The sequence below is a fragment of the Columba livia genome, chromosome 1 (assembly GCF_036013475.1).
Source record: "Columba livia isolate bColLiv1 breed racing homer chromosome 1, bColLiv1.pat.W.v2, whole genome shotgun sequence".
Taxonomy (NCBI): domain Eukaryota; kingdom Metazoa; phylum Chordata; class Aves; order Columbiformes; family Columbidae; genus Columba; species Columba livia.
Window position 1 is genome coordinate 129,541,339 of NC_088602.1, and position 124,333 is coordinate 129,665,671.

General features: G+C 41.4%; 1 protein-coding gene, 1 long non-coding RNA gene and 1 pseudogene across 5 annotated transcripts; 1 reads left to right on the plus strand and 2 right to left on the minus strand.

The window, feature by feature from the left end:
* Positions 1-5,014: 5,014 nt before the first annotated feature.
* LOC110364164 (uncharacterized) lies at positions 5,015-14,410 on the minus strand. Its single transcript, XR_002422737.2, has 2 exons — positions 13,047-14,410; positions 5,015-5,357 (listed from the first exon to the last, which is right to left on the minus strand). It is a non-coding gene; the product is annotated as an uncharacterized LOC110364164 (long non-coding RNA).
* A 758-nt stretch (positions 14,411-15,168) lies between these two features.
* PRMT8 (protein arginine methyltransferase 8) lies at positions 15,169-110,645 on the plus strand. 4 transcript variants are annotated; one of them, XM_005509771.4, is made up of 11 exons: positions 15,169-15,342; positions 15,983-16,393; positions 56,326-56,511; positions 66,104-66,259; positions 71,929-71,992; positions 75,552-75,694; positions 76,081-76,168; positions 79,809-79,924; positions 93,695-93,845; positions 107,280-107,401; positions 109,212-110,645. In XM_005509771.4, exons 2-11 carry the CDS (start codon positions 16,319-16,321, stop codon positions 109,293-109,295), a joined length of 1,185 nt encoding a protein of 394 aa, XP_005509828.1. In that variant the 5' UTR covers positions 15,169-15,342; positions 15,983-16,318; the 3' UTR covers positions 109,296-110,645. The 4 variants fall into 4 exon arrangements, with proteins under 4 accessions (XP_005509828.1, XP_005509829.1, XP_064885154.1 ...); XM_005509772.3 differs by having other exon boundaries at positions 16,250-16,393; XM_065029056.1 differs by lacking the exons at positions 15,169-15,342; positions 15,983-16,393 and adding an exon at positions 16,566-16,688.
* On the minus strand, positions 37,559-39,269 carry LOC135575362 (histone-lysine N-methyltransferase SETMAR-like; annotated as a pseudogene).
* Positions 110,646-124,333: the final 13,688 nt, after the last annotated feature.

The window sequence follows — 124,333 nt, forward strand, 5'->3', positions numbered from 1 at the left end:
TGTGGTAAAATGTCAGGGTGAAAGAACGTTAGTTGTCTGTGGCAATTAGAGATGACGCATACCGGGACGCAGACAGAAACTCACGCAGAGGCAGAGGTCTTGTTCATGAAGGAGCGCAGAGCCTGGCCTAGCAGAGAGCTGACTTAGGCCTAGGCTCAGGCCCACTTCTTTATTCACCATTAACAATTTATAGGATTTACAGGTACAGGCCTGGACTAAGATGTTTACAAAAAGGTGGTTTTCCACTAATTGTTATTAAGAACACACTAAACTCATGTGATATTTGCCTCACTTGTTTTTCCACTCATTCACAGACCAGGCCCAAGGACATTCACACATCCCAGACACTTGGGGGCGGTTATCCGGCCCAAGATACCATTCTCACGAGTCTGGGCTATAACTTTTTACAATTATGAGAAAGGTACTTCAAAGTAATCTGTCCAAGGCCTTTTATTATGTTAGTATTATGTCTTCGACCATCTGGATGGTCATGTTAGTATTTGATCTTCCTTTATCGTCCAGGTGGCTGGAACCACACATCTTGTTTTCCCACATTTTACTTTCCAACAGTTGTCCGAAGGCACAAGGCCCTCCTACTGCTTTTCCCGGGATGTGTTTCCATGCTCACTGCCCACAGATCAAAACCAAATCCTCAGATAAACCTATGAGATGTGTTCCAAGAGTGATTTGACCAACACTTGTGATATTGCACCACAGGGAGTGATTGACATATATACATGTAGGGAACACATCAAATCCTAAACTATTTAGATACTGACATGTTGTGAAATTTAGATAAAAGTAAATAGGTGCTTGTAAGGTTCCCATGATGTCAAACTCCTGTGGTTCAAGGGGCAATGCAGGAAAATCATTGAACTTGTACAATTTATCATGGTACCATGTAGCTTTTTCCCCAGCAGTCTGTTTCTAAGCATCCTGACACCACCACCATGGCTGCATAACTCCTGGCTTGGTGCAATTGCTTCTAACAGTTCCATTATATAAAGTACTTAATTGTCGTTCCGTTACTGGCACTCCTACCTAAGCATGTACAAAAAGGATCTGTTGGTGTGGACAAAGAAGCACACAGAGTAGTTGCACAGGTTAAGCTGGCTAAGGTAAGCCATACATTTTCTTGCTGAATCAGTCCTCTGTCAAGGGGCCACCCGAGGACTCCAACCAGGAGGCAACATAAGGTCGTACACATCTTGACAGAATCCACTTCACTTGGGAACCTGCAGAGACACAAGCGTAGCCCCTTCCCCAGGTTATTAGATCAACTGGTCCTGACTATTCCTTAGACACAGAATCTTTTACCATCCCTAAAGGACATTGCTCTTCTGGTATGCTGGTACTATGTTGCCGTTCATACCTACTACACCCAGTATCATTACAATTTAAAAAAATCAGAATGTAAGAAGCTTTCCATAAACACTCCTGGGGCGAGAGGCCAGGGTCCCCCCTCTGTTGTTTAGTAAGCATAGCTTTAAGGTCTCTACGAGCTCATTTGTCCTGTTGGTGAGTGAAGTATTCCTGTCATGTGGAAAATGCCCCATTCATTTAAAAAGAAACAAACTTTGCTGGAGCAGTAGGCTGGACCATTGTCTGTTTTTATATATCACGGAACTCCTAAAACAGCAAAACATGTTAACCAATGTTCACAGACATCATGCGCTCTTTCACCAGTGAGTGTAGTAGCAACATGAAATATTGAAGGAGTGTCTACAGAAACATGTACATATTTGAGTTTATCAAATTCAGAATAATACGTTACATCAGTTTGCAGTAACTTCATTAGCAGTAATCCCTCATGGATTAACACCCTCTTTGGATGACATAGGTGCGAACTGTTGTCAATCAGGGCAGGATATAAGAATGCTCCTGGCCTGATCCATTGTAATTTGAAATGGTCGTTTTAACGACCTTGCATTCTGGTGAAAGAATTTATGTGATAATTTAGCTTGCTCAAAGGCTTTAGGTACAATAAGTGGCATAGCTCTCCTATTGACTTCTGCAAGAGGTCCTGGAAGGGCAGTGTGAGAGCGGATGTGCATTGCATAAAAATCATGATGTCTATGATTTATTAGAAACCATAACATTCTTAATTCAGCCATCAAAAGAGGATTATCCACTTCCTGAAGAAAAGAAGCTTCTAGGCGGTTAAGCGTGCCAGCTGCATAATATGAATCAGTTATAACATTCAAAGGTTCATTACAAAATACCTCAAAAGCAATCCTAACAGCTCTTAGTTCAAGAACTTGTATTGGCCCTTCATCTCTTTCTTCTGCCTTCTGTTCCCAACACTGTGTATCTGAGTTTAGCCACGTAATTACAACTTTACGTGAGCAACCAGAGGCATCAGCGAAAACAATCTTGCCACTCACCGGTCGTTGCTGACAGCGGCACATGCTGTATAACAGTAAATTACCAATTTCAGCCCACAGTCTATGTTGAGGGTAATGAACTGATATGTTCCCTGTGTATGTAGCTAATGCAGTCTGGAAATTCACATCTTCAGTTAATAACCATTGCAAATTCTCTTTTGTTGTAGGAATAAATACACATTCAGGTCTGTCCCATCCATAGCATATGAATATTCTCTGCCTTTGATTATTAGTTTTGCATACATTTTATTAATTGTCCAAACTGTTTTTATTGGTATGTGAGCTAGAAAAACCCATTCCAACACTCTTACAGAATCACTTAATAATTTCTTGTATTGAAATAGTACTGCAAATGGTTGGAATTTACTGGCTATGAGTGCCAGCCAAGTATGCAGTTGCAAATTGCGTTGCCATCCCTGGTTTTGTTCCATAGCATCAGATACTTTCTGTATGGCTGAACTCAGATACGCACTCTTGGTATCTTGTAACCGGTTTTCTCAGATTTCTGAGAATATGATCAGAATGAATATTGATTGTCATGCTGACTAACCACCCTATTAAACCTGTAATGAAATGTAGATCTTTTAACCAGCCTGAGGGTGCTTTGCATAGTTGCTTAAGCTTAGGCCTTGCAAGTATCTATTGTAAACGCAGAAGTGCTAGCACAAAAGTGAAAAATGGTGTTGGTTTTCCTCGCGGGATCAGAAGGGGAAATCTGAGTGCCCTGCGCGCGTAGTGCACAACGAAGCAGCTCAGCAGAGGCCGGTCGGGCCAGGTGGAGGCCGCCCCCCCGCAGGCGGCGAGCCCGAGCGGGACGAGGAGGGGGCGCAGCAGCCGAAGAGCCGCCAGGAGCACCGGCCGCAGGGAGGGGATGGAGCGGAGCAGCCGGGCGGAGGCGGCGCCCACCGTTACCATGGGAAGTGTTAGTTGGCTCCCCTTTCATATTAACCCTTGAGCAACATTCAGTCACCCAGTGCCTGCCTTTTCCACATTTTGGACAATCTCTCAGAGGTACAGCCTTTGAAGTCTGGCATGTATACTTTGTGCAATCTTTGTTTACATGACCCGGTGCATCTCGATCTTAGTTTTGTTCCCAATACTTGTAACTGTGCTCCTAAGGTGTTAGCTAGAGAGCTAGTACACTGTTCACCTGACTGTATGTTTTGACACACTCTCACCATGTCTGCTATAGTACACCTTTCCCTATTCCTAATACCCTGTAACACACATGGGCAATCAGCATTAGCGTTTTCAAAAGCCCATTGTTTTAGTAACAACTCACAACCTGCATCATTTTCTATTTGTGGCTCCAAAGCAGTTTGCAAGTGGTCTAAAAATGGTGCATAATGTTCCTGTTATCCTTGAAAGATTTTTGAAAAGGACGTACTGGCATCTCTCCCAACCTCCGGTAACTTCCGAAATGCTTTCATTGCTAGTTTTGCTATTACACCATATACATCTCTGGGATATGCAACTTGATTCTCTGGCAAAGCATGAGCACCTTCCCCAGCTAAATGACTGCAATCAATCCCTCTTTGCCGATATGCATTATCAATAGCTTTTACAGTACAGTTCTCCTGAAAATCAGATAGCCATACAGTATATTGACTACTCCTTAAGATAACTTTCAACAAAGGACGCCAGTCATGCAGGGTAAGTACGTAGGAGGAGCTTACTGCTTCAAAAAAATGTATAACAAATGGCAAACTCCATTTTCTTTAGCTAATGTCTGTAATTCGTTTACAACATCATACGGTAGCTGTTGAAAGCCTGGAGTTTGCCGTTCACAATAGATTACAGGGCATGCTGTAACCACTTTCCAGTGTCCTGCTTTCAAAGCCTTTTCTCTGCATTTATCCCATATGGTTAAATTAGTGTGCACTTTTGGTTGCAAAATAACATCCCAGGGGAATAAATCAGGCTCTCGCTCCAAGTCCATCGGGCCAGGATCAAGGGGGTTGTCTGGCCATTCCCACAAACCATCTTTTGTCAAAAGGGTTCACTGTAGCGTACATGCAGGGGCTTTGCTATCAGCCAGCCCTTTTTCCGCTACTGCATCTGTGGTTAGTGCATTTTCACCCGATACAGTTACAGGATCCCCCTCCTTCCCTGGCAAGGGAGGAGCAGAAGGTTCACAGTTTGTTGCTACCTGCGTAACTACTTCCTTCTGAGCCACTTTTAAAGTAGTCAGAATTTTCCCCCAACTAGAAAAATGTTCACAAGCAGCATTATCTCTGGTCGCTGCCTGTTCAAATAGTTCTCATCCAACTTTGTGCCATGCCTCCTACTGAAATGCACCAGTTATAGGAAGGTCCGGCACATGATTAGCAATCCATTCTAATAAAGTCACTAATCAGACTACTGATACATCCTGATTTTGCTTTCTTAATAAATGTTGAAGGACATCTAGGCTTTCTTTTTGTTCAAGGGATAACATCCCTCCCATGGTTCCCAATCGCTCACCTCTTCTCAGTGATGGGCATGCATGCTGTGATTTCTGGTTCCCAGTTCTGTTTCCTGGCTCTGTTTCCTGGTCCCGGCTTTGCTACCAGAGTGACTGCTGCCTTTACAGCCACATTGAAAGTCCCTTGTTCAGGGTGCCATTTGTAGCGAATGGAGCACAGACCCTCTTTAAGGTGTGAAGAGAGACATTTATTATAAATCCAGGCTTGCAGTTATACTTACTATGATGCTTGCTCAAGCATTTGCTGATTTGCTATATTAGTCATTACATAAGTGATATATTTTATGTTCCCACTGAAGTTACTGCTATAAAAGCATTTTTTGATCTATCACAAGTTACTGCCCTGTCCTTAATGTATCAATCCTGTATCAATGCCATATCAATCCCTCTGGCCTTGATGTATCAAATAGTATACAGTCCTTGCTTCTTGTATATTTCCAACAACACTTGTTCTCACGCTGTCGCCTCTTGTGGTTTCTCACAGGCCCCATGTCAGAATACGGCCACATCTATTATTAAAAAAAAAAAAAAAAAACAACCAAAAAAAACCCCCATAAAAAACAAAACCAATCAACCAATCAAAACAAAAACAAAACCAAAAACAAACCACCAAAAAAACCCTGAGAAATCAGGTCAGTTGTAAACTATTTTTTTTCTAAATTCATTCACCAGCAACACACTTCTTAGTAACAGTACTTATACTATACTAATAATCATCACTACATCTATAGAACTGTTAGTCTCTAACAAGCATTTTTTTAATTAGCTGTGTGTATATATGGAACTAATGGCACAGAGATCAAGATGACCAGGCTTGAGAGCACAGGAACAAGCCATGTTGGAATATCTGGATTAGTACGTTCATATTTTAAAGTTTTCACAAACTTCTGCAATGGTCACAAACTATAGGACGACCTTGAAGTTCAGTCTTATATCTCAATTAAAACTTAAAATTAATGGAATCCTGTTACAAGGACCATTCATGATTGCTTTCCTTTTAGGGTGTTTTCAGATGTAAGAATTTGTGTGCCTTTCATTCACAACTATAGATGTACTGAAAATAAAACAGCCTTTAGATATGACAGAGTATCCCTCAAAGAATCAAAATAATTTTAAAAGTCTAATCTAAAAACATACAAAGTACATTCAGCCCTAGAGAGTAACCAAGATTAGGCTATTCTATTTGACAATACTCTCTGCTTGACCATGCCCTCAATCTTTTCTGCTCTCTTCCTTTTGCAAACCACAGTTTGAGGACTTTTTGTTCTTTGGTACTGCAAATTGTAAGATTGTACTGGGCAATGAAGCATGTTTATTTTGCAGTGTATGGGATGATTAGTATAATACAGGTTTGCAGTGTATGGATGTTTACAATGATATTACAAATATAATTGTAACACCTGATGATGTCCCATTACAGTAGCTGAAATGATAATCCAAGTGGTCTCTCTCGTCCTTGTGTCATGTATAAGAAGTGCTGTAAATGATACTTTGCACTTAAGGAGACTTTTGTATTGTCTCTAAACATGTACAGCTCAAAGGATGTACAGCCATCAACTGAGTCTCCACAACCCAAAATGCAGGCTAATATTATAGATTAATATTAACTTAGATATTAATATTATAGATTGTAAAACTGAAAGATAGATAAAATCATCTAGTAAACTGGGGCAGAGACAAGTTGAAAATCTAGCACTTCTAACCATGTGTTTTTCACCCGTAGGTGTTAGAAGCTTCAATAAGCTTTCCCATTAAAATTGTTCTTCAAGGTTTATCCTTCTGTTCAATCATAATTTTGATGGACAATTATAAGATTCACTGTGACTTAAGGCTGTTTTTGTTGTTGTTGTTGTTGCTAGGTTTTTTTGTTTGGGTGGTTGAGCTCATACTCTTAGAGATGAACATGACCTTTCACATGCCATTTTAAAGACATGCCTTAAATCGACTTCTAACATGAATCCCCTGTGTTTCAGATTGCTGTAGCCTTCCTTTCTCCTCCTCACCAAGCTGGCAGTTCTTTGGAAGCTGCTACGCACATGGATTTACTACATATAAATAATCATTTTTATGTATTTCTGGAATATACCAGGTACAAGGGAGAGAATGTGACACTTTCCTATGTTTTTCTGTCATTGCAAGTTAAATATTTTGTCAAACCTCTTGTAGGTCCCAAGACTGTAGTAAAGATAAAAACATTTTCATTTGGATTTCTAGTGGTTTACTGTTTATGTTAAACCCACCCATTCTATTCTTGCTTTTCCACACTGTAGGATGTATTGTTCCTAATGAAAAGGAATGGATCACATAAATGAGCTTAGTTGCAACAAGTTCTAATTCTGCATCACTTTTTTTCTAAATCCTCGATTTTTAATTATGTACTGTTTTGATCTGGCAGCTTGAATTTTGTTTCAAGTTTTTTCCAGCATGCCAGTTCTTAGGTTTATGGACAGCAAGATCCTGTCAGCTACTGAAATAGACCTGAAAACTGGCTCTGGCCCAGCCCTCTTGGAATTTGTTATATGTTACATGTAATTCAGTTGAGCTCTGTGGTAAAAGTATAAAAGCAAAAGTCAGGGAAATAATGCTTTGCTCTGATCTATTTAGCAGCAAACTACCAAAGCAGGAACTGAAGGGCAACACCTAGAACAATGGGGTTCGTGCTTGATGGGCTGCTCTAGGCCACTTCTGTAACAAAAATAGCTAGTATCAAAAGTTCTTTCCTTAAGGAAACTTTACCTTGCCTTTAGTGGTACTAGCTATATTCTTCCTTCCCTTTACCTTCTCAGAAGCAAGCTTTCACTGTCATGCAAACTGTTAATACCTCTGCGATACTGACTTCTCTTAATTTCAAAAAATGATACCCAATATGTCTGTATTTCCAGAGGTTTTTTATTATATCAAGCAGGTTTCTGAATCCTAGGAGCAAAACCATTATGCATGAAATACTCATGAGATGTTTTTTCCCTGAAAGAAAATACAAGTATAACACATATCTAGTTAATGTACTTCTCAATTTCAGATCTTTTGTTTCTACCATCTTCAGTTTTATTTAGTTTGAAGAGAGAGGATGGGCACCATTAACACCTAGGTCACACAATCATATCTGCATTATGCAGAGTTTAGTGTAAATGATTTGATCTTCTCTCTGGCAGGCACCACAGACAAACTAGCAGAATCTCCAGATTTTGCCAAAGTCCTCAATCAGATCAATAACCCAAGAGGCTTAGCTCTGTTTGCAGCCAGAAAAATCACCATCTTAGACACCTCAGAGTGCTGATTCTACCCTATAATCTGGCCAAAGCCTGACTGTATTTAATTTATATGGGACCATTATCAGGCAAAGAAGTAAAGAAGTATGACCTCACTTTTCATAAGTTCTAGACTGGTTCTGGAAAAAGTTATGTTGCTCTCAGCTCATGACATACATGAGTACTGATCAGACTTCATTGTTTTCCATGTTTTAGTGGGAGGCAGAAGCATTTTGGCAGTTTTATTTAATGGAAGAGGAAGGAAAATACCAAACTCGGAGGAAAAAATTGCCAACACACTATCATAGTTACAGTTGGTTGTTTGTGGACAGCGACAGCTGAACATACGTGCATGTGTTTGACAAAATTGTTCATGACAGGAAAAAGTGAGACACATAGCAGCATGACTTACTGTGTAAGACAGTTATGGAAAAGAAAGCAAGAAGACAGATGGCTATTTGCTAGACCCGGCAGAGCCATCTAAGTGATTTTCATAGATCTTCCAGTTACAATGCTTTACAAGAATGCTCCCAAAGCCTTATGCATGTCACTAAAGAAGGCAAATAAATACCTTTTCCAATCTAGCAAGAAATCAAGAAGTCTATCCCTCAAAAAAGGTGGGAGGAAAGACAAAAAAGAAAGGAAGTTTGAGAATGGGTGAAAAAACAGAAAGTGACAGAAACCAAGACAACAGTGCCTGCCACCCGGCAAAGAAAGAACAGAGAAGAGTAATCTCAAAAACTCCTTTAACCTTATGTGACACAGCAATTTAAAAGTTTAAACACAGATTGTAGCTTAAGAAGAAAAGAAATAACTAAGATTTTATAATTACAAAGCAATATAACATCTTGTTGGAATGAATAGGGATGCTTTTACTTATCTGGCCTTCAGCTCAGACTTGCGAATCATGCAATTATACTGAATAATCCAGCAGGAGAGAAAATCAGGACAGATGAAACAGAAACGGGTTTTTATTTAAATACAGAAATTCCACCTCAGATTCCAGCTAACAATATAAGGCAGAAGGCAGAGGTTTTTCAGAAAAGAAAGTTTCCTAAAAGCTATCATACAAGAACAGAAAGTTACAAGATAGCTTGAAACTGGTGATTTGCATTTGAGTAAAGATAGGTTCATGATTCTGAGAGTATTACTTCACTTTCTTTCTGATAAGCTGCGTGCCCAGATGCAATATTTTCTACCCATTGACAGCTTATGGGGGATGGCATTATAATGAGGTTTAGCTCTTCAAACAAAATTATACACCTTCTCTTCTCTGAGCACTCAAGAATAGAATCAAAGAACAGTCTTTCACTTCTCTCAACACATTCTTTTCTTTGACAGCATTGGCTGCACTTATCAAACCACTTTGGTACAAGAGTGTACATATATATATTTTCTTTTCAAGGCTTCAGGAGAAATATGAAAGAAAAAACAAAAAGTCAGACAGCTATTTGCTGGACCTGATGGAGCTACCTAAGTGATTTTCATAGATCTTCCAGAATCACACAGAATCACAGAATCATTGACCTTGGAAAAGACCTCTGGAAATCATCTAGTACAATCCCCCACTCAAAGGACTGTCAACTAGATCAAGTTACTTGGGGCCATTTATACTGAGTTTTGAATATATCTAAGGAAGAAGACTTCAAAACATCTTTGGGCACCCTAATATTAAAAACAAGTTTTTCTTATGTTTTTATTTTGTGTATTTCAAGTCATGCCCACTTCCTCTTGTCCTTTTGTTGGATACCACTGAGAAGAGCATGACTCCATCTTCTTTGCCGCCTCCCACATCAAACCCTTTCAACCTATCTTCATATGAGAGAGCTCTCCAGTTACTTAATAGTTTGGGGGCCCTTCAGTGGACTCACTATAGTATATCCATGTTTCTCTTAAGTTATATGGGAAAATACTTTGCATAACATTTCTTAGGCTCCTAATAACTTGAAGAAGACTTTGTCGTCAAACTTCAGAGGTATTTTGTTGTCTGTTCTGAGTGCATGTGGTTTGTAATGGTTCAAAAAATTAGGTGGGAATTGAACAAGGTTGTACTATCAGTTATGCAGGTCAGTGTCTGACATAACATGATATTATGCCCTCTTATCTCTGCCACTGGAGTAATCTCAGTTCTCAATGGCCTGCTTAGCTCTTCTAATCCACAGACAATTGGAGACCCACTTTGGTGGCCTTTATAGAAGTTGTCAGAATAGGACTTTCTTCCAGCTCACCCAGTTAAAGTTTAAGAGTTTAGCACTCACAATGAAAAAAAAAAATGGCAGGAACATTTTGGTTAAAATTATATTAGGTTTTCTGTTTTTTGACTGCAAAATCAGAGTTTCTGTTGCTAAATAAAATTAAGTCTACAACCTTTAGAAAAATACAAACATTCTGGTGATTAATCAGCAAGAGACAAGGTTCTCTGGTGTTTAATTATCTGTAAGCATAGCTAAGGATTCAGATCATGACAAGGCTTCTATAATTTAACACTGAATTATCTGAGCCCTGTATATATATTCTTGGCTTGTGGCAGTGGCTATCTTGAATCAGTTCAGCTTCTGATAGACCCTTCCTCACTCAAACCTAGCATCAACAGTTGAAAACTGCAGTGATTCCCAGGAGTAGACTGGAAAGCTTTAGTGTTCCTGAAGAAGGATAAGAAGATGATACATGGGGGAAAAAAAGTTAATGAGGAAAGCTAAAGGATCAGGAAGGAAAAGTATAAATAAAGTATTTTAAGAATTAAGCTCAAAATCTTCAGAATGAACATGGCCAAATTGCAGGAAATAAGAGAAATATTTAAACTACTAGAAGTTTTGTGAGAAATAGTCAGGATAGAAGATGCATTAAGATATTGGAGAGATTGCCAAACATAAAGAATATTTTGAGGCAAAGCAAGTTGGTGTGACTTTCTGACCAATAATATTACTTTCAATAACAGATAAATAACTAACATCACTCAAAACCAGTAAATGTCTCAAGATTCCAGAAGGGGAGAAGAGAGGAAAGGGGAAAGGGGAAAGGGGAAAGGGGAAAGGGGAAAAGGGAAAGGGGAAAGGGGAAAGGGAAAGGAAGGGGAAGGGGAAAGGGAAGGGGAAGGGGAAAGGGAAGGGGAAGGGGAAAGGGAAGGGGAAAGGGAAAGGGAAAGGGAAAGGGAAAGGGAAAGGGAAGGGAAGGGAAGGGAAGGGAAGGGAAGGGAAGGGAAGGGAAGGGAAGGGAAGGGAAGGGAAGGGAAGGGAAGGAAAGGAAAGGAAAGGAAAGGAAAGGAAAGGAAAGGAAAGGAAAGGAAAGGAAAGGAAAGGAAAGGAAAGGAAAGGAAAGGAAAGGAAAGGAAAGGAAAGGAAAGGAAAGGAAAGGAAAGGAAAGGAAAGGAAAGGAAAGGAAAGGAAAGGAAAGGAAAGGAAAGGAAAGGAAAGGAAAGGAAAGGAAAGGAAAGGGATAGGGAAGGAAAAAGAAAACAAAAGAAAGAAAAGAAAAGATTATGAGTCATCAGATGTGGCAGTTTTTGCTAAAAGGGCAAAAATCACAGATTTATCAGTTTGTATCATGCTATTAACTTGAAAGAACAATGCAAACTAAAGGATCCTGCCCCATATCTTCCTTTGGTTATTGGAGCAGGAATGGATTTTGATACAGTATGTTCTCAGCCAACTAGGAAGTGGATTTACAGCCCAATGATTGCCTCAAGTCTCTGGGTAAAGCCCTTCCCCATTTTTCTAAACAAGAAGAAAGGCATCTGATGCCCAGTTTTTCTACTGAAGTCTGAGGTGAAATAGATGGGGAGAAGTCTTTTCCAGGCTGATTATGCCCTGCCTTATTCCTTTCATCAAGATGCAAGGTATTAAGAAAGGTGAAATTTTCTAGTTTAATCTTCCTCATGTGAATAAGTGACTGGGGAAGAGATGGCCAAAGCTGCCCAATGGAAAGATGCTGTTTTATATGAGAGAGCATTCCAGTGTAATAAATATAACAGTTTAACATTGATTCAGGCTATATGAATTTTATCTGTGACACAAGGTGCTATTCTATTTTACCCTCTCTCTTCAGCCTTCTCATTGCTGCTTTTCTTTGCCTTCCATGGCTACACTATGTTTCCCTGTGTAGAACTTTGCTACACATTTTTTCACCTTCTCTGCCAGCTCTCTACCTGACCTCCTTCCTTTTTAATATTTTCTCTTCTCCTTATTCATCCTTATATTTCCAGTCTATTTTTCAACTGGAGCACTGCTATTGCCTCCTACTTGAAATTACACCAAATTGTCAATGTTTGAAGTAATTCTTACCTACTTCAGCCTGAGGCTGCTGTTATTGGAAATCTGAAGTAATTAATGCTTTCCTTTCCATTTTCTCTTGAACACCACCCAACTCCACTTGTAATACTTTGTGACCTTCACATGTACTTATACATGATATGTTTACGTTCAAAAGACACTTTTGACATCTCCTGGCTTTGTTACAAGTACACTTTTACTACTATAACATTTTCTTTATGACAGTACTCTTCTACTTGAGATCTAACAAAACAGGAGCAGAAATACGTTCCCAAGCTCAGTTCCAATGGCTAGTTATCAATCTTAGGTAACCACAGATGTCATCAGGATTTTTATTCGCATGTCTGGGTGCAGAATTTGTCCCATAAACAGTATGAAAACTCATATTCCTCAAATTTAGTGTTCCTGTGAATTTGAGTATCAAAAGGAACTTGCACTGAGGCCCCTATTCAAACTGGACTGGCCAGATATCTGTATGTGTAAAAGCTGCTTTCAGACTCTTAACTGATACTGCTAAATGATTCTTGCAAGGAATAACTTCTACCCATGACTAGTAAAAGAAGTCCTGAAGGACAAATAGTTTTCTCTTTGGAAGAAAACAGATTAGACAAAACAGTGCGTGTTTTCAAAACAGTTTCCTCAGTCACATGTAGAACATAAAAGGAAGAGTAAGGAAACCAACCATCTGCTAGATTTCCAAAGGCGTGTGGGACCAAAACTTTCATCCTTGTGCTGGAACCATCATAGTGGAAGGTTTTCCTGGTATCTGTAAAGTATCAGCACTACGTTCAAGGATTAGCAGTCAGGTAGCATCTGTGTTGACAAAGACATAGGGAAGGACAAGAATAGGTGGCAGGGCAAGTCCTGCAGTATCTGAAGGAGAAGGAAGGATATATTAAATCTCTGCCTGCCAGTTTTGCCAGTTGCTGAGTGCTTTTGAAAATCTGATGCTTCATTTATCTGACTAAAGAGTGATTGAGCTGTACCAGAAATACAGAGCCAGCTGTCAGAGAAAACTGTAAAATATGTCCTGGAATAATTTTGAAAAATCTAAGTATTTTTTTCTGTATGTCTATGTAGACCACTGTTTATTAAAAGATTTAATTATGCTAAATTTAGCTATGTGCATCAACTGAAAATAGAGAAGACACACTAAAACTATATAGGTTAGCCCAAATGCATGTACCCACCAACCACATTCACGACATACCAGTGAAAAACATTGTGACAAAGATTGCAGAGACATTACATTTTCATTTGCAGATTGTTTTTTCCTTATCCCTCCACCTAGAAACTGAAGTACTTAATAAGTCTCATTGTCCAAGACTGTGAAGGTAGCTTTGGAATACTCTAAACTAGATTATCACAGTATCACAGTATCACAGTATGTTTGAGACTGGAAGGGACCTCAAAAGATCATCTAGTTCAATCCCCCTGCTGGAGCAGGAATGCCTAGGTGAGGTCACACAGGAACATGTCCAGGTGGGTTTTGAATGTCTCCAGGGAAGGATTCTATCAGCAATGGCTGTAGGGGTTTTCATGTTTGAATGGTTTTAAGACCTTCAAGATCTCTATGAATGTCCCAAAGAGGGAATGGCTTGCTTCCACTTCTGTCATCATCAGAGCCCCATGCCTCGAAGGTGTGAAATAAAGTTCTACTTCATAAAGAAATGAGGTGTGGATAATTATTGAAAAATATAGTGGTATGGAGCTAATGAGAGAACTTGGGATGTTAGAATAAATGTGAACTGAAAGGAATAGCAGGAAATCAGAGGCTTGTAAAAAACTGAATGATCAAATGTCTCTTCAAAGTCTCTCACAGAGGTCCCAAACTCAAGATGTATGGCATGTGTGTCTATAACATACTCTACAATTCTGAAAACTTTTTATATGGTGTCACTGTGTCCTATAAGGCGTACTCATTGTCACTTGACATTTCAGCATACCATACACCTTTTGCTTCCCTGGGTTCCTTACTTTTGTGTGATTTATTACAAATCCCTGAAATCTGTTGCTTACCTACAGGTCTGTATCTGAACAAGAATTTGTGAATTGGCCCCACTGCCTCATCCCTGTGGGGCAGGAGAATAATTTTGCTCTCTGCTTTTCAGTTCACATTCTCTACCTCCATTCCTTCACCACCAGGAAAATTTCAGCCTCCTGTGTGTCCAGGGACCTCCTTTTGTTTTGGCAATACCTCATAGCACGCCAGTATTCCAGAGATCAGCTGAGGATAAACTCTAATTAAATGACATTAAAATAGGCTGCAGGGGACAATTATTCAAAACCCTAGATCTACCGTGATCTGTTACTGATGTAGTATCTGAGCTGGCTACATGCTTAAAATATGCATCAAAAGTAATCTTTCAAACCTCTTCTTCAGATCTCCATTGGCACCCCCAGAGGAAATTATTTCAAACTGTTTAGAGAGCAGCAATCCTGTTCTAGTCCTTGGAATCTTTTGAGCAACACCCCCACACACACCAGCATTATTTTCTCACCTCCTCCGTATAAAAACAAAACAGAAACGTGAGAACAGTGGGCTGGAGAGATGGAGCTGTAGAAAGTGAAGTTAGAAGGACTAATTATGTAATACGCCCCCCTCTCCTGCCCTTTCCCACAGCAACCGGAGTGAGGCAAGCCTGATCCTCCCATCTGACAACTCAGAACTAGAAAGTGCCCGGAGGAGTGAAAGCAAGATAAACATGTGGGGAAGGTGGCAATGCACTCCCACAGAGGAAGATATCATTAGGAAAAGGCTAAAAAGAAGTTCAAAACACCTTTAGCCCCTCCCCAACAAGATCTCTCCCTCCACCCCTTCCCCTCGCCCCCTCTCCCTTTTCAGTGGGAGCTGCATCCGGATCGGGACTGTAGTTCTACCGTTCATGGCTGTCTGACGGAGTGTGGATTCTGCTGAAAAACTTCAAGTAAAACAGAAGCTGGGAGAACAAACACCAGAAGATATATTAAGAAAGCAGGTTTGCTACTTAACTCGGAGGAAAGAAGCTGGAGCAGACTTCTTCAGTTGCCCTCTAAGAGCCTTGCTGAGCGTCCTTGCTAAGAAAAATGTTGCTGATTCAAAAAGAAGAGGAGGGATGGGGAAGAAAAAAAATTGTCCATGTCTCTGTGAGAGAGAGATGTGTGCGTGTGTTCGTGTGAATGCATGCTTGTGTGTGAGAGGGTGTAGGCGATGGCTGTGAGGGAGCTTGAAAGAATGTCGTGGGGTTTTTGTCTTTTTTTTTTTTTTTTTTTTTTTTTCCCTATGAAAGACGTGTGAATGCAGTTCCCACAGAAGGGGACCAAACTCTGCCCAAGAGCAAAAAGGGTAGACAGAGGGAGGAAAGGAGGGGGAGCGGGGGGGAGGAGGGATTGCTATTACAGAAGACATTTGTAGAAAGAGGGTGGCAAATCCTGTGACCATCTTTAAAGGTAGTTTCCTGGGACCTAGGGAGCAAGAAAGAAGCCCAGAGAAAGAAAACAAAAGGCTATGATTTCCTTGTCCTGTTGCTTTATCTCTGTCTCCCTCTGCCTCTGGAAGAGTAGCCACAGGACAATAAGATGCCCGGCTGGTCACTGCATGCCCAAGTTCAGTTTAGCTGGTGCTTCTCTCCTGTTTAGCCCGACTGCTTACTGTGAAGGGGAGGACTCACAGCCCGACAGCCTTGTAGTTTATCCTGAAGAGTGTGTGCCGCCTCTCTTTGCCCATCCCAAGAGCTCACTGGAGGTGGAGGAGAGGGGAGAAAGAGGAGGACGTGAAAGTGCCCGAGCTTCTGATGCTAAGAGGAGCCAAACATTTCTGTGGACAATGCAGGAAGGACAAATCTGACTGATTTATTGCCGTTTTCCATAATTTTTTTTCTCTCCCTATCAATTGGCGCACACCAGTGTTTGGAGATCTTTGAAAACACAAAATAAAACACCAACCCTGAAGCCCCAACCCCTTGGCTAGCCCTTATGGGAATGAAACACTCCTCCCGCTGCCTGCTCCTGAGGAGGAAAATGGCGGAGAACGCTGCTGACAGCACCGAGGTAAGGATGCGAGGCCAAGCCTGGCGCCCCAGCTCCCCCAGCCCCGAGCATAGATCCCTTAGTAGACGCGGCAGCCAGAGCAGATAAGCTTTACTGGCTCCTTCAGCTAGCTCCTGCCTCCCCTGCTGCCATGATTTCCTGCATGTCCCCCCCCGCCCCGTCATCCCCCTTCACCCCCCTTCACCCTATGCAGGGAACTTTGCACCTCGCGGAACCGGCCTGTCGCTCGGGTTTGCTTCCCGGAAGCTGCCGCTTTACGGCTGTTTCGCCGAGAAGTTGGGTGGGCTGGCAGGAGGTGAGGCTGCCGTGCGGGGTGCGGGGAGCTGGGAGGAGAGTTGGGTGTGTGCGGCGCTAAGGAAGGGGGCGGTTATTCATGTGCTTGAGGAGGCTGAACAGGACAGAGGTCTCTTGCGACAGCACCTTGGCCAGCTCCGGGTGCTTTTGGCCGGGCAGAGCGCCGCGGAGCCTTTGTCGCGGTCGTTTGGGGAACTTCAGGAGCGTCGGTGTTTCTGCAGCATCTTGGATATAACCAGGCGGAGGTGCGCCGGGGGGGCGGGCGGAGGGCAGGAGGAGTAATCCCCCTTGCGCCCCGCTGGCCTCCGCAGTGCTGAGAATAGCTTTGCATTGCCTTCGGGCCGAAAGGGTACCCTGCGACCTCTTAGGTTTTCTGCAAGAAAGCTACGCTGCCCCATTCCTCCCCCACCCTCCGCCCCCTATAACTTTCCGTTTCCTCAACACTGGGGTGGAGCAGCCCTTGTTTACTTGTCTAGGGCTGTCTTGACCACACTGAGAGTTCTCAAGGAATAGAGCAGTGTGCGAAGTCTCAGATCTGGAAAAGCAGAAAGGTGCAGGATGAAGTCCCAGCTTCTCTGGGACCATGTGAGAAGGAGACAGGGGAAAGTATGAGTGTGTGCCAAACTCCCCGTTTCTATTCATAGACTGTGCCTAGCGCTCTGACTGGACTCTTAACGCATGGTTGAGAAATAGGCAGCACAACCATGTGCAGACCTCAAAGGACATTGCACCCAGCCAGGTTCATGCCCTTACATGCACAGGCAGGTGGTACTGTCCCTTCTGCCCAGTTGCCCTGCATAGATAATAAAGAACAAAAGCACCACTTCAGTGTGAGCACATGATTATTCCCTCTATACTTTCAATGTCTCTGCTAAATATCTCCTCCTTTCAGATAGCCCTCCCAGTAGGTATCCTGCTCACAGAATCACAGAATCACAGAATTGACTGGGTTGGAAAAGACCTCAGAGATCATCGAGTCCACCCTTGGTCCAACTCTAGCCCGTTTACTAGATCATGGCACTAAGTGCCATGTCCAATCTCAGTTTAAAACCCTCCAGGGACGGCGAGTCCACCACCTCCCTGGGCAGGCCATTCCAATGCCTGAGCACTCTCTCTGTAAAGAATTTATTTCTAATATCCAGCCTAAATTTCTCCTGGCAGAGTTTTAGCCCATGCCCCCTTGTCCTATTGCTAACTGCCTGGAAGAAGAGACCAATCCCCACCTGGCTACAACTTCCCTTCAGGTACTTATAGAGAGTGATGAGGTCACCTCTAAGCCTCCTCTTCTCTAGACTAAACAACCCCAGCTCCCTCAGCCTCTCCCCATAGGTCTTATGTTCAAGTCCCTTCATCAGTCGTGTCGCTCTTCTCTGGACCCGCTCCAGCACTTCAATGTCTTTCCTGAACTGAGCGGCCCAGAACTGAACACAATACTCCAGGTGTGGCCTCACCAATGCAGAGTACAGGGGAAGGATCACTTCCCTTGTCCTGCTGACCACGCTATTTTTGATACAGAACAGGATACCGTTGGCCTTCTTGGCCACCTGGGCACACTGATGGCTCATGTTGAGCTTCCTGTCAATTAGTACCCCCAGGTCCCTTTCTGTGTGACTGCACTCCAGCCACTCTGCGCCCAGCCTGTAGCGCTGCAGGGGGTTGTTGTGACCAAAGTGCAGCACCTGGCACTTGGCCTTATTGAACTTCATCCCATTGGAATCAGCCAATTTTTCCAGTCTATCCAGATCCCTCTGCAGAGCCCTCCTGCCTTCCAGCAGGTTGACACTCCCTCCCAGCTTGGTGTCATCAGCAAATTTGCTGATGATGGTCTCAATCCCCTCATCTAAATCGTCAATAAAGATGTTAAACAGGACTGGACCCAACACTGACCCCTGGGGAACACCACTAGTGACTGGCCGCCAGCTGGATGCAGCCCCATTCACCAGCACTCTCTGGGCCCAGCCCTCCAGCCAGTTCTTAACCCAGCGTAGAGTACACTTATCCAAGCCATGGGCTACCAGCTTTTGCAGGAGTATATTATGGGAGACAGTGTCAAAGGCCTTGCTGAAGTCCAGATAGACCACATCCATGGCTTTCCCCTCATCCACCAGGTGAGTCACCTGATCATAAAAGGAGATCAGGTTGGTCAGACAGGACCTGCCCCTCCTAAACCCATGCTGGCTGGGTCTGATCCCTTGTCCATCCTGAAGGTGCTATGTGATTCCATTCAGGATGATCTGCTCGCTCTGTTTGACCTTCATAATTATGCCTCCTTTTCTGTGCCAGGTGAAGAGCAGTATTTTCTTAAATGAATGTGATGTAAGCACTGAATCAAAGAACATGCCTGCTACTGCATTACATAGAGTACTGTTTGCAGAAGTGCTATCTATAAATAGTACGAAGTCTGGCTGCACATCTCTACACTGTCGTAGTACTGACAGCACATACTGCATTAAAGGTCCCAGGATCCTGGGCAGTGTTGCAATGAGAAATGTCCAAGAACAGACAATTCCTTTCAAAGCCATTTTTCAATGGAAATTGACTTTAGACAGGGAAAATAGGTGAGAGGAGCTCTTTATATGTTCCTCTTCTATTTCAATTAACTATTAGGACATTTTTGTCATTTAACTGCCTTTGTATTTCTGCTGGTACAATGCTCCACACACAACAATGTTGTTTTATGGAGAAGGCTCTTAACAAGGACAGTTTCATTCCAATGCTGCATACAGTTTAGGAGAATATTAAAATGCTGTGCTTTCTCTCCTCAGAGTATCCATTAGTGACAGATTTGTGAAATATGAGTGAAAATATTGTAGATTAGGCATATCCTGCTGCACTTTGACCTTAAGAAAATCAGAAGGGATACCTTCATAACATCTGCCAAGATATTTTCTATTTTATTAATTTTCGTATTTGTGATGTTAATATCTGTTATGTACTGAGAGAAGTAAACTGCATACATGCAGACTTAGAAATGCACCAAACAAAATAAGCCAGGACATTTCAAGCTCTGTCGCTCATCAAGCATCTATTTTTAGCAAAGTCATATGATACCATTTTGACCTTCAAACCTGTATTTCTCTAATTTTCTCCTGAAGTTAGCATATGTTCTGTGACGGAATACAGGACAAAGCATCTCACTTTTGAACTTAGCAGTATGAGACAAAATTAGAAATTGGTATAAATTTGCTTCATTTAAAACTAATGGGGTTTCAGTAATATGCACGATTTTATACTCACTAAATATCTGAGGCCCTTTGATACCATGGTGATAGGCATCATGTAAAAAATGCCGGCTATAATGAGAGATGAACAGTTAGAACATTTAACAAATGGTCAAAATACCCCACTTTCAAATAATTCCCAAAACCTTCTGGTTCTTACTCAGATCAATTTGAGCCAATTACTTATGTTACAGCTTCATAGAATTTTTGTTTAGTTGGTTTTGTTTTTGGGGGTGATGGTGGTGGTGGTCTTATTTGTTTATTTTCAATCTACCACGACTAAGAGCTTTAATCAAATATAGCAAGTGTACTGTTTCAGTAGTAGGGCAGTTAAAAAAAATACATTAAGACAAATAATATGGATGCTGCATGAGAAACCTTTTATTCTCTTAACTACCTTCTGATGAACATAGTGCTAGCTCATTAGCCTAAGGAAGGAGCTTAAAGAAATTGTAACAAATACAGACAAGAGAAAAACAAAGCTATGGTAAGACAATACTCACTGTTTCCTCAAACAAGAATACAAAAGAGTCAGAAAGTAACAGCTCACTAGCATTACTTTCCAGTCAAGGAAGACACCTTGTGTTACCAGGGAGCTTACAGAAATGTGCTCCCAAGTACCAGATTGTGCAGGCATTTATATTGCCATTATTCCCATAGCCTTATATCTTGATACAAAACATAGATAAGTGAGTGGAAGTTTTGTTGTGAGTGCTGTTGGATCTTGGATCAGGCTCAGAATAGTTTTGTGCTGTTATTGTATTGATAACAGCTTGATATCAGTCTGCCCGCCAGAGTTTAACTGGAACCAGCATTTTTTTTGTGTTTATAAAAGCCTGAGAGTACACAGTTCTTTGTATAAAAATAAAAGTCATGGGGAATAAAATAATAAATCTTTTCTATTTAGAGCCTCACTGAGGCCCACAGGGATCCCACTAGTGGGAGGCTTGCTAGAATGGTTTTGGATCCCTGTTTGGAGCTCACAAGGAAAAAAAGTCAGAAAGTCTTTATTCCCCTTGGTTATCCAATAAACTTTAAGAGAAGTTCCACTGGAAAAAAGTTGTAGAATCTCTCCTCAAGATACAAAAAATGAAGTTCTCTGTCTTTAGTCATGAAAGAAGACTTGCCTAAACAAAACAGGACAGTTTGTGTAAAAAACAGATCCAGAACTGAGTTATCTGCAAATAATTAAAGCCACACAGAAAACAAAGTGAAAGAGAAATTGTTCTTTGTAGAACATATGCACAAGGATTCTGCAAAAATCATGGTGCTGACCTGCTGTAGATTTCAGTTTCTGGGTCTTTTTATTTTAAATGTATTAAATGGAAGCCATATTAATACTAGGCCTGATATCAGTAATGAGAAACAAACTGAAAGAAGTGAGATTTCGGAAGCAGTGTGCCTGAATCTAGTTTGTGAACCTATGTCAGATGAAGGGAATAGAATCACAGAATATTTTGGGTTGGAAGGGACCTTCAAAGGTCATCTAGTCCCACCCCCTTGCAACAAGCAGGGACATCTTCAACCAGATCAGGTTGCTCTGAGCCCCATCCAGCCTGGCCTTGGATGTCTCCAGGGATGGGGCATCTACCACCTCTCTGGGCAACCTGTGCCAGTGTTTCACCACCCTCATTGTATAAAATTTCTTCCTTAAATCTAGTCTGAGTCTACCCTCTTTTAGTTTAAAACCATCACCCCTCTTCCTATTGAAACAGGCCCTGCTAAAAAGTTTGTCTTTGTCTTTCTTATAAGCCCCCTTCAAGTACTGAAAGGCTGCAATAAGCAGAAAGTGCTGCAATATCTGCATGTCCAACAGACATATACACCTACACGTAATAGTTTAGTCACTGACTGAAACAATTCTAGAACCTGAAACTGGGCTACTTTTGCACAATGCAACTGCACAGTAACTTCATAAAAGGCAATTTTTATGCTGAAGGCTTCACACTGTCTGTAGAGAGAAAAGATGCCAGTTTAATTGCTAAGAATAGAGACATTTGGTAATTTATTAATGGTAGCAGAACAGAGTCCTTCCTGAATGTCTTATTACATAAAGATTGGGTTTTGGTTGGAAAAAATATCTTTTGAAGATTCGGGGCAACAGCCACAGTAGACTTCTAACTGTCACAGTATCATGAGATCCAGGTCTGTGAAAGTAACTGCTCCGCTATCAGAAGTGGGGAGTTTACAATGTCCTATCTGCATGAAATCCAGCCACGCCACTACTGATGGGAGAAGAAATTATAAAATCTGTTAAAATAATGAGCTTGTTTGCATTTCATGAGTGGGAAGAGGGGTTTCTCCTTCCTAAGTTATCAAAATATAGATGAACAGAAGCAGAGCAAGTGTGTGCCTAGCAGAGAACAGTAGACTGAATTTATTCAGTAAGTCTAAGTTTTGTTCCTGGCTATTACACTGGGTGATCTTGGAGATACAGTTTAATCCCTTTGAACTTTCCTATTCATGCTATTGAATTCTGTGATTTATTGCTGAAAGGTGCTGTATAAGATTATTATTTGGTGTTATTAAATTGCTTAGAACACCAGATATGAATGAACATTAATGAGTGGGTGATGTTTACCCAAGAGAGAAATAGCACTGCTACGTGGTGTACTTCTTAGGCTAACAGAAGTCGTGACAGATCTGACAGATAGCTAGCTGAAGAAGCAGGTTATGACATACCTTTTAGCCTTACTGACTGTGCCACATGCCTGTGTCACATAACTTTGAATAGGCAGAGTTGTGGTAGCTGGTATGTGCAGGTAATATCAGTGAGCTATAGAGACCAGCCCAGTGGCCCATGCCCTAGATGTTTTGCACTGCTGACAAGGCAGTCAGAAAGCTGATGTCAGTGAAGAATCACTGTGGGTGTAGTCAAATCCCCAAGGGCTATAGAGATAGCTCTGAATTAAAGCAGTGAGTATTCCACTTCACCACATTTTGATCCTGTACAATGCTTCTACTAGGACTAAGCTACTTAGGCTAGTAACAAGGCAGTTCTAATATAGTTGTGGGGGCTTTTTTGGTTTCTAGACAATTCAGTAATGGGGGAGCAGAAATATGGCTCTGAGCCATCTTCCCCTACCAACTTCAGCCGTGCAGAGCAGTAATTTAGCCCTGCTGATGATCTCAGTGTAGTTAAATGCATTCCATTCCTTTCTCAAATTAATACTGAAAAGTCAAGACATTGACCATAATATTTTGGCCCCATTGAAGAAATAACTTTCAGTTGGCATTAGTAATATAAATAGGATCAAAAAAACTTTATGCTTAAATAAAGAATAAGAGCAATCACCCAAAGCAGAATTTCAAGATAAGGATGTCTTTGCATGGATCATCCTTTGCCAGCATAGGATTGTTCTGGTGAAGAGCATTTTAGTGTCAAGAAGACTGGTATTTTTTAGAAAGGATATCGTTCATCTTGGTGACATCATAGGCCAGATCATATTGTGCCACTGTGGCAATGCTAAAAGAGAGGTTCCCTGCTAGTGACCACTTTGCACAGAAGTTGCTGTAATAACTCTTTTCCCAACCTTAGTGTGTGAAAAGCACCAAATTATTCAGAGGAGAGTATAAGAAGTTCTTAGATGACTAGCTTTGCCATTGTTCTACCTTCCATGCCAAAAGCAAGTTTAACAAGACTGACTGATGCACCTTCCAGAGCTTCACCCTTGTCCTGGCTGTGAAAAATGAAGGCTTGTGCCCCTACTAGTACAAGCAGAGCAGAGAAATAAATAAAGGTAGAAAGCTTTAAGCCTAATATTTTAATAAGATTTTTCCTCAGCCTTTCTAAGTTTTTAACAAAGTTCAGTCCATTGACAGATGAGGTGATGAGTAGTTGAAGGGGGTGAATGATGAAACTGGTTGCTCCTTCTTCTGATTCTATAGAGAATCCTGCTGCCTGCTGTCCTACTCACTAGCTTCAATCCCAGCTTTATTTCGATCTACAGTTTAGGATAAAATGTGATTGTCCTTTCCATAATTTTCCTTCTTTTTTGGGAATAACCTCTAAACAACAGAAAAAAGAAGCACTCATCTCAAGAAAGCAAAGTAGAGATTGCTCACTGTCCTGGTTTCAGCTGGGATAGAGTTAATTTTCTTCCTAGTACTCTGTGTTTTGGATTTAGTGTGAGAACAATGTTGATAACATATCGACGCTTTAGATGTTGCTAAGTAGTCAAAGACTTTTCAGCTTCTCATATCATGCCAGTTGCACAAAAAGTTGGGAGGAGACACAGCCAGGACAGCTGATCCAAACTGACCAAAGGGATATTCCATGCCATATGATGTCATGTTCAGTATATATGCTGGGGCAAGAACAAAGAAGGTGGGGGGACCTTTGGATTGATTATATTAGTCTTCGCAAGTAACAGCTATGTGTGATGGAGCCCTGCTGTCCTGGAGATGGTTGAACACCTGCCTGCTCATGGGAAGTTGTTTTGCTTTGCTTGTGTGTGGATTTTGCTTTACTTATTAAACTGTCTTTATTTCAACCCACAAGTTTTCTTACTTTTACGCTTCTGATCTTCCCCATCTCACAGTGGGGAAGTGAGCAAGAAGCTGTGTGGTGCGTAGTTGCTGACTGGGGTTAAACCATGACACTTAATAAGTGGCTGAGTTAATCACTGCAAAGGGTGTCTTCACTATGCCAGAATGGAGCAATTGCTGACTAATCACAGCCCACCTGGCTCTTTCCTGTGTTCTTGAACAGGTAGTGACTAGCTCCATGGAGTCTTTTGGCATGCTATCGCTTTCAAGCTGTTGCATGGGAGCTGAGGCAATTTGCCCACTTCACAGTGACTGTGAGAGGATGGACAGTATTTCACTCTTAGTATCTCAGTTTTAAACTGAGATTTAAGAAGTGTAGAAAGATGAATGATGGTGGCTTTATTTATTTCTGCACTGGTTTGATTGAAAATGAGTTAATTTTCTTCATGCAGTAAGAAACCTTTCTTTTTCATAGCTAGCACGGTGATTATTTGGACTTAGTTTGAGAATAAAGGATAATACCCTGGGACATTCTGAGTGCTCTGCCCACAGGTGTGAGGCATTGAGGAAGGGAGGCATGGATGGGGCAGATCTTGACTGACATCCAGACTGATCAATAATATTCCACCCCATTAGCATCATGCTGCATATTTATCGAGAGGGGGGCCTTCTAGTTTCTCTCTCTTGGGCGTCCCTGCTCCTGCTTGCTCTGGAGTGCTTTCTTTTGAGTTGAGGGAGTTTGATTTAGGATGTTTAGTTAGGTTTTTTTTTTGCCATTTGCAGAGGCCTCTGAGCCTTTCTGCCTTTTTCCTCTCTTTCTGAGACTGGCTTTGGGACTAGGTGCTGTTTCCTGGGACTGGCTGCTCAGAGTGTTTGTAAGGAATTGCCTTGAGTATCTTTTATTTCTATTATAGACATATATATATATATACATATATATATATGTATATATATATATACTAGTAGTGTATTAGTATTTTGTTATTTTATTAAACTGTGTATATCTCAATCCAAGTTTCTCCCTTCCCTTTTTGATTTTCTGCCCCATTGGGGAGGAAGAAAGAGGGGTTGAGTGAGCAGCTATTGTGGTTGTATTGCTAGCTCTGGTGAAACCACGACAATTTCTTATAAGCTAGGTTTTTCAGGTCCGAGTTGTGAAAAAGCTATCTCAAAAAATCCAAATTTTAAAAGGTGTGTAAAATTTTGTCTTTTTCATAATCTGCATATTCCCATAATTTTGTCTTTTCCGTAATCTGCTTAATAGAAACTCAGCTTGAGAATCTGGAAGAGAAAATCCATTTATCTTCATATTATTGCACCAACAATTTTGAGATTTAGAGACCATAGCTGGAAATAAGGCAGACTCACTTGAAGAAGCACTCACTACTAAGTTTGCTTTTCTGAAAATTCTGTGAAATGGAGAAATTAAAGATCATTTTGCTTTGTATTTTGAGTGTGAAATGATAGGTGATCGTAAATAAAATCTCAATGTCTTCACTTTTAAAAGTGGAGATAATATTTTAGTAATGAAACATTTGTAAGAAAATTATGGTGGGAATAAAACATTTAGCCGAAGTTTGAGACAAAGACACAATAAAGAAGGTGAGAAGAATAGTATTCTCCCTTACTTAAAATATTCTGTCCTGCAGCTAAGACATGCACTTGAAAGTTTGTGTGTACTGGGGGCTACATTGTACCTTGGTCTTTTCTTCCCAGAGTGAATTCTTTAAAAAGGGGCGTTACCACATTTTCTAGACATTATTCACAGAAAAGGAGTTTCTTAAGCTTTTTGGAGAAAGGATGGGGAAAAACAAACAAACAAACAACTTTGGAAGAGGGGGCATGGAGGTATGCAATTTCTAAGACATTGTTTTATACCAGCTGCCTTGTCGGCCTCATCATAGTGGCAAACTCTTCATCATAGTGCAGTCAGAAATCTTCACATTCAGCATACTGTTTGGTCTGGACCATACCCTTATAGTTAATAGGGCTCTTCTTGTCCTGTCCAGGGATCCAGGTATATCTGAAGCATTCTGTCATGGTTCCACCACCCCTTTTTAAAATAAAAAGTAGCATTTCCCTCTCTTGTAACAGTATGATGAAAGTAAACATACTGGTTGAGAAGCTGTGGTATACAGTGGTCTCTAAGGATTAGTATAGAAGTGTTCCTTCAGTGCCCACAATGCATGCTTGGGGCCACATATGGCCTAGCAGTTCTGTTCTTCCTGTGCTTTTCTGGCCATACAGCTTATATTTCATCACTTCTAATAGCAGCAGAGCCCAGAATGTGTGACCAAGCTAGGGCCTTCCAACAATAATCCACCAATCCAAACTTGTTTCTGTTGCGGACCTTAATTTCTCACTTAGAATGGAGACCTTGCCATCTGTTTCAGTTTCTAGTCGTATTATTGTGTTTATTCATTTTACTGTCTTTCTGTCTGATAGGTCTGTTCCTTTCTTGACAGAAAGCTAATAATATTCCTTAGTGCTCATAAAATATGTCTCTGTCACTTTGCAAAGTGGAAGGCAAAATTACTATACTTTCAAGATCTATTTCCACCAGGCAAAACTGAATATTCTCAACATGCCTACTGGAAACAAAGGCATTCATATCTCAAGACAGGCTAACCCTCATGTAAATGCACCAGTTTCAGCAGAATTATTTGTAATTTAGGTAGATTCAAAACCAGCTCACATGTATATGTAAAATTAAAAAGGATGAATCACTAGTGATTTTACTCAAGAATAGAGTTTTCATCATTCTGTTTCTTGATTGTAAAAAAAAAATAAATCAGGAATATACTTTCTTGTATCCCTTTCTTAACTGTATTTAAAAGATGGGTCTGAAATACCAAAAGCTTATTCTCTTGTTAACATAAAGCTATACAAGCTTGATTTGTATCAACATGACTGTCACCAGCTGCTATTGAAATCAACTACATAGGTATCTGTCTTTTTACAGGTGTAGTTCAGAACCTATTGGAGTTAACATAAATTGCTGAAGATCTCTGAGCGCTTTAGTAAAGATTCTATTACTAATGCAAGAAATGCTGAACACACTGGTTTGCTCATTTGTGTCAGTAGCACTCAGCATGATCATTTATTGTAGAATCAAGTTTCATACTGGCAAGATATTTAAAAACACTCCTCATCCACCTTATATAATAGGGAACAATAACAATTCCACTGGAACTAGTGGGATTGCCTTTGTTCTGAATGTTAGATACATATCCAAGCTTCTTAACTGCTGAAAACACATTGAAGTCAATTGTGGTATTTACAGCTTTCTTGAAAACAAATATGCTAGCCAACCCTGGTATTGATGGGTCATTAATCTCAGTATCTTAGAATTAAATTTCTCAGACTAAGTAAACCAAATAATGTTTCATGGTCAAATATGAGCAAGTGTATTTCATTAGGCTAAATTTACAGTATGCTTGAGGACATGTATGTTGTCCTTGCTATAAACGTGGACTAGTCAGTCTGGGAAGTACACACGATTGCCTTAACAGTCTGAAGAAAGAGTAATATTTCTTTGTCCGTTACTAAGCAGATTTATGAGAAATTTTTTTTTACTGGGCCTTTTAATCTTGACATTTAAGTTTTGTTAGCTCCTTCAATGTGGTTGCAAAATACCGTCACCATTAAACAACAACAACAACAACAAACAACCAATCAAACAAACCAAACCAACATTCATATCCAGTGTAGTTCCAGATTCTGGTAATTAATGACTTGTCAACAATATATACAGTCAAATTGACACCACAGTTTCTACTCTAACACCATTTCAAATCAAGGAAGTTACTCTAGTCCCCATCTTAGAACTAAAATGCAAATACAGTGCACAACACAAGTTCTGAATGAGCAACACTATGCTGTTTAATAACACGATAACTGTCTTAACGTTGTGATCATTTGTCATTTTAGCCACACAAAGACGTATCCAGTTCCTTAAACACACATTAATATGCTTAATTACAAAATTGCTTATCATGCGTATGCATCTATATAAATATATACACAATGTTTTGTATTTACCTAAATTCAAATTGCATGTTATGCTGTGATTTTCATTCCTTTGTGCACCCAGATTGTCATTTCTAAAAAGAACTATGTTAGAAAAGACACTCACTACTCCCCTGCCATGGGTAGGAACACCTTCCAGTAGACCAGGTTGCTCAAAGCCCCATCGAGCCTGGCCTTCCAGGAATGGGACATCCATGAAAGACAGCAGGAGAGGACCTGATTCGATAATTCTATGATTCTATTCTCCGGGATATAGGCATCTATTACTGACTCTGGCATTAAACTGGTAGGAGTAGGATAGCTTGAGGTTCCCTCCCCTGGCAAATTTAGTTTAAAGGCCTCTTTGCCCACGTGGCAAGACGAAGATGCTGTTCTCTTTCTCTAACAGATAGACTGCATCAGCCCTGGGTAGATCAAGTTTCTCAAAGCGAGACCCACTGTCAAAGTATCTGAACCCCTGGCCGTGTCCTGAGTCCTTTAATCATTTGCTGATTTGCCAGATTCTTGATACTCCTCAGACTGCTCCTGGTTGTATCACTCATTCCCACATGAAACAGCAGCAGCGGACAACAGTTAGTGGACTGCATGAGGCTTGGTAGTCTCTTGGTGACATATCTGATATGAGCCCCTAGTAAGCAGCGCATCTCACTAGACAGTGCGTCAGTTTGGCAAAGAGTCACCTACTACTATCACCCATCACCTTTTCTCAGTTGAGCTTGTTACACAGGTAGCAGATTGAGCTGCCTTACTCAGCTCCAGCTTCTTTCCTGATGTGGGGGTCTTTCCTCTTCAGTTTGCAGAGTAGTGAAGCAGTTATGCACCTCAAGCTCCAGCGGAAGTCTCTTCCTCCTGTTGATCCTGGCCATTGCAAGCTTCCATTCCTCTGCACTACTGGCCCCGCTCCCTTCTGTGTGTCCTGATGGGGGAGGTTTTAGCTGTTTGTAGGCTGTGGGTACACTGCAGACTGTACTTGGCATCAGCTATCTAACCCCTTCTCAGCCTTCCTGAGGTAAACACAGCCTTTTTACCATGTCCTGTCACTGAGCCATGTGCTGCGTGGGTCCTCCACCTGGGCATACCTTTTGCAGGCAGGTCTGCCACCTATCCTTTCCCAAGGAGAAAGGTCTAGACGCTTCCTGCAGTCTGAGGTTTGCACTACAGTCTCTCCATCAGTTCCATCTGTGTAGAAGCATTGGCCATCACTGGTGTAGATGGTGCAGACCCCCCAGCCAGAGCTGCTGCCTTTGCTCTCAGATGAGTGGCCACCATTCAGCCTTGAGGGTCAGGCAGAACGAGTGCCCTTGTCTTGCTGCAGATGATCACAGAACAGTGCTAGGTTGCTGGGTTGTGTGTACTTCAAGTCTCCCACTCAGCCAGTGGAATGCTCCTTCTTCAAAGAGGCAGCCTCCCTGTGTACCCTCCCAGACAAACTGCCACACAACCCACACCATAACATGCCACATTCTATTTGCTCATCATGGTCATCAGTGCTCTGCTCCCTCAGGCTGCCTTTTGTGGGAGTAGAGGGTGGCCGCTGTTACACGCCTTGTCAGACACTTTTGTGAGAGCTGCTGGCTCCTGGTGGATCTCTGTGCTCCCCTGGGGTTTCCCTAGCTCAGGAATGCCTCCCTGTACACCACTGTGGAGATGCATCTGCACATTGGGAAGTAATCCTCTGTTGACAGAAAAACTCTATGTTTAAAAAGGTAGTTTCACAGAAAAGTCCTAGCTTTTCATCCAATAATATCCTTCCTCTCTATGGGTGTTCTGACAAAATTGAGTTTAGTTGTGTGGAGAATTACAGGAAGATGTAGCCTTCTGTTTCAAGTGGAAATAGCGAGCTCACACTTCAGATACAGTGCTCAAAAGCTCTAAAGTAAGTTTAAATTCAACTAACTTGATGAGCTGTTAGGAATACAAACTCCAAATTCAGAAAGGGAGCATTTAAAAATATTTGTCCTTTTCAGTTTAAATCACTTCCAAGTATTCACACCTTTGATTCAGCAATTAAATATAACTAGTCTAGTTTTCTTAAATTCAGTAACACCTACACATCTCAGAGGTCAGAGAATAAGACAGCACACTTGCAAGTCAGACCAACTCAATTGAAATGCATAAAATGCAGTTTAGTTACTCTCACAGGGGTTCTTGATTTGAACATTTTGGCCAGTAAGAATATATTCAGAAATACGTAAAAATCTGGTTCTCAAAAATATTTTTCTTCAAAACCTCTTCAGAAATTTAGCCACTGTTACTAGAATTCCCCCACTCACTCTGTTCAAGCACCTTTCACCATTACCAGACAATCTCTACTACGCAGAGTATATTCAACTCAAAAGTACAAAGCAATTATTTATTGTCTAACATATCAAAGACAGTTAGGATTAACAAGTTATTAAGTGAAGCACTAATAGGCTTATCATTCCCAACATAAGACACACAAAGAGTCTTTGCTGGCTGGATAGTCATGAAGCAGGAAGTGAAGAGTTAGATTCTGCTGCTGCTGCGAATGTTCATGTTTCATGTTGCTGTTGCCATCTTTAGACTCCTTTAGCATATCTCTTCACATTATTGTTTTCCTTCCTGAATCCTTGAACTTTAAATTTGTAGTTCACCATATTGTATCTTTCATGGCTCTATGCTACAGGCTTTGTCAAAACTCTCCATTACAATTTAGGATCTTTCTCGGGAGTCTGACCCATGGTTACACATCTGAGCAGCTGATCATTGCTAGACCTTGAATCACACTGCTGAACCATTAGGAGAAGGGGATGGAGGGTACAGAGAGTAGGATGCAGCAACTAGGAAGACACTGAGCTGAATGGGTACTTCTGAAAACTGTAGGTGTACGTTTCTGGATATTTCTCTGCCTACATACTGTTGAGTGTTGTAAGAAGCTTAACCCACCTCCTCTAGCTGCTGTGGCCCAGGACCTCTCCTACCTGGCCACTGGAGCCCATGCTGGTGCCCTGGGCCTCTGCCCAGGCTGAGGGACATGGCTGATGTTTTCCTGTTTGCAAATTCATCCAGTGATGAGGCTGCGCACATATCCCAGACACACACACAGAGACACAGACGCATACAGAGGACACCAATATAGCCAGCTACACAGGCTGCTACAGACAAGGCACTGCCTTCAGCAGCACCTACACACAAGACTCACATAAAAGACAATCCACAGACAGCCATGTCCCCATCTCCTCTTCAGTGTGCAAAGACAAGAAGGTCACTAGAGCAGGCACACAGACACACACACACCACTGCCCAGGTTTACAAGCACACACACATTTGCAGATCCCTTAATTCCTGGTGTGGTCCCTCTGCCTGTCCAGCACTCCTGCCTGGATCCTAGGCCCCCTTACTTGCCCCAAAGGGTCCTTGACTTGCTGGCTTGGTGTTTGCTGCAAACACGCAGCATTCACACACTCATCCCTCATGCACTCCACATTCACAAGTTACCCTGGGCATACCAGCATGGACCCTCTGCCCGGATGGACCCTGGCCCAGACCCTAGAACCCCGTACTCACTGTCTAATCCAGGCAGAGGTTTGCAGGCACACCCCAGGCACACCAGAACTGGAGAAGACACAGACTCACCCCCAGCAGCCAATACCAGGCCCATGGGCAGTTACCTATGGTCCCACTCCAATGGCACTGAGCTCCTCGCTCGCCTCACTCACGCTGTCCCCCCAACAGCTGGTTTTTGGAACAGGCACCATTCCCAGCCCAGTGGCTGGGAGTTCAAGGTACCCATTGGCTCCAGTAGGTGATATGGAGACGCTGCTCACTCCAGCTGCCAGGCCAGGGGCGCCCACTCCCTGTTCTGAACCCTAGGAGCTGGCATCAAATTCCCCTCACTCACACACAAGTCTCACCAGTAGCTAGCACCGAGTCCTTGCAGCGCACATTCGCAGGGGACAAAGAGTGAGCATACACAGAGAGATGCTTATGAGAAGATTCAATAAGAAGATATAAGAAGCCAGGCTAGACTGTGGTGATCAGGCACAGGGCTCAGCCAGACAAGCATATTGAACAGCCTCATTTTACAGTGACTGGCCTCTCTTACACCCTTTTCTCTCTACCCCTATTGTTCCCCCTGCTCCTTCTTCCCCTGCAGTTCCCCCACCCCATGGGTCTGTATGGCTCTGTTGATTTCCGCATCTCTCGAAGTCTGGGGCCCCCTAATATGCAGTATCATCATCTGCAAAGTCCTGGCTGATCTTTTGGAAGTGGCACATGTGGTTTCTTGATAGCTCATCAGTTAGTGAGCGTGGTGAGGTTTGTTTCTTGCCACTGTCTCCATGTTTGCTTTGTCAGGTCTATGTGCCTGTGTATTTTTTTCTTGTTTCCCCCTTTTCCCCTTAGTTTCCCAACTGATGGGTCCCCAGTCAGATAACCTTGCTGGAACAAACTTTCTTCACACTTTCACAAGCCCTTATCAGTTGATGTGACTGACAGGTTTTCTTCTCGTCACTGCCTCCCTTATCATGTCAGTCAGGTTTGTGTCCCTGTATTTTTTTGTTTCAGGCTTCCTCCTTTTCTTATTGTCCTGTTGCTTTGGAAAAGGTCCTGGACAGATTCCCATAAAGAAACAGACACTCTCCTTCCACATACCCTCCTTTCACATACCTTTGAAATCGTGGCCGTCAGCTATACTGTATATGCTTGTAATTGCTTACACATTTATTCTAGATTTGCACAGATATTTTGTTTAGGTTAAACTTAGGGATTTTTAAAGGTTTACCTGGGATTATACTACAATAGGAATGGTCAAATGAATCTTGTATTTTTGAATGATAGTTGTCCTGCACACCACACATATTGGTATAATTTAAACCAAGTCTGAGACTTACAGTATACTAAACTTGTAGTATAATTTAAACCAAGTCTGTAGTTTACTTAAAGCAAGTCTTTGACTTACTGTGCATATTGTACAGTAAGTTTGATTACTCACAAATGCACTGGATTTAGCACATACAAACCACAATTTTCTGTGAGCAAGTCTGACATTTCCTGAAACATACATGATTTCAGTCTAATCATGGACAAGCATGATCATCCTATCTTGGGTGGCTGAAGACTCTAAACCATACTGAAATACTTTAGATAGCTATAGATCCACTAAGAATGAATGGAAAAATTGGTTGTATCTGGTAGATTAACTGTGCCAAGTATGGATAATGTATTAAGTCATTATAGTCTTAAAAACTAAGATAGCTGTTTTGCTTCATTTAGAATCTCAATCTCATGAAGTCACTGTTGCGCTTTTCATTGTGTATGACCAAGACTTATCTTTCTTGGAAGCCAAAATTATATCCTTACATAAATCCATGACCAGTACAAACCAGATTACCAGATAAATGCTAGAAGTACTTAGTTATGGTGACAAATTTCAAAATGATTTAGCAATTCTGAATTATACTGTGTTCACTGAGTACCTTTTATATAAAGAATAAGAACAGATCTCTAGCAGCTAGTTTCTCCTAAATCATTAGCATTATATTTTCTTATAAGAAATGTCATATTAATGAACATCAATATTAACCACATTCTATAAAGCAGCATTTATATTTTCCATGCTCTAGGTTATATTTAGGGCCTCTTGACTGCATCTGACATTTTTGATTACTTGCAGATTTTTCAGAGGTGTGAAAGTCTAATCCCTATTAAAAACACAGAGGACACTGGGTGTTGAAGTTTCTCTTAAAAGCCGCTACCACTTACAGCTCCACTAGGAGGTCTGTTAGTTGTAAGTGTGAAGAGTGGAATCATAATGGAGAATTAACATTTTTGCCAGAAAGAAGAAATCTGGTATGTGATTCATGTTTCTACCCATTTCCTTGTTTGGTGATCTCAAATAATGAGGAAAAATAACCAGAAAATAGCTCAAACACTGATTTTACATAAAAATAAATTTGAATAAGCAAATCAAGGCAGGAGAAATGGGCTGACAGGAACCTCATGAAGTTCAACAAGGGAAACTGAAGTCTTGCACCTGGGGAGTAATAATCCCATGCATCAATATATGCTGAGGTCCACCCAGCTGGAAAGCAGCTTGGCAGAATAGGACCTGGGAATCCTTGTGGACATCAGGTTGAATAGGGCCCAGACCTGTGCCCTTGCTGCAAAGAAGACTAACAGTTATCGTCAGCTGCATTAGACAGAGTATAGGCAGCAGGTTGAGGAAATTGATCCTTCCCTTTTATTCAGCACTGGGGAGACCACACCTGGAGTTCTGTTTCCAGTTCTGGGATCCTCAGAACAAGAGAGACATGGACATACTAGAGAGAATGTAACAAAGGGCCAGGAAGGTGGTTAAGGGACTGGAGCATCTCTCATGTGAGGAAAGGCTGAAAGGGCTGGGACTGTTTAGCTTAGAGAAGAAAAGGCTCAGGAATATAATCAATATATATAAATAAGTGAAGAGAGAGTGCAAAGAGGACAGAGCCAGGCTTTTTGCAGTGGTACCTAGTGACAGGACAAGAGGCAATGGGCACAAACTAAAACAGAGGAGGTTCCATCTGAATATCAGCAAACACGTTTCTACTGAGGGTAACCAAGCACTGTCACAGGTTGCCCAGGGACGTTATGGATTCTCTCCCCTTGGTGATATTCAGAAGCCATCTGGATGTAGCCCTGGGCAACTGGCTTGAGGTGGCCCTGCATGAGTCGGGGGTTTGGACCAGACGACCTCCAGAGGATTCCTTCTAACCTTACCTGTTCTGTGATTCTGTCATCCCATTAAATCAAACACAAGATAAAAATAAAATTGGAAATCTAAAAGCTTTATATATCTATAAATAATGCATTGCATTCTTTTTCTTTCCTTGGTTGATACTTTAAAAATTCAATATATCTAGAAATCTGTAACAAAGGAACAAAGTCCCTGGGTTTCCTCAAACATTCAGTCCTGTGAAATGCCGAGTATCTTCACATGTCCATTGACTATGATTTCTTTCACACCTGATGAACTGAGGTCTCAATAAAATGAAAAGGACCAATGATTTATTACAGTCACTGGATTGTACAGTTTGCACAATCCAGAACAAAGGAAATAAAGACAATTAATTACTGAATGCATTTGTGAACAATTCTATATTTGACTTCTATCACTTTGCATTCATCTAAGTCTTTTAACTGCTGGATTTGACTTCAGTATCTCAGACACCAATTTAATATCAAAATCCTACTTAGTCATCTGTTTTTCAGTGAGAAATCCTAGGCTGAAGAAAGATGGTGGAAATTACTTGGACCTTTTAAAGGAAGTAGGGGAGATGCAGTTGTCAGATTCCTTTGTTCTTCCTTCATCTTTCGATCATTGATATCTTCATGGTATGGTCTTCAAAAGAAACCTTATCACTTGTGATATACAATTTGTGTCAGTTGTGTTGCTGGTGGCAGAACAGTGCACTCCTCTGACTCACATCATGATTCAGAATTCTGCTGAAAATTACTATGTTGTCAGTCAAAGGAAAAAAATAAGCACTGTGTTTAATTTGACGCTGAATGGTTTTACCTCCAGTGATTCAATATCTCTAGAAACCCCATTTGTACAGGCCTTTTGCATTGCTTAAGTTCCTGGAAAGTTTCAAGAGTTATTCAAGTCACTCTTTTGGGATGTTCGTGATGGCAGTAATTTGTTTTCCATGCTATTTTAAGAAATATGCACAACTCATTGGTTAGGGTCATGTTGTTCTCTATCATTGGATCAACAAATCTGTTATTTTCTGTTATTATTTTACTTTGCATAGGTGAAGTAGGATCTGGATTCTGCTCACATGAATTTGAATGCTTTAACAAAGTGTCTGAGTTGATGGCCTACTTGTCCTGTCTAGGACACCTCTGGATGGCAACTCTGCCCATCTCAAAGCTGAATCATGTCTTTAAAAAGCATCTTTCTTTCTATTGATTGTAGACAGAGCCTATGGTGGTCCGGCTGCCAAACTTCAGTAGTATTAACAGACCAAACAAAGTGTTTTTTCATTTGTATGACAGTCCTGAAAACATATTCCCCTGTTTCATAGTTCTATAGAAAATCTTTCTTTTCTTTTTCACATTTTCAGAATCTTATGCCTATCAGAAAGCTTTCCCTCCCCATTAATTCTGAAAGTGCAGCCAGTTCAGAAGTGAGAGCTGATGCTGCTTCTCCAACCATTCCACGAAGAGGAGAAATATTTAAAGAAACACTGTTCTGTGTCAATAAAACCTTGAATCACCTTGAGTCTTATCCCACTCTCCATGATTATTTATTGTAGCATCCAACAATCACCACTAGACAGACTGGGAAAGAGGTTTCTTTCTTGACAGTGAGGTATGAGTAGGACTGAAGTGACCTAAATGCTGTTCTTGTCCTGAGATTCATTAAAAAGATAGATCAGCTTTGGCAAATCTGAATTCAGTGACATGGCCAGCAGCAGGCTATAAGAAAATACTATTTTTGCTTCTATTACTTTTCTCTCTTCTGTTTGTTTTGTTCTTGTTGTGGGTTTGGGTTTTTTTTTATTTTTTTTGTGTTTTGTTGTTGTTGTTGTTGTTGTTGTTGTTTGTTTGTTTGTTTTTTGTGTGGATTTTTTTTTCCTTTCATATTTCTTAAATCATGTTAATGTTCAGAAAACTAGCATGTGAAACTTTCAGTCCCATCCTTTGGCTCACAGCTGTCTTAAACAATGCATAGATTTTGATGATTTTTTTTCCCCATCCACCAGCATATCAAAAGGCAAGAGAAACTGAAGGCCTGTTCCACCAGCGGAACACAGAAGGGGTTGGTGCAATGAAGAATTTTGCATTACTTTACATCATGCTGTGCCCATGACGTGTTTAAAGAACAATAATGCCAGCCTCATATATGGAAAGGTGATAAGACTGGCTAAAAAAAGACATGGAATTTGCGTCAATGTGTTCCTTTTATAGGCCTTTCAGTACCTGGAAACTTTTATTCAGTATTTTCAAGGTTTCTTCACAACTGTGAATAGTAAAAACCTTTCTAAAGCTGAGATTGACTCTCTGAGGTTTTCAGGTTGAGAAAAGTCACATGAATTAGTGTGAGTCACAGGTCAGAAACATTTTCATCAGAGAACTGCAGTCTTCCTGCTAATCAACCTATTTACTCAGCATCAGTCCAAGACTAATTTGAACAGAAGCCCAGTTACACAGATCTTTCTACTGTCAGTTATATTTTCTGCTCATATTGTCTCTAGCAATTTTCTTTTTGCTCTATAGTTCTTTTAAGACACATCTACAGTTTGTAGTGATTCTACAGCATTCATTTGAATTATTAGGTTGGTGCAAAAGTAGTTGCAGTTTTGGACCATGAATTTTAAATCATAACTAAGCTCAAAAACATCTTTATTAATCAAAATAGGAACCAGTGCAATCAGCACATTTTTGTGAATTAGAAATAAGTTTGTTTATTCCTGTAGCATAAAAATCTGTACTTTGGGATTTGATGAACTCTTGGAAAGCATTTTCTATATACTGCAGGTTGTGGAAGCGTTTTCCCTGCAAAAAGTTGTCAAGATGCTTGAAGAAGTGGTAGGTGGTTGGTGAGAGGTCAGGTGAATATGGCCCATGAGGCAAAAAAATAGTAGCCCTATTTGTTCAACTTATGAAGTGTTGGTTGTGCAACGTGCAGTCAGGCATTGTCATGGAGAATAATTGTGCCCTTTCTGTTGACCAATGCCAGCTGCAGGCGTTGCAGTTTTCAGCGCATCTCATCAATTTGCTGAGCATACTCCTCAGTGTAATGGTTTTGCCAGGACTCAGAAAGCTGTAATGGATTAGACTGGCAGCAGACCACCAAACACTGACCATGACCTTTTTTTGGTGCAACTTTGGCTTTGGGAAGTGCTTTGGAGGATCTTCTCAGTCCAGCCACTGAACTGGTCATTGCTGGTTGTAGTAGGAAATCCATTTTTTGTCACACATGACAATCTGCTCAAGAAATGGTTCATTGTTGTTGTAGAGAATAAGAGAAGATGACACCTCAAAATGACAATATTTTTTTTTTTTCAGTCAGCTCATTAGGCACACACTTTACGAGCTTTTTCACCTTGCCAATTTGCTTCAAATGCTGAATGACCACAGAAAGGTTGACATGGAGTTCTTCAACAACTTCTCGTGTAGTTTTAAGGGGATCAGCTTCAATAACTGCTCTCAACTGGTCATTGTCAACTTCTGATGGCTGGCCACTATGCTCCTCATCTTCAAGGCTCTCATCTCCTTTGCGAAACCTCTGGAACCACCGCTGCACTGTACATTCGTTAGCAGTTCCTGGGCCAAATATGTTGTTGATACTGTGAGTTGTCTCCGCTGCTTTATGGCCCATTTTGAACTCAAATAAGACATTCACTTGAATTTGCTTTTTGTCTAACATAATTTCCATAGTCTAAAATAAATACAAAATAAATAGCAAGTATCGTGGTTTAACCCAAGCTAGCAATACAACCACGATAGCTGCTCACTCACCCTCAACCCCATTCCCCCCAAATAGGGGTGCAAATCGAAAGGGAAGGGAGAAACTCGGGCTGAGATAAACACAGTTTAATAAAATAACAAAATACTAATACACTACAAGTAAAAATATATATAAAATAGAAATAGAATATAAAATAAAAGCTACTCAAGGTAATTCCTCATGAACTCCATCCACACTGAGCAACTAGTCCCAGGAAGCAGCACCTGGTCTCTAACAGCTGATCCTGAAGAGATAAAAAAAGGAAAAAAAGGCAGAAAGGCCCAGAGGCCTTTGCAAAACCACAGAAGGCTGAATGTCCAATATAGAACTCCCCTGGCTCAGACAGAAAGAGTGAAGAAAGCTAAGAAGCAAGAGAGAGACACCAGAAGATTCCGACCCTCCTTAAATATGAAGCATGATGCTAATGGATGGAGTACTCTTATTGATCAGTCTGAATGTCAGTCAAGCTCTGCCCCATCCATACCCCAATTCCTTGATGCCTTACATCTGTGGGCAGAGCACTCAGAATGTCCTTGTCTCTCAGACCAGAGCAATTAAAATCATTAACTCTGTCCCGGGGTGTTATCCTTTATTCTCAAACTAAGTCCAAATAATCACCATGCTAGCTATGAGAAAGAGAGTGTTCTAACTGCATGAAGAAAATTAACTCATTTTCAGTCAAACCAGCACAGCAAGTAATAAGTCAGTAGCAAAAAAAAAAAAACCACCATAAAGCAAGAAAATCACATTAAAATGATGTATAACATAACTACATTTATGTAAGAATGTATTCCAATACCAAACAGCAAATTTCAACGATGCAAAACCTGTGATTACTTTTGCACCAACCTAATACTTTTCTATTACTGCGTAAGGAAGGGGAAAGATGAACCACTCATGCACATACATGTTAGTAGCTTGTTGCTTGTTGCACAGAGTAGTGGGTCAGATGTTGTGGACAAAGCATTCTACATTTGTGTCTCCATGAATCAGGTGAAGATTTCCAGGCATTCCTAGCCAAGCATGTGCCTGCTCTCAGCACGCAATAACATATGCTGCCTTTGTCGCAAATGAGTTGAATGCAGCTCACCCAAAAGACAGAAACACGGTATGTTTTACTGAGGTAACATAATAATGTGACGGATTTCAGTGAACTAGATGGAATTTAACAAAGTATAACAGTGTTTTATTAAGGTTCAGCAAATTTGATGGCAAGGTTCACCTTATTAATTACTGCTTGGAAGAAATATACAACGGAAAATTGAGTTAGAATTGAGTTAGAATGATTCACACCTAGATGGGACATGCAAAAGGTAAGAAGGACCCCCCCATTGAGTCACGAGGCTCAGAGTGGACCCTCTTGCTTTCTAAGCTCCTTATGGAGCCTAAGTGCATCTAGGTCCAATCTAAGTCTCAGACTTGAACAACGGTTTATGTCTAATGGAATTATCTACACAAAGTTTATATTAATATGGATTAGTAATGTTTCATTAGTATTGATTCAGCATACTACCAGTAACAAGCCAAAGATCTGCCATTGGTAAAAGGCGTCTCTGCCTCAAGGAGCAGTCTTGAGAGGCATCCCAGCTCCAGGAGAGATCACTGCCATGCAGCCACTCTGCCTAGTAGGGAGAGCTCAAAGAAGGCTCACCTAGGCTGTCATATTTATGGAATAAATTGTAGTCAAATCACATGCAATGGAAAGGTAGGCATGAAAATCCTTGTACCCACAGCTTTCTTTGTTCCTTGATAAATGAATCTTGGAAAAGTCACTCACTTTAATTGCAAGATTGGTGTTCCAAGCTTATATGCACTGATGCTCACTGTGTCACTTTGCTCCTTTGCGGGTTTTCAGAGAACTGGCTCAAACTACAGGAGTTAGTTCTTGGCCTAACTGTGGCTCAGGCCTTTTCCTCCTTTGGACCCTGTACCAAACTACTGCTAGTTTGGTTAAGGGGTCAGGTGCATCCGTTGCAGCCTTATGAATCAGCATGAATGGAAGTACTGAGAGAAAACACCAAAGTCCTCATGAAAATGGCAACAGCAAGAGAGGGAAATTGTTGCAGCAAAAGCCAGGATGGAGACAGCCCCTTAATGAATAGGAATGGAGGTGGTTCAAGGTAGACTATTTGTGATATTTTAACTAACCTGAAACCATTTGGTATATAATTCATACATTCTTACTGCAAAGTAAGCCTCACGAGAGAAGGTGCACTCTTCATTATAAATCTGGAAGGGATGTGTCTTCCTGAACTTCCACATACCCAAGACAGAACAGTCAGAACTTTCCTTCCACTACGCACTTAACCACGCTTGTGAGGCAGAAAAGCCACTATTTTTGTTTTAGCAGCTGGGGCTCCTGAGCACAAGTTAAAGGCTTTCTCCCCAATGATTTGTTTACAATTGGACCCTTTAAGTCTTATAAAAATAAAGCTTGAATGTCTTGACAGGAGTTTTACTCTGATTACAAATGAAAATACCAGTTGCAGATAGGTGTTAAGAGTCCAATATTCCCTTAGCCAGTTTATTTTAGATATTGCATACATGAAGAGTGTACAGTTAAATATAAAATTTTTTATTAATGTCTTATTTGAAAAAAGTTGATGTTACATGGGATTTCTGATTCAGTAAGGTAATACAAAATACAATGAAGACACCATACAAATTTAAGTTACACTTAGCAAAATGTAGGAATTGCAATTGCAGTTCAATCATAATACCAATGTAATATGCTCACTGTCATGACATTGGGTGTCCCCAGTCACAGGGGAGGAATACATGAGTTGAATGCAGCTCAAGCCCATTGCTGTCATTGAAATTATTCTGTTAGTTGTTTACATTTTGTACATTATGTTGTGTTGAGCCATGTAATGACTTCCCACATACAAGTCTAGCTTACTCAGGAACATTCATGCTCTCGTAATGAACTCAGGGAGAAATATTTAAACCACCAGTTTGATAGCTGCTTATCTGAAACAAAGTCACCATCTAATCCCTTTTGTGTCGAGATAAAGTCAGCTTCTTTGCAACAGCCGTGGTCAGTCACACTCTGCATTATTCTCTGAGTTTTTATGGGCACACTGCCCTTGTCCATCTCTAGTCAGACTTCTTCCATTTTAGGGCTTAATTCAGAGTCAGATTGCACCTCTAGTTCAGTCAGTCACAGGAGGATGCAAGACTCTGATAACCCACACCAAGAGATGGCTGACTCCTTCGAAGTTACACAATGAGATGTACTTAAGATCAACACAGAGGACAAAAACAACCTGCCAGCCTGGTTATTGCAGGTGATCAAGAGAAAAAAATTGTGCTGTAACACATTAAGACCCAGTGAGCTATGGTTCTAAAGTGGTAGAGTGTCTTTACCCTGTGCAGGGAAACAAAATTTTTTTTGCTAATTGGCAAATTGAAGTGCCAAATGACTGTTGTTAGTGTTGGTGCCTGTTTTCTGGCAGTTCTGAAGCTTCACTGAACTGTGTAAATCAGTGTCCTGATTTTCTCTGGCACTTAAACTCAGGAATTGCTATTTCTATGTTTTAGTCTTTCTGTCCTCATTTATCTTGCAGAGGTTAAAAAGTAATAATGGATTGATACCATAAAATCGGCAAAGTAATAGACTCTTAAAGTCATGTTTTAAGGTTTTAAAAGTAGCATTTCTTATTCAGCACCAGGGCCAAAATGGGGGTGTTCCTCCATAGGTCTGCCACTGACTAGTTGGTCATACATGGTTTATATTGACAGAAAAATTACGTGTTCGTTACAGTTCTTGACAACCATTAACATATTCCATGCTTATTCTAACACAAGCTATCTTTTTAAGCAATGCTAAGTAATATTCACATGTTTCTCAGTTACTTCTCAGTTACCTGTTTTAAAAGACTATGTCGTAAAACTATGTCAGTTTTAAAAATAGGGTATGATTACTAAGTGCAAAGATTCTATGGTTACAAGGTCTGCTAATACAAAGATTCTGTGGTTACAAGGTTGGTTAATTTTTAAAGGTTGCTACCTTAATATTCTCCTAAACTCTGAGTTCTATAATTCCTTAAAACACAGTCTAATAATTAGAAATAGAGGTATCAGATAAACCTGGATACTTCTTAGGCAGAGACCTTCTCTAGACCTGAAGTACCTCTGAAACAACACCGAAGCGTAGATCAAAAGCTTGACTAAGACATGGAGTAGGTGATCAGTTGGAAATTTTTTCCTCTCTCTCATAATACAGCTCAACAAATAATGTCTTCCTAGAACTTTTGTGAAACATCTGTAAAGCTAAGTAAGAGTGGAAGAGAATGACTGGGTTATCAGATGTGAAGTGACATTCAGGGATCAGGTAATTAGAAATTTGCTAAGCAGAGGAGGGCTTCCATTAACTTTTCTGCTAATTTTAGAAAATAATTTGTACAGATAGAACTCTCTGGTTATTTTTGTGAAAATAATTAGCCTCTAAAAATAGCAAAGCTCTACTTTTTCATGTGAATTTCAGCTTACTGCCTGATACTGAGAAAGACCCCCAAAGTAACTCGTTTTATAGTTGATTATCACTTACTGGTTCTTGTTCCCTGTGTCGCCAGAGAATCAGTCAAGATGATGATGAGGTGGGGAAGAGGCTGTCCAGTGGCACAAGAACTTCCCCTACAAGAAACATATAATGAACATTGATAATGGGAGCGGTAGCCCCCTCCTTTTTCTCAACACATTTCATGCATTTGCCAAGGTGATGTAAACTAGTTTTAAAGTACCAAGGTATTTTTGTTCCCTTTCCATTTTGCCACTGCATCACAGAATGTTAGGGACTGGAAGGGACTTCAAAAGATCATCTAGTCAAATCCCCTGCTGGAGCAGAAACACCTAGATCAAGTTATACAAGAATGTGTACAGGCAGGTTTTGAATGTCTCCAGAGAAGGAGACTCCACAAACTCCCTGGGCAGCCTGTTCAGTGCTCTGTCACCCTCACTGAGAAGAAGTTTCTTCTCATATTTAAGTGGAACCTTCTATGTTCCAGTTTACACCCTTTGCCCCTTGTCTTATCATTGGTTATCACTGAGAAGACCCTGGCTCCATCCTCCTGACAACCTTTACATATTTATAAACATTAATGAGGTCACCCCTCAGTCTCCTCCAAGTTAAGGAGATCCAGCTCCTTCAGCCTTTCCTCATAAGGAAGATGTTCCACTCCCTTAATCATTTTTGTGGCTCTGCACAGGACTCTCTCCAGCAGTTCCCTGTCCTTCTGGAACTGAGGGGCCCAGAACTGGACACAATATTCCAGATGTGGCCTCACCAGGGTGGAGTAGAGAGGAAGGAGAATCTCTCTCGACCTACTAACTACACCTTTTCTAATACACCCCAGGATGCCATTGGCCTTCTTGGTCACAAGGGCACAGTGCTGGCTCATGGTCATCCTGCTGTCCACCAGGAAAGTACCTTTCCCCTACACTGCTCTCTAACAGGTCATTCCCCAACTTTTACTAGTACGTGGGGTTGTTCTTGCTCACATGCAAGACTCTACACATACCCTTGTTATATTTTATTAATTTTTTTACTGCCCAGCTCTCCAGTCTGTCGAGGTCTTGCTGCATGGCAGCACAGCCTTCTGGCATGTCAGCCACTCCTCCCAGTTTGGTGTCATCAGCAAACTTGCTGACAGTCACTCTATTCCCTCATCCACATCATTGATGAATATGTTGAATAGTACTGGTCCCAGTATTGACCCTTGAGGGACTCACTAGATACAAGCCTCCAACTAGACTCTGCCTCATTGACCACAACTCTCTGGCTTCTTTCCTTCAGCCAGTTCACAGTCCACCTCACTACCAGATCATCCGGTTTCTTTTGTCTCCATCTTGAGTAGTTTCTCACAAGGGGGTATATCACTTCTGGTTTGTTTGTACATTACTGGCACCATTATTCTTAGGCAGCAGCAATTATAGTAGTAACCAACAAGAATATCACAACAGAAAGTTCACTGGCATTGTAGCTTCGTAACTCTTTATGCAATGGTCTGCGACACACTCTTCCTCTTCACTGCGTTCAACTTTTATGTTTTCAGTACAGGCTCCTGTAACTTCTGTTGCTGTTTCTACAACAAGCTGTGCCTTGTGATGTGAGGGGTTTTAAAGTAATCTGGGACATATTTCTCTTCACTCGGAGATGAATTAAAACCAACAGTCACATTTACATCTCTGCTCACTGTTCCAGATAATTGTAGCACAACTTCACTGGTATAAAGTTGATCACAAAGTGGAAACAACTGCTAAAAGAGCTAGGGTTTCATGACTCAGAAAATGACTGTGTCCTTAAAAAGAATTTTATTTCAAAAAAGAGCTGAATTACCTAGTCATCCTTAAAATACAACTATTTATCACTTGTTAGCAGGCCCCTTACATTCTGGCTATAGATTCCTATGCACCATTCATGGCTTCTTAGCTGTGACAATAAATAATCTGTAATTCAGAATTTATGTGGAGTTATATCACGCAGGTGGGTGACACACCACACATTACGAAGGCTTTTTTTTATAGGGTCTTGTACACTGAAATTTGGACTCTGCAGATGAGTGAAAGGGGGGGTCTTTTTATTTCCCTGTACAGTCTATGTACACTGTGAGCTATACTGTAGAAAAGAAGTATTAAGGTGACACTGATGATACACAGAGAAGGGAAGGGGCAGAATAATGAGAAACCAAGATCCTCCTCCCAACTAGTCCAACTAGTTTGTGTGAAGGCAGTCCTAAAAAACTGTCATTATTTACTGAGCCTGACATTACAGGAGAAAAAGGAACTGAAATGGAGAAATAAACTTAACAGCAGAGTCAATTGTATTGTTAAGCAGGCATTCTTTATTGACAGCACTGGGGAGCTCTGGGGATCATTCTCCATAAGTGCTCCAATGACTGGACACTCTTGCGTTGCTTATATTCACACAATTATTACATATTAATTACAATTTTAAGACATTTTTAACATACAATATATCTACACTAAGAAATAATTGATAAAATTGGTTATAACTGATTGTTTCTTACTTTCAGTACATCTATTAATTATTAGTTATATCTAAACTAAGCACTCTGCTTCCAAACAATGTATTACTTAATCTTCTGTCTCCCTCTTGCCATGCAGAAGGATCTAAAATTTGAAAAATATCCCCTCATTTTGCAGGTGATCAGAAAGCATTTATCATGTCAATTGGTTAATGATGGGTATGTCTTATATAACTTAATCACAGTATATATTCATTTAGCAGCTTCTCTTCAGAACTGAAACATGACTTGCTAAATAACAACACAGAGTTTGAGCTACTCCCAGGGAAACATAGCATAGAACAATTTATTCATCATAATTGTTTGCAAAGTGCCAAATCTACCCAAGCAGCAGAGAACATCACCCACCAGGAACCCTGAATTATCAGTGTACGTGTGCACACAGGAAGAACTATTAGCCTTGTTCCAGCTACTGCCTCACAATACCCAGGTTGCCTAGAACTAGTGCTGGATCGAGAGGACCTGAGGACTCCACTCGTAGTCACGTGTAAATCTGAGGGTTTATGTCGTGTCTCAAAAAATGAGGCAAGACTGGTGCTATTTGTCTACTTGTATTGCAGAATACAAGGGGAAGGGAAAGACTAACTGTAGTTTAAGTCAGTGCTATTCCAGCAACCTTCTCACTCTGCTATGCCTAACCTGATCATGAGCGTTGGAAGTGGTAGTATGAGTCTGGCCCCTGAGCAGCTGAACGTAGCTGAGTATTGTTAGCATAGGCATACTTGCCTGATGGGATATTAAAATACAAGTATCAGTGCAAGCAGTAAGCATTTAATGTTAACAATTTTCACTACCAAATACAGAGATTGCAATGAATGTCCAGGAATCAAATTGGTACAGTTTATTTTTAGATTACTTGAGTTTGTGTGCAATATTTTAAAATCATCTGGAAGACCTGATGCATTCTCCTTATGAAACTCCTTGAAAGGCAAATCAGAAATAAAATAACACTAAACTTGGAAAATGGCTTTATTTCCCAGAGGCTATGGCCTCATTCAAATGGAAAATGCTGCTATCAGATTCTCCTCTTGTGTGACTTTCAACAATAGGCAAGTAATAGACATACCTCAAACTTTCCCTCTGAACTAACACAAAAGCTAAGCCTTTAATAGCCCAGTCAGAACAACAGGCTGTTTCCCCCTCTTGTATCTGTACGTCTTGATTGCTTTGGTGTAGAGAGCTCTGAATGTAGTGCTGCAAAGAGAAGAGATCTGTCAAAACTCCTGAAAACCAGAAATCTCAGAAGGAAAATCTGGGTAACTGAATGGAAGAGAAGGAATAGTATTCCACGGTGATCAGTCAATTTCAGTGCTCCCTGGCCTTCAATGGCTCTTAGGTGCACTTCAAATTTTGATAGAACTAATACCAAATATGTAACATATGGCTGGGAATAACATTCTTAGCTCTCACAGGTGGCCTCAGTTTTTAATTTTAAATTCCCATTATGATATCAGAATTTCACCCAGTCAACATAAACAGGGTGAGGACCACTCGTTAAGGCACCTTCCTGTTTTTCACTACTGTAATGTCAAGCTTCTACCAAAGGAATGAAGAATGATTAAATTAAATTAAATTCTCACCATCTTTGGTCAGATAAGGAGAGGCTTAAACCAATAGGAAGAATTTTTTTTTCATCATTTGGTTTTATTTGTTTTTCATGAATCTTTAAAAGGGATGGGATGCCCCAGTGGAAAGCAGGAATGTGCAGTGTAACCATGTCAGACATAGCTGTAAATCTTTACAAGACCAGATGCTGCAATCTGGGAGAGCTGCTGGCCTTGTGAGGCTGCTGGTTGCAGTTTGTGCTCCTCTGTGATCTACACATCAGAACCAACTTTCCAGACTGGATTCTGGAGCAGAAGAAAGGCTGCTGTAACATACAGCAACCAAAAGGCCCATACTGATTTAGCAAGGTACCAAATTTGGAAGAGCTGTATTAGAAAGTATGCTGTTCCTAACTGTCCTGATATATATGGTAATAAGCCAGAAAACACTGCGAAGTCTGAAATGTCTCTCAGAAACACTATAGTCCTGATGGTCTGGCCTGTATTTTGCAGCCTGCCAGTTTTACTTATACATGTCAAAATAACCAGGGTGCTTGAGTATATCCACCTCTTCCATTCCTGATTGCACTGAAGAATGGAAACGAAATCATAGAACATCACGCCGCAGAACAGCACATTTTACCTCCTTCATGAGTTTTAAAACTCATATTTAATATTTAATTCTTTACCTTTCAGATTCTTGACTCGTGTGACAGAGACCATTATACTGTGACAAATCCTATGATGTATATTTGGAGGGAACAGCATAGCTATATGCGGGGATTCATTTTCAGATTATTGATTGTAGTAACTTAGTCTCTACTCCATTAAAAGAAGAATGAATTTAGCCATCTGCCAGATGTACTTCACTTTTAATATTATCCACCAAAGGGCAATGGCTCTACAATATGATACCCCACTGAGCTGAAGCTGTGAAACTCTGATTTCAATAGCAGGTTTGAGACTTTGGCCAGCACTTGAGACTCAACTCCTCACTGTGCAACTTAGCTCACTCCTCATGACACTTAGAGGGCTTCATACAAGCAGATGGGCAACAGACTCTAGTGACAGACCATCTGCTCTGCACAACAAAGTACAGGTGAAAGCACAAGGCATTTCTCCAGCTGCTCCTTGTAACAAGGATCTTGTAAACCAAGGTGTTGCAGTTAGGTGTGTGACATTAAATCTAAACCAATAACAGACATTAAGTCTATCACATGCCAAAGATAATAAAAATGTAACCTTGTCCTGAAGAAAGGTGCCTTTCAGCACTTTTAAAATAATTCTTCTCTATCCTTCCATGAGGTACTTTGCAAAGAGTAAATTTTAGTTATTATTACAGTAATAACATTTCTCCCTTATTTCCTTTTGTTCTATGCTGAGCTAGGACTCTTAATGCCCTGTACTGGACCTTCTACTTTACACGCATTGCAAAATCTCCATCTTTATAAAAAAGAACACAATTTAAATGTCAACATCCATAACTACAATTTATCACCTGCTTTTTTCTGCCGTACTCAAGCTGCACTGTAATGTGCAGCAAGCAAGCAGTCAAGAGGATAGGTTGGATGAAGAGCATTTTTATTACCTGCACAGGCACATAGAATGGTCTAGAACCATTTAGACTTTTATAAATGCTACAGACATTTAAATGTACTCCCTTTCTTACATTCTGTCATCTCCTGTCCTATCATTCAGTCCAATTCAGTTACATGTAGCTTCAAAAGCTTTTCATTACAGAGTGGCTTGTTGTGTTCTTCTCACGGTGTGTGGTTTTTAATATCATGAAAACAGATTCTGTTCCTATTGTGTGTACAAATCTCTAAACCCAAATTTATAACTGTCATAGTTAAGCTCCAGAGCCTCCCAGTCAGCAGCTAAAACCTTCCCCCACCCCTGTTAGGATGGGAAGAAGAATCAGAAAACAGCAGCACTTAATGGTGGTGTGACTTCATTCAGGCTGTGATAGTCTACTGTTAATCTCCCCTCTCCACTGGGCTTCCTCACTGGCCATATGGGACTGTTAAAGGGTGAGTGACTTACTGATCACTCCTTGGCTCTCCAGTTGACGAATCAACTGAAATCAAAGAGTCTCGATTAGTGTGATATTACTGCCAGTGCACTGTTGTGGTAGCAATTGGCACCTGTTGGTCTTTGACCCTCACCAGTCCTACAACAGAAGGGTCCTCTGAGAGTCTGGGCAAGGTAGATAGCTGTTTGGTGTCCTCTGTCTCCACAGCTGCTATGTCAAAAGCCCACCAGTACCCTTTTGTGTCTTAAACTGCCCTTTTCTGAGGCAGTCTGTAACAAGGATGTATGGGGCATCTGGGCCAGTCACAACAGGGTGCTTTTCCCAGTCCTTTCCAGTCAGACTCACCTCAGTCAGACTCATCCTCCCTGGATGAGGGGATTGAGTGCACACTTAGTAAGTTTGCAGATGACACCAAATTGGGTGGGTGAATTGATCTGCTGGAGGGTAGGAAGGCCATACAGAGGCATTTGGATTGCTGGGCCGAGGCCATTTGTATGAGGATTAACAAGGCCAAGTGTCAGGTCCTGCACTTGGGTGACAACAACCCCAGGCAGCACTACAGGCTTAGGGAAGAGTGGCTGGAAAGCTGCCTGGAAGAAAGGGATCTGGGGGCATTGATTAACAGCCAGCTGAATATGAGCCAGCAGTGTGCCCAGGTGGCCAAAAAGGCCAACATCATCCTGGTTTGTATCAGGAATAGTGTGGCCAACAGGACTAGAGAAGTGATCACGCCACTGGACTTGGCGCTGATGAGGCCCCACCTTGAATATTGTTTTCAGTTTTGGGCCCCTCACTATAGGAAAGATATTGAAGTACAGGAGAGAGTACAGAGGAGGGCGACTAAGCTGGTGAGGGGCCTGGAGCACAAGTCTTATGAGGAGTGGTTGAGGGAACTGGGGCTGTTTAGCCTTGAGAAAAGGAGGCTGAGGGGAGACCTTCTTGCTGTCTGCAGCTGCCTGAAAGGAAGTTGTAGCATGAAGGCTGTCGGTCTTTTCTCCAAAGTAGCAAGTGATAGGAAAAGAAAAAATGGCCTCAAGTTGCACCAGGGGAGACTTAGATTGGATATTAAGAAAACTTTCTTCATGGAAACATTGTCAGGCATTAGAACAAGCTGCCTAGGGAAGTGGTGGAGTCACCATCCCTGGAGGTGTTTAAAAGTCATTTAGACAAGGTTATTAGGGACATGCTTAAGTTCTAGAGTTAGGTTCTGGTTGGACTCAATTATCTCTTCCAACCAAAATGATTCTATGATTCAGCACCTAATACAGACAGCTGTTGGGATTCCCCAGTCACTCCAAAAATGCTGATGGATTCTGCTCCCTCAGAGTTTGATGGAATTAGAGTACATTGGGCCCCGGTGTCCACTAGAGTCTTGCACTCTTGTGGCTCTGACGTTCCAGGCCATTGAATCCACACAGTCCAATAAAACCAGTTACTCCTCTCCTTCACCTGGCTGGAGGCAGGGCCCCTCTAGTCTTGGTTGTGGTACTCATTGCCCCCTTTTTGCAAGAACGAATCAGAAGTCCCTTCAAGATAGTCAGAAGCAAAATCAGCTCTTCTACTATATCTGCAGAACTGCCCGCAGGAAACTGGGACAGCATTTTTCCTGGCATAATCTCTGCTAGAGGTTGTCTTTCAACTCATGTAGCTGTGCCTCTAGGACTGAGGTAGGTTTCCCATCCCACCTCCTCATGTCTTCTCCATGGTCATGCAGGCAAAACCACAGGGTGCCCTGTTTTGTATACCCTCTGCATTCTCTCTCAGTTGGAGATATGTTCATTCCGAGTAGCTGAGACCCTAGGCCATACAGGTGGGGAGCAAAACTTGTCTTCAAAATGCTGGAACTCTCGGGATAGTTTTTCAGTTAGCATGTCTGGCAGTTTCTCCACAGCCAAGATGCAGGGCTGCAGGGAGGAAGATAGACTTCCCTTGTATTGCCAGAGGTGGCCAGCCAATTCATCCACCATTTGTCCCTTGCCTTCTTTCCAGGACATTACTGCCAATTAGCTAGCATAGGATGATGGTGCACTCTGCAGGAACTTTGGCCACATGGGTTGTGTGCACTGGATTCCATCGGGATCTGTGGGTAAATTGTTTTTATTGATGTCATTATAAATCACCTTCAGCACAGCTAATTCCCTCAAGTACTGCATAACTTTCTCCATGGTAGTCCACTTGCCTGGGTGGTAAGTAACATCTTCCTTGAAGGGGTACCTTTCCTTCATGCCTGAAGGAAGTTGTCCCCAGAGGCTGAGGGTTTGCACCTTTTTCCCAATTGCCTTGTCAATGCCCCCTTCCCCAGACAGGGATTCTAGTTGCTCAGTTTCCCTACTCTCTAGTTCCAAGCTACCAGCCTTGTTATCCCAGCATTGGATCAGCCGAACAACAATGTACTCGCCATCCCAGCGGCTGAAATCCTTTTGCATATCTGGCAGCTCACCTGGGGATAGAGATCGGGTGATTATCTCTGGTTCTGCCTCCTCCTCCTGTTCTTGTGATGGGACTGGGTCATCATGTTCCCTCACTAAGTGAACTGATTTCTTTGTGTTTTTTTTTTTTTTTTATGGACAAGGGCAACTAGTACAGACACAGGTTGGTTCTCTGATTCAGCTGAAGCACCTGCTTCCTGGGTCTGGGTAGCCACAGTGCCTGTTCACTGGGGTCTGAGTAGCTGCAGCATTTGGCACCAGAGTGGGAGTAACTGTAGTGCCTGTCACTTTGTTATCCCCCGGCTTTGCCCTGGGGGTGCTGCATGATGTTGAGCAGTGTTTGATAGATACTGGCCAGGGCCCAGCACAGTGCAGTAAGTTGTGCTTCTTTGGAATAGCCAGAGCATTTTCCTTTTAAATATTCTATCACCTCATCAGGGTCCTGCAGTAGTTCAGAGTAAAACTCCAAACCATCAGACGTGAGAAATTCTCTAGATGCCTGCCCGTGTTCTCCCACATGCCATTCCACCCATGACCATCCAACCTCAGGGCAGATCTGTGGGCAATAGTCTTAACACATCCTTTTGTAACCCTGTATATGACCCGACACAGATTTGGAAGACATAGCAACAATAGCATGCCAGCTTGAATATTACCAGGATGTTCAAAATCCTCAAAAACTGTTGCACCTAAGCCAGAGGAGAAAACGGAGGTGAAGAAACAGGGGGGAAATTGCCCTGCCCTCTGTCTTCTTCACAAACTGTGTGCAATTACCAATCAGTTCAGAGGGATGGCACCCAAGGTACAGAAATATCATCAATGTCTTATAAAAATACCAATAAAGATGTGTAAGAAATTAAATCACTATCTCATAGGTTGATATCATACAGAACAGCAATATGATCAACCTAATCTTTTTCCCAGATGTAATAAAAAGCCCCACAGGGAACACATGTGGCATATAGGAATTCAGATGACACAGCCATGTGAGTAAATAAAGAAACATTGTGACCACTTAACTAACAGAGTAAACTTTAAGACACTCTGGTTGGCTCTGTCCTTATCCCAGCCCTTTTATTTCTCCTGGCTGGCTCAACAGAAAGGGTGGTTGTAGTTTAGCCCCAGCCCCTTGCCAGCTGTCAGCTAAAACAACCCACCACTCGCTCACCCCTCTCCTGCCCTCGGTGGATAGGAAGGACAATCAGAAAACAAAGGCTGAGAAGGAGCCCACCAGGACCACCAGCACAAGAGAGGTCATGCCCTGGCTTCTTGCCTTTATACCTGAGCTTGACCTTATGGTATTGAATACCTAGATGTCTTGGTAATGTAGGAATTAACCCCATCTTGATTGATCCATCACAATAACCTATCCCATAATCTACACTTGCCTCAGGTTTATAAGTTTATCCTGTCATTGCCACCTATGTGTCCTGCATAGTACGAATATAACAAATATAACTGTCCATGTCTTATTGTTAGAGAATAATATGGGTAGAAAGAGAACACAAAAGGTAGATCAGGCTGCTAAGGACCTTCTCTAGCTGAGTTTTGCAATTGACAAGGTTGGAGACCACACAGACCCTCTAAACATTTGTTTCAGTGCTTAGCCTCTGTTAGGGGGAAGAACTATTTCCTTATACCAAACTGGAAATTTGCTTCCTTAATTTGTGACCTCTCACTAAGAAGATTCTGGCTTTTCTCCAAAGAGTGTCCCCATTAAGAATCTTGACAGGATATCCTGGGTCAGATCCACAAAGGTATCACAGTTCTTACCTTGTATTTACATTTAGATATCTGGATTAATTTTTAACTTTCAAATGAATAACAGACTTGCAAACCTTTGTGATCTTTCCTGTCCTTCTTGCTACTCTGTCTTATTTCTACAGCAGTCTAAATATGCCAGCCGTGCCCCTGTCATACTGAAGACCTGCTTGCATCTTTTGCTTTGACTTGGTGAGGATTTGGACACTTAGCGTATAACCAAGATCCTTGTATAACTGCTCTGTCTCAGTTGTTCTGGACAGAGGCTTTATTTTAAAGTGAACAACAGATTTCAGAACATGCCTCAGTGTTTTCACAATATTTTTACTATCATCATTACCTTAGGTAAACTCGCATGTAGCAGTTGTAATGTACTCTAAGCTATACTTGTCTGTAAAGGACAATTAATTTCCTGCTGATAAGAAACGGACAGGTTTGTCTATGACAGTTTGATCTGGCATTTCAGATGCTCTGTGTAGAAAGTTCAGAGCAGCACTTCACTTTGAACTAGCTGAAAAAGGAATAGCTTCAAAGTAAGCAGTTTTAAGAATCATTTCTCTCTCCCAGTTTTCTTACAGAGTCTGTCTCTGACTAGATTTGCAGTTTTAGAGTTTAGAGAGATTTGCAGTTGCATTGAGCTCACAGTTATCTGCAATTCAAAACAAAATGAGCCTAGTTTTTATCAAGCAGAAAGTAGATTCTGCTTCAGATTGTCCTACTGACAAACTGCCTATTTCATCCTGATTTTTAAAAATACTACAATATAAAGCCTCCATTGAGAAAAACAAAATCCACAGTGAAAGGCAAACATTCTTTTACTGGTCCTGAAAACATGTACCTAATGCAGACATATATAACATCCTTGTCTCCAAGCAGCTGAAAGTTTGTCTCATCTGGTCTCTGTTGGAACCCCTTCCTTACTGGCTATTTTGAACTTCTTGTGAACTTCACATCCTTAGCATAAAAGGGTTTTTCCATGAGTCTTTGTAATCCAGTAGACAAATACAGAAAGGAGTACAGGGCAAGGTAACTGCAAAAATTTGATAATGTGTACACCAGTGGAGAAAAATGTTGATATATAACCTCAAGCATGTAACTGAAAGTATGAAGATTAAATCTGGAAGGCTTGAGCTGTCGAGGTGTCTCTTGCAATGAATGGGCAAGGAGATAGTTTCATAAGATAAATTCCCGCAGGTGGACATTTTAAAACTAGACAGGACAAAAATACAAATACCAGTTGGAAACAATTGTATTCTGGGTGGGAGGTGAAGGGGGTGAAGTAATAGTGTAAAAAAATCAGAAGTAGAAAAGAAACATAAATGAAGTGCTTCTGGATCTCTATGGATGAAAGGTGTTACAGAAACATAAACCACTAGTATTCATGTTTCACAGATGGACCAAAGATACCATCTAAAGATGACACATTTAAATCTTTAATTGAAGAAGGGAAAAAATGTGGGCGTTTTTGTGTGTGGTGATTTTTTTTAATACATATATTGAAGTAAGCTGAACTATGCTAATTGGTGCTAGAACTAGGTTAATTGATGCTATTCAGAGAAAGTACAAGGGATTAATGGCTCACGGTATCAAGTTATAGGAGACAGAGTGAACTTCATGGAAGTAGCTAGGAGAGGCTCAGGCAAATCTAGTCCCCACTGGGAAACTACTAAGTCCAAAAATTTTTTTAAAAGTACAAGAGGAGGTGATGTATTTTAGGTAGGATTGTCCTTCTTAATATATGAAGCTCTTGATGACATGTGAAGCTGTAGCATCTCACTCAGTCTTTCTCAGTTTTCAGCATTTTGCTTCGTGTTAGGGATGAAAGATGTAGATATATTTACGGGCCAAACCATGTTTGTGAAACATTCTGTCTTCTGCCTTAGGTGCTACAGGTGTCTGAGTCAAGGGGATGTGAGCATTCTGGCTCTATGGTGTTGGAGATGCAATATACAAGGAAAAATGAAGTGCAATGGGCCAGGGGGTGTTGGTAGCACATAGCTCTTGCATCTCCCAACACTGGGAAACTAAATTAGGGGATCATATATCCCTCATGGCTCCCTACAGTGCTTTCTGGACATGCTGACTCTCAACATCAGATACTTTCAGATACTGTGAGCATTCTTATACCTATCTCATCAATACAGTCAGAAACATTACCTGACAATTAAGAATCAATTGTGAATCCTGTCCTTCTTGTTGGCAACACTGTATCCAAAATCATTTAATTATGAGCTCTTCTTTGCAGGAGAACTTTTTATTTATTACAACTTACCTCTCACAAAGCTGTAGCAGTTTGACAGAAAAAGACACTAAAGAAGAAAACCTATCTCTTAACTGCCTTGTGTTAATGTTTGGAGTCACACACTTCAGCCAACACCAATAATATGCTGTTACTTTGCACTGATGTAGGTATCTACAGAGGAATATCAAGGAAAATGCCATTAAGGAAATTTTCCAAGACAGTAAATAAATTAAAGAGCCAGGAACAGAAGGCAGCCTAAATTTCATTTATGATATCCCATGTGTCTTTGGTATTACTATCTCCTAGATAGTCACAATAATATCACTATGCTAGACATAGAGAAAAATGTTTGCTTTTAATGATCCCTCTTAAAAATATTCCATGTTCTCCTAGGTTTGCCCTATCCCATCCCAGCCTCCTCAGCCTGCTGTTGTTCCAAAGCCAGTTCAATCTGTTATACATGTTCCATTGCAACCAAGCTGCCCAGGCCGAGGCAAGATGGCAAAGCTCATCAGTCCAGAAGAGATGACATCCAGAGATTATTATTTTGATTCCTACGCTCACTTTGGAATTCATGAGGTAATTTTTTTTTTTTTTTAATTTCAGTAACTATTATTATTATTATTGTTGTTGTTGTTATTTTCTTTGATTTTTTAAGTTATTTATCCCTCTCCCACTTGCTTACAACCATATTCCTCTGCCTCTCCTCAGGAGATTGTATTATCTGTTTAAGTGCCAAAGATATCACCTGTACTCAAAACCTCTGTGTCCCTTAGAATCTTACATAGATATGTTCTATACAGAGCTCATATTAGCTATCTGTACAGTGGCGATCTTCACTAGTGCATCAATTTAGTGCATTTATGAGGGCTGCACACATGGAAAATACCTAATTGCTAAGTTAGGTCTTTTGTTCTCTTGCATATTTGAGCACAGATGCCAACAGAACAGCCACTCAACTGACATGAGAAGTCAAGTAATTTCTTGAACTCCTGGCATGTTACTTAAATGCACAGGCTGCATTAATGAAAATGTATAGCTCAATATCCTCCAGTAAGTACACTCCTGGAAAGAATTCAAAATACATGGTGGACCATATTTACCACCAAAAAGTTGACTGTAGACCAGTTCTAAAGATGACGCTACTATCTTAAATTTATGTGACACAAGAAGATGGGATCTTAAAGACTAGGATGCAAAAAGGCCAGCAATGTGAAATCAGTGGCACTTTTCACAAACCACACAACAAACAGAATCTGTTTCCATTACTCTAATAATAGTTTGTGGACATATACATAAACAGAAGATTTCTATCTGCCGGCTAAATCTTGCCAGTGTAGCCTTCAGAAATTCAATCCAAAAACGGAAGACAGAGGAACAGTTGAGTGAGAAGTAGACTGAAGAGAAATATTGAAGACACATCAGAGACCTCAAATTAGATTGAGATCCTGATGGATGGATGCATGCAGCTCTATAGGTCTCAGGGAGTGCAGAAAGTACCTGCAGGCTCTTGCTGAGACTGGGAAGTAGGACATTGCCTCCTTGCCTGCACCGAGTCTGTACTGGTAGACGATCTGTGGCAAATAAGCAAAGGACAAAAGGCAAATAAGCAAACTGGCTTAAGGAGAGAAGCCAGAGAGTGGTAGTCAGTGGTGCGGAGTCTAGTTGGAGGCCAGTATCTAGTGGAGTGTCTCAGGGGTCAGTACTGGGGCCAATATTATTCAATATATTCATTAACGATTTGGACGAGGGAATAGAGTGTACTATCAGCAAGTTTGCTGATGACACTAAGCTGGGAAGGGTGGCTGACACGCCAGGAGGCTGTGCTGCCATCCAGCGGGACCTGGACAGGCTGGAGAGTTGGGCGGGGAATAACCTAATGAAATTTAACAAGGGAAAGTGTAGAGTCCTGCATCTGGGCAGGAACAACCCCAGGTTCCAGTATAGGTTGGGAAATTACATATTAGAGAGCAGTGTAGGGGAAAGGGACCTGGGGGTCCTGGTGGACAACAGGATGACCATGAGCCAGCACTGTACCCTTGTGGCCAGGAAGGCCAATGGTATCCTGGGCTGTATTAGAAGGGGGGTGGTTAGTAGGTCGAGAGAGGTCCTCCTTCCCCTCTACTCCGCCCTGGTGAGACCACATCTGGAATATTGTGTCCAGTTCTGGGCCCCTCAGTTCCAGAAGGACAGGGAACTGCTGGAGAGGGTCCAGCGTATGGCAATGAAGATGATTAAGGGAGTGGAGCACCTCCCTTGTGAAGAAAGGCTGAGGAGCTGGGTCTCTTTAGCTTGGAGAAGAGGAGACTAAGGGGGGACCTTATTAATGTTTATGAATATATAAAGGGTGAGTGCCATGAGGATGGAGCCAGGCTCTTCTCGGTGGCAAACAATGATAGGACAAGGGGTAATGGGATCAAGCTGGAACACAAGAGGTTCCGCTTAAATTTGAGAAAAAACTTCTTCTCAGTGAAGGTGACAGAGCACTGGAACAGGCTGCCCAGGGAGGTTGTGGAGTCTCCTTCTCTGGAGACATTCAAAACCCGCTTGGACATGTTCCTGTGTGACCTCACCTAGGCGTTCCTGCTCCAGCAGGGGGATTGGACTAGATGATCTTTTGAGGTCCCTTCCAATCCCAAACATACTGTGATACTGTGATACTGTGAGCTGCTAGAGGAGGTTGGCACACTTCACTGCTTCAGGGACATGAGAGACTGACCGGATTTCCTTCAAGATCCTGAATATACAAGAGCCTAAATTCCCAGCTGTACGGAAAAGAGGGGCGGTCAGAGTCTCTACTTACCAGGTTTGCAAGTTGATACTTCTCTGATCGTGAAGCTGGAAACTTGTGATGTCTGGCAACAGGAGGAAGGCTCCTGATCCACCTGGAGACCTCTAGCTACAGAATAGCTTCAGTGTCTTCATTGTATATAAAGGGCAGGAAATTTTGTACAATGAAGCATCAGAACCAGCTGGCCCTGAGCCACGCAGAAGCACTGGGAGGAAGCAACAAGCGATAGCAGTGGAAGTCTCACTCCTGCTGTGGACAGGGTCCCATATACTGATCTGACCTGCTGGTCTAGGCATATGGGTCTGGGATATTGTGGAGAGGCTTCTGACATTTTTCCAGCCTGTAGACCAGCCTTTGTTTACTAATGCTGCTACTCCACAAAAGCACCAATGAGACCTGGAGCACATGAAGTATGACTACACAGCTCTTAGGATGGTGATCAACAGCAAGGTGTGCCATGTGTTTTTTTACCTTAATTCTAACAGTGCAAATAAAGACTTGAGGAGAAGTGCTTCTGCGGGTCCACAGCTGATTATGCAACTAGTGTCAATGACAAGATTTCAGCTTTTATGTCTATGAGACCCGCTTTGAGATTAAGGCCTGTTAGAAAGGGATGGAATCCACCTGACAAACTAGGCCAGAAGCATCTTTAATAAGAGGCTGGCCCACCTGGTGAGGAGACCTTTAAACTAAGAATGATAGAGGATTGAGATGGTGACCCAGGTGACTGCACATGGGGAAGTAGTGGGCCGAGTTGGTAAGCAAAAGATACAGAGTGGTGCAGACAAGACCTCATAGTCAGTCAGTAAAACAGAGCAGAAGGGGCCCACCCCAAGTGTAAGCACACAAGCAAGGAAGTATCATGATGCTGTATTACGAGGGAAGGTCTCATAGATTTTCTGGAAAATCAACATGACAGAGAGCCTCTTTGCAGTGTCTGTGTACTAGTACATGCAGCTTGGCGAATTGAACATGAGGAATTAGAAATGAGTGTGCAGTTGCATGGCTACAAAGATGCGGTGCTCACATGACTGGAATGCCACAATAGCTGGATATAGGCTCCTTAGGAGAGATGGGCGGGGAAGGTGAAAAGGGAGATAGGGCAGCTGAATGCATGGCGTCATGTCTGCTGTGGGACAGATGATGTTCCAGCTGAGAGCTTTTGGGTCAGGATTAAACTACAAATCAATATTGTTGACATTGTTGGGGGTGTCTGCTACAGACCACCTAATCAGACAACTGAAAGAAGTCTCATATTTGCATGAGATTTTAGTCTATGGGAGATTTTAATCAACCAAACATCTGCTGAAAGGCAACAAACCAGATGTAAGTAATCCAGGACATTTTTTGAATGCATGATGATAAATTCCTGGCACAGATGACCTGAATCAATGTGGGGGGTGTGGGTTGTATGTGGTGGTCCACTGGTCCTGATAGTTACTAAAGAGAATGAACCAGGCTTGGCTGCAGTGAGCATGAGATGGTGAAGTTCAGGATACTGAGAGCATGGATGCTTTCTCAGGATCTATGCTATTTGTCTTGTTGACAACACTGGGTGTCAGAACAGCAGTCTTCATCCTTTTCAGGAATCTGCTTGGAAAAAGCTCATGAGAGATAGTCTTGAAGAGAAGAGGGGTCCAGGAAAACTCACCTCCTCCAAGAATGGTTCATCCCAACATGCAGAAAGTCAAGCAGCAGTGGCAAGAGGCCTGCATGAACGAACAAGAAGCTTCTGAGAAAATTCAAACAAAAAAAATAAGCATACAAGAGGCAGGAGGGTCAGGTAACTCGGAAGTAATTTCAGGGCCACAGTTAGGAAAGATAAGTTGTATCTGGACAGGAATCTGGCAAGGGATGGGAAAGGTATCAAAGCAGGGCTTCTCTAGGTGTAGTAACAGCAAAACGAAAACTGGGGAGAGACTGTTGCTGAATGAGACAGTGTTTCTGGTGACAAAAGATACGCAAAATTGCTTCCTATCTCTCTCAATCTCTCCTCACACGAGCAACAAACAGGAGGAGCTGGAAGCCATCGTGCAGCAGAAAAAATACAATATAGTTGCCATCATGGAAACATGGAGTGCTGCATTAGATGGCTATAAACTCTTCAGAAGGGATAGGCAAGGAAGGAGAAGAGGTAGGGTAGCCATGTATATTAGGGAGTGTTTTGATCGTCTGGAGCTTGATGAGGGTGATAATAGGTTTGAGTGCCTATGAGTGAGAATTAAGGGGAAGGGAAACAAGGTGGACATCCAGGTGGGGCTCTGTTACAGACCACCCAACCAGGATAAAGAGGCAGACAAAATATTGTATAAGCAGCTGGGAGAAGTCTCTCGGTCTCTAGCCCTTGTTCTTGTAGGGGACTTCAACTTACCCAATGTCTGCTGGAAATACAACACATCAAAGACAAAACAGTCTAGGAGGCTCCTGGAGTGTGTGGAAGACAACTTCCTGACACAGCTGGTCAGGGAGCCTACTAGGGAAGATGCCTAACGGACCTGTTGTTTCTGAATAGAGAAGGACTCATGGGTAATGTGTCAGTTGGAGGTCGCCTTGGGCATAGTGACCATGAAATTATTGAGCTTTCTACTCTTGGGGAAGTAAGGAGGTCAGCAGAACTGCTATCTTGGACTTCCAGAGGGCAGACTTTGACCTCTTCAGGAAACTGGTTGACAGAGTCCCTTGGGAGGCAGTCCTGAAGGGAAAGGAGTCAAGAAAGGCAGGTCGTCCCCATGTGCTAGAAAGTGAGCTAGCAGGGAAGAAGGCCGGCCTGGCTGAATAGATAATTGTAGCTGGAAGTTAGGAATAAAAGCAGAATTGATAACCTTTGGAAGAAGAGACAGGCTACTCAAAGAGGAACAGAAGAATGCCATGAAGTTATGCAGGGAGAAAATTAGAAAGGCCAAAACCCAGCTAGAGCTGAGCCTGGCTACTGCTGTAAACGGCAACAAGAAATGTTTCTATAAATATATCAGAAACAAAAGGAGAGCTAAGGAGAATCTCCATCCTCTGGTGGATGCAGGGGGAAACATAGTGACAGAAGATGAGAGAAAGGCTGAGATACTACATGCCTTCTTTGCCTCAGTCTTTAATAGTCAGACCAGTTCTGCTCCAGGTACTCAGCCCCTTGAGCCAGAAGACAGGGATGGGGAGCAGAACAAAGCCAAATTAATCCAAGGGGAAATGATTAGCGACCTGCTACACCACTTAGACACCCACAAGTCTATGGGGTGAGATGGGATCCATCCAGGTGTGGTGAAGGGCCAAAAGAAGGATCCAGGGAATTACAGACCTGTCAGTCTGAACTCAGTGCCCAGGAAAGTCATGGTGCCAATCATCCTGGGTGCCATCACATAGCACATACAAGACAACCAAGCAATCAGGCCCAGTCAGCATGGGTTTATGAAAGGCAGGTCTTCTTTAACCAGCCTGATCTCCTTCTATGACAAGGTGACCCGCTTAGTAGATGAGGGAAAGGCTGGGAATGTTGTGTACTTAGACTTCAGTAAAGCCATTGACACTGTATCCCACAACATTCTCCTGGAGAAGCTGGCAGATCAGCGTCTGGATGGGTATACTCTTCAATGGACAAAGAACTGGCTGGAGAGCTGGGGCCAAAGAATTGTTGCCTACCTTGAGTTCAGAGAGGCTTTTGACACCATCTCTCACAACATCCTCATAGGCAAGCTCAGAAAGTGTGAGCTGGATGAATGCACAGTGAGATGGTTCACCAGCTGGCTGGATGTCAGAGCTTAGGGTGTTGTGATCAATGGTGCAGAGGATGGTTAGAGGCCTATCGTTAGTGAGGTTCCCCAGTGGTCAGTATTAGGTCCAGTCCTGCTCAACCTGGATCAGTGACCTGGATGAAGAGACTGAGTGCACCCTCAGCAAGTTCGTTGATGATACCAAAATGGGAGGAAGGGCTGACACACCAGAAGGCTGTGCTGCCATTCAGTGAGACCTGGACAGGCAGAGAAGAACCTAATGAAGTTCAACAAGGGCAAGTGTAGGGTCCTGCACAGGGGAAGGAACAACCCCAGGCACCAGTACAGGCTAGGGGTGGACCTGCTGGAAAGCAGCATTGCAGAGAAGACCTGGGAGTTCTAGTCAACAACAGGTTGACCATGAGTCAGTGATGTGCCCTTGTGGTGAAGAAGGTCAACAGTATCCTGGGGTGCATTATGAAAAGTGTGACCAGCAGGGTCGAGTGAGGTTTTCCTCCTTCTCTATTCTGCCCTGGTGAGGCTGCATCTGGAGTACTGTGCCATGTTCTGGGCTCCCCAGTTTAAGAAGGACAAGGAATTACTGGAGGGAGTCCAGCGGTGGGCTGCAAAGATGATTAGGGACCTAGAGCACCTTTCTTATGAGGAGACTGAGAGAAGTGGGTATGTGCAGCCTGGAGAATCAAAGGCTGAGAGGGGATGTTATCAATGTTTAGAAAAATCAGAAGGGTGTGTGTCAAAAGGGTGGGACCATACTCTTTTCAGTGATCCCCAATGATAGGGTTAGGGCCAACCGGCACAGATTGAAGCGTAGGAGGTTCCATCAAAACATGAGAAACTTCTTTACTTTGAGGGTGAGAGAGCACTGGAACAGGCTGCCCGAAGGCTGTGGAGTCTCCTTCTCTGGAGACATTCAAAACCCACCTGGACACATTCCTGTGCAATCTGCTCTAGGTGAACCAACTTTAGCAGGTGGGCTAGGCTAGATGATCTCCACAGGTCCCTTCCAACCCTAACAATTCTGTGACTCTGTGATTCTGTGAAAGACTTGTGGTGAACGGAGTCAAATCCAGTTGGTTATTGGTTGCGAGTGGTGTTCCCCAGGGCTCAGTATTGGTGCTAATTCTGTTTAATCTCTTTATCAATGATCTGAATGAGGAGATTTAGTGTACACTTAGTAAGTTTGCAGATGACACCAAATTGGGTGGGTGAGTTGATCTGCTGGAGAGTAGGAAGGTCATACAGATGGATTGGACCAGCTGGATCGTTGGGCCGAGGTCAGTTGTATGAGGATTAACAAGGCCAAATGTCAGGTCTCGCACTTGGGTCACAACAACCCCAGGCAGCACTACAGGCTTAGGGAAGAGTGGCTGGAAAGCTGCCTGGAAGAAAGGGATCTGGGGGCATTGATTAACAGCCAGCTGAATATGAGCCAGCAGTGTGCCCAGGTGGCCAAAAAGGCCAACATCATCCTGGTTTGTATCAAGAACAGTGTGGCCAACAGGACTAGAGAAGTGATCACGCCACTGGACTTGGCGCTGATGAGGCCCCACCTTGAATATTGTTTTCAGTTTTGGGCCCTTCACTATAGGAAAGATATTGAAGTACAGGAGAGAGTACAGAGGAGGGCGACTAAGCTGGTGAGGGGCCTGGAGCACAAGTCTTATGAGGAGTGGTTGAGGGAACTGGGGCTGTTTAGCCTTGAGAAAAGGAGGCTGAGGGGAGACCTTCTTGCTGTCTACAACTACCTGAAAGGAGGTTGTAGCATGGAGGATGTCAGTCTCTTCTCCAAAGTAGCAAGTGATAGGATGAGAGGAAGTGGCCTCAAGTTGTGGCAGGGAATGGTCAGATTGCATATTTGGAAAAAATTCTGCATGGAAAAGGTGGTTAAACAGTGGAACAGGCTGCCCAGGGAAGTGATGGAGTCACCATTCCTGGGGGTGTTTGAAAGGTGTATAAACAAACAAGGTTCTTAAGGACATGCTTTAGTGCTAGAGTTAGGTTCTGGTTGGACTCAATGATCTTGAGGGTCTCTTCCAACTGAAATGATTCTATGGTTCTACGTATCTATGTCAGATGCTCCAATCCCTTAATCTTCTTCACGGGTCTTCACTGGATCTTCTCCAACATTTCTTGTCCTGGACAACCAGAACTGGACACAGGACCACAGATGTGGTCTCACCAGTGTTGAACCACCTCCATTGACCTGCTGGTGATGCTTTTTTTAGTGCATCCCAAAATGCTGCAAGGGCACATTGATGATTCACGTTCAAACTGCTGTCCACCAGGTTCCCAAGTCATTTTCAGCAAATACTGTTTGCTTTCCAGACAGCTAGCCTTCAGCCTATAGTAGTGCATGAGGTTATTCCTCCCCATGTGCAGGACTTTGCATTTCCGTTTGTTGATTTTATTGAATTGTCAGTTCTTTCTTCACCTTGTTGAGGTCTCCCTGATTTGCAGCACAATCACCTGGTGATTCAGCTACTCCTTGCAGTTTTCTATCAACTGCAAACTTGCTGAGACTGCACTCTTTCCAATCATCCAGGTGTATTATTGAAGGTATACAACAGTACTGGTGCCAGTATTGACTCCTAAAGGGACACCACTAATGACTCGCTTCCAGGTGGACTTTTTACTTCTGATCACAACCCTTTTAGAGCACTAGTTCAGTCAGTTTTCAGTCCACTTCACTGTCCATTTATGTAGTCCATATTTCATCAGTTTTTCAATTAGGATGTTATGGGAAATAGTGTTGAAGCTCTTGCTAAAATCAAGATAAACAAGCATCCACTCCCCTCATCCACACCCTCATCACCATAAAAAGCTATCTGGTGGTCGATCATCTCCAAATCACCTTCTTGTCCTTAATAAGTTTGGAAACATTTTCCATGAGGGTGTACTTTGTCACTTTTCCAGTGTTGCTGGACTGTTCCTCTGCCTCTTTCTCTGCCTGATACAAAATAATGTTTTATGATTATAAAAATAGCTGATTATTCATGTAGGTATTGAATATATATCATCTCCTGCCAGGACAGGTAAGTAAGCAACTGATACATGTAACAATCCAGTACACTAATGCTTCAGAGTGCTGGGCAGTGAACTGATTCTTTTTATCCTGAAATTCAAAATCTCATTTGCCTACTTGCTTAAACTATGATTGGTGGCAGTAGTATAAGGAAAAGTTCAGCCTTCTAGAACTAACAGAAGCGTTTTGAGAAAATTAAAATGTGTATTGAATGGCCTCCACTTCTCTTAAAAATGGTACTTGGATTTTGACCTCAGTGATCTTTATTGATATAATTTGGCTGATATATGCACATTTGAGAACAAGGTGTCAATGGAATGAAATGTGTGTACTGCTGCTATCAGTGGAGTAAAAATCAAAACTTGACAATGACAAATTAAAATAGATTGTAACACTGAAGTAATATTTAGAGAAATAAAATTGTACAGAGGTCATCATGCTTCTTCTTAATAGTTCATTTATAATTAGCTAGCATTTTACAGTTGCTTTGATGTGTGCACCCTGAAGTACTTGAAAAACTCTTCAGGTTGTGTGTTAATAATGCTTAAATTATAATAAAGGAATGCATTCAGCAGCGGTGTTGAATGCATCTGAATATTTCAAATAACAGCACAATGCCTTTTTTTTTCATCACAGGAAATGTTAAAGGATGAAGTGCGTACATTAACATATAGAAACTCAATGTATCACAATAAACATGTTTTTAAAGATAAGATTGTCCTTGATGTTGGAAGTGGCACAGGAATCCTCTCCATGTTTGCTGCAAAGGCAGGAGCCAAGAAGGTTTATGGGGTAAGAAGCCTTTATTTGTTTGTGCACTGTTTGTGCATTTTGCCTGAGAATTTGGCTTGGCAAGTTATGTTTTCTTACTTGTCTTGGTTTGAAATTCTCCTCTCCAAGCTCTTGTGTGCCTTGATTTACAGTGATTTTGGCAGAGTTCTGTTGCTTTCTATGACCTTCAGTAACGTGCCTTTTCCAAACTGAGATATAGTGTCTTCTCTTGTGTAGAATCTTGGGTAATCTGGTACATATCCATATTTCTTCTTAGCTGAAAAAAAATGTTAAACAGACCCACTCCTGCTCAGAGGTGCCAAAGGAACTAACTTGCTTTTTAAAATTCTTAAGTTCCGCAACTTTGTAGTCTTGGAAATAAATTTATTTAATACACATTTCCCTGTACATTACAACACAGTGAACCATGCAAAAAAAAGCACGTGCATATTTTCTGCGCCAAAAGTAACTCTTTTCAGAAGTAGAAGGGAATGATTACCTTAAATACACTGAACTTTTGGAGAGTGAATGTGCAGTTCTCTGCAGAAAAGTCATTAGAGAGAGCATAGATTTGCTTCCTAAGTATATTCAGAGTTATTTGTACTGACTCTAAAAAGAGAAATACAGTTTATTTTTGTTTTGGACTTCTGTTTCCCCTGCAGACATAACACAACATAAAAAATGGGAATGGGAATTGGATTCTATTTCTCTGTGTACCTCTTCAACAAAATTGTTTACTAAAATTTAGTTGGCTACATCTGCATTTGAAGACACTGATGTCACTTAGTATCTAAACGGTACCTCTTCTACTATTGGTAATGGTACATGACATGCCAGGACTCCTGTTCAATTTTCAGGCTTATATTTTCAAAATCTACTGTTAATTCTGAGTTCCTCATCTGAGTATCAGATGAGAGCATGGAAGTATAGATAGCTGAAATCAGAAAGTTCTGGCAGAAGTTTTGGAGTTTAAGCATGAGACAATATACAGACTTGGCAGAGGGAGTGTATTTCTTGTAAATTAAGTACACAATTTATTATCTAAAGCCTCAGGGAGAATAAACCTGGAGCCTTCTCTGATGCAGGAATGCAGGTCTCACACAAGGATATTGCAAAGCTGTGAAAGTATAACCATATACAAAACAATGATGCTGTGCTCCCACCTTCCTGTCTCCCAGATCCCTGGCCATATGGTCTTCCTCCCTCCCTTGTGCTGGCACTGATGCTTATCTGACTCTACACAGAGCCAGATCAATGGCAGAAAATTCACCTAGTAAAAGAAAATACTTTTCCACAGCTTTGTTGTTGTCAGGTTACATTGATTTGGACTTCCTTAGAGTTCAGGTTGTACCTCAGGCGTTTATAAGGCCCAGTTGCACACCAGTGTCAGCTCAGCCATGGACTGCACGGCACTGAAGCTGGAGGGTGTGCTCTCAAAGGAACTCAGCTGTGAAACTTCTCTGCTACAGCCTAAGAGTTTCAGCCGTCTTGTTACATGATCTACGTCACCATGAACCTTGTAATGTAGCAAGCTGCAAGAATTGTATTTATTTTGGAAAAACAGATATTTCAGGGATATGGCAGTGGCATTCTTACAGTAAAATTCAGACTTTGTAGTCCTGTTGGCAAAGAGTGCCAATGGGAAGTGTGAGTGTTCCTTTTAAAAAGCCAGCATTTGCTGTGACATATTACATAGAGCTGAGATGTTCCATTTTCTTCTCTACAGTTAGATGTGATTTTCAAATAGCATGATGTGGGAACTGTTGACAAATGCAGAGTATTGGTTTTCTGACTACAGTCCCACTGAAATCACTCTCTTCTTTCTGACTCTTTCCCTTCTTCAGGTTCAAATTCATCTGCTACCCTGTCTGGTTCTTCTTATTCCCTCTTACTCACTGTTGGAACTTGTTCCTTGCCACTACCTCAGCCAACTGTTGGAATCATCTCTAGGTCTTCAAGAGGTATAAATCATAGAATCACTGACTCATAGAAAAGATTTAGTTTAGAAGATATCTGGAAGTATCTAATCCAACCTCCTGCTCAAAGCAGACTGAAGTTTAAAGCTTTATCAGGTTGCCTTGTCCAGTCCAATCTGGGAAATCTCCAAGGATGGTCTCTCAGCACCTATTCCAGTGCTACAGTCATCAGGAATTTCTCTTGCTGCAGTTCATGATTCCTGCCTTTTGTCCTGTCACTGTGCACTTAAGAGTTTGACTCTGTTCTCTCTCCAAGCCTTTTTTAAATAGTTGACGATAGCCATTGAATTGAGGGGATTACTACTGCAAGGTGAATAGAACAAGCCCTCTCAGTTTTTTTCTTTCTTTATGTGTTCTGACTCCTAAGCATTGTGGGAGGATAACAGTAGATTATGAAATTATGTTCATCTAACTAGGGAGTTGTAAGATGAGTAGAGATAGGATTGGTATGTGGCTGTTGGTGCTTGGGAGGCGTGAGTGAGGGACAGAAGAATACATTCTATTCTCCCTTGAAACCTTGGTTTGTCTGTAGCATTTAGTCATACAAAATTCAGCATAATCACTGCAATAGAACTGTCTGAATTCTAAAGTATTTTCAGACAAACAAGACAGCGTAGGTAAGAAGGATTTAAACAGACACATAAAATAAAGGCCATGTGTCAGATGTTAGCTGATTTGGATAAAAGGATGGTGATGAGGACGCAGACTAAGGCAAAAGGAAATCTGGGAATGTGGTGACTGTTTCAGAGAAAGACCCCAGTGAAAGAGGAGACAGTTGCAGCACTAGATTGAAGATTGAGAAGTAAAATGAAAGTAGACATGAATATACACACACAGCTCTAGATACAGCTGAAGAAACTCAAGGGTCCCTCAAGGGTCTGTAGCAGGACCACTACTATTTAGTATCTTCATTAATAACATAGACAATGGAATTGTGTTCACCCTCAGCAAATTTGCAGATAACACAAAGCTGAGTGGTGCAGTTGATATATTTGAGGGAAAGGATGCCATCCAGAGGGACCTTGACAGGCTTGAGAGACAGACCAGTGTGAATCTCAAGAAGTTGAACAAGGCCAAATGCAAGGTCCTGCACTTTAATCAGGGCAATCCTCAATGTCAGTATAGACAACTCTGTCTCCCCACTCAGGCAGCTGTGTACCTGGAGCACAACTGGTCTTACTGTTAAAGACTGAAGCATGGCAGGCAGCAAGTACCTCAGCCTTTTCCTCAACCTTTGTCATGATGTTTCCCCTTGCATCCAATAAAGGATGGGGAATCTCCTTAGCCCTCCTTTTGTTGCTCGTGTATTTATAGAAAAATCTTTTATTGCCTTTTACAGCAGCAGCCAGATTCAGCTCTAGCTGGGCTTCAACCTTTCTATTTTTCTTCTTGTATAATCTCATGACATCCTTGTAGTCCTCCTGAGTGGACTACCCCAAAGGTCACAAACTCTCCTTTTATTCCTAAGTTGCAGCCAAAGCTCTCTTTTCAGCCAGGCCAGTCTTCATCCCTGCTGGCTCATCTTTTGGCACTCAGGAACAGCCTACTCTTGTGCCTTTAAATCTTCCTTCTTGAAAAATGTCCAGCCTTCCTTGACTCCTTTGCCCTTCAGGACTGCCTCCCCAGGGACTCTGTCAACCAGTTTCCTGAAGAGGTCAAAGTCTGCCCCCCGGAAGTCCAAGATAGCAGTTCTGCTGACCACCCTCCTTACTTCCCCAAGAATAGAAAACTCAATAATTTCTTGATCGCTACGCTCAAGATGACCTCTAACCGACACTCTACCCACAAGTCCTTCTCTGTTCACAAACAACACGCCCAGTGGGACACCTTACCTTGTTGGCTCACTGACCAGCTATGTCAGAAAGCTGTCTTTCACACACTCCAGGAACCCCCTAGACTGTTTCCTCTCTACTGTGTTGTATTTCCAGTAGACATTGGGTAAGCTTAAGTCCCTCACGAGAATAAGGGCTAGCGATTGTGAAACTTCTCCCAGCTGCTTATATAATATTTTGTCTGTCTCTTTATCCTGGTTGGGTCATTTGTAACAGATTCCCACCAGGATACCTGCCTTGTTGGCCTTTCCCTGATTCTTGCTTGTAAACACTTGACCCTATCATCACCATCATTAAGCTTTAGAGAATCAAACAACTCTCTAACACACAGTGCTACCACACCTCCTGTCCTTCTTGTCCACCACTTCTGAAGAGTTTGTAGCCATCTAATGCAGCACTCCAGTTTTGTGAGTTACCTCATCGTTTTCCTGCTGCACAATGGCTTCCAGATCCTCCTGTTTGTTGCCCATGCTGTAGCATTGGTGTAGATGCACTTCAGTTGAACTATTGTTCCTGCCACCTTCTTGGGATATGTCCTGGTTTTGGCTGGGATAGAGTTAATTTTCTTCCTACTAGCAGGTGTAGTGCTGTGGTTTGGATTTAGTATGAGAAGAATGTTGATAATACCCTGGTGTTTCGGTTGTTGCCAAGCAATGTTTATACCAAGTCAAGAACTCTTCAAGTAAAGGTTGTAGGTGCACAAGAAGCTGTGAGGGAGCAAAGCCAGGACAGCTAAACCAAGCTGGCCAAAGGGGTATTCCTGATCATATGATGTCATAACCAGTACATAAACTGGAGCTGGATGGGAGGCAAATACTGCTGCTCAAGTTCTAATGGGCTATTGGTATCGTGGGCTATGAGCAATTGTATTGTGCATCACTACTTTTGTGTATTCTAATATTATCACTATTTTCTTTTCCCTTGCTGATTAAACTGTTCTTCTCTGAACCCATGAGGTTTTTTTCCTTTCTTCCCTTTCAATTCTCTCCCCACACACTTGTCTGCATGGTCCTAGTTGCGTTTGGAGTTAAACCATGGCAGGGGGAGAAGCCCTGATTCTTACATGACCATTCTCAGGTGCTTTGTGGTTTCTAACACATTAATAACCCTTGTGTCTTTGCTGCTGCATCTATCTCTATTCCCTACTTCCACTGAGACAGCAGACTACAGGACCTCACTAACAGACTGTCCCTCAAATGTTTGTGTGCTGCCCCCAGGCTTATCTCTAGTGAACCTGGTTTTATCCCTTTCCCCCTTCCAAGTCTAGTTTAAACCTCTTTCAATGAGCCCTCCGAACTCCTGCACAAAGATCCTTTTCCCCCCTTGAGACAGGTGTAACCTGTCTGTTGCCACCAGGCCTGGTGTCATGTAAAGTGACCCATGATAAAAAGCCCAAAATTCTGTCACTGACACCAGGCTCAGAGCCAGGTATTGATCTGCTGGATCTTCCTGCTTTCTTCCTTCATAATTTCCTGCAACTAGAAGGGTAGAAAAGAACACTCCTTGTGCTCCTGATCCCTTAACCAGTCATACCAAGGCCCTGAAGTCTCCTTTGATTGCCCTCAGACTCCTTGTTGCAACTTCATCACAGCCTAGCAGAATATTATATGATTAATATATTATGTAACTTTGTAGTTAGGACCTCTTTTTTCCACATTGCAGGAGTTTTAACAACTCTTCTATATGAGCCAGTTTAACTTAAACATAGACTGAAGTTTAAATATTAAGATATCATTGATCACGATCCTGCCCACGTTGGTTTGATTTACTCTTTATCAATGGTTACATGTCCTGTTGAGTCTTTGCTGCCTTTAGTAGATTTTGTTTATATTTGTGTAACTGAGCTCTTCCCCTTGTTTTTCTTTTTTTTTTTTTTCCCTAGATTGAATGCTCAAGTATATCTGACTACTCAGAAAAAATTATCAAGGCCAACCACTTGGACAACAGTAAGGCATATATAAAAATAATTTCTTCAGGAGAAAGAGAAGATAACTGTTTCGCTTTTTCTGATTAATTTATGTTGTGTGGTTTATATGCAAATGGTAGGTTTGCATAATTTACTTATGTAAATACAAAACTAAACACCTCATTCTAGGCACTTCAACAGTTTCTCATGGGAGAAGTTACTTCTACAATTTCTTCTAGGCTCACAGACAACAGAAGCGAAGAGGACTCATCAGCAGGCAGTTTGATGTAGCAAAGTACACAGAAGGTCCCATATTAGAGCTGAACTTTTCCAATTACTTCTGCCATGTGAATTCCACCTTATTTCTTAAACAGAATCAACACACACATTCAAATTGAAATAAGGTTTAAAGCAAAAAATATTTCATATCAATACAGAATTTTCACTAAGTATATTCTGACTTCGAACTTTAAACAAATATTTTTAAAAATATAGAAAATTGTTGAAAATTTCCTGGATGTGGAAACAATTAAAAAAAAGAAAACAACAAGAACAAAAACAACAAACTAGAAATACCCCCAACCTACTGAAAACTCTTTTTAAAAATAATCTCCAGCAAGCTCTATTTCATGCCTTCAGTCCTCCCCCTCCTCTGAATCACTGCACACGAGATATCTTTGTAACAACCTAAAAAACCAGGCTTTTTTAAACTGAGGTTGTGAGATAATTCTCGTTTGAAAGTGCTCTTTGTGAAGAGCTTGACTTTGCTGCAGAGCAGGGCAGGTCACAGCTGGCTACACAGTCTCATTTGTCATCCCCCTTTTAGCTGGGTCTGCACTGGTGCTATGCTAGCATATGTGCAGGAATAGATTTCTGTTCTGGTTTAGATCTGCCCTAATTTTTATTGTGGTCACTGGCAGCTTCTGACTAACACAGAGCTGTTTGGGAGGAGAATTTTTTGTACAGCATGCGTATTCAAGTGGTGTGGTGTGAAAAAAACAGTGATGTGGGATATGAGAGGCCAGCCAGTGTACGCAACCTTTGATTCAGAAAAAGAAGGAAGCAAAAAACCAGAAAATACTCTCCTCTACAGCTGGGATAAGGCACTAAAAGAATGAAGTGTTGACCTCAGCTTAGCTATGCTGTACCTTTGGTCCAGAGCCCATATATTCTAGAACGCCTGTTCATGAAATAGCTACACAAATGGCATACCACAAATCAATTCACTTTTGGATTTCCAGCAACAGGAATTGTGTGTGAAGGCACTGTCATCAGAATAAGTAAGATGCATCCAGTGTGCTCCAGAGGCTGCAAGAAGGTATTTCCCTCTGCTTCTTTCTCCTGTTTCTCCAAGGAGCAAGTCCTTGGAAAAACTGGGGATGAAGAAGCAGAGACCACTCCCCTTTGGCAGGAGACTTGTCTGGACAGGTGCAGCAGTCTGTCCAACTGCAGTTTGGTCTCCAACATAAACAAATTACACAACTGAACTAACATTTACACTTACTTTACACTGACCCACATTCATTTTATTGTAAAGCAAACAGGATCTTGTTGCTCGTGGAAATTTTTCTTTCCCCCCCCTAATTGTTTTGAGAAATGCACAGTCAGCAAAAGGGGCTGAACCAACAGAAAACCAACTGTTTCCAGAACATATACAATGCAGCTGGGGACAGCACAATTTCTTCTCACATGTTGCCTTATGAAGATGTTTTATCAAAGCGAAGGGAGGCAGAAGAAACTTACACTGATACTGTGACTTATAGCTATAAACAGAGGGCTTCTAAGTCTGTAGGCATGTCACCCTGGCAGCTGTCAACAGTGCTAAAATTCAGTCCAAAAGAATTGTGGCAGTGGAAGTTCTTGGGAGAAAAGAGAATTAAAGAGAACTCATGGCTGGAGGTTATAGACACCAAGAGTCTTCGGTATAAGGAGAGATGAACTATTGAGCTACTAACTGAGAAAGGAATGAGTGGGAAGGAGAAGAGAGAACTCTACTTGATTCCAGTCGGGTTGCTTTTACCAGCTGATAACTTTGTGTTACCAGTTTGAATCAGTGTCCCAAATTTTTAGGGGACCAGGCTAGATTGAAAGTTTGCTGTGAAATAAAGTGGCTACATCTAGTTAGATTAATACTAGTACTGCATGTATTTTGGAAAGATAAAACTTAATTTTCCCTGGGCTGAGTTCTAAATATCGCTCAACCCACACATCCAGTCTTAAACAGCTAACCTATTTCTAGCTAAATGAAAGTACTTTCATCCTTCTCAAACTGATTGTTGGCCACTTTCATCACTAAAAATTCCCATAATTAAAAATTGCCACTTATTAAGAGTAATACAGTAATTAAATCAATTAGTAATGGAAAGTAAAATGTTCTCTACTCACTTTATTCTGGAATTTCAAGTGCAACAGTTACCTTGTCAAGGAAGAATCCAAAACCATGAGACTTTTCCCACTGCAACAAAGAATATGAATAGCAGATAAACACAAAATGAAAATTATTTACCTAAAGAATTTAGAATACATTTTAAAATAGGAAATATATTTTAAAAAGCAAGAATGATTGGTGAATTGTGTAGTGATCCTAAAATGAAATTATTTGTTATAACTGAACTAAATATGGGCCAGCATTTAATTTTCCTTTAAACAAAATATCTGTTCTAGTATCAGCCAGTTCTATTAATCGCTCATTGATTTGCTTTCATAGTGCATACTCAGTCTCCTGTAAGTAGTATGCATTATTTCCAGTCATTTAATGTGCTGTTTTGCAAAAGTGTCTCTGAGGATCTGGTATTCTACTACATCAGATTTCTAGCAATCCTTTTCATTTCCTTTAAGCCAGTTTGGTGACAAAATACCTGACAGCAATGTTTTCCAGCAATCATCATAGATAATTGTGGAAAATTATGCAAGTCTAAACCAGATAGAAGATTCAGAGTATGTTATCAAAGATTCAATCACGAAGCTGAAAGGAATGAAAAATGTTTTTTCATGAGAGAACCATGTTTGTACAAACTTTCTTTTCTGTGTACTGTCAGGCTAAATCTGACTTTCTCAGTTGAGTCAACTCACCAGAATTCATGGAAGAAATAAACCTTAGTTTCCTCATTGTGAAGCCAGCATATTATGTTTGAAAAGCAGGTGAAAATTAAATCCTAGGTCCATAGATCACTTAATATCTCAGTGATGATATCATGTATATGAAAGCCTACAGGGATGTTTATAGGATTCTAGGTGGATTCTTTGCATTACTTGGTCCGAATTCCAAAGAGCATGTAAAATAAGAACATGCAGGTAACCAGGTAAGACTTTTTTGTTGATGGTGGTGGTGGTTTTTTATATATGGGTTTTATTTGGTTTGATGTTTTGTTTTGTTTTCCTTATATACATATATTAAAATTTCTGTTTATTATGCTTACTGCAAGTAGTTTTAAAATAGCATAAAATCCACTGAGTCACATGGAGTCACCCCTTATCTACAAGCATTCAAGAAGAGAAATCATACTGTCAGCCTGTCAGATCTCCCTGACATTCAGCAGTAAGGAATTTAGTCCGGTGTTTTATTATGTGAAACATATTTCTTTGGATTCTTCTTTCAGTAATCACAATATTTAAAGGTAAAGTGGAAGAAGTTGAATTACCTGTGGATAAAGTAGACATCATCATCAGCGAGTGGATGGGTTACTGTCTGTTCTATGAGTCAATGTTAAACACAGTCATCTTCGCACGAGACAAGTGGCTGGTAGGTGCTCTGTATGTCATACTCCTTGCTGGAGCAAACATAATTTATTTTCTGACTACAAGCCTTCCCGCTCCTACTGTCACTGTAACAAGACACAGTTACATTTCCAAGTGTCACTTCCTAGGCTTTAACAAAAAGATTAACAAAGGAAATCTCAGTAAAAGAGCTTCGCTTTTTGTTAACTGCTGGTGAAATTTGTGTCAACACTAATAATATTGCCACAGGCTGGAAGAGTTGCTGAGATTAAAGCTGATGTGACAATCTGAAGGAAAACAATGAAGTCATGCAAGGGGTGCTTGTCTGGTTTTTGTATGTGCAGTTCAAAATGTGATGTCTTTGTCAGGTGAATAGATTACGAGATCCATTTCCCCACAATTCATCAACAGAAACCTGGAGGGCTAATGTTTCCAGACCGAGCTGCTTTGTACGTGGTAGCAATTGAAGACAGGCAGTACAAGGACTTCAAAATTCACTGTGAGTAAATGCCTAACAGTAACCCTTTCTATGATTATTTCCCTAAACTATTTGATTTACTGTAATCTTAATTAATGGCAAAGTTTTGCAAAAGCCATGAAGTCATGCTGGCCATGCCAGAATTCCAATACAAACGTGAACCCTAGTGCAGTAAACCTTGCTTTGAAGTATATTGATACTTCTCCCTACCTCTATTTTAAAATGCGAATTTTGGAAGATTTAATTTTGTTGTTGTTTTGATAAATACATCACTTCATATAACTGTGATTAAAATTGGTAAAATGCACTTTCTATTGTTGCAGAAAAGTGGAATAGATAATAGAACCAGGTCCCAGTTTTTGTTTTTAAAACAACAAGAACAGACAGATTAATAAGATGCAAATGAATTGTAAATATTAAGAAATAAGTCTAGAAAAAATGGTATCTCAATAATAAGCTTGTCAAGAAAAAAAAGCATGTAATACTATTTTAACTTTATCAAATATTTTATTTGAGCTTTTGCAAATGAAAAAATAGGATCAGAAATTTCCATTTACTCTGATGTGAACAAGTTTCTAAGCTTTTTTGTTTTACTTCATAGATGCATAAAATTGACTTTACATTTAATTTTTTTTTCTTGAAGTTTCATTGAATAACTGGTGCTGTTAGTGACCTCAACAGGTCACCTAGTCCAGCCTCCTGCTCAAAGCAGGCCAGATTTCACAGTTAAAGCAGGTCACTTAGGGCCCCACCCCACAGGGTCAAGAGATGGGGGACTCCATAGCTTCTCTGGGTACACAAATACTGAAGCACACTCAGGAGTATACATGTTTCTGAATATTCAGAATTCTCCTTGCTGAAACTTGCCTTCATTGTCCATTGTCACCTGAAGGGACTCTGACTTTTTCTTTGTTTCCGTAGTGGCAGATGGCAACTAGATTCCGTCATTAGCCTTTGCTGTCCCAGGCTAAGCAAACACAGTTTTTTTGACACTCCTCGTATCTTAGCATGTGGTTCACTTTCATCACTACAAGGTCATACTCGTGGTTCATGTTCAACTTGTTGTCACCCAAGTTTGGCTTTATTTGCTCATAATAGTTTTGAGGAAATTAATAAGTTCTATATTATTCCACTTTTTTTTTTTTTTTTTGGCTTTATATATTTTTTCAGAACCAGTTGATTTTGCTTAAAGGCATTTTCCATTAGGGAAAAAATATTGCAAAATTTCTAAGCAGTTTTATTAATTAAGAATACATGCAGGAGCTTGGTTGAAATTAATGGGTTCAGTCAACCTTTAAACAAAAATATCTAACTCCCTCCTTGACTCTCAGCTCCTCTCAGAAAAGACAGTACGGTGTTTCTGTAACCAAATTCCATGCCAATACACAGAACTACCAATGGGACGAAACTGCCATTCTGGTTCAAAAAGCAAGCCCAGTGTAGTAGGGCAGTGACAAGAAATCTATGTAGGTGCCAGGGAGAATTAAGCAGAGCTTAGATTTTTCTCCTCAGTTATGTGATGATCTTGACAGCTAAATTCCTTACAAAAAGTATGCACAATCCTTTAAAGGAATCAAAACCATTTTGTCCTAATTAAAAAAAAAAATCCCTTATGCCTTTTTTCACTTTGCTTTTAAACCCCTTCCTTTCAAGGCCATGAGCCTTTTTCTTTTCTTACACACAATACTCTTGGTTTTAATTTGCTGATTTATTATAATTTTTAAAATATTTCAGGTTCTTTTTATCTTCTAAAATATTATTTCCTTTAAGACACTTCCATTTCTGATTTCACTTCTGATTTCCTTCTCCCCTCACCTTTTATACCTCTGTGACTTCTGCAGTTATTTCCATCTCACTACCTAACTATCTGCGCCACCATCTTGTCTGTCTTTTCAGCTGTAAATCCTTGATGGTGCCTCCTTACATTTAAATTTTTCATCTTTCTTTTTTTGCTCTTAGAGTCTTGCCTTCATATGAGATGCAGGGCTGAGCATTTCAAAGGACACTCACGAACACTGATGTTGATTAAGAAATAATGCAATATGACATTTCTAAAAATATCTGGCTTCTGATTTCTCTATTAATGCCACAGACTACTACTATAGTCAATTACTCTGATTTCCTGCAAAATGTAAAATATATAATTTTTCTATATAAAATATATAGAAATATATATAAAGATATATATTTATAATATATATAATGATATATATTATATATTATATATAAATATATTAAAAATATATAAATATATATAAATTTTATTTATAAAATATATAAAGATAAAATATGTAATTTTATCTTTTAACTGCTGCGACATGTCCCTGTCTAATACAGACTGTGGCATATATGTCAAAGGCATTCCATTTGGCTTGAAGTACATCAAGTGATGGAGGCCCCCAACAACTCTGTTAATAAGTTGTTTGTTCAGGGTTTCCTAGCTAATCTTTTCAGAGTAACCACATAAAAACATATGGCTTCTATGAATATAATCTGAAGTTCCCACATGCTGCTGATGCCTGAAATGAAAGTTTTGATCACCATCTTCCCTGAAATATGGAGGAACTCACAGCCCAATAAAGAGATAAATCAAAGAACTGTTAATATCCAGATTTGTTACAATTTAGGAATACACAGATTTATTCTCATACTGTATTTTCAGTCATAGTCCTCTGGGAACATCAGTAGTTCAAATGCTGTGCTCTGAAAAAACAAGACATTTCAAGCATGCTCACTATTGCTGTTTATCAGTTTACTTGGCTTGTGTTCAAACTTTTTTTTTTGAAGTTCACAGTATTCATTTTAGATTTTCAGATGCAGCAGTGAATGGACCTTGAGTCACATGATTCATGAAACTTAGATTTCACTTTTTTGGAGGTTTTCTTTCATTTTGTTAAGCAATCTTAAAAGCGAAGCCAGTGTCCTTTTCACTGTTTCAATATTTTAATGTTTTAATTTCATTCAAGAAAAAAAAGGCAGAAAAAAACTTCAGCAAGATAAAAAGTATTTATCAAAACAGGCAGAACAGAAAAGCAGTTCAAATATAGAAGAACATCATAGCTTTTAAATCTTTTAAAATTGGACATTTTGCTTTTTTTGTCATGATGTACATGCAGATTAAAACTTGGATGCTCCAAATATTGAAACAGACCTGTAATTCCACTGTCAGTAATTCACTTGCTGAAACTAAAGGTACTTAAATAACTAAAAGAGCATGCAAACTGCTGATTGAATAGCAATCTATTTAAAAAATAATAATAATAATAAAAAAGGAAATATTAAACAGAACGAATAGGAAAGAACAGAATAAACTTACAGCTATTCCTAAGTCTCAGCCTGACATATTATATGATTTTGGGCAACACTTTTAAATGGCTAAAGCCATGATGTCATTGACAAACTTCATGTAACACAGTTTTGGGGACATGAAAAAACAAGGACCACTTGTTCAAAGATGTACATTGTGGGGTTATTTTGCCACAACTGCACTATCTGTAAAATAGCATTGATGACATAGACAACTGGAGCAGGGAGCAAAGTGCTGAAGAGGAGCTGAAAGTTAGGGTATGGTAGAAATTATTTCAAATGAAAGATGCTTTGACAAGCAAAAAATGTTTTTATTATTATTGCTAATCTTTGACACATCTGTTTGCATTGACAGGGTGGGAGAATGTGTACGGCTTTGACATGACCTGTATTAGGGATGTTGCCATGAAGGAGCCTTTGGTGGACATAGTAGATCCAAAGCAAGTGGTGACCAATTCCTGTTTAATAAAGGTTCGATAATTCCAAATGTACCTAATTACGAATGTTTATACCTAAATGTAGGATTCTTTGGAGTCCTGCTGCTTATGTTTTACTATTATTTTTGTATGCTTCTAACTATCTGCAGAAGCCATCATCATAGAATGCTATCACACTAAGAAGGACAATTGTGCAGTTTTAAATTAGTCAGTACTAGTATATTGCACTTGTCAAATACCATCACCTGAGCTAAACAGGAACATTGATACCTTGATCACTTATGGAATACCCAAAAGCAAGTCGCTTCTTGTAACTCTATACTCATCTGGCTACTGCTAACTATAACTTAAGACTCTTACAAATTATACATGTGCAAATACTGGATAAATAAAGACATGGTGTATTTAGATATGAATTTTAATTGCCCTGCATTCTCGTAAATATAGGTTGGAAATTATTGATAGAATGCTGCTGAGGAGAAGGGGTAAATTAATTCTGTTTGGTGTAAAAAAAGGCTCAAGCGTCAGTTTCTGAATTGGTCAGCTCTGATGAAATAACTCTAGTTTACTCCAGAGCATGAGATCAGAATTGGAACCTAATTTATTTGTGTAACTTCCTGATTCTTAGCCTTACCCAGAAAGTTACTGTGCTATCCCAGCATAAGTATCTGCAGGTAGAGGTTAGCTTGTACTCTATTCTACATAGAAGACAGAATGGTCACTACTCTGTTGAGAAGACCAGGTTAAGAATCCATAGCCTGCAGGAACACATGAAAGTTCTAAAATTCCTTCCATGTGAAGGAATTCTCCTCATGTGGCACTAGTCTCATGACTAAGGCTGTCCACATGAACAGCAGTGGTAGGACTGGGTCCATGAATCTAAGAGTGTTCTCATCACAAAGACTCGGTTCTAATTTTCCCTTTCACTTTTTCCTAGTAACAAGCACAGCATTAAGCATGCCCATATGCAAAAAGGAAAGGCATTGCTTCAGTCTGCAGAACCTTTAGTGCAGGATGTCAAACTCATTCTCACCAGGTGCCACATCAGCCTCACTGTTGCCTTCAGAGGGCCAAGTGTAATTTTAGGACTGTATACACCCAAGCTTTAGTGGAAACAGCAAAAAGGAACAGAAATAGAAACTCTGTGTGCACATATGCATGCACTGAGGGCAACGTAAGATGGTTGTGTCTGAAAACAGCCTGAGCAATTTAAAATTGCAATACACACAAAATAAACAGCTATTTAGGCTACATAAAATATGTCTGGAGAGTGAGAGATCAGGTAGCAAAATGGGTTGGCTTCTCTGGAATAAAAAGTTATAAAAGCTGCATTAAATGAAGTGCGAATCTGGTGTGTTCTTTAGAAGGTCTTTGAAAGTAATTGGGTTTAACAAGACAGACAAAATTTTTCAAACTTCCCTATTCAGGGTTTATATTTAATTCTATATGGCTTGGCACCTTTTGTCCATACACTGAATGGTGCTTTGCCATGTGATGGCACTTTGGGAGCAAACCAGGTAATAACTACATAGGCAGAATCCACTCTCCTTTCCAGAATCTGTCCCTAATTTCACAAATTGATCACTAAAATAAGAGAAAACTGTCAACGAAAGGCAGGAAGAAGGGAGACTTTTGTTCTAGGTAACAATATGGAAGCAGGAAAAATTGAGGCTACATTTCTCTTTTAAATTTAATTTGCTTTTGCACATGGTGCATTTCTTTGATCCTGAAAATATTTGTGAATTCAGATAATAATATTAGCCTAAGTAAACAATTGAGAACAAATAAAGCAATAATGTTTCATTATTAAAATGTTTTATTATGACACTTAAAGACGGCACATCCTATTCATATGAGATTCACAAAGGGATTTTTTTAGGGGTGTACAAAGCCAGCTAACTTAAGGTACCTACCAGATTAATCTGTGTTCCCTGTACATTAGTCAGCAGATGGAGTAGTGACTAGATACATTTCTAACAGATCAGTTAGAGCCCTGTGCTTCTGCAGTTATTTCAATTCCCAATTTAGATGCTCTGAATTGTTCTACAAAATCAATAAAATAAGGAATCAACCCCTGCATGCTATGTTACCATGACACTTTTCTAGAATGCTGGAGACTTGAGTAAAATTTCCTCATTTTTACTCTTCAGGAATTGGATATAACCCAAGTCTTGAGCCCTTCAAGGAACTTTAGCCACTAAGCCACAGGTGCTCTGGGGGTGGTGCATGCAGGGAATACAGCATCTTCTTTGTTGTGGAAGCAATTCCCCTTTTAATGATCTCTTAAATATATCGCAAGGGCATAGGAATTTTCCTGGTAAGTAAGAGTCCTCTGTTTAAATTCCAGTCCAAATCAGTCAGGGAGGGTAGTGGGACCAAAGTATCTTCAAACACCAGAGTCAATAACTGATCGCGGGAAAAGTGTACAAGTGTCCTTCTGAAGGTCTACTGCTTTCAGTAACATTGTCTGATAAAACTGAAAAGTATTTTCAAACTCAATAAAAGAGTTGTGTTTTCTTCTCTGATCCCATTGTATGTTAGAGAAATACAAATTGTTTTGGGTTGACCCAAAACTTATTCTCCATGTTAATTTTGATTTAGTTTCAGCACCAGTGGCTACAATAAAAATAAACCAGTTGTTCACAGAGATATAGAGAAATCTGCAATGAGAGAGTGGCAAAAACTCACAAAACCAAACAATAATGAAGAACATGTTACGTCCAGTTTAGAATAAAAAATACTCTTGGACTTTCTTGAATATCATCCCCTATCTAGCCACAGAGAAAGAACATAAAAAAAGAAATACATCTATTTTTATGCTCTCCCTTGTCCCACACTTTCCAGGAACAGTTTAAAGCTCCTGCAGGTCACACACCACTTTAAGATTACACAGTTTAATGCTACTTAAAACAGAAACTGCCTTCCCTGCACAAACACACACACACAAAAGGCAACATTCTTGTTTATCAGAGAACATAGCATAATAGTAAATAAACTCATTGACCTATATGCTCAAATATCCAGTTCTTTGAGAAATTTCTGCTGTTATGATTCACCTGTGTGAAGCCTTATTTCAAAGGACCTGCAGTATTTTCCCCAAAAAGGTACTATTGCTCAGAGAGATCCAGCCATACAAGTGAGGCACTTGTCTGTGAGCTCTGGTGAGTCCCATGTTCTTCTCCCATAATCTCGACCCATGAGATTTAGGACAAGCCATTCCTCATGAGACTTTTCTCTTGCTCCACTGCAGCTTCAGTGAACTCCCTAATCACATTCCTTTCTCCCAGCTTCTCCTGAAGTAAAGCAAGAGGCACCTATGCCACTCATGTTCCATCTTTGGAAACACTGCTCTTTTTTTCTCATTTTTCTACTCTTTTCTCCACCTGAAAATCTCCCTTTGCTTTCTTAAGTGACTTTCCCTGTCACTCTTTTCAATAGTCCTCCCCACAGTCTTTTCTTTCAGCATTCTCAGATTTAACTCTACCAATTCTCTCCCTCCAAAAAAAAAAGAAAAAAAAAAGAAAAAAAAAAAAAAGAAAACTCAAATCCCAAACAACACCCTCATAATTTTCAGGTACTTCCTTCTGTGAAAACAGGAAAACATGGCAGAAGAGGGCCCTGGCAGGAAGCTGAGGTCTCGTTATCTAGAAACCATAGCTACACTTGTTTCCCTGTTATTTAATCGGACAGAAATATTTGCAATATTTAGTCTTAACAATCTCAGATACTCCATTCTTCCTTTCACTGCTCCCCTAAAACACCCAGAATTTAATGTTGTTTAATGTTGTTACTTTTCTCCTCACATTAATACTGTTAGTTCTCCACACTTAAAAAATATATATGTGTATATTATTTTATTTTATTTTTTTTTAAAGTGAATGTGTTTTGGGGCCGACTACTGTCACATCTGTATGTATGTGTGCAACTGACAATACAGGTAATTTGCTCAGTTCTTGTCAGAAAAGAGGGTCTGGCCCTTTCTCCTTTCCCTACCATTTAATTTTACTTCTCAGCCTTCAGATATATTCTTTCCCTGAAGCTGGCGATACTGCTTGTACCAATGCTACCTGTCCATCTTTTACATAAGTGTAGTAGTTTTACCTAGTCTGATTAGCACTGCCTTCACCATCACAGCATGTTAGGGTGACCATTTCCCTCTTTGTCCAAAATAAGACAGCTAGTGCAATAGGAGAGAGGAAGGAGGGAAAAACACCAACCCCAAATTCAAAACCAACCAGACAATCAAATAAGAGACCCCACCAAAGTCAGACATTCACTGAGATTTTAATCTTTCATTTATCTCCATGCTCACATAATCCTAGCCAAGTAAGCTGACTAGCTGGGAAGGGCATCAGAAAAGAAGTGCAGTGGCATTTTAGAGGCAACCTTAATTATGATTCACTTGAGATAAAGAGTCAAGCAGCAACTCAACATTTTTACCATCAGCAAACCTGATTCAGGGCTGTTTCTCTTGTTAGTTAGGTTATCTTCAGCTAGCATGATACCATTCAAACAAGAAATACACAGTAGCAGGCAACACCACATCTCAACCTCACTGTCACCATCCCTGTAAATCTAAATTATCTTCTATCCATCATTTGCTCAGTCCTAAAGCAATTCATGCCACAAGACAGCCTAAGAACTATTCTTTATGCAGTGAATGTAAAAACTGGACCCTATCTGCCCTCTGCAACAGGGATGTGTATCGTGGGATGTCTCATGCATCTTTCTGCACTGTCTTTCGTGCAGTGTCAACCACAGTCTCTCGACCTGCTTATTCAGCTGATAATCCTGACACTTTTATTGTTGCTCAACCTAAAACATTTTATATTTTTGTTATAATTAAGAGCTGTATTTTGATCAAATCCCTGCTTAACTATGCCCATTTTGTTGCTGTTTTTGAAATCTGAAGGAAATCTGGTAAATCATTACTTTTCCACTTATTTTATACAAAGATAACATTTGTCCACTGTGCAGTTAGCTGAAATTAACATTCAATGAGTGGTGGCATATAATATTGTTCTGGTTTCGGCTGGCATAGTGTTAATTTTCTTTCTAGTAGCTGTGTTTTGGATTTAGTATGAGAAGAATGTTGATACAACACTGGTGTTTTGGTTATTGCCAAGTGGTCAAGAACTTTTTTGGCTTCCCATACTCTACCAGATGTACAAGAAGCTGTGAGGGAGCAAAGCCAGGACAGACAGTTCAAGCTGGCCAAAGTGGTATTCCTTACCATATAATGTCATGCTCAGTATATAAACTGGAGTTGGTCGGGGGGCAAATACCGCTGCTCAGGAATGAATGAGTTATAGGTGCCACATGCGGTGAGCAATTGCATTGTGCACCACTTGTTTTGTATATTCTATCATTATTATTTTTATTACTATTTTCTCTTCCTTTGCTGTCCTGTTCTGTACTGTTCTGATTCCAACTCACAAGTTTTTTTTTTCCCTTTCTGATTCTCTCCCCCACCCCACTTTGCAGGGGGATGAGCTACATGGTCCTAGTTGCTGCCTGGGGTTAAACCCCCATAGTCCTTTTTGACACCCAATGTGGGACAAGAAGGGTTTGAGATAATAACATTAACTAGAACAAACTAAGAGGTTTATATCTGTTAACAGTTGTGGGTCATTACATTGATTCATCTGTTCTCAATGTTAGTTTATTTGATCTGCACTATGCTCTTGTTTTTGTGGTACATGTTAAAAATTGGTGTTGGGTTTTGCAGCTTGCTGTGCTCTGCAATGATTAGTGACATTTTGCTTGGGTTATTAGAACATCGACCTCGAGCTTAACCTGGTATTTGAGCTTTGTACTGAAGCCATTACTGTACTTCAGGTACTGACTTGTGGAGACAAGTAGTAATTATACTTCTTCCTCTGAAATGCTTTTTATGGAGGAAATACAGAATGGCATTTTTGCTACCTTCTTCTATGATGTTTCCTCCTTCAGTACAATAACTTGTCAGTACCTTGAACATCCTTGGGTAGTTAAAATACTTCTATTGGTATCTCTTTGGAATATTGTCTCAGTTTTGTCTGAGGTTAGCAAGGAATTTAAGAGTATCATCCAGAGATCTGCCATAGGGCTGGATATTTATGAGTTGCAGGGTGTATGGAATAGCATGGGCAAATGCCTAGGATAGTGGGCACCTCCAGTGTTTTGGAACTTCACCCATTAACAAGTTCAGACTCCTGAAAAACTAGTAGGACACTTAGAAGAAGTATGCTGTCATCCTGGCAATTCCAGAGAGACACAAATCACTGCAGTGTGCTGGGGCCAGGCCCATAACTACTGAGCCCTGTTTAACACTATTCAGTACCCTCAAAGGGAAGAGAGTGTCTCTTACAATGTGACAAGCGCAGCAGTTACTCCAAACCCTGTGACAGGCACCTGCTGCTACTCAGTCTTCAGTGACAGGCACTGCAGTCACTCAGAATCCAGTGACAGGCACTGCAGATGAGCCAGAGGACCAATCTGTACCAGTATCAGTCACCCCTATGCAAGAGAAGAAAGCCTGGAAGCAAAAGTCAGCTTGTTTAGTAAGGGAAGATGAAAAAGCAGGGCCATCACAAGAAGAGGAGGAGGAAGAAAGCAAGATGGTAACCACCTGTTCACTATCCATGGGTGAGATGTGTAACCCAGGGAAGTGGATTAATGTGGAGAGAGGTATCCAGTACCTGAGGGAAATAGCCATATTGGAGGTGATTTGTAGTGACCTAGACAACACACAGTTGCCCAAAGACCCAGATGAAGCCCGGTGCAAACAACCCATGTGGCTGAAGGCTGAACACACTATCATCGTATGTCAACTCTTTGGCAGTACTGACCTGGAGAGACGGAGCAGCACCAGTGGTGGATGATGTGGTTGGCCAACTCTGGCAGTACAAAGGAAATCTCTCTTACTCCCTCATATCAGCTGTGGATAATCTACAGGACATGATAGCCGAGAAACTGTGCTAGGAGTTCCAGCAATTCAAAGAGGGTATGTCCTACTCCTCACCTGTATGGACTCAACTACTAGGAATAAGGATTTTTTTGATCAAGAAAGAGGATATAGAGGGTACACACTATGGGACACCTGTGGTTTTAGTTGCATGACCACAGACAGGATATGAAGAAGAAGGACCTAGGGACTTCAACCCTAGAGGCACCGGTACATGAATTGCAAGGAAAAACAATCACAAATAAAGGTTCTTTCAGGAAAATTGCCTCTCCAGTCTCCAGTGGGCTGTTCCTCAGCAGAGTAAAAGGGCTGAGTTGCTCATTCAAGCAACTTCCTTGAGTGAGAAGGGCTGATCTCACTTCTGATGCTATGGAAGAAACTTCTGATTCATATTCACAAGAAGTGAGTAACAAGGATGAAATTTGAACCCATGTGTGCCACACAAAACCATTCAGCAGTAATGAATACTATGATCAGGACTAGAGAAGCCTTACATCCAGCCAGGTCAAGGAAAGGGACAATTGGGTTTATTGGACTATGTGGATTCAATGGCTTGGCACATCAGACCCACAGGATTGTAAGTCTCTATTAGACAGCAGTGCACAGTATACCCTAATGACATCAAGCTATAGAGAGCAGAAACCATCTGTATTTCTGGAGTGACAGGGAGATCCCAGCAGCTAACTGTATTGGAGGCTGAAGTGAGCCTAACTGGGAAGGACTGGCAAAAGCTCCCTATTGTGACTGACCCAGAGGCTCCATGCATCCTTGCCATAGACTGCCTCAGGAGAGGGTATTTCAAGGATCCAAAAGCATATTGGTGGAATTTTGGTATAGCTGCTGTGCAGACAGAGGAGATTAAACAGCTGTCTACTTTGCCTGGTCTCTCAGAGGACCCTTCTCTTGTAGGGCAATACAGCAAAAGTTTTTGAGAAACGGAAGAAAATAGTCCAAATCCTTTTGAAACTGTTTTTGCCATAAAACAAAGTAATGTCAAGGGACATGCACAGGAGATCCAGTTTTTAGGAATACCATGGCAAGACAGACATTGTCATATCCCAATGGATATGATAAAATAACAGTTATGTCTCTATCAACTAGTAAACAGGAAACACAAGCTTTCTCAGGCGTTGTGTGTTTTTGGAGAATGCACATTCCAAATTACAGTCTGACTGTAAGCCTTCTCTATTGAGTGACCGAGAAGAATTATTTTAAATGGGGCCCTGAACAATGACAAGCCTGAACAAATTAAACGGGATTGTTCATGCAGTAGCCCTTGGGCCAGTCCAGTCAAGACAAGTTGTTTTACACTGCAGCTGGGGAGAATGGCCCTACCAGGAGCCTCTGGCAGAAAGCACTAGGGGAGACTTGAGGTCAAGCCCTAGGATTTTGGAGATGGGGATACAGAGGATATGAGTCCAATTATATTCCAACTGAAAATGAGATTTGGCAGCATTTGAAGGGATTTGAGCTGCTTGAGTAGTGATTGGTACTGAAGCACAGCTCCTCCTGGCACCCTAACTGCTGGTGCTGAACTTGATATTCAAAGGGAAGGTCTTGTCTACTCATCATGCAACTGATGCTAGAGGGAGTAAGTGGATGGCACATATCACACAATGGGCTTGAATGGGAAACCCAAATCACCCAGTAATCTTGCAAGTGACCATGGACTGGCCAGAAGGCAAAGATTTCAGAATATCACCAGAAGAAGAGGTTACGCTCGCTGAAGAGGCCTCACTAAATAATAAACTACCAGAGAATGTGAAGTGATATGCCTTGTTCACTGATGGGTCCTGTCTTATTGTAGGAAAGCATCAGAGGTGGAAAGTGGCTGTATGGAGTTCTGTATGACAAATTGCAGAAGCTGCTGAAGGAGAGGGTGAATAGACTCAGTCTGGAGAGGTGAAAGCCATCCATCTGCTTTAGATATTGCTCAACAAGAAAAATGGCCAGTACTTTGTACTGATTAATGGATGGTGGCAAATGCTCTGTGGTGGTGGCTAGATCAATGAAAGTAGATCAGTTGGCAACGGAGGTAAATCCATCTGGGCTGCTGAATTATAGCAAAATATTGCTGCTCAGATAGAGAACTTGGTTTTAGGAGTACACCACGCAGATGATCACCTACCTGAGTCCAACCACTGAAGAACATCACAGCAACCAACAGGTGGATCAGGCTGCTGAGACTGAAGGGGATCAGGTAGATAAAGACTGGCAACAAAAGGGTAACTTATTTATAGCTTGGTGGGCCCATCAAGGAATGGATGTGACACAGAGATGGGCTCGTGAGCAAGGGATGGACTTAACCATGGACACTATTGCACAAGTTATCCATTAATTTGAATTATACACTGCAATCAAACAAGCCAAGTGATTAAAACCTCTGTGGTATGGAGGATGATGGCTAAAATATAAATATGGGGAGGCCTGTAAGATTTATTATATTACCCTCCCACAAACCAAACATGGCAAGTGCTATGTGCTTACAGTGGTGGAAGCAACCATCAGATAGCTGGAAACATATCCCATGCCCTGTGCCACATGCCCCCAGAATACTATCCTGGGCCTTGAAAAGCAAGTCCTATGGTGAAATGATACCCCAGAAAGAACTGAGTCAAACAACGGAACTCATTTCTGGAACAACCTCATAGACACCTGGGCTAAAGACCATTGCATTGAGTGAGTATATCACATGCCCTTTCACGCACCAGCCTCCAGGAAAATCAAACAGTACAATGGACTGTTAAAAAATACACTCAGAGCAATGGGTGGTGGGACTATCAAACACTGCAATACACATTTAGCAAAAGCCACGTTCTTAGCCAACACTAGGAAATCTAGGCCCTGTCTAATCAAAAGTTTCACATGCTGTAGAAGAGGATGAAGTCTTTGTAGTGCACATAAAAAATGTTAGGGAAGATGGTCTGGGTTACTCCTGCCTTGGGCAAAGGCAAACCCATCCATGGGATTGCTTTTGCTCAAGGACCTGGATGCACTTGGTGGGTAATGCAAAAAGAAGGGCGAGTCTGAAGTGTACCTCAAGAGGATTTGATTCTAGGTGAGAACAGCCAATGATTTGAATCGTATGATGTTCTAATTGCTTCATAATACTGTATGTTATCTCTATCAACCATAGTTGCTATATGCTGTATCAGTAGTATTATAGAAAGAATCACACAGATTAATGAAGAATGAACTTTGATGAAACAGAGTAAAGTGCAGTGATGATGGAACCAGGCTTCAGCAACTAGTGCCCAGCAACTTCCTTGAGATCAACATCTTCAGCCACAGTCATGGCCATGGACTGCACCAGATACACCAACTACAGGCTTTGGATGCAGCAGTGACCTTACCTGAGATCACTTTGGTGCCCAGTAACCCCACGGAACGCACCACCTCTCCTGTCCTGAGTGACCACTACCACAGATGGAGCCCAAAGTCATGGATTAAATTAACTCAATGGACATTTTACAAACGTTGCATGGAAGTGGTCCATAGACCAAGGGAGTGATATATGTGTATTATATCAAAGGATGGGAAGGGTAATACTGGGTAATGAGAATATATTGGATAGTGTGAGAACTGAGCATGATGTAAATGGTATGGAATAAGGTGTGGATACTTTCCTGGTTTTGGCTAGGATAGAGTTTATTTTCTTTCTAGTAGCTGTGTTTTGGACGTAGTATGAGAAGAATGCTGATAAAACACTAGTGTTTTGGTTATTGCCAAGTAGTCAAGAATTTTTTTGGCTTTCCATGCTCTACCAGATGCACAAGAAGCTGTGAGGGAGGAAAGCCAGGATAGACAGTCCAAGCTGGCCAAAGGGGTATTCTTTACCATATGACGTCATGCTCAGTATGCAAACTGGAGTTGGCCAGAGGCAAATACCCTAATACTGTTGCTCAGGCACGAATGGGTTATCAGTGCCATGGGTGGCGAGCAATCGCATTGTGCATCAATTATTTTGTATATTCTATTATTGTTATTATTATTATTATTACTATTTTCTTTTCCTTTGATGTCCCATTAAAATGTTCTGATCTCAACCTGCAAGTTTGGGTTTTTTTCCCTTTCTGATTCTCTCCCCCATCCCACTTTGTGGAAGGCAGGGGGGTGAGCAAGCAGCTGCATGGTCCTAGTTGCTGGCTGGTGTTAAACAATGACAAATCTAAGAATATATAGTAGCGACAATATGATTCAAAGAGATCACCAAAACAGGATCAAGGTAGTTTCAAAATGAAATTAATATAACTCCCCATATTTGTCTCATCTTTCATAGTAAAAGAAGTATGTTTCTGTTCTTAAAAAAAATTACTGCAAGAGTGACCACCACTTTATCCAACACATCTGTTCAATATTTCTGAGACATTTCCACTAACTTCTCTGCTTTTGATTCCACTTTACCCTGCAGAGCCAAAACAGTTCAGAGAGACAGAGCTAGATACATTTTGTGTGCCTCATCATTGGACTTAATTCACAATTTCCCTAGTGCAACACCACTAAAAAAACACCAAGAATTACAGAAATTTGCAGCTATCACCCACCCATACAGTTTAGCTTGTCAAAGCAAATTTTGCAGGCTACTATGGAAATCTGCCAGAAGACTCCAGAAATTCTTATTCCTAGTATGCTTTTTTCTTCTTCTTTTGTAGGGGAAAAATAGAATATGCTGTTCCAGCTTTAAATGACCACTTAGAAGCATGCGTCACTTTCAAGCACTAGTGACTCAGGGTGCCATTGCAATGTAGTAGAATATTTTTCGTCATGGTTAAGTTATTCTTGAACAATATTGCTAATCAGACAGGCCAAAACTATGGCTTGCTTAATTCATAGAATCATAGAATCATTTCAGCTGGAAGAGACCTTCAGTATCATTGAGTCCAACCATAGCCTAACTCTAGAACTAAACCATGTCCCTAAGAACCTCGTCTAAATGCCTTTTAAAACACCTCCAGGGATGGTGACTCCACCACTTCCCTGGGCAGCCAGTTCCAATGCCTGACAACCCTTTCCATGAAGAATTTTTTCCTAATATCCAATCTAAACCTCCCCTGGTGCAACTTGAGGTCATTTCCTCTTGTCCTATCACTTGCTACCAACACCCCCCCCCATGCTACAACCTCCTTTCAGGCAGTTGTAGACAGTAAGAAGGTCTCCCCTCAGCCTCCTTTCTTCCAGGCTAAACAACCTCAGTTCCCTCAGCTGCTCCTCATACAACTCATGCTCCAGACCCCTCGCTAGCTTCATCACCCTCCTCTGAACTCTCTCCAGCAGCTCAATGTCTTTCTTATGATGAGGGGCCCAAACCTGAACACAGTATTCAAGGTGAGGCCTCACCAGTGCCAAGTACAGTGGCACAATCACTTCTCTAGTCCTGCTGGCCACACTATTCCTGATACAAGCCAGGATGCTGTTGGCCTTTTTGATCAACTGGGCACACTTCTGGCTCTTACTCAGCCGGCTGTCAACCAACACCCCCAGATCCTTTTCCCCTAGGCAGCTTCCCAGCCATTTTTCCCCAAGCCTGTAGCTCTGCCCGGGGTTGTTGTGATCCAAGTGACCCATTTCACCGTAAGTTTGCTAAGTCTCAGAAACACATATGTGGTCCGTGCAAAGACCTCAGTAACTGAAATATGGCTACATCTTTTGATGTCTGTTTTTCTAGACTTCTCTTAGATTATAGAATGTAATTGCTAAAAGAGTGCTCGATTGTGCTCTAAAGAGGCTAAAAGAGCCTTCTTCTAATGGACATTCTAGATTCTGCTCTCCATGTTTGCAGTGTGAATCTGAAGTAATGCTAGTGAGGTCAGTGAGATGATTCCTGGCTTACATTGGGAGCACAGAAGAAACTTGGATTTCTCCCTACAAAGCTCCTATTTCTCTGCATGCATGAGCAGTTTTGTTGTTAATACTGACTTTCTGAATAACAGAGAGAAAAATATTTTGCCCTGATAAGGACAATAAGGACAGTGAAGACAGATACACTCAGGAGGATATGAGAAGGTACACTGACAGGAAATGTTTCCCATAGCCTTATAATACAATTAATAGTATTTCAGACTTAATATCCTCACTATCATGACAACAAGTTTTGGAAACAACCCAGATAAAAGCAATACCTAGCAGGGAAAACTAGATCCATCTAAAAAAATTCAGTTTAAGCCTTGAACAGTGGGATTTAAATACTGATGGAAATAAGCAATCTTGGAGACTACATCACTGCTCCCAACTACTGCAATCAAGCCATAGTATGATGTACATTATTTGCTTCTGTCCAAGATTAAGATTGCTGCACTTAGTATTTGGAAGTGGTTGTCTGACACAGGACTAAAAAGCATTATCAGCAAAAAGCAGGCCTCTGCCATCCCTCACATATTTTGACTCCTTGGCACAGTAAAAGTACATTCCCTTCCAGAGGTGCTCAAACAAATCAGAGGTTGATTTTTATTAAAAACCTAACTCTGATAAATATGAGCATAATGGGTATTGAAAGGGAGATATAGGTCCCAGTTCTAAGACCTTTCGTTGTCAGGGACTGTCACCATGAGGAAAAATGTCAAAGCGTGTTTTTACCTGTATTTGCTCCAGCTCCTGCAGCCTCTTCCTGCTGTTCTCAATGACACATGCTCTTCTGTGAGTGGCCTCATATCACACTTTTTCAACTTAGTCAGATAACTGTATCATTTGCTGATGATTTGGTATATTCTAGTGTAGCATTGATTTCTTACATTGTTAAAGGGCTGCCAATTGTCTTTGTTGCTGATCATTAAATGAAATGCTTAAGTCCATTACTTAACATCTACTTTAGAATCACAGACATCTGCATTTAAATGTCTTTTTTCTTTCTCACCAAAACAGGAAGTAGATATTTATACAGTGAAGACTGAGGAATTGGCATTTACTTCTGCATTCTGCCTTCAAATTCAGCGTAATGATTACATTCATGCCTTGGTCACCTATTTTAATATCGAATTTACAAAGTGCCACAAGAAGATGGGATTTTCTACAGGTAATCTGTATTTCTTTAACTTGCATTTTGACTGTTGTCTGGTCAGTGGTACAGGAAGGTTTACTGTACCATAAGGTTTGAATTTCAGTTATAAAAATTATTGTCACTTTGGGGGAGGTAAGTGGGGTGGGGAAAGGACACCTGCTTAAGGAATTCTGTGGAAACAGAGGCAGGCTTTCACAATGGGAACCATCAGAGAGTGTGAGAAGGAGACTGACTGGTGGAGTAACTCCCTGGCATGCCAGCCAGAAAGGTCCCAGGGAGATACCCCTCAAAAGGTGATGGACCCCCCGCCCTGTCAGGCTGAGGGGGGAGACCTGAGACAGCCCCTGCCCTGTTGCTGTCAGGCAGAGGTAAGGGACCAAAATGATGAGGAGGGTTGGAAGCAAGTCCCAGGTCAGCATCATGGGCAACCCCTTTCCCTACCTGCCTTGCTTCCCCAGGTGCCCCTCCATAATAGTTTTGAGGCCCTGAATCTTGAAGGAGAGTTAGGTGAGGATGTGGTGGAAGGCCCACCTACGAGGTCACATAGAAAGAGGCAGTTGACACCACACCTCAAGACTCCCTCCAATAAGAAAGAAAGAAGGGTAGTTGTAGTAAGCAATTCTCTTCTGAGAGGGACAGAGGGCCCAATATGCAGAGTTGGTCCTCATCATAGGGAAGTGTGCAGTCTGCCTGGAGCCTGGATCAGGGATATCACCAGGGCACTCCCCAACCTGGTGCACTCGACAAACTACCACCCATTACTGATCTTCTAGACAGATGGGGAAGAAGTTGCATCCAGTAGTCTGAGGGGAATGAAGAAAGACTTCAAGACCCTGGGACGGTTGGTGAAAGAGTCTGGGATGCAAGTTATTTTTTCTTCCCTCCTTCAATTTTTGGGTGACGATGTGGGATGGAATAGAAGGGTCCAGTCCATAAATTGCTTGTCTATGAGAATGGTGCTACAGGCGGGGCTTTGGGTTCTTTGATAATGGCTTGTTTTATAAGTTTACAGTCCAGACAGTGATACATGGAAAAGGTTTATCTCACAAGGGCAAAAGGATGCTGGGACAGGAATTACCAGGGCTCATTTGGAGAGCTTTAAACTAGATTTGAAGGGGGATGGGGTTGTAGCTGGGCTTGCACCAGTGGAACAGCACTCTAGAATTGATAAAGACTGGGAGGCCTCCCATCCCCCTAGGGTGAAACCCGTGTGCTCAGCTAATTCCCTCAAATGCCGGTACATCAATGCACGCAGCATGTGGAATAAGCAGGAGGAGTTAAAAACCTTGTGTTTGGTCAGGAGATTATGATCTGGTGGCAGTTACGGAGACATGGTGGGACAGCTCACATGACTGGAATGTGTTCATGGATGGCTATGTCCTTCTCAGGAAAGACAGGCCAGCCAGGCGAGGTGGTGGAGTTCTTTATGTGAGAGAGCATCTAGACTGTATTGAGTACTGTCCAGGGGCAGATAAGGAGCAAGTTGAGAGTTGGTGGGTGAGAATTAAGGGGCAGGCTGGCAGGGGTGATACTGTTGTGGGTGTCTATTACAGGCCACCAGATTAGGATGAGGAATTTGATGAGGCCTTCTACAGGCAGCTGAGAGCGGCCTTGCAGTCACAGTCTCTGGTTGTTGTGGGGGATTTTAACTACCCTGATGTTTGCTGGAAGGCCAACTCAGCCAGTCATCCACAGTCCAGGAGGTTTCTCCAGTGCATTGATGATAATACCTTCCTGATGCAAATGGTGGATGAGCCAACTAGGAGAGGAGAACTGCTCGTTCTCATTCTCACTTAACAAGGAGGGTCTGGTAGAAGTGGTAAAGGTTGAGGACTGCCTTGACTGCAGTGACCATGAGATGGTGGAGTTCAGGATCTCATGTGGCAGGAACAGAATACCAAGCAGAATTGCAACCCTGGACTTCAGTAGGGCCAACTTTGGCCTTTTCAAGCAATTGCTAGGGGAAATCCCTTGGGACAGGGTACTTGAAGGTAAAGGTGCCCAAGATAGTTGGTTAACATTCAGGACTGCTACTTCCAAGCTCAAGATCAGAGCATCCCAGCAGGTAGGAAGCCAAGGAAGGAAGCCAGGAGACCTGCTTGGTTAAACAGGGAATTGCTTAGCAAACTCAAGTGGAAGAAGAGAGTCTACAGATCATGGAAGGAGGGGCTGTCCACTTGGGAAGAATATAAAGCTGTTGTCAGATGATGCAGGGAGGCAACTAGGAAAGCTAAGGCCTCCTTAGAATTAAACCTTGCTAGAGGCGTCAAGGACAACAGAAAGAGCTTCTTCAAGTAAATGGCAGTGTCGAGGGTTAAGATTGCGGGGTGACAATAAAACCCTGGCAGATGTATTGTTAACCCCCTCTCTCCCCCACACTTCCCCCTCCCTCTCCCCCCTTTTCACTAAGGAGAGGCGATTGGGAAGAAAAGAAACACAGAGTGAAGAGAGTTGGAAAAAAATTAAAGATGTTTTACTAATGCTACTAATAAGAATAGAGAAAATAATACAAAATATACAAAACCAATCTTGAAAGTCTCAGCAACTGCAGAGCCGGCAACCAAAGTTCTGGATTAGACTCTGCAGCCAACCGGAGCTGGATTCAGTCTGTCACTAGGCCTCAGTTCGCAGGGACAACTAGCAAGGTCCTCTTCTAATGGCGGCCATAAGGAGAAGGGAAAAGGGCAAAAAGGAAAAGCCACGAGATCCTCGTGATCTCCCACTTTATATGAAGTATTCACGTGAATGGAATGTTATACACAGTTGGTCAGTTTCTTGGTCTCTTTCTTCTCGTCGCCCCTCTCACGAGATGTCCATCCGTGCTTATCAATAAGTTTGCATTCCATTGCTAGGTTTACCAAAACATGTGTCTGGTTCTCCAGGAAAATGCAGTTAATATGAAGGCTTTAGCTGACAGGCAAATTCACTGAAAGAGATACTTGTTTTTAAGAAAACCAGGACATTCCACCCCTTATAATATGCCATTCACTGAATGCTTAAACCTTATCAATACAATCTATCAATACAATATAATTAATCACTACAACTATATATATATATATATATATATACATATGTACATATATACACAGGAGTAATTAATCAGTGGACCATCCTTTAAAAAGTTCATTAAGTTCATTTTGTCACGACAGTCTCCCAGGGCAGGAAAAAATACTACAAGTACATCTCATGACCACTGTTTGTGGGTTAAAGACATCAACTTCGAAGAAGTTGTCAGGCGCCACTCGAAGAAGCTGGCTCTGGTTTCATCATCACTGTCTTGATCTGAAAGACACTTATTAAATACTGTTAGTATGGCAATTCACATCATGAAGTTCAGTATTGAATATTTTCGCCTAAACTCAAATCCCCTTGAGGTACACACCAAACTTCTCCATCCTTAAGCATCACCCACCAGGTGCTGCCAGGTCCCTGGGCAAAAACAATCCCGCGAATGGGCTTGCCTTTGCCTGAGGCAGGAGTAACCCAGACTGCCTTTCCTAACATATTTTTCATGTGTACTACAGGGACTTTATCTCCTTCTACAGTCCATAGAATTTCTGATTGGGCAGGCCTTGCTCGATTGGTTGATCCCCTGGTGTTGACCAACCAAGTGGCTTTTGCTAAATGTGAATCCCAGTTTTTAAAGGTTCCACCACCAAGTGCCTTTAATGTAGTTTTTAGCAAACCATTGTACCTTTCAATTTTCCCAGAGGCTGGTGCATGATATGGAATATGATATACCCACTCAATACCATGTTCTTTGGCCCAATTGTCTATAAGACTGTTTTTGAAATGAGTACCATTGTCTGATTCAATTCTTTCTGGCGTACCATGTCGCCAAAGGACTTGCTTTTCAAGGCCCAAGATAGTATTTCGGGCTGTAGCATGAGGTACGGCATATGTTTCCAACCATCCAATGGCTGCTTCCACCATTGTAAGTACATAACGCTTACCTTGACGTGTTTGTGGAAGTGTAATATAATCAATCTGCCAAGCTTCTCCATACTTATACTTTAACCATCGCCCCCCATACCATACAGGCTTTAACCGTTTCGCTTGTTTGATTTCGGCGCAAGTCTCACATTCATGAATAACCTGTGAAATAGTATCCATAGTTAAATCCACCCCTCGATCGCGAGCCCATTTATATGTTGCATCTCTACCTTGATGCCCTGAAGCATCATGGGCCCACCGAGCTAGGAAAAGTTCACCTTTATGTTGCCAGTCCAAGTCCACCTCAGCTACTTTAATCTTAGCAGCTTGATCCGCTTGTTGGTTGTTTAGATGTTCCTTGGTGGCTCGATTTTTAGGCACATGAGCATCTACATGACGAACTTTCACAGGCAGGCTCTCTAGCCGAGCAGCAATGTCTTGCCACAGTGTGGCAGCCCAAATGGGTTTACCTCTGCGCTGCCAGTTGCTTTTCTTCCATTGCTGTAGCCACCCCCACAAGGCATTTGCTACCATCCATGAGTCAGTATAGAGATAAAGTATTGGCCACTTCTCTCGTTCAGCAATGTCCAAAGCCAGCTGGATGGCTTTCACTTCTGCAAATTGACTAGATTCACCTTGTCCTTCAGTGGCTTCTGTAACTTGTCGTGTGGGACTCCACACAGCAGCTTTCCACCTTCGATGTTTTCCTACAAGACGACAAGATCCATCTGTGAACAGTGCATACTGCTTATCAGTCTCTGAAAGAGTATTATACGGTGGTGCTTCTTCAGCACGTTTTACTTCCTCCTCATCTGGAGACATCCCAAAGTCTTTGCTTTCTGGCCAGTCTGTAATCACTTCTAAGATCCCTGGGCGATTGGGACTTCCAATTCGAGCTCGTTGCGTGATCAATGCAATCCATTTACTCCACGTAACTTCGGTTGCATGATGTGGAGAGGGAACCGTCCCTTTGAACATCCAGCTCAGCACCGGCAGTCGAGGTGCCAGGAGGAGCTGTGCTTCAGTACCGATCACTTCTGAAGCAGCTCGAACTCCTTCATATGCTGCTAGTATCTCTTTTTCAGTTGGAGTATAGTTGGCCTCAGATCCTTTGTATCCTCGACTCCAAAAACCTAAGGGTCGACCTCGGGTTTCTCCTGGTGCTTTCTGCCAGAGGCTCCAGGTAGGTCCATTATCTCCGGCTGCAGTGTAGAGCACATTTTTAACATCTAGTCCAGTCCGAACTGGTCCAAGGGCCACCGCATGAGTTATCTCACGCTTAATTTGTTCAAGGGCTTGTCGTTGTTCAGGGCCCCACTCAAACTGGTTCTTTTTACGAGTCACTCGATAGAGAGGGCTCACAATCTGGCTGTAGTCAGGAATATGCATTCTCCAAAAACCTACAACGCCCAAGAAAGTCTGTGTCTCCTTTTTATTAGTAGGTGGAGACATTGCTGCAATTTTGTTGATCACATCCATTGGGATCTGACGACGGCCATCTTGCCATTTTATTCCTAAAAACTGGATCTCTCGTGCAGGTCCGTTGACCTTGCTTCGTTTTATGGCAAAAGCAGCATCCAAAAGAATCTGAATTATTCTCTCACCTTTCTCGAAGACTTCTTTCGCTGTGTCACCCCATACGATGATGTCATCAATATATTGCAAGTGTTCTGGAGCTTTACCTTGCTCCAGCGTGGTCTGGATCAGTCCATGGCAGATGGTAGGACTGTGTTTCCACCCCCGGGGCAAGGAATTCCACGTGTACTGGATGCCTCTCGAGGTGAAAGCAAACTGCGGCCTGCACTCTGCTGCTACAGGAATAGAGAAAAATGCATTAGCAATGTCAATTGTAGCATACCACTTAGCTGCCTTTGACTCCAGCTCAAATTGCAGTTCTAGCATGTCAGGCACAGCAGCACTCAGTGGTGGTGTAACTTCATTCAGGCCACGATAGTCTACAGTTAGTCTCCACTCGTCACTAGACTTACGCACTGGCCAGACTGGGCTATTAAAAGGTGAGCGAGTCTTACTGATCACACCCTGGCTTTCCAATTGATGGATCAACTTCTGGATAGGAATCAAAGAGTCTCGGTTGGTGCGATATTGCCGACGATGCACTGCCGTGGTAGCAATTGGCACCTGCTGATCGTCAACCATCAGCAGTCCTACAACAGAAGGGTCATCTGAAAGACCAGGCAAATCAGACAGCTGTTCAATTTTCTCAGTGTCCACAGCTGCTATACCAAATGCCCACCTATACCCTTTTGGGTCCTTAAAATACCCTCTCCTGAGGTAGTCTATACCAAGGATGCACGGAGCATCTGGACCAGTCACAATGGGATGCTTTTGCCAGTTTTTCCAGTTAGGCTCATTTCAGCCTCTACAACAGTCAGTTCCTGGGATCCCCCAGTCACTCCAACAATATTGATGGATTGCGTTCCTTTATAATTAGAAGGAATTATCGTGCACTGTGCACCAGTGTCCACTAAAGCTTTGTACTCCTGGGGGTGTGTTGTACCAGGCCATCGTATTTGTACAGTCCAATAAACTCTGTTATCCCTTTCCTCCACCTGGTTGGAGGCAGGGCACCTCTAATTTCTGTTTTGCACAGTCTCTGGGTGTGAATTAGAGGTTCCTTCAAGAGCATCAGAATCTCTTCTGCTCCTTTTGTAAACTGGAGCAGCCACCTTCCTAGGAGTTTTTCCTTTTATCTCACGTACTCGTTCTTGAAGTTCTGAGGTAGGCTACTAATAAGAATAGAGAAAATAATACAAAATATACAAAACCAATCTTGAAAGTCTCAGCAACTGCAGAGCCGGCAACCAAAGTCCTGGATTAGACTCTGCAGCCAGCTGGAGCTGGATTCAGTCTCTCACTAGGCCTCAGTTTGCAGGGACGACTAGCAAGGTCCTCTTCTAATGTCGGCCATAAGGAGAAGGGAAAAGGGCAAAAAGGAAAAGCCACGAGATCCTCGTGATCTCCCACTTTATATGAAGTATTCACGTGAATGGAATGTTATACACAGTTGGTCAGTTTCTTGGTCTCTTTCTTCTCGTCACCCCTCTCACGAGATGTCCATCCATGCTTATCAATAAGTTTGCATTCCATTGCTAGGTTTACCAAAACATGTGTCTGGTTCTCCAGGAAAATGCAGTTAATATGAAGGCTTTAGCTGACAGGCAAATTCACTGAAAGAGATACTTGTTTTTAACAAAACCAGGACAGGCAGATAAAACTAACACTAGAGGCAATGTAGGCCCACTGATGAATGAGGTGGGTGCCCTGGTGACAGAAGATACAGAGAAGGCAGAGTTACTGAATGCCTTATTTGTCTCTTTCTACACTGCCAGAGACTGCCCAGAGGAGCCCCATATCCCTGAGGCCCCAGAGGAAGGCAGGACAATGGAGAAATTTGCCTCGGTTGATGAGGACTGGGTTAAGGACCAATTAAACAATCTGGACATCCATAAATCCATGGGTCCAGATGGGATGCACCCATGGGTGCTGAGAGAGCTGGCTGACATCATTGCTAGGCCACTCTCCATCATCTTTGCTAAGTCATGGGAAATGGGAGAGGTGCCTGAGGACTGGAGGAAAGCAAATGTCAATCCAGTCTTCAAAAAGGGCAAGAAGGAGGACCCGGGTAACTATAGAGCGGTCAGCCTCACCACCATTCCTTGAAAGGTGACAGAACAACTTATCCTTGGTGCCATCTCAAGGCATATCAAGGATAAGAGGGTCATTAGGGGTAGTCAACATGGCTTCACCAAGGGGAAGTCATGCTTCATCAACCTCATAGACTTTTATGAAGACATAACAGGATAGATGATGTTAAAGCAGTGAATGTGATCTGTCTTGATTTCAGTAAAGCATTTGACACATTCTCCCACAGCATCCTCACAGCTAAACTGTGGAAGTGTGGTCTGGACAATCAGGTAGTGAGGTGGACTGTGAACTGGCTGAAAGAAAGAAGCGAGAGAGTTGTGGTCAATGGGGCAGAGTCTAGTTGGAGGCCTGTATCTAGTGGCGTGCCTCAAGAGTTCATACTGGGACCAGTATTATTCAATATATTAATCAACGATGTGGATAAGGGGGTAGAGTGACTGTCAGCAAGTTTGCTGATGACACCAAACTGGGAGGAGTGGCTGACATGCCAGAAGTCTGTGCTGCCAAGCAGTGAGAGCTGGACAGGCTGGAGAGTTGGACGGGGAAAAATTTAATGAAATATAACAAGCACAAGTGTAGAGTCTTACATCTGGGCAAGAATAACCCCAGGTACCAGTATAAGTTGAGGAATGACCTGTTAGAGAGCAGTGTAGGGGAAAGGGACCTGGGGGTCCTGGTGAACAGCAGGGTGACCATGAGCCAGCTCTGTGCCCTTGTGGCCAAAAAGGCCAATGACATCCTGGGGTGTATTAGAAGAGGGTGGTTAGTAGGTCGTAAGAGGTTCTCCTCCCCATCTACTCTGCCCTGGTGAGACCGCATCTGGAATATTGTGTCCTGTTCTGGGCTCCTCAGTTCAAGAAGGACAGGAAACTGCTTGAGAGAGTCCAGCTCAGAGCAATGAAGATGATTAAGGGAGTGGAGCTTCTCCCTTCGGAGGAAAGGCTGAGGGAGCTGGGTCTCTTTAGCTTGGAGGAGACTGAGGGGTGACCTCATTGATGTTGGTAAATATGTAAAGGGTGAGTGTCACGAGGATGGAGCCAGGCTCTTCTCAGTGACAAAGGGCAAAGGGTGCAAACTAGAACAGAAGAGGATCCACTTATATATGAGAAGAAACTTCTTCATGGTGAGGGTAACAGCACACTGGAACAGGCTTCCCAGGGACGTTGTGGAGTCTCCTTCTCTGGAGACATTCAAAACCTGCCTGGATGCCTTCTTGTGTAACCTCATCTAGGTGTTCCTGCTCCAGCAGGGACATTGGACTAGATGATCTTTTGCGGACCGTTCCAATAACTAACATACTGTGATTCTGTGAATGGTTGTAGTTAGCGCAACTCAAACAATTGTAAATGGGAAGTTAAATATGATTAGAAATCTCTTTTTTTCTCCCTTCACAGGAGCTCTCAACCCTTTACAAGAGATTTAAAGCTCAAAGTACTTCAATAAAATACCTATTTGTATTTGATTCTAGAAGTATAACCATATGGATGATGTTATTTGGTACCTCATATTTTTATATTTGTCAGTAACGCTGTTTCCCTGGTCATTCTATAAATGTTCTATACTACAGTATTTCCCACACCATGACAGGCATCAGTATATACCAGGAAACAAAGCGTAGCTAGGGAGATATGAACAATCTATGAGGCACTGCAGAGGTACCCTGAAATGCTAATATTTCTGAGTTCATACTGAACAAAATTATCTAAGGTAGAAAACACTTTAGGTTTTAGATATTTGTTTTTTTCACAGAAGGCTGATTTTTTTCAGCAGTAGGCAGCCCATTAATCCTTTCTAAAAAGTGATATAGTCAAACCTCCAGTTTTGTGTAAAAAATAGCTTTGAACAAAGGGTGTAGTTACTGTGTTGTGATGGTAACTGAAACCCACCTTATCAAAGGAGGTCTACTTATATTGCAGGAACTACATTGAAGGTCTTTTATAGCATTGAGAACATGGCTTCATCTGCAAAGAAATGTGTTTCTCTTTTATGTGTGCATATGAACATACATGTTTTAAGGAACATTCATTGAACAGATTATGATATTTGATTATATTCCAGTCAAATGTGTCTCATCAGCAAATCTGGCCCTCAAATCCAGACATTCTTTATTTTGACTTGTAGACATCCCAGTGAATAAGCATCAAAAGTGACAAGGAAAAGGATCCATTATGTTATTGCAAGGAGCTACAACAGAGTAGACGTAAACTTGCTCCAGTATCAGTACAGCAAAAGGTGGCTGGGATAAGGACTTTCTTGACTCTTCTTGCGTCTTGGGTGTATGGAATAAAGAGGGCTCACTCAGGGACTTAAACAGAAGATGTTCTGCAACACCACCACAGGTGGGCTTAGCTTCCATTAGCATATAGAAGTGAGAACTTGAGGAAGGACTGAGGTTAAACAGTATTAGTGAGAAGAGGCTACATTTGGACAAAAACCTAGAGCAGATATCAAGTTTGGCATATTTTTTCTTACAGAGAGGTTTTTTTCAAACCTACCTCAACTTGCAAATATATGTACAAGGTATTTTGTGCCTACCCATCATAAATAAAGGGGAAGTGAGTCACATTCTTCAAAATTTCTGAACCTCTATCAAGAATGATGTTCATCAGCAGTACTTGAAAACCTAGCTTCTCTAAACTATCTCTAGCTCCCACTTCAGAGGTTCTGAATGCTTAGTTATACGCACATATTGTAGGATGCTTTCAGCTTTGATGACTTCCCCTTTCTCATCGTTCTTTGTGTAACTAGAGCTGCTGGTGACTCAGCCTCCTTGGAAGCTCGCTTGCAGAGGCTTCCTATGTCTCCAAACTCTGTCTCCTGACACTTGGCAAATGCTACATTTCTCCTATCAAATGCTTTTATTTGCTTTACTGTCAATTTTCTGAACATTTTACTTCAGTAACTAATTTCTCCAGTAGGCTGTATGGCCCACCAAATAAAAAAGGTTGGATGTAATTATATGCAAATGAAAAAGAGCTACTAGCCAGGTATCCATGCAAAGTCAAATTCTTAAGATTTTCAAGTCCTTGCTCAAGCTTTTTGTGTGTTTTTGTCAAGGGCTTCTTCTAAAACTGTCTTTGATACAAATGATGCTACAGTCACATCACCAGTCGTAGCAGATCTAGAGACCAGTCTAAAACCTGGGGAATCAGTTGGTTGTGACTTCTCAGCACAGTACTTGGTCCAGTGTTTCCTCTGGGTCCCATGTGGTGCCCCTCTCCTTGCACTAAGACAAGTACTATTTAAATGGAAGGGTTAATTTTTATTCAAAGTATCTAAAATAATTTGAGAGGTGCTTTGTTGCCATTGGAGAACAAGGTTTTTTATATTATGAAACTGCTAATACATGAGTTGTGCCTCAAGGCACGCCATCAGGTCTACAGAACCCTAAATAAGTCCATAGAATCAGACATGAGGCATCCAAGCATGCTGAGGGTGCTGTCAATGTTATTGTAAGGCTACCCTCTAATATCTTTAAAAGGTCATTGTGACAGTAGAAGGTTCTTGAATCTTTGATTTGAAAAACACAGGTATCACACACATCTTCAAGAACTGCAGTAAGCATGATCCATGGAACTACAAGCCAGTCAACCAAACCTCAATTCCTGAGAAGCTTATGACACAAATCCACCTGGAAACTATTTCCATCTATATGAAGGACAAGAAGGTCATTGAGAACAGCTAAGCATGGATTTACCAAAGGCAATTATACCTAACCAACCTGGTTGCCTTATAGACAACTAGATGTGTGGATGAGGGAAGATCCATGGCTGTTGTATACCTTGACTTTAGCAAGGCCTCTTATACGACCTTGCATAACATCCTTACAGCTATATGGGTGAGATATAGACTGGATAAGCGACCAATAATATGGGTGAAAAATTGGCTCAGCATGTGTTAATCAGCAAAGTCAAATCAGAGGCCAGTTATTAGTAGCATCCCACAGGTGACCAACAGTGAGGTCAGTATTGTTCCACATCTTTATTAACAACCTGGATGATAGGACAGAGTGCACTCTCTGCAAATTTGTTGGTGATCCCAAATTGGGAGAAGCATAACCTGGAGAGAAAGGGCTGCTATTTAGAGAGACCTATGCAGGTTCAAAATGGGCTGATGAGAACCTTATAAAGTTCAGCAAAGCCAAATACAAAGTCCTCCAGTTGGGACCAAACAAGTCTATGCTATTGCTTGAGCCAACTGGCTAGATATCAGCTCTGCTGGAAAAGGCTCTTCGATTCTGATGAGCCACAAACTGAGCATGAGTCAGCAGTAGGCCTTTGTAGCAAATCTGGCCAATTTTCCTGACCTGTATTTGCACGAATGTAGACAGGAGGTTGAGGAAAGTGGTTCTCTGTCCCTGTTCAGCACATCATGACAAGGTAGGTGTAGAACAAGTTACTCCATAAGAAGGCATTTTAGGATTCTGTAACTGAAGGAATAGATGTCACTGTCTAGAAGACTGGTCTGGCTGCTCAGCTAGTGTCCTCTGCATAAGGGCTTGTACACACGTACGTGTGTGTGTACAAGATAGCAGCTGATTTAAAATATAATTTAAATTTAGTTTTGGTCTAACATGTTTTCAGTTCAAAATTTTACAGAGGCATGTCCAAATGGAAAACATATTCTGGATCTGAACTCCTGCAAGAAGAACTCTCCATTTAGCAATTGAGATTAACAATCATTAAAACTGTCCAGACACATAGACAGAAATTTTCTGGTAAAATACTTTTCCTTTGGGAGATATCAGTTTGCCAACAGAGTCTCTGGCAAGTTTGTTTATATCAGTCTTCTGATTCTAGAATTTTGGACAAAGAGAACTATTACAAATTCCTGTCCTGATAGTTTAAAAAACCAAAACAAAACAAAACACCAAACGTCCATTATTTTCGCAGTCACAAACCATTTCTAAAGCCAAATATTTTTGAGACATTGATGTTGAAATAAAAAGAAATAATTGTTTTATTAAACAGTGTTAAGATATTATTAGCATGATTCAATACAGTGGGCTCACGTCTGCATCGAAAAAGTGACTGAGGAAGCAAATGGAAGAAAAATAAGTGTATCAGAGGCTTTTTTGCCAGGTCAGGAAGTCTTTGAACTTGTACATCTATTCTTAGGTTCCTAGATGCTCTTAACTGCAAAAATGCTAGGAACAAGAGGTAACCAACGCAAGTTCGTTAGGCACTGCTCAAAGATTTGAATTCAATCAAAAGTGAAAACAAATAAGTAAAAACCCCAAACCACCTGAAATAGCAGAAGGTCATCAAAGTGATTCTGCTAAGCAAGAGTAGAAATTAATTTACATCAGTATCCATCTCTGGCAAATTTACCACAGCATGTGACTTCAAAATTCCAAAACCAGGTGAAAATGCAGGTGCCCTTTCCCCAGCTGCATCCTGCTGGAAACTATAAAATCTGCTGTTCCGGGATCATAAATCAAGTATTTCATCTGTGTCATTGCAATTAATAGTTTCTGATGAACCTTTCTTTCATGTTTTTTGTAAGTGTTTTTTGACATCTGACTTTCAAAATAATTAGTGGTAAAGATTTCCACAACTTCAGTGGGTGTGGGTTGAAAGGAAAATATCAAAAAAGTGCCTATCATGCTCCCTTTGTGGAATCCTTCTTGTGGGTGTGATTCACATCTGACATATTCCAGTAAAAATCAGAAAGCAACCCACGGACAGTCAATAAAATTGTTTTGTTGTAAACCATGTTTGCTAATATAGTATATAAGTTAAAACATTCTATGAGAAGAAAAGGCATTTTTTCAGTATTTCCAAGTCTTAATTTGACTTGTAATACAAAGAAGAAATTTCTGTCAATAATACCATATATATTTTTTAGCACCTGATGCTCCCTATACTCACTGGAAGCAAACTGTCTTCTACTTAGAGGACTATTTAACTGTGAGACGAGGAGAAGAAATCTATGGGACTATATCCATGAAACCAAATGCAAAAAATGTGGTGAGTCAACATCACTGATTCTAATTCCAACTCTATTGATCACAAACTATAATAAACAGTAAATAAAATGCACTTAAGTATAACAACAAGCACACCAAAGGCTATAAACTCATGTTTATTAGTAAAAGCTTTGGTCACAGCTTCACCAAAACTGGTGATAGCAATAGTAATGCAGTGCTAATGTCAAAGAACTCAGCCTGCAAGGGGGAAGGAAGAAATGATTCAGCACCAAGTCAGCTACTCTGTGCAATCGGCTTAGCTAACATTTTGTAACATGAGTAGGGAAGGATCTCTTCATACTGTCACTAAAATCCATGGTAAGATCTCTTCTGACAGCACAGGATTATCAAGAGTAAGTACTTCAGTTCCACATCTATAGCTGGATTTCCAATACAGTGACCAAGAACGCTCTTTTAGGAAATTAACAGCTTTCAGCTGAATGTCTGTATTAACTCGCTGATCAAATGTATTTGAACTCACTAATTAAGTTATATGGTTGGTTAGAAATCGTGGCTTTCCACAGAAAATGCTGATGCTTTATATACGACTGAAGATAAAGCATGATGGATATCACACTACGATGACTGGTGAAAACTTCCTTAATTTCTTTGCTATGGGCTGAATCCCTCACCAAGTATGTCAGTTATTCAGTGTTGCATTAAACTTGTAAGAACTATGAGACATGGTCTGATGGACATCTCATGCCTGTATAGAAGAGCAAGACATGAGAAGTATGGCTGCTGGGAGAAGCAGTGGCATCATTTTCTGTCACAAACCTTGAGCAGCATCTCTTCATTGTCTGTTACAACATACAACCATTAAAATAACCTGGTTATAATCCATCCATGCAGTTGTTGCAGTTGTTGAAATATTGCATTTCTTGACCGTAGCAAATTACCTCCTTTTTTTGTGTTCTCTCTCCTCTTTTGTACCAAATACAGATTGGATATGGTTTTCATAGTAGTGTTGGCGCAGAGGAAGAACTAAATATGAAACACACACAAAATATACTTGGCACTGAAACAAAAACATTGACTCCTGAAGCTCCCCCTTGGTGTGAAAGTAGAGGAAAACAGTTTGTTTTCCAAATTTATGTTGTCCTTGGAGGCAGCTGGAACATTTTATTATGTGATGAATGTATCAATTTTTGTTTGAGAGAAAATGAAGAAAATATTTCAAATTTGTTTGCACAGCAGTAAGCACCTGAATGTGGATTTATGTGCTAAAATTAATGTGTTCTTGATAGTTATCAAAAGATAGTGAGAGCACCTTGGTTCAAAAGGATTTGTTAGTGTTTTGTTCTGAAATATGAAGCCTTTCAAAAGCTTGTAGAGAGACAACTTTGTTTTGTAGGGCTATGTAGTGCCCATTTCCAAAAAACATGTCATTATAAGACAAATAATGACTGAGGGCTTCCCTACAATAGGAAGATTACTAGATCTATTCTGGAATAAGTCCTAGTGTGAAAACCCTAAATTAAAAGCATCTCAATGGGGGATACCCTTAGAAAATGCTACAGAATGTGTATGATAGCACAGCATTTCAGAAGCCTCCCAGTTGTAACAAGGACACTAAATCAGCCTTAGGAAGGATACACAAATATGCCCTAGGCATAGATTGTGTGGGGAATGCTATTACACAGCCTACATTGTGCTTTTTCAGTGTTAGCAACGTTTAAAAACAAAAGAAGTTAGAAACCACAGTAGGTATCTCCTGAATCTGCAAGTCTTTTCAACCTGAACGATGATAACTGGATTCATACACTAAACTTATGGTCTTACTTACATGTTACATTTAAATCTTTTTACAGCGTGACCTGGATTTCACAGTAGACTTGGATTTTAAAGGACAGCTATGTGAAATGTCAGTATCTAATGACTACAAAATGCGCTAGCAAGAAATCTTTCAGAGAGATGAAAAGGAGAATTTTATTAAGTCCTGAACTGCTGAACTTCAAGCTAGGAACAACTGTTCACAAGATCATTATATTAAACACTAGAATGTTTACTCTGATGAAGAGTGGTAACCTGATCCTTCTTGCAAGTAGTACAGGGGGCTGGGATCCCACTGTGAATGTACAGTATACAGAACTGCAGCTTTTGTCAAACAGGAGAAATGAGTGTTCTGGTTAACTTTAGGATGCCAGAAGATACGTATACAAATTGTACTACTTACTGTGAATTTCTGGTTCTTCCAAGCCTTGCATGTTAAAAATTATTAGGGCAGCTTTTTCACTATGAAAGACCACTACAGTACATCACTATGATAACATTACTGGACTTATATTCAATATAAATGAATATATATATTGTACATGAGAAAAAAAAATGTCATTTCATAATAGGAATTTGTTTTGTGATTATTTAATTCTCATTATGCAGTTATGGAAAGATAATGATGTTACCTCTGGTACCACTCTAGGCAGTGATCTATTCCGTTAACTGTCCAAAGTTATAGCTTTGGTAAATATTCTGTGCAAAGAGTAGATAAGACCTGAGCATTTACAGAAAGTACAACTATATTTTTTAATGTTCTCTGGAAAACATGGACCATTAGTTTCAAAATTCACCTTCACAACTGGATGTCTGTCAGAGCTTTAAAAAACATTAGCTTTTTATTCTTGAAAATATTCCGTGGTGATTTTTTATAGGTGGATTTTGCATGAGACCTTCTGAAATCAGACACCTAGTATTTAAATGTGATGAATGAAAAGTCTCTGAAATGGTGGGTAATTCATGTTTCTTGGTCATGCCATATTTCAGTTCTTTGCAAGATTCTTAATACAAAATAACTAAAAAAGCAAGGAATTAGTGTTTTAGTGATGTTTTAGATAAGTTTAAATTGCAAATACTATTCTCAAGAGTGCAGTGATTTGCAGGAACAAGCTAATGTCTTTAGAAAAATGTCCATGGCTTCTGATATTACTAAGATGTCTGTAATTTCCCTGTCCCTTTACACCCCTTGTTTTTCTTGCAATATCTCCTGCTTATAGTTAAAATATTAACTGCTTATAATTCTACATACGTATATATCATGTCTTTTTACTATATGAATGTTGACCACTTAATCACAAGTAATTCATCAAAAACTGCATCATTGGTCCTATCTACCTTTTTTCTTATTTTCCAGTCTGTCTGGCATTAGGCACTAAATCATGTTGCATCATGTATTGGATGAGATTGACTAGTTCTTTGCCTAAAAAATCCTTTTAATCACCTGCAAATAAAGCATACTTGAAGATCTATTTTGCCAGTATTTGTCAACTTTTCACTTTTTAGAAACCTATTTCTATTGTTTTTTCCTTCACAAAAACTGCACAGTGCCTCCCATTTTCTTATGGTCTAAAGATTACGATCTAGAGATTGTATCACATGGTAGACTGACGTTAAACTGTAACTCAGCAGTAAAAGATATTGTTTGCAGTGTAGCTCATCACTGTTGTTTTCAAGCACTTTCCTTTTCTTGGAATAAGGCTAAACGACATTCCTCACAATATGCCCAGGTTTTTATCTGTCAAATGTTACTGTCATTTTCAAGGTATCACTTCACAGCTAAATCAGCTACTCTGTCAGTAACGGATTGGACTAGAAAAAATAGTAGAAGTCCCTTTCTACTAACACTTCCGTGATTCTAGGACTTTAAGGTAAGGAATTCTACTAGATTTTTTCTCAGCCATCTTCATTTATATAAAGGTACTCAAACAATGTTTTCATCTTCTCCTTTGCCAGTAATTCCTGAGGCAACTATAAGTGAAAGAGGAAAGACCCTTACTTTGTCTAACTTATACTTCAACAGCACTTCAGACCATCCACTTCTCTTGCCTACTGCACGAATCTTAAATATATTAAATATTAAAATAATAACAAAGAAGGAGGGGAACACTTTGTTTAAAAAAAAAAAGACAAATCACAGACACACAAAGATAATTCACAAGGGTCTGCCTGTCTTTACTGAAAATTGTCCTTTTTGCCTGACAGCATTAGACAAGAAGCAGCTAAGAAAACTCGATCAGAACAGCTTATTAACAAATTTGAGAGGTACTTTAAGCACTGCTGTGTACTGCTGTTTCTGCTTCATCTTTCACCTAAAGACAGTGAAATGTAGGTCTCTCTTCAACAGTGGCCACCTTGCCTTCTCACAAGTGCCCCTTCACTTCAGTGTTGCAGGACTAAGCCCTTGCTGATATCACTAATGGCACAGTTCTGGGATCATGACCAGACTTCAGTCACTTTCAGCCCTGGGAAATGGCTTGTGCTTTTCTTCACGTCAAAAGCATATCACACATTTCTTCACATAAAGAACGGAGAGTATCTACTACAGTGCTGAGTGTCTTCAAATGACAGTAATTGAAAAGAAAATATAGGCTTCCAAGGCCATTATAGGTGTTACCTACCACTAAGGTTTTGAAAGCATCAATGAGTTGAGTGTACGTAGGATCTGTTAGGTAAGCATTAGTGAAACATATATGCAAAGAGCTTGCAGACCTGGTGCAATTGGCTGATAAACTTTCCTCAGCAATCCAACAAGTCTGGGTAACCACCACAGAGCCTGAGCCTAATCTTCTCAAGGCTTGAATAAGAAGGTCTATCATGGACTCCAGGTTGAATCCAAGCCACTAATATTCAAAGCATAGCATTAAATTACTAATGACAAAATTACTGTTGAGGTCTGAAATAGACATATGTTTAAAGTTTTTCTTTTCCCTCTCACTGACAAGAAAAGAAGATCATGAGCTGAGGACAGAGCATGAGATAGAAACTGAAATGCAGTAATCACACCAAAGACTGTCCCTGATGAGTAACAAATAGAGTACTGGAGAAAGAAAAGCAGGTTGCTTCTGCTTTGACTCTGATCTTAAGGTAATAGTATTAAAACTCTTCTCAGGAATTGTCCTATCACTTGAAACACAAAGAAGCATCCAAAAAAGCTAGATACTGAGCATGCCTCTAAGAGGCATAGTGTGTAATTCACATTTGCAGTGCTTGTAAGATTAGGGAGGTAGTCCCTAATGTTAAGAGAGGGCCCCCTCTGTTCCCAAGATTCTATGCAGAACAGTATACTATGACTCTATTCTCACATATATTTCTTACTTCCAGCACCAACTAGCCCTTGCCAGATGTTATTAAAGTTTCACAGTTTTGGTTTGGCTTTTGCAGGACTTGTTCTGGGGACCTTCATATGTGCTGAATTAGGAGTTTTAGAGCCATTTTGTGCTCTCTTAGACTTTTAATAGGGGTTGAAACAGTCTAGAATATAGACAAAAGCATTACCCAAGACAGCATGTTTTTGCTATAGAGCTAGTTTGAAGAACCTTCTCAGAGGTAATTTCTTACAGGATTTGTCTTTAATATTTATTCATAAATTAATTTACCACATACAGATTTGATTGTAAATAATCAAGAGAAACTTTCTTCACTCAGAAGGTAATTTTATAAAGTATACATGCTATTATATGTCTATAATGAAGAATAAATCACCATCTTAACAAGGTAATCCAACAGTCACTCCCCTTTACCCATAAAATACATTCCACATATACTACTTACATAAAAAATACATATATATATACATACACACACACACACACACACACACACACATATATATATATATATATATATACTGTCATTTCAGAATCTTGTCAATAACATTGTAAGTGGCCCAACTCATACAGGGTGAATTTAGTGTAATAAAAGACAATCTGTACTGTATAATCAGCAACTTGAAGTACCGTGCAGACTGGTAAATGTAATGTTGTCTGTGATCAGGAGACACCAAAAGGCTTTTTTTATTTAAAAAAAAAAGTGTAAATGAGAAAGAAAGACTTAACAAAAACATGTTCCAGTGTCACTGGTATAATAGACAAAGCCATACAGTATTATAATTATTTTCATATTACAAAACCTCATGAGTGTTACAGAAATGGGAAATTAGCTTTCAGAAGACTATTTTCATTGGTGACCATGCTTTTCTTTTGCAGGCAGGAGAAGCAAAAGAGAGAAATGGGGAGGGTGGTGGAGCAGGAATGTACCAGAATGACCTACCTCTTATCAGTCTGTCCCTTCCCTCATTCAGGTGGAGTCAGGGGCTCAGAACTCCTTTCTTAACTGAATAAGAATAGATTACTTTAGCCAAATGAAATGAATCCTGCTAAATATGAAGAAGATGGAGTGCGGGGGGAGGCATTCAAAATTCAAAGGGGACAGCAAAACAGAGTAGCCGGAGTTATTTTGCTGTAGAACCTAATAGAATCTTAGAATAATTTGTGATGGAAAAGACTTCTGGAAGTCTTTGGTCTAACCACCCACTCAGATTAGGGCTAGCTTCAGAGCCAACTCATGTTGCCTGGGGCCTTGTCCAGACAAATCCTGAACATATTTGAGAACAGAGATTCCCCAGGCTCTCTGGGCAGCTGTTCCAATGCTGTGCTAATCTCACAAAGAGATTCTCAGCTGGAGATTCTCTTGTTATAACTTGAGACTGTTGGCTCTTGTTCTTTCACTATTTTCCCCTGAGAAGAGCCTGTCTCTGTTTTAACTGTAACTCCCCATTAGATATTGTAAGATTCAATTAGTTCGCATCTTAGTCCCATCATGGTAGCTCCTCTCTTGCCTATACAACCCTTGATTGCATCCTAGCCTTTTACATGAATTACACCACCTATCCACCTGTAATCCCTCCCCTGCCTTTTTTCTTTCTATATTTTGCTGCTGTTACACTGCTTAAGAAATGTATCTAAGGGTTTTGCAAAGAATGTAACTCCAAGGGTCGCTAATCAAAGAAAATATCAGGTTCCCTTACCATGTTGTGTTGGTGGCATGGAGGACACATTTTAAGAGTAATTTTCAGGTTGGCATATGAGGTATAAACTTATGCCAGTGTCTGTACTTGCCTAGTTTGAACATAGAACAAAGACAGGTGATTTATGTTTCAATAGGCTTTAAGTATTCACAGACTAGTTCCAACTGGAAAAATGTGGGGATTTTAGTCCTCTTTAAAACATTTCCTTTCAATGTTTCTCAGAGATCATCTCAGATGTTAACCCCCAAAGCACCCAGGCAGGTGAGAGGAAGACACATCTTTTAGGTGGTATCACAACTTCCTAAAAATTATGTGTGAATTTACAGCACTTACAAATCTTTTTTAAAAACAACTAAAGAAACAACCCTGATGTTTCAGAACTGGAATAACATTTGTTTTATAATAGCCTCATTGTAAAAAAAAACCCTCTTATTACTTTAAATTCAATTTTCATATGTTCTTTTAGAGTAAAAAAGTAGTGAATCATCAGGTAAACATTCCACAGAATATTGGTATTTCTGCATAATATGTTGACTGAGGTGAGCCTGGGCAATAGTATGTATACAGGGAACTAGACTGTTCCCTGAAAATCTGTGGATAGACACAAAAAAGGTAAAAAAGACATGCGCTACACACTGCTGAGATGGAGAAAGAGGCAGATCACTGCTCACAGGTGAATGCTAAAGCAGAGCACCTGTCCTTTAGACAATAACTTATTCCAGGGTCCAGATATTGCTGAAGGGGAAGGGAAAGGTTTTTTATGATCTCAGAATCGTTAAAATCTCTGTTGTTCTCTTCACCTGTCTTTACAGTCTCTGCGGGTACTAACGCAATTTCCCTGACTCCCTTCCCTTTACCTTTTTTTAGTATGACATTTTTCTCATTTTTCAGTGGAAACCAATATTGGAGATAACTGACGATGCAAACAACAGGAAGACAGCATTTTTTTCTAGAAAGCTTGAAGAGAACTACAGTGTGATTGTGAAACAGAAAGGAACTGTGTTAGCTCTGAGATGACAATTACAACCAAAAATCAGTCTTAATTCATCACAGAACACACAGGTTTGGGCTACAGCCCAAGCCGTTCTGCTGAATCATCAAACTTGGTCTTTTAGAGGTAGAGTAGTTAGCAAAATCAAGCCTGAGCTGACCCCTGAATCATGATGCAGAAAACAGAACATCGTCTTTTGCAGTTCAGTCTTGTGCTTTCACGTCTAGCCATTTCCATTTACTCAAATGAACCATCCGTATTTGCAGTACAACACAGCCATAGAATCTGAAATGGACCATTACGGTCACAATAGAATCTTATCACAAACGATACATGCCCTACCATTTTGGTGCAGAAGTATGAAAGGGCAGTCCAAAAGGCATATATAACTAATTATAAACAGGAACTTTTAATACTTATCAGTTAGCAGTAAGAATTTTATCATCATAGTGGCATATTTTTCACATTTATTGGCATGGCAAATAATGTCATTAGCTAAAGAGACCAAATTAAAGCAAAAAGTATTTACTTACGTAATTGTCTGATTATCCTATAATTGTTATTATCACCATTGACAGAGCATCTCAGGAAAAAATAGCTCACTATTTTGCTTGCTTTCCTGTGGCACGTGTAGGCAGGCAAGCAACGTAAATGTGTGAATCTGAAACATCAGCATGTGATGGAAAGCATTAGTACATAAAGTCAACAACATCAAAACATCTGATGACAACCAGTTTTAAGCTATGAATTGAGGATATGAAAGTGGAAGAATTAAAAATCTGAAAGTATCACAGTATCACAGTATGTTTGGGATTGGAAGGGACCTCAGAAGATCACCTAGTCCAATCCTCCTGCCAGAGCAGGAACGCCTAGGTGAGGTCACACAGGAACATGTCCAGGTGGGTTTTGAATGTCTCCAGAGAAGGAGACTCCACAACCAAACTGGGCAGCTTGTTCCAGTGTTCCGTCACCCTCACTGAGAAGTTTCTTCTCAAATTTAAGTGGAACCTCTTGTGTTCCAGCTTGATCCCATTACCCCTTGTCCTATCATTGTTTGCCACCAAGAAGAGCCTGGCTCCATCCTCATGGCACTCACCTTTTATATACTTACAGACATTAATAAGGTCCCCCCTTAGTCTCCTCTTCTCCAAACTAAAGACACCCAGCTCCCTCAGCCTTTCTTCATAAGGGAGGTGCTCCACTCCCTTAATCATCTTTGTTGCCCTATGCTGGACTCTCTCCAGCAGTTCCCTGTCCTTCTTGAACTGAGGGGCTCAGAACTGGACACAATAGTCCAGATGTGGTCTCACCAGGGCAGAGTAGAGGGGAAGGAGAACCTCTTTCGATCTACTAACCACCCACCTTCTTATACACCCTAGGATGCCATTGGCCTTTTGGCCACAAGGGCACAGTGCTGGCTCATGGTTACCCTGTTGTCCACCAGGACCCCCAGGTCCCTTTCCCCTACACTGCTTTCTAATAGGTCGTTCCCCAGCCTACACTGGAACCTGGGGTTGTTCCTGCCCAAATGCAGGACTCTACACTTTCCCTTGTTAAATTTCATCAGGTTATTCCCCACCCAATTCTCCAGCCTGTCCAGATCCTGCTGGATGGCAGCACAGCCTTCTAGGGTGTCAGCCATTCCTTCCAGCTTAGTGTCATCAGCAAACTTGCTGATAGTACACTCAGTTCCCTCGTCTAAATCGTTAATGAACATATTGAATAATATTGGCCCCAATACTGACCCCTGAGGCACTGCACTAGATACTGGCCTCCAACTAGACTCTGCACCATTGACTACCACTCTCTGGCTTCTCTCCTTAAGCCAGTTTGCAACCCACCTCACTACTCTATTGTCCCAGACCACACCTCCTCAACTTAGCAACTAGGATGCTATGGGAGACTGTGTCAAAGGCTTTACTGAAGTCAAGGTAGACCACATCCACTACTCTGCCATCATCCATCCACCTTGTTACATTCTCATAAAAGGCTATGAGGTTGGTCAAGCATGACTTACCCTTAGTAAAGCCATGCTGACTGCCCCTAATAACCCTCTTATCCTTGATATGCCTTGAGATGGCACCAAGGACAAGCCGTTCCATTACTTTCCCAGAGACAAAGGTGAGGCTGACTGGTCTATAATTACCCGGGTCCTCCCTCTTGCCTTTTTTGAAGACTGGAGTGACATTTGCTTTCCTCCAATCCTCAGGCACCTCTCCCGTTTCCCAAGACTTGGCAAAGATGATGGAGAGAGGTCCAGCAATGACTTCAGCCAGCTCCCTCAGCACCCGCGGATGCATCCCATCTGGACCCATGGATTTATGGATGTCCAGACTATTTAATTGCTCCCTAACCCAGTCCTCATTGACTAAAGCAAACCCCTTCATTGACCTGGCTTCATCCGGGGTCTCAGGGGTACAGGGCTCCCCAGGACAGCCTCCAGCAGAGTAGACAGAGACAAAGAAGGCATTCAGTAATTCTGCTTTCTCTGTATCTTCTGCCACCAGGGCACCCACCTCATTCATCAGCGGGGCCTACATTGCCTCTGGTGTTAGTTTTATCTGCTGTGTATTTGAAAAAGCTCTTTTTGCTGTCCTTGACCCCTCTCGCCAGCTGTAACTCTAAGGAGGCCTTGGCTATCCTAGCTGCCTTCCTACATCCTCTAACAGCAGCCTTATATTCCTCCCAAGTGGCCAGCCCCTGCTTTCATGACCTGTAAACTCTCCTCTTCTGCTTGAGCATACCCAACAGATCCCTATTTAACCACGCAGGTCTCCTGGCTCCCTTCCTTGACTTCCTGCGTGTGGCGTTGCTCTGATCCTGAGCTTGGAAGAAGCAATCTCTGAATGCCACCCAGGTATCTTGGGCCTCTTGCCCATGGGATTTCCCCCAGCAATTGCTTGAAAAGGCCAAAGTTAGCCCTGCTAAAGTCCAGGGTTGCAATTCTACTTATTGCCCTGGTCCTACCACCCAAGATGCTGAACTCCACCATCTCGTGGTTGCTGCAACCCAGGCAGCCCTCAACCTTTAGCGCTTCGACCAGACTCTCCTTGTTAGTGAGGATGAGATCAAGCAGTGCTCCTATCCTGGTCGGCTCCTGCACCATTTGCATGAGAAAGTTATCGTCAATGCACTGGAGGAACCTCCTGGACCGTGGTTGGCTGGCTGAATGGTCCTTCCAACAAACATCAGGGAAGTTAAAATCCCCCCCCAACAACCAGGTAAAGTACCCTTTACCAGTAAAGATGCAGAGATGACAGAGAAAAGAACTTAAAAAAATATTGGTCTGACACTTCCCATCAACAAATGTAGTAGAGACATTTGAGTTCTATTGGTAAATGACACCGGTAAGCAGGAGTTCTGTTAAACAGAGGGACACCTGGTCTCAATCTGGACAAATACCTAGACCTTTCCAACCTAAAATTCATGGGTCCAAATGCAAAATCCACTTCTGCTTGCCAGAACATTGGCACTGTGTTATGTTCTTCCCATCCTTTTTCTTTCAACAGTACTGACATAATATGCTGTCTCTTTTCCTTCATCTCAAGATGTTTCTAGCTTGTACTTCAGTGATACATAGAAAAAGGGAATCTACTTATAAATAAACCAAACCTAAATCAAACTTTCATTCTAAGTTGTCCTCATCTCTTATTTGCCTGTGTGTTGTGTTCTTTTTATTATGGTCTGCACTCATGTAATTGCCTGTGGTAGTGAGGATAAATCTAGTCAGCCTGGAGATCCTGCTAATCCCATGGGGCTTTGAGCATTACAAAGAGTCAGAATTTGAGGAGGCAGGAAATAACACTTGGATCTACCAGTCTCTTGAGAATATCTTGTCCAACTCCATTGCTGAAGCAGGACAAGCTGGAGCAGGTTGCCCAGGATCATTTACAGTTGGGTTTTGAATATCTCCAAGGATGGACACTCCACAGCATTTCTGGGAAAACATTCCAGTGTTTGACCATCTTTAGACCCTCTGGGCCCTGTCATTTAGTCAGTTTCTAAAGCACTTTCCTGTCCAATTATCTAACCTGTACTTTGACATCTTTAAATGAGAATGTTATGTGTGACAGCTTCAAAAGCCTTACTAAAGTTGAGGTAAACAACATCCATGACTCTCCCCTCATCTACCAAGCTAGCCATCTCATTGTAGAAACTACCAGGTTATTAAGCACAAATTCCCCTTTGTAATTCCATGTGGACTATTCCTGATTACTATCTTGTCCTTCATGTGACTGGAAATGGTTTCTGGGATAATTTGGTCTGCTGCTTTCCCAGGGATTGTGGTAAGGCTTACCACCCTGTATTTGTCTAGATCTTACTTCTTGCCCTTCTGGAAAACAGGACTGACATTTGCTTCCTTGCAAATGTCTTGCACCATACAGTGGTTTCATATCACCCTTGGATGCTATGTTGTGGGTGTTTTGGTGGTCTTAGACTGTCAGGCTTTAAAGCTGGTACACAAAGCAGACATGCAGAACAGTTTGCTTGACTGAAAGATTATGGGTTTTTTTCCATCTATGCCAGAGAAATGCTGATTTTAAGGAAAACCTGAAGGTTTCTAGTCCAACTTCGTGCCTGAAACAGAACTTTCCCCAAAGCTATGTCAAATTATTGTGGCTTTGTGTAAAACTGTCCTGAAAACTTCAGAGAACTGAGTGTTTATAAACTATCAACAGATCTGATAAAACACATTCCCCTTCCCAAGAGAGCATGCCTTGCTTATTTAGCATATTTTGAGACTTACCAGCAAACAATCTTTAACCATTTGATAGATGTCTGTAAGGCCGATTTTGTATGACTCCACTTTCTTGATCAATGACACCCTATAGAAGTCTACTGCAGTTGCACAGCTACATTGTCTTCACAGCAGTAACAAAAATCTATTTAACTTTTGTTCTACACAATCCTAAGAATTATGTAAATGAGGAACAAATATTAAATAAAATTTCCACTATTTAATCATCTGTGTATATGTTCTCAATTTGCCTTGATGGGAGTAGCACTCAGCTTCCATACAGTCATACCCTACATGGGGCATGGACACAATGAAAGCAAGAGCTCCAGACATCCTGAGTTTAGTAATTCCTTGCACAACGTCCTCTGGGGCTTTTAATGACAACATTGTGTTTCAGTGCAGAAGGCAACCTTACAGTGTGGTTACAAATTAAAATGTCTACAGCAGACATGTAGAAAGTTTCACCCTTATAATTCCTTTGTCTTTCTCTGCTGACAGACATATCATTTAATTCAAATCAGTTTCTCTGTTAGAATAATACTTAAAGAAGTGCTGTCATGAGAAGCTGCATTAGAGATTTATGCCTTATTTCAAAGGGATGAGCAACAGCTTTATTACAGTTTCATAATATGAATCCATATGATAAGTGTTGCTATGACAACTGATGAGCCTTAAAAGCCTAAATTCAAAGGATCTTGATCAAAACTGTCTTGTAGTGCAGTACAATGTACTTCAGTCATTTGCACCTGTAACGACGGCGCAAGGCCACGCAGAAACAGAACAGTGCACTCACAGAGGAACCACATTGAGTTTTGCAGCTGAGTGCTGTATCTCTGAGTGATGCAATGGTAGCTTTGAGGCTTTTCACCCCCTAGCAGGGGTATCCAAACTGGTATTTAGCTGCAGCAATACCATGCTCAGCATTGGCCCCCAAAGCCACCCGAGAAGCATAGTAAATTAGTTCACATTCAGTTCCACTTATTTGTATTTAAAGATGAAATTAGAAACAGATGAGACAATTAAACACCTTGCTGCTTCTGAAAGTGGGCTGCCCACTTGTCTAGATGTCTTTTCTCACAACGGCAATCTTAGCTGTGTTTTTCTATCCATATCCTCCCACTAGCTCTGTTATTTGTCAGATTTTGCTAGAGTACTTCAGTTCACTAATGCAGTAGAAAACTCTGTCATCTTTTTTTTTCTTCAGATTCTGTCAAGCTGCCAAGACAATGATTTAAACTGGTTTATTGCAGAGTTCTAATGACTTGTAAAAGATAAAACGGAGGAGTAATGAGGGGCAGGGATGGTGAGTTGCAAACCCACCCTCTACTACCACCCCTGATAAAGATGGCACCTGAGCTTTAAAAACAGCTACATAAACACAGCAGTATTCACATGCCTGATCCATATATTTGATCTGCAAGGCAAGATTTAAGTTTAGTGCTTCATGAGGACTGAATCCTGCAAATAGGTAGACTGTGATTTTCCAAAGCTGATAATGTTCACTTTGCAATGTGGTCATTTAGAATACAGAAGAAAAAAAAATCATAGAATCATAGAATGTCCTGAGTTGGAAGGGATCCACTAAGATCATCGAGTCCAACTACTGCCCCTGTGTTTGACAACCCCAAAATTCACGCCATGAGTCTGAGGGCATTGTCCAAATGCTTCTTGAATATTGCCGGGCTTGGGGCCATTACTGCCTTCCTGGGGAGCCTGTTCCAGTGCTCCACCACTCTTTGGGTAAAGAAGCTTTTCCTAATGTCCCACCTAAACCTCCCCTGGCACATCTTCCTGCCATTCTCTTGGGTTCTGTCATTGGTCACCATAGAGAAGAGATTCGTTTTTATTCTTCCTCCTCCTCTTGTGAGGAAGCTGTAGCCGCCATGAGGTCTCCCCTCAGTCTCCTCCAGGCTGAACAGACCTAGTGACTTTGGCCGGTCCTCTTATGGCTTTCCCTCCAAATTCTTCACCAACTTTGTAGCCCTCTTCTGGACACTGTCCAGTAGCTTCATATCCCTTTTATCCCCAGGGCACAGTTGGCCCTCTTGGCTGCCAGGGCATACTGTTGGCTCATGTTCAACTTGTCATTGATCAGAACCCCCAGATCCCTCTCCAGGGAGCTGTTCTCCAGCATCTCATTCCCCAGTCTGTATGTACAGCCAGGGTTGCTGTGTCCCATGTGCAAAATCCAGCACTTGCCCAAATAAGTGCACCTCAGTTTTCCAATTTGTCTTGATCCCTCTACAGGTCCTCTACAGGGCCTCTCTGCACAATTTTGTGTCATGGGAAAACTTACTAACTATTCCCTCCAAGTCCTGTGTCCAAGTCATTTGTGAAGACATTGAAGAATACTGGCCCTAAGATGGGTCCCTGTGGGACCCTCTGTGGAATTAAGCCAGATACAGTGGCAAAAGACTTGCAAAAGATCTGTATCATGTATACTCAGAGCAAACGAACACAAATCTCATAACATATGAGATAAAGATGGCGCAGGATAAAATGTGAAAACCCAGGGTCCAACACAGTGTGTCACAGAGGTATGATAGCTGTGGTTGCTGTTGTTCCCTTTTGCAAGTCCAGCCAAAAAACAAGTTGAGTACATATTGCAAAGATGCAGATGCACACAAAACACTATCATCATCAGCCACACAGACAACACAGAGAGCAGTGTCTTCACATACCCGGAAACAGCATGGGCTTGCAAAAAGGAATGGCAGCAGCCACAGCTATTAGTCTGAGATGAGAGACACCTACTGGGTCTTAGACAACACTAGATTTGGCTCTACTAGCTGAAAGAACAATAGAAGCCTTTTGTCCCAGGATTCAGCTGTTCCTTAGTACTGTGAGGGATTAAAGACACCAACTCAGTCAGACACCAGTCAGCTGATCGGAGCCAGCCCAGCGAGAGCTGGAGCCGGCGGGATTCAGCCGACCACGAGGTTCAGCCGAGATTAGGAAGCTCAGAGGGAAACGTACAGGGAAAGTGTGATTTCCCGCGAGTCCCGATCCCTGCAGCCCCGGCAGCCATTGCGAGAGAGCGGCTGACGTGGCGGGGGGCGTTCCCACGGTGACGGTGACCACACCCCCTCCCCTTGCCTTGAAAAAGCCTTTGGGAGGGCAGCAACTAGTCGCTGCCCACCACGTGCAGGGAGGAGCAACCAGCTTGTGTAGCGGGTGAGTCCCACCCACACTGTGCTGCGGCAGCAGGTGTGGTAGCTTGTGCAGCAGGGTGCAGAGAGCACTTGTCGCTTGTTAGCCCCTCTAACTTATTGCCAGCATCCCAGAGTGCTGACGACCATGGTCGCCTCCAGGAGGAGAGCTTGTCTCAAACAGACTGTGGCTACGCAGACTGAGGAGGTTCTGTCCCGAACGGTGGCTGTTCAGGTCTCCGGCTGCAGGGAGTGCCAGACCCTGCTGCTGCCGGGGGAGGGAGGCCAGCACTCCACCTGTGTGAGGTGTGAGCAGGTGCAAGACCTGCTCAACATGGTTGTGAAACTTAAAGAGGAGGTTGAGACGCTGAGGACCATCAGGGAGTGCGAAAGGGAGATCGACTGGTGGAGTAACACCCTGACGTGCCAGTCGGAAAGGTCCCAGGGAGGTACCCCCCCAAAAGGAGATGGACCTCCTGCCCTCTCGGACAGAGGCGGAAGTCCTGAGACGGCCCCACCCTTGCTGCTGTTGGGCAGAGGTAGGTGACCTAAAAGACGACGAGGGTTGGAAGTGTATTCCGGTTTGGCGTCACGGGCAGCCCCCCTCCCTGCCTGCTTTGTCTCCCCAGGTGCCCCTCCGTAATAGGTTTGAGGCCCTGGATCTTGAAGAAGAGGTAGGTGAGGAGGTGGTGCCAAGTCTGCTTAGAAAATCACACAGGAAGAGGCGGTTGACTTCACAACTTAAGACTGCCTCTGATAAGAAAGAAAGAAGGGTGATTGTAATAGGAAATTCCCTTCTGAAAGGAACAGAGGGCCCAATATGCAGAGTTGACCCTCATCTTAGGCAAGTTTGTAGTCTACCTGGAGCCCGTATCAAGGATATTGCTAGAGAGCTCCCCAAACTGGTGCACCTGACAGACTACTACCCGCTGCTGGTCTTCCAGACAGATGGGGAGGAAGCTGCTTCCCGTAGTCTGAGGGGAATGAAGAACGATTTCAAGGTCTTGGGAAGGATGGTGAAAGACTCAGGGGCTCAAGTGATCTTCTCCTCACTCCTTCCATCTTCAAGTGACGATGTGGGATGGAATAGGAAAATTCAGTCTCTTAATGGTTGGCTCCAAGACTGGTGCTACAGGCAGGACTTTGGATTTTTTGATAATGGTTGGTTTTATAAGACTCCAGTCTGGACAGTGTCAGGTGGGAAAGGTTTATCTCACAGGGGCAAAAGGATGCTGGGGCAGGAATTAGCTGGG

What these genes read in the sequence shown, in the direction of transcription:
- PRMT8 (XM_065029056.1), top strand. Translation starts at nt 16,581, where the DNA reads ATGCAGGGAACTTTGCACCTCGCGGAACCGGCCTGTCGCTCGGGTTTG. An exon ending in GGCCAACCACTTGGACAACA is followed by an intron (nt 71,993 to 75,551) that starts GTAAGGCATATA and finishes TTCTTCTTTCAG; the next exon opens with TAATCACAATATTTAAAGGT. An exon ending in TCGCACGAGACAAGTGGCTG is followed by an intron (nt 75,695 to 76,080) that starts GTAGGTGCTCTG and finishes ATTCATCAACAG; the next exon opens with AAACCTGGAGGGCTAATGTT.